Source organism: Triticum urartu, chromosome 4 (assembly GCF_003073215.2).
Source record: "Triticum urartu cultivar G1812 chromosome 4, Tu2.1, whole genome shotgun sequence".
Lineage (NCBI taxonomy): Eukaryota > Viridiplantae > Streptophyta > Magnoliopsida > Poales > Poaceae > Triticum > Triticum urartu.
In genome coordinates this window covers 138,583,445-138,727,623 of record NC_053025.1, presented here as the reverse complement: position 1 = coordinate 138,727,623, position 144,179 = coordinate 138,583,445, and the positions used below count along the sequence as shown (strand labels likewise).

General features: G+C 46.0%; 3 protein-coding genes, 1 long non-coding RNA gene and 1 pseudogene across 9 annotated transcripts; 3 read left to right on the top strand and 2 right to left on the bottom strand.

Annotated features, from left to right (window-relative positions):
* Positions 1-51,882: 51,882 nt before the first annotated feature.
* LOC125551117 (obtusifoliol 14-alpha demethylase) lies at positions 51,883-55,193 on the top strand. Its single transcript, XM_048714272.1, has 3 exons — positions 51,883-52,054; positions 52,169-52,648; positions 53,894-55,193. The coding sequence occupies exons 2-3, from the start codon at positions 52,178-52,180 to the stop codon at positions 54,893-54,895; spliced, it is 1,473 nt and encodes a 490-aa protein (XP_048570229.1). The 5' UTR covers positions 51,883-52,054; positions 52,169-52,177; the 3' UTR covers positions 54,896-55,193.
* An 11,934-nt stretch (positions 55,194-67,127) lies between these two features.
* Positions 67,128-74,560, top strand: LOC125551116 (annotated as a pseudogene).
* A 3,349-nt stretch (positions 74,561-77,909) lies between these two features.
* LOC125551114 lies at positions 77,910-83,603 on the top strand. Of its 6 annotated transcripts, XR_007302197.1 has the most exons (11): positions 77,912-78,511; positions 78,619-78,661; positions 79,009-79,268; positions 79,365-79,440; positions 80,536-80,586; positions 80,858-80,935; positions 81,224-81,398; positions 81,740-81,844; positions 82,631-82,754; positions 83,409-83,433; positions 83,522-83,603. It is a non-coding gene; the product is annotated as an uncharacterized LOC125551114 (long non-coding RNA). The 6 variants fall into 6 exon arrangements; XR_007302198.1 differs by lacking the exon at positions 83,409-83,433 and having other exon boundaries at positions 77,911-78,511; positions 83,522-83,593; XR_007302201.1 differs by lacking the exon at positions 83,522-83,603 and having other exon boundaries at positions 77,910-78,511; positions 78,585-78,661; positions 82,631-83,508.
* Positions 83,604-86,643: 3,040 nt separating this feature from the next.
* Positions 86,644-88,354, bottom strand: LOC125551113. Its single transcript, XM_048714271.1, has one exon. It carries the CDS (start codon positions 87,699-87,701, stop codon positions 87,027-87,029), a length of 675 nt encoding a protein of 224 aa, XP_048570228.1. The 5' UTR covers positions 87,702-88,354; the 3' UTR covers positions 86,644-87,026.
* A 616-nt stretch (positions 88,355-88,970) lies between these two features.
* LOC125551112 (cyclin-dependent kinase B1-1) lies at positions 88,971-92,557 on the bottom strand. Its single transcript, XM_048714270.1, has 7 exons — positions 92,017-92,557; positions 91,315-91,378; positions 91,100-91,211; positions 90,891-90,984; positions 90,248-90,317; positions 89,722-89,860; positions 88,971-89,421 (listed from the first exon to the last, which is right to left on the bottom strand). Exons 1-7 carry the CDS (start codon positions 92,372-92,374, stop codon positions 89,329-89,331), a joined length of 930 nt encoding a protein of 309 aa, XP_048570227.1. The 5' UTR covers positions 92,375-92,557; the 3' UTR covers positions 88,971-89,328.
* Positions 92,558-144,179: the final 51,622 nt, after the last annotated feature.

Genomic DNA, 144,179 nt, shown 5'->3' with positions numbered 1-144,179 from the left:
AATGGCTGTAATTCAAAAAAAGATCAAATTGACTGTAAATTCTACCGCGCAAAAAAAAGACTGTAAATTCTGAAAAAATGGGTTGAATACGTGCCACATTTTTGGAGGCTGAAATGTGGGCCAATAGGTCGAAGCCAATGCAAGTCGTTGTCAATTTAGTCAACAAATGATTCTGACATGTTAGCCGTTGGATTTACATCCAACAACCGGCATCCATCTTCAATCTCTCGTCTTCTTCCTCCAGCGCCGCCGGGACCACCTCCTGCCTCCTGCTGCTAACAGCTCTGCTTAGCACGCTTCGCTATGAAGCGCTACTCCACCGTTGGCCAGGCCATCCCTCCACCCCTCCACACCTCCTGTTCTTCTCCACCGACTGCCAAACCACACCGCACTAGAACCAGTTAACCCTCGTACAGCTCTCTGTCTGTGACTCTACTCCCGCGTCTTCCCATCTCTGGCTCATTGCTGTCCGAGGCCTCGCCGTCGTCCACCACCTTGGATGCACTCGGCGCGGCGTGGTCAACATGGTCAACGAACGACACCATCAGAAGTAGACTGTGCGTGGAGAGGCTGACAGCTGGGTCCATGGCCGCACACAAGGAAATGCCTCCTTATTACGCGCAAAATAATGATTCCTCCACCTGACATCTGGGACCCACCGGAAGGGCCTCTGTATTTCGCGAAATAAAGTGCCGCTCGCTGACATGTCAGACCCACCAGCTATCTTTGCACGCAAGGAAGTGCCTCCTTATTACGCACAAAAAAATGAATATTCCCCCTGCCAGCTGGAACCCAGCATAGTGGGAGGCTGACTTGTGGGCCTACCAAGTTGACGGGGATGGAGGGCTTTGTCAACCTAGTCAATATGAACGATTCTAGCTCCTGTTACCGTACGATGTTCATCCAACGGCCGTAGTGCTTCTTCAACCTCTGGTCTTCTTGCTCCAGCCGCCCAAACCAGCGTCGGTCGTGTCGCGTGCTCCTGCCTCCTGTGGCCGACTGTGATGCCGTGGAGGCCTCACCGCCCCCTACTACCCCCACCGCTGGCCAGGCCATCCCTCTACTCACCCACACCCCATGTTATTCTGCGGCGACAGCAGCCTCACATCGCAGCCGAACCAGTGAACCCTCGTACTCCTCTTCATGTGGGCATCCATTGCTGCATCTTCCCCGGCTCCGAGTCGTCCCCTTCCTAGTCCTCGCCGTCGTCCACCACCCTGGTGCTCTCGGTGCGGCGTGGTCAACGTGGTCAACGACCGACTTCCATCGAAAGAGTATTGTACGTGGAGAGGCTGGCAGCTGGGTCCATGGCAGCCGCAAGGAAGTGCCTCCTTATTACATAGAAAATAATTATTCCTCCACCTGACAGCAGGGACCCACCAGACGGGCCACCAGTATTTTGCGAAAAAAAATCGTTCCCCCCTGACTGCTAGGACCCACCGGATGGACCACCGTATTTCGCGAAAAAACGTTCCCCCTGCTGTCAGCTCGGACCCATCGGAAGTGCCTCCTTATTACGCACAAAAAAAATGAATACTCCCCTGGCTAGCTGGGACCCACCTTGCTGGGAGGCTGACTTGTGGGCCTACTGAGTTGACGGGGACGAAGGGCTTTGTCAACTTAGTCAATATGAACGATTCTAGCTCCAGTGACCATACGATGTCCATCCAACGGCCGTAGTGCTTCTTCAACCTCTGGTCTTCTTGCTCCAGCTGCCCAAAGCAGCGCCGGTCATGCCGCATGCTCCTGCCTCCCGTGGCTGGCTGTGCTGCCGTAGAGGCCTCACCGCCCCCTACTATTCCCATCGCTGGCCAGGCCCTACAGCGACGTCAGCCTCACACCACAGCCGAACCAGTGAACCCTCGTAGTCCTCTCAGCGCGGGCTTCCACTGCCACGTCGTCCCCTTCCTAGGCCTCGCCGTTATCCACCGCCGTGGTGCTCTCCGCGCGGCGTGGTCAACGTGGTCAAGGAACGACTTCCATTGGAAGAGTACTGTACGTGGAGAGGCTGACGGCTGGGTCCACGGCCACAGCCCAGTTTTTTTGTGATTTGCCAAGTAAGTCGCTTTGTCAGCCTGTTGGGCTGCAAATCTTTCAAGATGAGGAGAGATTTCATTCGGCTGGCCGAGAAAATGGCCCATCAGTAATGAGAAATGGGTGGTATATTTTTAAAACACATCAAACCGGCAATTAGTTTCAAATATCTTTTTTCATTTCAAGATTTTAAATTACATTAATTTTTATGCATGGAGAATTTGTTGGATTTTATATTGATATACATTTATTTTTAAAATCAATTTGAATGTGAGTCGAAATTTCGGGATTAAAAACAGTTCGAACCACACCGAAATATGCAAAATTTTGTATAATTTTTTAACCGTTGCCACAATATGGGCTGTAATGCTAACAAAAAGAATATAGGCTCCGAAAAAACCTTAAGAATTAGCAAATGGGCTGTAAATTATTAGAAATAATGGCAGATGGGTTGTATGTTGTTTTCCACAGATTTGAGGCTTTCCTAAAAAAAGGTTAACGCATAAGCACTGACTGTTGGATGTCCATCCAACGGCCGCCGTGCTTCTTCAATCTCTGCTCTTCCTGCTCCAGCCGCTCAAACAAGCGCCGGCGGGACTGCCTGCTCCCTCCTCCTCGCAGCCGGCTGTGCTGCCGCGTAGGCCTCACCGCCCGACCGTACTCCCATCGCTCGCCTAGCCATCCCTCTACTCACCCACACCTGCTGTTATTCTCCGGCGACGGCAGACGAACCAGTAAACCCTCGTACAGTCGTACTCCCCTCCGCGTGGGAAACAACTGCCAAGTCTTCCCTGCCTCCGTGTTGTCTCCTTCCTAGGCCTTGCTGTCGTCCACCACCATGGTGCTCTCGGCGTGGCGTGGTCAACGTGGTCAAGGAACGACTTCCATCGGACGTGGACTGTACGTGGAGAGGCTGACAGCTGGGTCCACGGCCGCAGCAAGGAAGTGTCTCCTTATTACGCGGAAAATAATGATTCCTCCACCTGACAGCTGGGACCCACAGGACGGGCCACTGTATTTCATGAAAAAACGTTTCCCCCTGACTGCTGGGATGCACCAGCTACATCTTCGCACGCAAGGAAGTGCGTCCGGGAAAAAAAAACGATTCGCCCCCTGACTGCTGGGACCGACCAGCTACATCTTCGCAGGCAAGGAAGTGCCTAACAGTCGGGACCCACCTGGTCGAAGCGTACGTAGTGTTGTCATTCTGGTCGCAAACGTGTACGTACATACTGGTCGATGTAGAGGCGTGCACGTGTCGTAGTAGAGGCGCGCATGTGTCGTAGTAGAGGCGCGCACGTAGCATTTACACGTACGTACAGCGGCCAGGGTGCAAGAAAGAAAATATGGCCACGTATGTGTATATACGGGCGGGGTCTCGAACGCCTACTCGCGCATACCTATGGCCAGGGCTCGTGTACATGGCTGGGTCGGAACGGAGAAACAGCGTCGTCGTCGTGTTCATGGGGAGGCAACGGAATGCGTCGTGTTCATGGGGAGGCAACGGAATGCGTCGTGTTCATCGGGAGGGCTTGGATGGAACAGGCGATGGAAACGAGACCTGGCATACCGCAGAACGGAGGAAACGGCCTTGTGTTCGACCGGCCACGTTCGAAACAGGATCTTGTTCATCGGGAGGGGTCTGGCGTACCACAAAACGGAGGAAACGGACCTCCTACGGTCGAAACGGGGGTCCTGTTGATTGGGAGGGGTGTGGCGTACCGCAAAATGGACGAAACGGACTTGTGTTGGAGCGCTACGGTCGAAACGGGGGTCCTGTTCATCGGGAGGGGTGTGGCGTACTGCAAAACGGGACTCCACGGGATACTGTTCATCTCCACCGTCGACCTCCTCCAGCCTCCATGGGCTCCTGTTCATCCAGCCTCCACCGCGCGCTACTCCACCGGCTACTGTTCAACCACCCCTCCACCGTCTACTGTTCATCCAGCCCTCCACACCACGGGGTCCTGTTCAACCACCCCTCCACGGGCACCCCTCCACCGTCTACTGTTCATCCAGCCCTCCACACCACGGGGTCCTATTCAACCACCCCTCCACCGTCTACTGTTCATCCAGCCCTCCACACCACGGGGTCCTGTTCATCCACCCCTCCATGGGCACCCCTCCACCGTGGAGGGGTGGATGAACAGTAGCCCGTGGAGGGGTGGTTGAACAGGAGCCCGTGGAGAGGGTTGGTTGAACAGTAGCCGATGGAGTAGCGCGCACTGGAGGCTGGATGAACAGGAGCCCGTGGATGAACAGTCACAGGTGGAGGCTGTAGGAGGTCGACGGTGGATGAACAGTAGCTCGTGGAGGCTGGAGGGGGTCGACGGTGGAGATGAACAGTATCCCATGGAGTCCCGTTTTGCGGTACGCCACACCCCTCCCGATCAACAGGACCCCCGTTTCGATCGTAGCGCTCCAACACAAGTCCGTTTCGTCCGTTTTGCGGTGCGCCACACCCCTCCCGATCAACAGGACCCCCGTTTCGACCGTAGGAGGTCCGTTTCCTCCATTTTGCGGTACGTCATACCCCTCCCGATGAACAGGATCCCGTTTCGAACGTGGCCGGTCGAACACAAGGCCGTTTCCTCCGTTCTGCGGTACGCCAGGCCTCGTTTCCATCGCCTGTTCCGTCCAAGCCCTCCCGATGAACACGACGCATTCCGTTGCCTCCCCATGAACACGACGCATTCCGTTGCCTCCCCATGAACACGGGGCATTCCGTTGCCTCCCCATGAACACGACGACGACGCTGTTTCTCCGTTCCGACCTAGCCATGTACATGAGCCCTGGCCGTACGTATGCGCGAGTAGGCGTTCGAGACCCCGCCCGTATGTACACATACGTGGCCGTATTTTCTTTCTTGCACCCTGGCCGATGTACGTACGTGTACATGCTACGTGCGCGCCTCTACTACGACACGTGCGCGCCTCTACATCGACCAGTATATATGTACGTACACGTTCGCAACCAGAATGACAACGCTACGTACGCTTCGACTAGGTGGGTCCCGACTGTCAGGCACTTCCTTGCGTGCGAAGATGTAGCTGGTGGGTCCCAGCAGTCAGGGGCAAATGTTTTTTCACGAAATACGGTGGCCCGTCCCGTGGGTCCCCGCTGTCAGGTGGAGGAATAATTATTTTGCGCGTAATAAGGAGGCACTTCCTTGCTGCGGCCGTTGACCCAGCTATCAGCGTCTCCACGCACAGTACTCTTCCGATGGAAGCCGGTTGTTGACCACATTGACCATGCCGCACCGAGAGCACCACGGCGGTGGACGACGGCGAGGCCTAGGAAGGGGATGACGCGGAGCCGGGGAAGACACGGCAGTGGGAGCCCGCGCGGAGAGGAGTACGAGGGTTCACTGGTTCGGCTGCGGTGTGAGGCTATCGTCGCCGCAGGGCCTGGCCAGCGGTGGGAGTAGTAGGGGGCGGTGAGGCCTCCACGGTAGCACGGCCGGCCACGGGAGGCAGGGGCATGCGGCACGACTGGCGCTGCTTTGGGCGGCTGGAGCAAGAAGACCAGAGGTTGAAGAAGCACTATGGTTGTTGGATGGACATCGTACGGTCACTGGAGCTAGAATCGTTCATATTGACTAAGTTGACAAAGCCCTTCGTCCCCGTCAACTTAGTAGGCCCATAAGTCAGCCTCCCACCAAGGTGGGTCCCAGCTAGCCGGGGGAGTATTCATTTTTTTGTGCGTAATAAGGAGGCACTTCCGGTGGGTCCGAGCTGACAGCGGTGGGAACGTTTTTTCATGAAATACGGTGTCCCGTCCGGTGGGTCCCAGCAGTCAGGGGAAACGATTTTTTTTGCAAAATACTGGTGGCCCGTCCGGTGGGTCCCCGCTGTTAGGTGGAGGAATAATTATTTTCTATGTAATAAGGAGGCACTTCCTTGCTGCGGCCGTTGACCCAGCTATCAGCGTCTCCACGCACAGTACTCTTCCGATGGAAGTTGGTCATTGACCATATTGACCACGCCGCGCCGAGAGCACCACTGCGGTGGACGATGGCAAGGCATAGGAAGGGGACGACGCAGAGCCGGGGAAGACGCGGCAGTGGATGCCCACGCGGAGAGGAGTACGAGCGTTCACCGGTTCGGCTGCGGTGTGAGGCTGCCGTCGCCGCAGAATAACAGGGGGTGTGGGTGAGTAGAGGGATGCCCTGGCCAGCGGTGGGAGTAGTAGGGGCGCTGAGGCCTGCGCGGCAGCACAGCCGCCACGGGAGGCGGGAGTAGGCGGTCCCGCCGGCGCTGCTTTGGCGGCTGGAGCAAGAAGATCAGAGATTGAAGAAACACGACGGCCGTTGGATTGACATCCAACGGTTACGTCTGCTAGAATCGTTTGTTGATGTATATAATAACTAAAAAAATCTTGCATATGCGTCAACTAAACAGGCCCACAAGTCAGACCACTCCCTCTTTTTTTTAATAATTTATATATAGCTCATGGCAACTTCTTATGCAATTTATTGCAGTCGTTTTTTTTGGTTGGCCAGGGCCAATTTCGCATATTTCTGTGGGTTCCAAACTATTTTTAATACCGAAATGTCCAGCCAGATTTAAAGTACTTTGAAGATATATTTAAATTAGGTTAATACCCGGTGAAATAGGAATCTGAAAATGTAATAAAATTCAGAAATTATAAAGTAATTTCCAATTTGTCATCTGTTTTTATATTTACAACCCATTTCATATTACTTTCAAGATTTGTAGGCGTCTTGAAAGAGTTGCAGCCCATCAGGGCGTAGAAATATAAGTAGGTCTGGATTGGGTATTCTTCAGAAAAAATAAATTGGGCTCATTTTCACAAAAAAAATAGTTGGGCTGGTCACAAGGTGAACATATTTAATATAAGCCTGGGCTAGAGGGGCCATAGCCCAGTTCAAACCCTGCTCCGTCTCAACAATACCAAACAAAAAAATACTGCTCGAGTAGCTACGTCCCAGGTGTCAGCCGATCTTGTGTTGTTCTCTTGTCTATTGACTATATACGCTCACAATGTCGTGGGTCCCAGATGTCAGGAAAACACTAGGAGGAAGCATTTTATTTTTCCATACGCTGACGTGGTGGGCCCCTACTGTCATCCTCTCCACGTACTTCTGCTGATTCCTGTTGTTTGTTGACCATGTTGACAACGCGAGAGGGCGGCGCCGCGGCGAGCGCACCAAAGCGCGTGGAGGACGTCGGCGTTAACGATTTAGGAGACGGTGGGGCGGCGATGCGTGCACTGAGGCGCAGCCAGCCGTGGGAGGCGGAAGCAAGCGGCCCCGCCGGTGCTGGTTTGGTTTTGGCGGCTGGAGGAAGACAGGACTGAAGAAACACGACAGACTGTAAAAGCAGCAGGAGTACTTAACAACCTTAACTGAAACCAGCAGGGGCACTTAACAACCAAAGCTGAAAGCAGTATGAGTACTTATACAGGTTCAACCGTACAAAGCATGCCTCGAACAGTGCTACTTTGCCTATAGTTAACCAAGGGTGAGGCCGCCAAGCCCCAGGACAAGGCCCAGGCGCCACCCCGCGCATCCACAACCTTCTGAAAGCGGCTTCATCTCGCAACGTGGTCCATAAACAGGATATTCGCTTTAGAGCCGTGGAAAAGCATGAACATAATCTTCTGTCCTATTCTCCAAGATGGACGGGCCTTCATTATTTGAGACCACCCATGAATAAGTATCTTTTCACCTCCAAGGGGAATTGAGTAGGTCGACATAAACATCATGTTGTGACCAAGCGCAAGTCTGACCCGACCATGGTCAGGCATCTGTATAGGAACAATAGAACTCGGCAGTTCCTGTTTCAAGAAGATCACAGCTGTAAAACTATGTATAAGCAATAGTTTATGAACAACATATATAACAGAAAACAGCTCGTAACATAAGTTTCTCGACACAGTTGGACCTGTTCAATGAGTGCAGCAGTGGCACACATATCCCACGTGGCCTTCCACCATTGAAACGCCCCATAAGGACCTCAAGACGATCAATAAAGTGTAGGAACTTGTGGATGTCGATCTAGTCAACTTCAGTGCCATTAGCAACAGCCGAGTTATTATAGAGTAACAAATGAGCAGACTGCTTAACTCTGAAAAAACCTACACGTGCCACCAATTATAAGAAAATATTAGTTAGAAGTAGCATCTTCGTGAGAGATTCTTTGCTACTTCTAAAGTTAAATTGTAATTAGTTAGACAGAATAGGTGGATTAAGAAGTAATCGAGGCAACAAGCAAGAACCAGATACAAAACTAACATGGATGAACAATTGGAACGACGTCGGGGTGGAAGATCGCAGTGAAGATGAGACCAGGTTCTGCTATTTCCATCAACATTCGTGTGCCAACTTTCAGTCTGTAACACTTGAGAAAGTTTATCCAAGTTCGGCCAAAAAAAAAGCAGCGATCTTCTTGGTTCATGAACCCAACTCGGAACTTATATCCATGGCTTGTCTTCACTGTGACCATTAAACTAGTGTATTCAGTTATGGCAAGGCCGAGCATCTTGAGTACATGTGTTCTGGCAAAGCAAATAATACACTGCAGGAAAAATAATATGAGAACACAGCATGTTCAAAAAACCCCACCCTCCTAGATAGAAAAGAGGATTCTAGGAACATACTGTGCGCGTTTCAAAATGCTATGTTAGGATGAGAAGGAACAAGTGTGGCGTCTCGCCGAGGGCGCAGAAACCTGTAGGGTACTCGCACTTTGGGCACTGCAAATGAAACACACTAGATTCAGTAGGAAGAAAAATGCATCAACGGCAGCGGCTGCCATCCTAGGATTACCGGCGACCAAGGGACTTGGGTTTATCGGGGATGGATGAAGAATTCGTACCTGGTTCTCCATGAGAAAACCCTATGAAATCGCCGAGAGGGGGTTTTCTCTGAACAAGCAGACGAGGGAGAAGGGGATTCAGGCCCAGTGAAATATTGCTGCTTCGTCCGTCCAGCTTACTGCTAAAGCTGGAAAGGGGGTTGTGATTTGACGGCTCATTGGGCATTACTGCGGCGCTACAACCGGGGTGTGTCTACCGTGAAGTTGTGCACTCTAATTTGTGCATATGGCACGTGGACCCCGCTGCCGGTTGCCCCACATATCAGCAAAAGGAAGTAGAAAGACAGGAGTAACTAGTTACACATAAATATATATTTTGACATAGAGATACTCCCTCTGTAAAGAAATATACAAATCTTTTATATCACGGGCTCACCTTGCCGAGAAATATACTCCCTCTGCAACGCACGGGCATTATGGGGGTTCAGCTGAGAATATAATACTCAGATAGGCTCACGGTTCTGGACTTTGGTCGCAGGCCGACCCTGCATGTTTGGGGGCCCATGTGTTCTACCTCAGCGCTTTTCATATTGCAAGCGATCGGTACGGTGCTGGTTTTAGATGTTGTCGCAAGGCGAATACACAAAATTGAATAAAGCACGGCAGCTGTTGGAATGAAATCGAACGACAGTTCCTAACCAGCAATCGGAGTTGCAATTCTATCAACGATATACCATGTGATAAATAATACTGTCGTACTACTTATACACACAGGACACTTGTTTCACCATGCCAGATTATTACATCAAAATCTCTCGGAGGATGGATCAGTTCGGCAGTTGAGTGCTGCTACTGAAGAATTTCAAAGTTGATTTGGACCAGCTCTCCTTGCCGAGAAAGTTCGATTTTGACATCATCCCCTACCGCAAGATATGATTTAGATTTGAACCTTGACCATCCTTCAACATCAATCATCATGCGACCATCCTTTGTACTTATGGTATATTAAGCAGGTTCATTCACACCAAGGCTGCGCATGGTAAGAGAAACTTGGCCGCGGTCGCCCGGATTGTTGAACGACTCCCTCGTTGCTCTAGAAATTCTTTGTTTGCAAACAACAAGACATACCAAAACAGTTAGATCAACACAGTGAATCATGTGAAACAACATGGAAAGAAAAAAGAACGAAGCACTTGGGAGGCCAATGCTTACCAAGAAGGTGGACATGTCGGTTTTTGTAAGGACTTTGGTATATGAAGTGCGAACTGCAGCCTAGTCTGTTGCTGGTGCAACTGCACGGGCCGGAGCAGATGCAAGTGCAAGTGTTGGTGCAGGTGCCGAAGCCGCTACTGCTGCCGGAGATGGTGCTCCTTGTAGAACTGGTGCCGGTGTCGGAGTAGGTGCCGGTGTCGATGCCCGATCCTCCGGTAGATCAGACTGATCCGCTGATGTGGTCGGTGCCCAATCCTTAGCTGGATCAGACTGAGCTGCTGCCGCTATCAGTGCTAGAGCAACTGCCGGTGCTCGATCTGTGCGAGACAGCGGCGATCGTGTCTGGTCTGCTATGATCAGCTTTCTAACTTGACTAGGATCCGTGACCGTGATCCAGTCTTTTTCTTCATTTCTTTTAAACACGAGAAGGACTAATTGTGGCATTTTTGTTAAACCAAATTGCAGTTCATCATAGGGATTCAGCTTGTACTCAGACAATAGACTGATCCAATTTTTTCCAGTAATATAAGTGATGGACGGTGCCTTCGTTACTGACACGACATAAGAAGTGAAACCTGCAAAAATAGCCATCGTAGAGCAAACCAAACAGTTTATTCTGTGATGAATGTCACATGGCAAAACCTGCATAGTAAAATTGCAGGAAAAGAAAGAAAACATGACATTAAATCAATAAGATTTAGATAGTAAATCAATAAGATTTACTTGATGTGACACGAGTGAATCCTTACCAGGAAATCACTATGTTGAAGTACTAAACAGAAGATTGATCGTCCAACTACGCGTAGCATGCAGGGGCCCCGCCTACTCCCACAAGCAGGACAGTCCAAAGGTCGTGACAAATCGTATGGACCGAACATCCATGGGGCTGGAAATCCTGGTGGGTGCGATAAACCCTGCAATGCATACAGATATTGGAGTGTAACCATAATTGATAGACCATCCTCACAAAAAAATATGATATGGATACTTCAAAATATACAGACTGAATTAAGTGGACAGACATTAACATAGACCGTTCTCAGGACTGACCACACACCAAAAGCGGCAGTACTAATAAACAATACAGGGTTCACAAACACAAATCAAGTACTGAACAATAGTACTTACTACAGACAAGCAAAGTTGCACTAACTAAACTCTGCAGACTATTTTTTGCCACCGACCTACGGGATGAACCCCGCATAACTGACTAGGCCATGGACTTCGTGTGAGATGTCTACATGCACCATCACCATCTTGTCAACCTTGGAGAACCTAACAAAGTGGTATTTCCACTCATAAACATGATGATGAAGACAGGCCGCATCAGATTTGTTGGGAAGCTTTAAAAGAACCACACCCTTCGTAATCGAAGGCACAGCCAGGAAATTGTTGTAGCAGCTGGATAGTTCAGCAGTAGAACTCATCATCAGGTCTTCCAGTTGACACCGCATGACTTTGAGAACTTCATCTCCACCGCGGACCTGGTTCTAATTCAAACAGAAACCATATTTTATTACTACCTCCATTCAGAAATATAAGATGATTTTCGATATTATACTCCATATATGACTACATATACGCACAGAAATGAGTGAACAAAGACACTAGAACATGTCTTCAAAGGCATGAGAGCAGAGGGATTACATGCAATATCCATAACACAAGTTACTGAGGCAAATATACCCTCTTAAAATGTAGCATTGATGTTCATAAAGTACTCCCTCCGTCCCAAAATTCTTGTCTTAGATTTGTCTAGATACGGATGTATCAAGTCACATTTTAGTATTAGATACATCCGTATCTAGACAAATCTAAGACAAGAAATTTGGGACAGAGGGAGTAGTTGAAAGTAATCTATAAGAAATCGGTGTCAACCTCTCGCATGTTTTGGTCAAAAGAGGAATTTAGAACCGTCATTTGGCACACAAAAATCACATGCAAGATCACCCAGAAAGTTGTACTACTAGTACTAGTACTGCGTGTTAGATGAAAAAACATGATCAAGATCGAGAAAAAGATCGTCAAGAAGAGATATTACCTGGACTTGCTTAATGAGGGATCCCGGAGAGGGGGGCTTGGACAGGGCGATGGCTTTGAGCTTGTCTGCGGTAGTCTCGGCGGGGTGCTTGCGCTTCTTCGTACCATGAGCCTCGACGGTTTTGACCGGAGCCATAGACATCACTTCGGCCAGTGCTCCAGCGTCCATCAAGAAACTGTCAAATAGAAATAAAAGAAAATAAACCATAATCACAAACCCAAAAGAAGAAAAGAGAGGGAGTTATAGATCAGTCTCGGGGTTGCAAGACCGGGCCTTGGCCAGAATCAACACCATTGATGTGCTCACTTTCCTTCTTTGGGAGAGAAGAACAATGGCAGAAGTAGGTCGGGGTTTTCTTGAAGAAATGAGGAACAAGATGAGGCAGAAGCGAGGGTTGGGTAGAGAGGAAGCTGAGAGAGAAGAGTGAAATGATGGTTGCTTCGTCCGTCCAACTTACTGCTGGAAAGGAGGGGGTTTTGTGATTTGACGGCTCATTGGGCATTACTGCGGCGCTTCGATCGGGGTAGTCTACCGCACTCTACTACGGAGTAATTTAGTGCATGGCTGGTGGACCCCGATGCTGGCTGTCCCACACGTCGGTGAAAGTGAGTAATTTAGTGCATGGCTGGAGGAGGATCCGCACGGTAGAGCGTGTCCACTATTTTTCAGAAGGAAAAAATGATTACAGCAAGCGTTTCCACTCTTAAAACGGAGGAGTGCGAAACATGGCAGCCACTTGAACATACACAGTGCTCCTACTACTAGGCATGTGCAGTGGTTCATACGTCAGTACTACACAATCTTCCTGCTAGTGTAGTAAGATATGACGATAACAAATGATGTTGTGCGCATGTCAACTACTCCTATATGTAACATAGTACCGCTTTTTTGACTGTCCGGTCGAGAATGAATGGTGAGATCAATGTTAACAGAACTAGGTCCACAGCGCACGGAGAGTATGGTGCTATAGTACTCCATGAAACATGAACCATATGAAGCACGAATAGTGTTAGGTAGGGTGTATGAAGGGTGCACGGGATGGGAGCAAAAGTTCCCTTCTCGACCCACTTTTGGGTGTTTGGCAGAGTGCATGAAGGGTGCATGAGTCCACACTAGTAGGTTGACAAAAATACACGAAGAGGAAACAACTATATTGAGATGAGAATGCAACCAAACACACCCACACGCTTTGTGCTACAGTGACTGATCTGCACCGTCTGAGTTTGATCCAATGGTCATGTTGCGCCGAGACATGGACATGCCCATGCAGAGGGCGCCTAAACACCACCGAAGTCCCTCTGCTTCTCGAGGCGCATGACGTTGGTGATGAGGGTGCAACCGCCCGCAGAGCCTGCTCCCGGTCGACGGGAGCCAGCTCGTCAAAGACGGCGTCCAATGGCACGAATGGATTCCGGTGACGGATCCCTGAAAGGATTCGCCCGGCAATGGCGACGGCAGCCCGCAACCCCTCCTTGTCCAGCTCAGCCCCCACCATCGTGCAGAGACGGCTCAGCTCCTTGGAGATATAGGTGAAGAAGGAGACCAGGTCAGGAAGCCGCAGCTCGTTGAAGTCGACCGGGTGGTCGAACGGGTTTAGCCCGGCAGCCGGCATCGTCGCGCTGGCACGACGGTAGGCATCACACAGCCACAATACGTGCATGGCAACTTGGTTCACCAAGTGGCTGAGGCGATCCTGAACCTCGTCACGATCGGCCCGCTCGTGCTCCAGCCGGCTCCCCTAACGGCCTATCGTATCTCCCGCTTTCTGCAGCAACGCCGCCGACGCCTCGAGCATCTTTGTGGTGGACGCCTACCGCTTTTGAAGCTCCGTGAACTCCCGCACATAACGGAGGAGCATGGAACTCCTCTCCTCCTTGATCTCACGGAGCTCCATGTCCTTGGCCCTGAGCTCCGCATCCTTGGCATGGAGCTCCTGTGTCAGGAGCCTCACCTCGAACTCCGTGATCTGCTGCGCCGCCATGGCACCAGGTAGAAGCAATGGGAAGAGGAAGCAAAGGGGGCGAAACAGCTAAAATGCAATGCAATCTACGGGAAGGCGGAGGGAGCGAGGAATCTTTTGGTTTCACCACGGTAAAACACCAGTCGACGACTTCTCACATCAGGGAGCAGTGGGTACAAGCGGAGTCATCATGACTAATTGCTGCCGCACCTGCTCTCGTCAATCAAAAAATTAAAAATCCTGCCACGCCTGCTCCCGTCAATCAAAAAATTAAAAATCCTACCGCACCCAAACACCAGAGCAACGCCACGGTGGATATTTAAATTTACCTGCCGGCAAGTAGATTAAAAAAAGGGTGAAAAAACAAATGTGGCGGTGGCCTAGCTAATCGGTCGAACTATCCCAACTAGCTAGCCACCGTGCTTCACTGATGTACTCGGCGGGAAAGGTGGTCTTTCGTGATTTGATGACTCATTTACTTGCTTCGGCGTTACGACTGAGGAGGACCTAGAAAATGCGCGGTAGGGCGCCCCACGTCAGGAAGAATATATGCGTGCACCACCCGGGAGGACCCTGAAACCGCGCGGTAGGGTGTGCCACGTCTCTGCATGGAGGAAAAATGTGTGTGTAAAAATATACTATATCAGGCGTAGTACCTATGGTTCGACCTCGGGACCCAGCCAGTCGGTTGAAAACACCCCACTAGCCACACAGCTTCATCACACAAACATGGCACGGAGGATAGATGTGGTTAGCTCCGTCTCGACCAGCCACAACGTCTCTTGTTCTAGGCGATTCTTCTATTTTCCAAGTTTTTTTAGTTGTAATAACACCACGGCAAGCTAGCGCCGCTCTTCGTGTGTGCCCGTGCAAAGGTTAGACGATGGAGAGAACAGAGATTGAGATCGCAGACCTAGGACCCACTAGTAAGTGAGATAACGGTCATGCACGTGTTGACGAGGCACTCCCTCTACTCTACTCAATGCAAGTACTGTATAAAATCAAGTTATGGGACAAAGCCAACAACCGTTCGGTTTTTCAGGCTATCGACTTATGCTTTGTAGTCCAGGTTGCCAGTTCGAATCTCATCTTTCAGATTTGTTAGTTTTAGGTCCAAATTTGATTAATGACAAGTGGGACCCCAGTGTGTTGTTCCGATATTTCAGTGTAGGATGGTTTTTTTTGAACAAACACTTTGCGCGGTTAGACAAGTAACGGCACGAGTTACACGTTTTTTGCAAGTTTACGAACAAAAATGACAGCGGCATAGAATATCACATCCACCCCGCAGCTTAGATACTATGGTGATACGAGTTTTTACACCGTTGGAAGTGAGATCCAATGGCTTGGGAGTAGTCTTTGTAATTATGCGCAATTTCCAAACTCTCCAAAGGTTTTTTGCAAATAAAACATTCAGGCCTCGTGTGTGCCGCTGCATCTTCGATCCAACGGCTCCTCGGTGCTCATATTAGGTGCTCCCCGTAGCTTAATTACCCGCTACGGTGATTGGAGTAGTTGTGGGTCGAATGCTACGAAAATATAATCTAAACTGACCGGAATAAATGCCTACACAAATTAATCCAAGGTTGGAGTGCCCCTCGCAATGTAAATAGCTCCGGCTTTGCGAGGTATGGAGAGGTAGTAGCTTCAACGCGTGGAAGATACGGTGTGAGAAAGCGAGGTCAATCGAGAGACATATAGATAGAGAGACAAAGTGAGTGTGGTCCGACATTCATTGAACAAATATATATGATCTGGAGAGATATTGTCTGATTGAGCCTTTTGGCAATGGTGAGGGCTGTAAGATAGAGCTTGAGAGATGATCCAGTCACAGACGTGTAGATATATTTTGTGCGTGGGAGGAAGCAAGGTCAACCGATCACATAGGGTCGCCGTGCGATCGAAAGAGTGAGACGGGTTGGAGAGAGTGACCTAGATAGATGATGTGCGTGAGAGAGTATACAATGTGAATAGGTCGAATTGGGCTCAAACATGGTGATATATCGTTTTTGTCCAAGAAAGAGCGAGGTCAACCGAGACATACGGAGAGAGAGAGAGAGAGAGAGAGAGAGATTGAGTGAGTGTGGCCCACCATGAGGTCGAAAGAGTGGTGGCGGCTTGGATGGACTGACCTAGATAGACAGTCTGCGTGAGAGAGTATAGAGTGTGTCGATCGAGGCCCGAACAGGGAGATATATCATTTGTGTGTGAAAGAAAACGAGGTTAAACGAGACTCAGATAAAGAGAGCAAGATTGAGCGAGTGTGGCCCGCCGTGCGGAAGAAAGAGTGAGACAGTCTCGAGGGAGTGACCTAGATATACAACGTGCATACGTGCGCATGCACGAGAGGTTGGGGGGCTAGATAGGCAATGCATGTATTTAGCGTGAGAGGGTGAGAGGGAGAGGGGGGGAGAGAGAGCTCGGCATGGGGTGCAATGGCGGGTGTGTGAGGTAAATACATTTGGTAACAGAGTGGAAAAAGGGGTTGTGTAGTTGAGAGACTTAGAGATCGAAACATGGAGAGAAAGAATGAACGTGTGTTGGAAACCGATAGCTTCCTAAAGTGGTTAGGAGAGGAAGATTGACCGATACAGGAAGTATGTAGCGTTTGTGCGGGGGGGCTAAAAACAACATTTGAATGTACATAGTACGAGACTTAATACCGATGTTTCAATTTGGTGTGCATTGTAAGATTTGAACCGAGGACCAGGCATACGGGTAATTATTTCGAATTCGTGCCATACTAAGTTTCGAAAGGTTGACATTGACTCAGTTTGTTGTGCTATTTTGTAGGTCATATGTTTGAATCCATCCAAAAGTTTTCTCACTACCATGGTGTTCATCATATACATATGAATTTATACTAAAAAGTAGCGTGGATACAGTGAAATGCGAAATCCACGTTAGAATTGGAGATCGCTACGTGACACACACTCTAATTCAAATAACTAACTACGTGACACACACTCTAATTCAAATAACTAATTATGTGACACACACTCTAATCCACGTTAGCGTGGGTACCGTTTCGAATTTTTTTCAAATAACTCCTCATTAATTAATTTATAGTACTCCCTCTGTTCACTTTTATAATACCTTGAAGACATTTCAGACAATGTGAAAAACAGTTCATTTTAAGTTGTCTGAAACGACTTACAAAAGTGAACGGATGGAGTATCTCGTTTCGAATGACTAATTATTGCACGGAAAACACGGGCATGGTAATACATACAGATTCATTTGCAAATGAAAGAAGATCCATTTGCATTCTCAAATGTAGGCGCACCAGGCAAACCAGGGTCGTGTCGGGGTGGACGCTGCTTCGGTGCCTTAAAGGCAACTGCCTTTGGGTCACTGACATGTGGGCCAGCCACCTGTTGGGCCCATATGTCATGGACACAAAGGCAGGTGCCTTAAGGCACCGGAGCATAGTCCTGTCGGGGTGGTCGCGTGTGTCGGACGGACGCGTAGCACCCAGCCACCCACCCCCCTCCCCCCCAAAAAAAGGACGACAACAATATAAGTTCATGCTTCCACATTTCGGATTAAAATATCTGGCGGCCCCAATTCCAGCCCTGCAAAATCTCTCTTCTCCACCGTCCCCTTCCGCGCCCAGATTGCTCAAATCCCTAATTCGCCGCCAACCCTCAAATCGCCCCTCGTCTCGTCTCTTTCCCCACCATTCCCCACCTCTGTGCCGGACGACGATGACGAAGACGACGGTCGCACTTCACCACCGCACAGGAGCTACCTCATCTACGCCCTCGTCCATCGCACCAGGTGGTCCACCGACAACATCGGCCGCCGCAACCGATGTGCCTCACAGACACTGAGTTCCACCGCATCAGGTGCGCTTCACCGACGCCGTCTCCCAGCTCACCGGGGCTACATCACCGAGCACATCGTCGCACCTCCGCCCCCCGAGGCCGTTGGGGCTTCACCAACAGTCTCGTCCACCGCATTGTAGCACTCTGCTGCCACTCAAGATTTGCATCCGTGTGTGGCCAGCCAACGCCAGCGCATCACCCTCAACGGCTCTAAAGTGACCCGCACTCTAGCTAGGCGAGCATGCCCAAACGCCGGCCCGAACTAGGTATCCACACATCACTCCCTTGTGCACTGTTCCGACGATGTTTGGATATCCTTTCACTGCTCTCTTAGCTTACACGCCTATGCAACTCTGACCTTAACTCTTATTTCTTCTGGAGATATCATCTGAAACAAGCAAATCCATATTTTAGCGAAGCATGACGGCGCTACGGGATCTGGTACACATCCTGCACACCCGTATAACCTTGTAAGTATCTGTCCTCCGGTACAACATCAAGGTCGATTCCTCTTATTTGATCAACCATTCGCCATGTCAAAAATGCAGAGGGGGATGCAAGGAGCACAAGGCCTGCACATCCAAGCAAGTGGTAACATGGACTTGTACATGGAACATCCCAAGCGCAAGCAGAGCTGCAGTGAGCCTGTACAACAAGGTAGTGTAAGTCCCTACATTTCATTTAATTCGTACTGACATTCATGTATGATTTGTGTGCAGTGGCTGATCCATGAATTCAAGTTACCAGGGGCGAACATTTAACTTAAAAAATATGAAGGCACTTGCACTCCGGAAATCAACATAACTTGAGAATTGTGAAGCTACATGCACTTTGAAAACCAGCTAATGATCCAAAGTAGTTCAGATTATAAACACTAAATGATGCAAGCACCAAAAAACACAAAATGCAACATGGTGTACAAGGACTACAAACATGGCCTGTACCTGCTTGAATTATTCGTTCTCTGGCTGAAAATATCAAAGTGTAATTGCATGTATAACCAGTGCGCAAATTGCATATCAATATATCTATCCTGCACAAGTATGCCAATAGTTTCAAACAACAGATTAGAAAAGTATTTATGCTATGTTGTCATGATACAGGGACTTTCTGGTAGATGGCCTCGATGTTTCCTCAAGCTATGAAAATGCACTATAATTTTCTTGTCATCAATGCCTGCAAATCTCTGTCTCTCTCAACATAGTAGATCATCATTAGACACTAAATCCTTTAATGAGCTTGCAAAATGCTTGCATTAGATCCCTCATTAGACACTATATGTTCATCACTAGGAGCATGTAAAATGTTTGCATCAAATCCTTCATTAGCAGTCTGTTCATTAGACACTTCAGGCTCAAGAACAACATGAGCTTGTATGTTTGCACCGGAAACTTGATTAGATACATCAGATTCAGTCAGTTTAGTATTGATTGGGGGAGTTATAAAATAAGTAGAAATTGGTTTCATTTTCTCATAGATTCCCTACATACAAGCAGTTTTACAACACTGTCAGGTTTAACTATTGGCCAGAAATTGAAGAGTTGAATTAGATATAATCAGGGATGTGATGTACCTGCTCGTTGCGCATGATACTCTTGCAAGCTGCGACTGTCCGTTTGTGCAAGCTCGATGCCATGCCTGTGCTGCCGCCGCTACCTCCCACGCAGGCTACACCCAGGGTTGGATCTTCATCTTCTTGTCCTTCTGTTCGCTTGAAGCCCGGCGACCGCCCTCCAACGAGGGCGCGGGGAAGTGCTGTGTCGGTCTGTCCAGCGGTGGCTAGGTTAGGAGCGAACCAGATTGGAGGTTGGAGCGAATGAATTGGGATTTTTCCTGCTGTCGATCGATATGGGAGGCGCTCGTTTGGGCCGCGAGCCTGCTATAGGGTCTGCCTTGCACTTATGTTATTGACCCATCCAAATTGAAACATTTTTCTTCATTTTTTACATTGCCTACTTGTGTGTTGGGACGAACAAAACTAGCATGGGCCAACCTGGATGACTCAAACTAGGTGCACACTTTCCAGCAACCTGAGGCGGCCGCCCATACCAGCCCCTATGGTGGCGTCGCCCCTTTTTGCGTGTATGATTGGATAGTGAAAAATATTCCAGTAGCACTTTTGACTTACCCACAGAATGGTTGAATTGCTTGTTTCTTTGAACTGAGTTCGCCAATGATGTGAAGGATGCCGGTCTTTTCATCCTATTGTAGATTGCTTAGATCTCGATATGCCAAAAGTAATCGCATGAAATATACAGTAAAAGCCAGTGTGATGTGTTTGGCTACAACTAGTCTGACTACATGTCCTCATATAACATATCAAGGATGCACCATCTTACCAGATTAACCATTCGACTTACCCATGCAGTGTGGGAAGAAAGAAGTATTGGGACTGCGTATCCAAGCAATTGATGCCATGGACTCCTTCGTACAACCTTGTAAGCGAAAAAGAAGTTGTAGTGTGCCTGTACAAAGAACTAGCGTAAGTTCAGTTACCTGCTTCTCAGAATTTTAGTTAGCCACTTATTGCAAAATTGTTCAATTATGTTGCTTAGCTTAATTTAGTTTGCTACTGATTACATAATGGCACATCATGTTAATCATATTGTAGACTGCGCCTATATATGTGTTTGATACTTACTGTTAAGAATTACCTATTTGCCTTAACTTAAATATCTACTTGTTTGTTTAACTGCTTTGCTGCTGCAACAGTGGGTTACAATGATGTTAATAACTACTTTTTAGCATCTAATTGAAACTCTTTAATTCCTTGTTTGTTTAACTGGTTTGCTGTTATAACTCCCAGTTGAGATGTTTGTTGGAAATATGCCCTAGAGGCAATAATAAAAGCATTATTATTATATTTCTTTGTTCATGATAATTGTCTTTATTCATGCTATAATTGTATTATCCGGAAATCGTAATACATGTGTGAATAACAGACACCAACATGTCCCTAGTAAGCCTCTAGTTGACTAGCTCGTTGATCAACAGATAGTCATGGTTTCCTGGCTATGGACATTGGATGTCATTGATAACGGGATCACATCATTAGGAGAATGATGTGATGGACAAGACCCAATCCTAAGCATAGCGCAAGATCGTGTAGTTCGTTTGCTAGAGCTTTTCCAATGTCAAGTATCTTTTCCTTTGACCATGAGATTGTGTAACTCCCAGATACCGTAGGAGTGCTTTGGGTGTACCAAACGTCACAACGTAACTGGGTGACTATAAAGGTGCACTACAGGTATCTCCGAAAGTGTCTGTTGGGTTGACACGGATCGAGACTGGGATTTGTCACTCCGTATGACGGAGAGGTATCACTGGGCCCACTCGGTAATGCATCATCATAATGAGCTCAAAGTGACCAAGTGTCTGGTCATGGGATCATGCATTACGGTACGAGTAAAGTGACTTGCCGGTAACGAGATTGAATGAGGTATTGGGATACCGACGATCGAATCTCGGGCAAGTAACATACCGATTGACAAAGGGAATTGCATACGGGGTTGCTTGAATCCTCGACATCGTGGTTCATCCGATGAGATCATCGTGGAGCATGTAGAGCCAACATGGGTATCCGGATCCCGCTGTTGGTTATTGACCGGAGAGTCGTCTCGGTCATGTCTACATGTCTCCCGAACCCGTAGGGTCTACACACTTAAGGTTCGGTGACGCTAGGGTTGTAGGGATATGTATATGCAGTAACCCGAATGTTGTTCGGAGTCCCGGATGAGATCCCGGACGTCACGAGGAGTTCCGGAATGGTCCGGAGGTAAAGATTTATATATGGGAAGTCCTGTTTCGGCCATCGGGACAAGTTTCGGGGTAATCGATATTGTACCGGGACCACCGGAAGGATCCCGGGGGTCCACCGGGTGGGGCCACCTATCCCGGGGGGCCACATGGGCTGTAGGGGGTGCGCCTTGGCCTACATGGGCCAAGGGCACCAGCCCCAAGAGGCCCATGCGCCTAGGGTTACAAGGGGAAAGAGTCCTAGGAGGGGAAGGCACCTCCTAGGTGCCTTTGGGGGGAGGGAAACCCCCCTTGGCCGCCGCCCCACCCTAGGAGATTGGATCTCCTAGGGCCGGCGCCCCCCCCCCTTGGCCCTCCTATATATAGTGAGGGAAGGAGGGCTTTTCTCCCACGCCTTTGGTTGCCTCCTTCTCCCTCTCCAACACCCCTCCTCCTCCATAGCGCTTGGCGAAGCCCTGACGGAGTACTGCAGCTCCATCACCACCACGCCGTCGTGCTGCTGCTGGAGCCATCTTCCTCAACCTCTCCTTCCCTCTTGCTAGATCAAGAAGAAGGAGACGTTACGCTGACCGTACGTGTGTTGAACACGGAGGTGCCGTCCGTTCGGCGCTAGGATCTCCGGTGATTTGGATCACGTCGAGTACGCCTTCCTCATCCCCGCTCTTTGAACGCTTCCGCGCGTGATCTACAAAGGTATGTAGATGCAATCTGAACACTCGTTGCTAGATGAACTCATAGATGGATCTTGGTGAAACCGTAGGGAAATTTTTGTTTTCTGCAACGTTCCCAACAGTGGCATCATGAGCTAGGTCTATGCATAGTTCTTCTTGCGCGAGTAGAACACAATTTGTTGTGGGCGTAGATGTTGTCAACTTTCTTGCCGCTACTAGTCTTATCTTGCTTCAACGGTATTGTGGGATGAAGCGGCCCGGACCAACCTTACACGTATGCTTACGTGAGACCGGTTCCACCGACTAACATGCACAAGTTGCATAAGGTGGCTGGCGGGTGTCTGTCTCTCCTACTTTAGTTGGAGTGGATTCGATGAACAGGGTCCTTATGAAGGGTAAATAGAAGTTGACAAATCACGTTGTGGCTTTCACGTAGGTAAGAAAACGTTCTTGCTAGAACCCTACTTCAGCCACGTAAAACTTGCAACAACAATTAGAGGACGTCTAACTTGTTTTTGCAGCAAGTGCTTTGTGATATGATATGGCCAAAGTTGTGATGAATGATGAATGATATATATGTGATGTATGAGTTGTTCATGCTATTGTAATAAGAATCACGACTTGCATGTCGATGAGTATGACAACCGGCAGGAGCCATAGAAGTTGTCTTTATTTTTGTATGACCTGCGAGTCATTGAGAAACGCCATGTAAATTACTTTACTTTATTGCTAAACGCGTTAGCCATAGTAGTAGAAGTAATAGTTGGCGAGCAACTTCATGGAGACACGATGATGGAGATCATGGTGTCATGCCGGTGACAAGATGATCATGGAGCCCCAAGATGGAGATCAAAGGAGCTATGTGATATTGGCCATATCATGTCACTATTATTATTTGATTGCATTTGATGTTTATCATGTTTTGCATCTTGTTTACTTAGAACGACGGTAGTAAATAAGATGATCCCTTACAACAATTTCAAGAAGTGTTCTCCCCTAACTGTGCACCGTTGCTAAAGTTCGTCGTTTCGAAGCACCACGTGATGATCGGGTGTGATAGATCCTTACGTCCACATACAACGGGTGTAAGACAGTTTTACACATGCAAAACACTTAGGGTTAACTTGACGAGCCTAGCATGTACAGACATGGCCTCGGAACACAGAAGACCGAAAGGTCGAGCATGAGTCGTATAGAAGATACGATCAACATGAAGATGTTCACCGACGTTGACTAGTCCGTCTCACGTGATGATCGGACACGGCCTAGTTAACTCGGATCATGTTATACTTAGATGACTGGAGGGATGTCTATCTAAGTGGGAGTTCATTGAATAATTTGATTAGATGAACTTAATTATCATGAACTTAGTCTAAAATCTTTACAATATGTCTTTTAGATCAAATGGCCAACGTAGTCCTCAACTTCAACGCGTTCCTAGAGAAAACCAAGCTGAAAGACGATGGCAGCAACTACACGGACTGGGTCCGGAACCTGAGGATCATCCTCATAGCTGCCAAGAAAGATTATGTCCTACAAGCACCGCTAGGTGACGCACCTGTTCTCCCTGCAGAACAAGACGTTATGAACGCTTGGCAGGCACGTACCGATGACTACTCCCTCGTTCAGTGCGGCATGCTTTACAGCTTAGAGCCGGGGCTCCAAAAGCGTTTTGAGAGACACGGAGCATATGAGATGTTCGAAGAGCTGAAAATGGTTTTCCAAGCTCATGCCCGGGTCGAGAGATATGAAGTCTCCGACAAATTCTTCAGCTGTAAGATGGAGGAAAATAGTTCTATCAGTGAGCACATACTCACAATGTCTGGGTTACATAACCGCTTGACTCAGCTGGGAGTTAGTCTCCCGGATGACGCGGTCATTGACAGAATCCTCCAGTCGCTTCCACCGAGCTACAAGAGCTTTGTGATGAACTTCAATATGCAGGGGATGGAAAAGACCATTCCTGAAGTATTTTCTATGCTGAAATCAGCAGAGGTAGAAGTCAAGAAGGAACATCAAGTGTTGATGGTGAATAAAACCACTAAGTTCAAGAAGGGCAAGGGTAAAAAGAACTTCAAGAAGGACGGCAAGGAAGTTGCCGCGCCCGGCAAGCAAGCTGCCAGGAAGAAGTCAAAGAATGGACCCAAGCCTGAGACGGAGTGCTTTTATTGCAAAGGGAAGGGTCACTGGAAACGGAACTGCCCCAAATACTTAGCGGACAAGAAGGCCAGCAACACCAAAGGTATATTTGATATACATGTAATTGATGTGTACCTTACCAGTACTCGTAGTGACTCCTGGGTATTTGATACCGGTGTCGTTGCTCATATTTGAAACTCACAGCAGGAGCTGCGGAATAAACGGAGACTGGCAAAGGACGAGGTGACGATGCGTGTAGGGAATGGTTCCAAGGTCGATGTGATCGCTGTCGGCACGCTACCTCTACATTTACCTACGGGATTAGTTATAAACCTCAATAATTGTTATTTAGTGCCAAGTTTGAGCATGAACATTGTATCTGGATCTCGTTTAATACGAGATGGCTACTCATTTAAATCCGAGAATAATGGTTGTTCTATTTATATGAGAGATATGTTTTATGGTCATGCTCCAATGGTCAATGGTTTATTCTTAATGAATCTCGAGCGTAATGCTACACATATTCATAGTGTGAGTATGAAGTATGTAAGGTTGATAATGATAGTCCCACATACTTGTGGCACTGCCGCCTTGGTCACATAGGTGTCAAACGCATGAAGAAGCTCCATGCAGATGGACTTTTAGAGTCTCTTGATTATGAATCATTTGACACGTGCGAGCCATGCCTCATGGGTAAGATGACCAAGACTCCGTTCTCAGGAACAATGGAGCGAGCAACCAACTTATTGGAAATCATACATACTGATGTGTGCGGTCCAATGAGTGTTGAGGCTCGCGGTGGCTATCGTTATGTTCTCACCCTCACTGATGACTTGAGTAGATATGGGTATGTCTACTTAATGAAACACAAGTCTGAAACCTTTGAAAAGTTCAAGGAATTTCAGAGTGAGGTTGAGAATCAACGTGACAGGAAAATCAAGTTTCTATGATCAGATCGTGGAGGAGAATACTTGAGTCACGAATTTGGCACACACTTAAGGAAATGTGGAATCGTTTCACAACTCACGCCGCCTGGAACACCTCAGTGTAACGGTGTGTCCGAACGTTGTAATTGCACTCTATTGGATATGGTGCGGTCTATGATGTCTCTTACCGATTTACCGCTATCATTTTGGGGATACGCTCTAGAGACAGCTACATTCACTTTAAATAGGGCTCCGTCTAAATCCGTTGAGACGACACCGTATGAATTATGGTTTGGCAAGAAACCTAAGCTGTCGTTTCTAAAAGTTTGGGGATGCGATGCTTATGTCAAGAAACTTCAACCTGAAAAGCTCGAACCCAAGTCGGAAAAATGCGTCTTCATAGGATACCCTAAGGAAACCATTGGGTATACCTTCTACCTAAGATCCGAAGGCAAGATATTTGTTGCCAAGAACGGACTCTTTTTGGAGAAAGAGTTTCTCTCGAAAGAAGTAAGTGGGAGGAAAGTAGAACTTGATGAAGTATTACCTCTTGAACCGGAAAATGGCGCAACTCAAGAAAATGTTCCTGAGGTGCCTGCACCGACTAGAGAGGAAGTTAATGATAATGATCAAGATACTTCTGATCAAGCTCCTGCTGAAATTCGAAGGTCCACAAGGACACGTTCCGCACCAGAGTGGTACGGCAACCCTGTCTTGGAAATCATGTTGTTAGACAACAGTGAACCTTCGAACTATGAAGAAGCGATGGCGGGCCCGGATTCCGACAAATGGCTAGAAGCCATGAAATCCGAGATAGGATCCATGTATGAAAACGAAGTATGGACTTTGACTGACTTGCCCGTTGAGCGGCGAGCCATAGAAAATAAATGGATCTTTAAGAAGAAGACAGACGCGGATGGTAATGTGACCATCTATAAAGCTCGGCTTGTCGCTAAGGGTTATCTACAAGTTCAAGGAGTTGACTATGATGAGACTTTCTCACCAGTAGCGAAGCTAAAGTCCGTCCGAATCATGTTAGCAATTGCCGCATTCTACGATTATGAGATATGGCAAATGGACGTCAAAACGGCATTCCTTAATGGTTTCCTTAAGGAAGAGTTGTATATGATGCAGCCGGAAGGTTTTGTCGATCCTAAGAATGCTAACAAGGTGTGCAAGCTCCAACACTCGATTTATGGGCTGGTGCAAGCATCTCGGAGTTGGAACATTCGCTTTGATGAGATGATCAAAGCGTTTGGGTTTACGCAGACTTATGGAGAAGCCTGCGTTTACAAGAAAGTGAGTGGGAGCTCTGTAGCATTTCTCATACTATATGTAGATGACATACTTTTGATGGGAAATGATATAGAACTCTTGGACAGCATCAAGGCCTACTTGAATAAGAGTTTTTCAATGAAGGACCTTGGAGAAGCTGCTTATATATTAGGCATCAAGATCTATAGAGATAGATCAAGACGCCTCATAGGTCTTTCACAAAGCACATACCTTGATAAGATTTTGAAGAAGTTCAAAATGGATCAGTCCAAGAAAGGGTTCTTGCCTGTTTTGCAAGGTGTGATATTGAGCTCGGCTCAATGCCCGACCACGGCAAAAGATAAAGAAGAGATGAGTGTCATCCCCTATGCTTCAGCCATAGGATCTATTATGTATGCCATGCTGTGTACCAGACCTGATGTAAACCTTGCCATAAGTTTGGTAGGTAGGTACCAAAGTAATCCCGGCAAGGAACACTGGACAGCGGTCAAGAATATCCTGAAGTACCTGAAAAGGACAAAGGACATGTTTCTCGTTTATGGAGGTGACAAAGAGCTCGTCGTAAAGGGTTACGTCGATGCTAGCTTCGACACAGATCTGGATGACTCTAAGTCACAAACCGGATACGTGTATATGTTGAATGGTGGAGCAGTGAGCTGGTGCAGCTGCAAGCAGAGCGTCGTGGCGGGATCTACATGTGAAGCGGAGTACATGGCAGCCTCGGAGGCAGCACATGAAGCAATATGGGTGAAGGAGTTCATCACCAACCTAGGAGTCATACCCAATGCGTCGGGGCCAATCAAACTCTTTTGTGACAACACTAGAGCTATTGCACTTGCCAAGGAGCCCAGGTTTCACAAGAAGACAAGGCACATCAAGCGTCGCTTCAACTCCATTCGTGAAAATGTTCAAGATGGAGACATAGAGATTTGTAAAGTGCATACGGACCTGAATGTAGCAGATCCGTTGACTAAACCTCTCCCTAGGGCAAAACATGATCAACACCAGAATTCCATGGGTGTTCGATTCATCACAATGTAACTAGATTATTGACTCTAGTGCAAGTGGGAGACTGTTGGAAATATGCCCTAGAGGCAATAATAAAAGCATTATTATTATATTTCTTTGTTCATGATAATTGTCTTTATTCATGCTATAATTGTATTATCCGGAAATCGTAATACATGTGTGAATAACAGACACCAACATGTCCCTAGTAAGCCTCTAGTTGACTAGCTCGTTGATCAACAGATAGTCATGGTTTCCTGGCTATGGACATTGGATGTCTTTGATAACGGGATCACATCATTAGGAGAATGATGTGATGGACAAGACCCAATCCTAAGCATAGCGCAAGATCGTGTAGTTCGTTTGCTAGAGCTTTTCCAATGTCAAGTATCTTTTCCTTTGACCATGAGATCGTGTAACTCCCGGATACCGTAGGAGTGCTTTGGGTGTACCAAACGTCACAACGTAACTGGGTGACTATAAAGGTGCACTACAGGTATCTCCGAAAGTGTCTGTTGGGTTGACACGGATCGAGACTGGGATTTGTCACTCCGTATGACGGAGAGGTATCACTGGGCCCACTCGGTAATGCATCATCATAATGAGCTCAAAGTGACCAAGTGTCTGGTCATGGGATCATGCATTACGGTACGAGTAAAGTGACTTGCCGGTAACGAGATTGAATGAGGTATTGGGATACCGACGATCGAATCTCGGGCAAGTAACATACCGATTGACAAAGGGAATTGCATACGGGGTTGCTTGAATCCTCGACATCGTGGTTCATCCGATGAGATCATCGTGGAGCATGTGGGAGCCAACATGGGTATCCAGATCCCGCTGTTGGTTATTGACCGGAGAGTCGTCTCGGTCATGTCTACATGTCTCCCGAACCCGTAGGGTCTACACACTTAAGGTTCGGTGACGCTAGGGTTGTAGGGATATGTATATGCAGTAACCCGAATGTTGTTCGGAGTCCCGGATGAGATCCCGGACGTCACGAGGAGTTCCGGAATGGTCCGGAGGTAAAGATTTATATATGGGAAGTCCTGTTTCGGCCATCGGGACAAGTTTCGGGGTAATCGGTATTGTACCGGGACCACCGGAAGGGTCCCGGGGGTCCACCGGGTGGGGCCACCTGTCCCGGAGGGCCACATGGGCTGTAGGGGGTGCGCCTTGGCCTACATGGGCCAAGGGCACCAGCCCCAAGAGGCCCATGCGCCTAGGGTTACAAGGGGAAAGAGTCCTAGGAGGGGAAGGCACCTTCTAGGTGCCTTTGGGGGGAGGGAAACCCCCCTTGGCCGCCGCCCCACCCTAGGAGATTGGATCTCCTAGGGCCGGCGCCCCCCCCCTTGGCCCTCCTATATATAGTGAGGGAAGGAGGGCTTTTCTCCCACGCCTTTGGTTGCCTCCTTCTCCCTCTCCAACACCCCTCCTCCTCCATAGCGCTTGGCGAAGCCCTGACGGAGTACTGCAGCTCCATCACCACCACGCCGTCGTGCTGCTGCTGGAGCCATCTTCCTCAACCTATCCTTCCCTCTTGCTGGATCAAGAAGAAGGAGACGTTATGCTGACCGTACGTGTGTTGAACACGGAGGTGCCGTCCGTTCGGCGCTAGGATCTCCGGTGATTTGGATCACGTCGAGTACGCCTTCCTCATCCCCGCTCTTTGAACGCTTCCGCGCGTGATCTACAAAGGTATGTAGATGCAATCTGAACACTCGTTGCTAGATGAACTCATAGATGGATCTTGGTGAAACCGTAGGAAATTTTTTGTTTTCTGCAATGTTCCCCAACAATGTTTGGCTAACTTCAACTTTTCTGAATCCAATCGAAACTTTAATGGCAAAACAGGTTAGCCCAAGATCAAAGAGCGAGGTCCCCATGGACGTTGCATCACCCCACAGCAGTGGCACCGGCCCAATCATGCATTATGAATTGCCAACTGTTGATGCTCTAGAGGCTAAACTAGTGGTAGAAAGAGATTATGCTTCTTCACTTAGAGATGAAGTTGACATGTTAAGGAAGCAAATAGCACAATCACAAGCAGTACTCAAGACAACCATTAAATATTTGGTGGATTTCAAAACAAAGCAAGCTGAGACTGACCAGATTGTTAAGGTCCTGAAGAAAAAAGGAAATTAAATTCCTACTTGGTAAATCATAGGTGAAATGTTCTTTCCATAGTTGAATAACCTTTGTGTTGTCTGTTCATGTAATCAATCAAACCATTTGTTTTAGAGATCATGTAATAATTGTTTTTTTGTTTTTTTGTTTGTAATTTTATTTGAGCACAAGTTTGTATTAATTGATAAGACTCGGAGACATTTCATTTGGATTGCTGTGCCAGACCTACAAATATGCCAATCGGGCTGAATGTGCATTCAGCAATAGTAGTATAGATGGACCATAAGTGGCACGCATCGGAAAGGGCCAAGATGCTGGCTAAAAAAGGATGTTGTTGTAGCCAAAAAAAAGTACAGCGGCCTGGCTTATGTATGTTAGTTGATATTATTGATCCATATACTCTATAAGTGTTTATATGTCTGTTAGTTCCGTACATTCTTGGTTGATTGACTCGGTATTTGAATCTTGATACATCGCTTGTGTACATATCTAAATGGGAGTACACATTATGCTGCGTGTGACATTTGAGTTGGACATGAAGTGTTCCAAATATTCGAATTCACCTTAAATTGGATTCTAGTTTCTGAATTTGAGTATCGGCATTTGTAAACCATATTCATATATGACAGTGGAATACATCTTTGTCATCCTTTTGAAGATATATAAAAACACATAGAATGATTTATAAAGATTCATATAGGAATACAAAATGGATTCGAATTTAGTTGCCAGGGTAAACGTGGATGCTTATTGTCCCAAAATTCGAAAGAAACAGCAAAATGTCCACTCCCACATCGGCTGCATGAAGCCAAGTGTTTGGGAGATGGAAATTACTGTCTACCCATTACACGGACAATCCATCGGCCCGATTTCCATTGCTCTAAATAGGGGTAGGTTAGTAACTTCAATTAGATGTGACACGACCGCCTCTAAGCCCATTCTGACACGGTGGGCGTCAAACATGGGCGGCAAAACTCATTTGATTGAAGCTCGTCTGAAAGACCTCTGTTTCTCCCTCCATTCCCCATTCATACACGGTGGGCGGCAAAACACCCTCTCCTCGTCCGAAATAGATGTAGGCTAATATTTTAAATAGGGGCAGATCGATGTGTAACTTCCATCAGACGTGACACAACCGCCCTACCTGTCAGCCCCGTTCATACACCATGGGCGCCAACCGTGGGCGGCAAAACACCCTCTCCTCGCCTGAAATCGATGTAGGCTAATATTTTAAATAGGGGCATATGTGTAACTTCCATCAGACATGACACAACCGCCCTACCTGTCAGCCCCGTTCATACACCATGGGCGCCAACCGTGGGCGGCAAAACACCCTCTCCTCGCCCGAAATAGTTACCGGCAAATATTTGGGAGATGCGAGATTACCGTCCTATCCCCAACCGACGAGACGTCCAAATTTGAAACGGGGGATAAGTTTGTAACTTTCCCATATTTCAGACAGGCTCGTCCCAAAAACATGGTTCCCCGTACCTCTCCCTCCATTTTCCCATTCATACATCGTCCGCGCTAGAACACCCCATTCCCACACCAGCCTCCGTCCGTCACCCCATCCATCGCCGCCGTCCTCCACCACATCCATCGACACCGTCCTCCACCATGCCGGAGCGCCTACCAAGACCGCGTCGTCCACTGCTAGAGATGGACGTTTCTCATCCACGGCGACGGACCAATAGACTTGCATCGCGTCCTCTCGCTTCATCGGCGTCGTCGTCCTCTTTGCTGGGGCCGCTCACACGACCTTCTCTTCCACCGCAACGGGACTTATCCCCGTTGCACCCGTCTACCGTCGCAGATCTGCTTCAACGCCACCGACAGCCATCGCACCCCCGATGCCTACATGGCGCCGCAAGAGAGGTGGTACTTCATATCTCCTCAACTTTTTGATCTCAACTAGAAAATAGATCTTAACTTGGTTACTCTACTTTCTTTTCAGCTCTTAGAATTTAGTTCTTAGTTCGAAGCAAACAATGGATGCTAAATATCATTTCTCCGGTTTGCAGCTTCAAATCTGCCATGGCACAGCCATAATACGGTTTAATTGATCATGCTTAGGGTTTAATTGATCATGTTGGTTCTGTGGTGGTTTCTTTAATAGAAATCAGAGGGGAAACCCTCTTTTGCTAAAAATATATATGCTTAGAGTTTCCCCCTTTTATGATCACTATAAGATCAGAATACATGCTTCGTGTCATAATAACACTGCTCCACCCATCAAGCTAAACAAACTTAGTTGTTCAAATACGAATCTGATATTATTAAAATAGAGTTGTTTAATTGGCCAACTAAATGTTCCTAAATTAGTTTCAAAAATGCATGTTCGCTGCTCGGGTGTGTATCTATGTGTATGGTCTGGTCAGCACGGTTGGGGAGGTGAACTTTGCATATGCAGGGGTTTATAGGGAGACACTCTCCGAGTTGAAGCCGCAATGCATTCCATAGATAATCTGACTACTTTTTATGTTTTCATGAATCTCAGATTCTGAATAGCATCATAATGATTATGAGCTTGCGCGCATGAAAAGAATAAAGCAGAACAATGCCATGGCTGTCAAACTTGGCATTAAGGGACTGAAATCAAGTTTGGATGCAATGCAATGCAAACACTCTCCACCTACAGATTCATGCTCAGAATATGATCCTAACGGTGATTCTGAGCTAGAGGGAGACCTAAGTCAATGTAGCTCCCTAGTGGAGGAGTCAGAGGAAGATGCCCTATCTTATTCACCCATCAAGGTACTTGCTCTAACTTTCCAAGGTTACATTGCTCGCACATATCTTGCAACTGATGCTTTGCATTGCTTCTACTTTGTTGAACTGCCATTATCTTAGTTTATACATCGTGTATGTGAATACGCCCTGCCTATCCATTTTCAGTACATATTCCATCTGTCATCATACCATATTTATCCATTCAAATGTTGTTCTTGTGTATCAAACGTTCAAAAGGAAGAGGGCGATTGCTGATCGTGGAGGAGCACAAGCAAAGTATTTGGAAAAGGTAGTGGCACCTGATAAATCGAATAGCCCATTAGGTGTAGTTGCAATATCACCTGACCCAAAAAATACCCCAACTCTAGCAGACTCTAGCCCTACTACACTGGTCATTTCTGATGCCCCAACTCAGCAGACCCCAACTGCAGCAAACAGTATGATTATGCCAGTTGACATAGCACCAGCTGTACGACGCAAAACCCCCATTCCAGCAAAGAGTACACCAAATCCAGTTGCCAAATCCCTTTTCGAACCAGAGAGAGACCCAATTGCAGCAAATAAGACCCCTGTTCCATTTCTTCCCAGTTTAGAAGATGAAGCTTATGTTGTTGTCAGGAACTTTGTGCGCATCTTTCCTTCATGGAAAGATTATACCGCAGACACAGAACAATTTCCAGTCTTCCTCCGCAACTTACGCGTAAGTAATGTACTAATGTTATTCATGGTCATTACTGCATATGTTTCTGCTGACAGAAGACACAAGATTTCATTCTTTTAAATAGGCGAGGCGCAAACTGGATTGTGATGACGAGCAAGGGTTGGTTGTGCTTTTCAAGCACTCGTTGATGAAGTATCGTTCCTACCTGAGGCCAGCACACTTTGATGGCAAGCCTCTGAACGAAATTTCTGTAAAGTCTCTGGTGCTACATTTATTTGATGGTGACTGGAATAATCTTGTTACACATTGGTCTCGGCTGCAGCGTAAGGTACTGTCTATGATATCACATCACAATTTGAACTACATTTCTGCATTTGCCTTAATGTCTCACTTGTACGAAAACTGTTAGCAGAAGAACATTCGTTCTCAAGGGACCACAGAATCTCGCAACTATACTGCACACTGCATTGCTCTTGTGAGTACCTCTTGCCCTGTATGACCATACTTACTTTTATAGCTGTTTGATTATGTAGCATCACTGCACATGTTAGCCTCGTAATCGTCCATTTGGTGGACATTATAAGATCTGTATGGACTCTTACATAAATTTAGAATCAACCCAATGCTTTTGAAGAGGTTTAGCTCTGCAGTCATCTTGTAAGGACTGAACGTGGTCTATCATTGTACTTACATTAACAGCTACTCCCTCCGTCCCATAACATAAGAACATTTTGTACAGTACACCAGTGTTCAAAACACTCTTGTATTATGGGAAGAGGGATTGGTTCATTTTGTAGCATTCTGCATCTTATCTCCCTCGCCCACCATTTACTAAAAAAAGATCAGATCTATATTTAATCTTACCAACAAGTAGAATACACAGACAATGCTAGTGCAGAAGTGTAGCCCATTGCTCTTGTCAGTACATTTTGTCCTGTAACGCTTGTACTTCCAGGGATTGGTAGTTGATTATGTAGCATCAATCTGCATCTTATCTTCATTATCCTCTATCCCTTCCAGTATTATCATATCTATAATTACTCTCTACAAAATGTAGAGTACAGGCAATGCTTATGAAGAAGATTATTTGCTGAAATTCTTGAGTTATCCTTCGCTTGCCATGGAGAAGGGCATTATAAAGCCGGTGTTAACTGTTAATGTAAGTCAGTCCTTCTAAAGCCTTTATCCTTAACTACTGTTTAATTTGCTCATACTCCCTATCGTTTACTGCTGTTTAGTTTGCTGTTTCTACCAAAATGCATGTTCGTAAGAACCGTAAGTTCTAAGTTTTACTTGTAAAACCAAATTCCTTATTCATACCATGCACATTACTTAATACTCCCTATATGTATGCTTGTTTTTGTGGATCTATAATCCAGTGTGTGGTGAAACAGCCCACGTTTGCACCTTGTCATCTCATGTTTTATCTTACTGATGTGGCTGATGATATGAACAACACGCCATGCACATTATCCAAAATAGATACAATGATTTTCTTTGCCCTTCATCTATGCTTGTTATGTTGACATGGTAATCCAGTAGTGTGGTGAAGCTCCCCGCATTATGAACAATGCCAAATTATGCTATTGATATTCTGAACATACTCTTTATTTTATAATTTGAAATTGGATAGAATTGACAGAACAGTTATCATCTTTGTTTATACACGTGCAAAACCTGTCATCTCTCTGCTTTGTTTCAGGGTGATATGCCTGATGGCATGCACAAGTCTGCTAAAGGTTGTAAGACAAACCCAACATATATTGCAGCAAAGAAGGCAAAACATCTTGAAGATAGCGAGACAACCCCAAAGTCTTGTCTTGATGTAGTGTTCAAGTTACTTGAGACTAACAGTCAGACAAGCTCACAGAATTCATTGTCTGAATCAGTTCAACTTCTTCAGTCCCAAGTTCTAGCAGAAAGGCATTCTGCAACTCAACTTCGACTTGAAGTCCTATCTCTAAGAAAGATTGCGGAGAACACCAATGAGAACCTCATCCCTAAACAGCTACACCTGTAAGCTATGACCGACATGCTAGCCGGTCTCACAGCCTTGCTCAGCAGCTTGCATAGCAGTTCACCCGCAAGGCTAACCTTTCTTGAACTGTCTTGGAAGTGGTCTCGGCTCAGTATTATTTTTTTACGCTGCAATGGTGCCCAGTTTTTGTAATCTGCTTCTTCGTTGCGCTTTATGATCACTGGTGGCGAACTTTGATGCCCAGTGGATGTAATATACCTTAAATCTTTTATTGTGTAGTGTAGGTTTATTCTTAGTTACTATGCCGTAATTTCTTTATTGTATAGAGTAGGTTTGTTCTTAATTCCTACTAGTTACGCAGCAGCCCGAAATGAACCCCGGCCCATGATTGTGCGAATCAAATCACGAGCTTTTAACAGGCCAAAATTGTCTGGGTCCTTGTTTGGCCCAATCAGATATCGGCTGCGAGCGGGCCGGATGCAAACCGGGCCGTAGTTAGGCCCAACTATATGACGGGCTTTTAACATGCCGAAATTAATATAGGGCCGAAATGTTAAACGGGCCCTTAACATGCCAAAACTAATATCAGGCTGAATTACTAAGTGGGCCTTTAGCAAGTGGGCCCAAAAGCATAGTGTCCAGTTGACGGGCCGAATCTGATATGGGCCATAATTGAGCCCAAAGCCTCTTAAAGGGCCGGACCTGATCTGGGCCGTAATTTGGCCCAGAACGTGGTAGGCTTTTAACAGGCCGGATCTCATATGGGCCACTATTAGGCCCGGAGCGTGGCAGGCCATTAATGGACCGGATCAAATATGGGTCGGCATTTGGCCCAAAACATGGCCGCCAGTTAATGGGTCGGCCTACTAGGGTCCTCAAAATCTCGTGGGCCTACAGCTGGGCCGGCCCATTAATGTCGACGAAATCTCGTGGGCCTTTAGCTGGGCCGGCCCATTATGACCCGCAAGAATCTTGTGGGCCTTTATCTGGGCCGGCCCATTATGGCACACAAAAATCTTGTGGGCCTTTACCTGGGTCGGCCCATTATGGCCCGCAAAATGTTGTGGGCCTTTAGCTGGGCCAGCCCATTATGGTCCGCAAAATCTCATGGGCCTTTAGCTGGGCCGGCCCATTATGGTCCGCAAAATCTTGTGGGCCTTTAGTTGGGCCGTCCCATTTAAACTTGTTGGGTCGTGCCACGTGTCGACGTATCATAGGCGCCTTCTGTCTAGTGAGTGGATGACATCTGTCCCGGCGATGAGCCGACACATGTTTCCTCTAGCCAATGATGATTTTACACGTGGAAAATCCCCATTGGTCGGGGCTGTTAATGGGTTATCAGATCCAAAACCCGACCCGATAGTTTAACGGTGTTCCGTTACGGTGGATGCCACGTGTCGGTCACCCTTGACGAAAGCACTTCTGTGACGCGCGATTTATCGTCATGGAAGTGGACACTTCCGTGATGATAATTTTGGTAATGTCATGGAACACTTGTACGACAGCACAGCTATGACTATCTTGATTCTGTCATAAATTTGTCATGGATGTACATGCATGACAAAAAAAGCGACCTACTGTGACAAACACGTATCATCACGGAAGTGTATTTTTTTGTAGTGCATGTGGAGCGCGGGAAGCATTCGCTGGAGTGCGAGAAGACTAAGTGGAGCACACACACAACCCGAATACTGTAGCTGGTGCCACATGTTATTTATCACACAAGTGTTAACATAAGGAAATGCATGTGTTACTTAATAATCATCGCACACAAGTACTCGCAGACACATCATGTGCGATACTCCTAGCCACCGCAAGCAACTAGTTTGCATTTTTTAAAGTTTTTCGTACACACAGAATCGCACACGAACTAACTGTATTAACCGTCTGTGTTGTAAATTCTCATCGCAAACAGTTCATCCGAGTCGGCTGTTTGCCATGTATCACACACATCTTGTTAAGTTGAACCGTGATACGTCCATTTTGCATCATGCTTTTATATCGATATTTATTGCATTATGGGCTGTCGTTACACATTATGTCACAATACTTATGCCTATTCTCTCTTATTTTACAAGGTTTACATGAAGAGGGAGAATGCCGGCAGCTGGAATTCTGGGCTGGAAAAGGAGCAAATATTAGAGACCTATTCTGCACAGCTCCAAAAGTCCTGAAACTTCACGGGAGCAAGTTTCAAATATATAAAAAATATTGGGCGAAAGAAGTACCAGAGGGGGGCCACCCACCATCCACGAGGGTGGGGGCGCGCCCCCATGCCTCGTGGGCCCCCTGGCAGCCCACTGATGCCCATCTTCTTCTATATGAGGTCTTTCGTGGAGGAAAAAATCATAAGCTAGCTCACGGGACGAAACTCCACCGCCACGAGGTGGAACCAATCTAGGGCTTCGGTGGAGATGTTCTGCCGGGGAAACTTCCCTCCAGGAGGGGGAAATCATCACCAACGATCCTCTCATCGGGAGGGGGCCAATCTCCATCAATATCTTCACCATCACCATCTCATCTCAAACCCTAGTTCATCTCTTGTATCCAATCTTTGTCGCAAAGCCTCAGATTGGTACCTGTGGGTTGCTAGTAGTGTTGATTACTCCTTGTAGTTGATGCTAGTTGGTTTATTTGGTGGAAGATCATATGTTCAGATCCTTTATGCATATTAATACCCCTTTGATTATGAACATGAATATGATTTGTGAGTAGTTACGCTTGTTCCTGAGGACATGGGAGAAGTCTTGCTATAAGTAGTCATGTGAATTTGGTATTCGTTCGATATTTTGATGAGATGTATGTTGTCTTTCCTCTAGTGGTGTCATGTAAACGCCGACTACATGACACTTCACCATGTTTGGGCCTAGAGGAGGGTATTGGGAAGTAATAAGTAGATGATGGGTTGCTAGAGTGACACAAGCTTAAACCCTAGTTTATGAGTTGCTTCGTAAGCGGCTGATTTGGATCCATATGTTTCATGCTATGGTTAGGTTTACCTTAATACTTCTGTTGTAGTTGTGGATGCTTGCAATAGGGGTTAATCATAATGGGATGCTTGTCCAAGGAAGGACAGTACTCAAGCACCGGTCCACCCACATATCAAATTATCAAAGTACCGAACGTGAATCATATGAACGTGATGCAAACTAGCTTGACGATAATTCCCATGTGTCCTCAGGAGCGCTTTCCTTTATATAAGAGTTTGTCCAGGCTTGTACTTTGCTACAAAAAGGATTGGGCCATCTTGCTGCATCTTATTTACTTTTATTACTTGTTACCCGTTACAAATTACCTTATCATAAAACTATCTGTTACCGATAATTTCAGTGCTTGTAGAGAATACCTTACTGAAAACTGATTATCATTTCCTTCTGCTCCTCGTTGGGTTTGACACTCTTACTTATCGAAAGGACTACGATAGATCCCCTACACTTGTGGTTCATCAAGACTCTTTTCTGGCGCCATTGCCGGGGAGTGAAGCGCCTTTGGTAGGTGGAATTTGGTAAGGAAACATTTATATAGTGTGCTAAAATTTACTGTCGCTTGTTACTATGGAACATAATCCTTTGAGGGGCTTGTTCGGGGTATCTTCACCCCGACCAGTAGAGCAAAGAGTTGCTCCTCAACATACTGAACCTACTGAAAATGTTTACTTTGAAATTCCTTCGGGTATGATAGAGAAACTGCTAACTAATCCTTTCACAGGTGATAGAACATTGCATCCCGATTTGCACCTAATCTATGTGGATGAAGTTTGTGGATTATTTAAGCTTGCAGGTATGCCCGAAGATGTTATCAAGAAGAAGGTCTTCCCTTTATCTTTGAAGGGAAAGGCATTGACATGGTTTAGGCTATGTGATGATATGGGATCATGGAACTACAACCGATTGAAATTGGAATTTCATCAGAAGTTTTATCCTATGCATCTTGTTCATCGTGATCGTAATTATATATATAAATTTTAGCCTCGCGAAGGAGAAAGCATAGCTCAAGCTTGGGGGAGGCTTAAGTCAATGTTATATTCATGCCCCAATCATGAGCTCTCAAGAGAAATTATTATTCAAATTTTTTATGCTCGGCTTTCTCTCAATGATTGCTCCATGCTCGATACTTCTTGTATTGGTTCTTTTATGATGAAGACTATTGAATTCAAATGGGATTTATTGGAAAGAATTAAATGCAACTCTGAAGATTGGGATCTCGACGAAGGTAAGGAGTCAGGTATAACACCTAAGTTTGATTGTGTTAAAACTTTTATGGATACCGATGCTTTCCGTGAATTTAGCACTAAATATGGACTTGACTCTGAGATAGTAGCTTCTTTCTGTGAATCCTTTGCTACTCATGTTGATCTCCCTAAGGAGAAGTGGTTTAAATATAATCCTCCCATTGAAGTAAAAGTAGTTGCACCTATTAAAGTTGAAGAAAAGACTATCACTTATAATGATCCTGTTGTTCTTGTTGCTTATATTGAGAAACCACCTTTCCCTGTTAGAATAAAGGATCATGCTAAAGCTTCAGCTGTGGTTTGTAAGAGTAATACTAGAGCACCTACACCCTCTGAGCAAATTAAAGTTGAACCTAGTGTTGCTATGGTTAAAGGTCTCTTGGCCGATAATATTGATGGGCATGTTATTTATTTCTGTGATCAAGCTGCTAGAATTGCTAGACCCGATACTAAAAATAAACATAGACCTGTTGTAGGCATGCCTGTTATTTCTGTTAAAATAGGAGATCATTGCTATCATGGCTTATGTGATATGGGTGCTAGTGCAAGTGCAATACCTCATTCCTTATATAAAGAAATTATGCATGATATTGCACCTGCTGAGATAGGGGAAAATGATGTTACTATTAAACTTGCCAATAGAGACACTATTTCACCAGTTGGGATTGTCAGAGATGTTGAAGTCTTGTGTGGGAAAGTTTAATATCCTGCTGATTTTCTTGTTCTTGGTTCCCCACAAGATAACTTTTGTCCCATTATATTTGGTAGACCCTTCTTGAATACTGTTAATGCTAAGATAGACTGCAATAAGGATATTGTTTCTGTTGGTTTAGGGGATATGTCTCATGAGTTTAATTTTGCTAAGTTTCGTAGACAACCCCATGATAAAGAATTGCCTAGTAAATATGAAATTATTGGTCTTGCTTCTATTGCCGTGCCTCCTAATGATCCTTTAGAACAATATTTGTTAGACCATGAAAATGATATGTTTATGAATGAACAAAGGGAAATAGATGAATCATTATTTAAACAGGGACCTATTTTGAAACACAACTTGCCTGTTGAAATTCTAAGGGATCCTCCTCCACCCAAGGGTGATCCCGTGTTTGAGCTTAAACCTTTACCTGATACTCTTAAATATGCTTATCTTGATGAGAAAGAGATATATCCTGTTATTATTAGTGCTAACCTTTCAGAGCATGAGGAAAAGAAATTATTGAGAACTCTGAAGAAGCACCGTGCTGCTATTGGATATACTCTTGATGATCTTAAGGGCATTAGTCCCACTCTATGCCAGCACAAAATAAAATTGGAAAAGGACGCGAAACCGGTTATTGATCACCAACGATGGTTAAATCCTAAGATGAAAGAAGTGGTAAGAAAAGAAATACTAAAGCTTCTGGAGGTAGGTATAATTTATCCCGTTGTTGATAGTCAGTGGGTAAGCCCTGTCCATTGTGTCCATAAGAAGGGAGGTATTACTGTTGTTCCTAATGATAAAGATGAATTGATCCCACAAAGAATTGTTACAAGTTATAGAATGGTAATTGATTTCCGCAAATTAAATAAAGCTACTAAAAAGGATCATTACCCTTTACCTTTTATTGATCAAATGCTAGAAATATTATCCAAAATACACTTTTTTGCTTTCTAGATGGTTATTCTGGTTTCTCTCAAATACTGTGTCAAAATGGGATCAAGAAAAGACAACTTTTACTTGCCCTTTCGGTACCTTTGCTTATAGACGTATGCCTTTTGGTTTATGCAATGCACCTGCTACCTTTCAAAGATGTATGAATGCTATATTCTATGATTTTTGTTAAAAAATTGTTGAGGTATTCATGGATGATTTTTCTGTTTATGGAACTTCTTTTGATGATTGCTTAAGCAACCTTGATCAAGTTTTGTAGAGATATGAAGAAACCAATCTCGTCTTGAATTGGGAGAAGTGCCACTTTATGGTTAATGAAGGTATTGTCTTGGGTCATAAAATTTCTAAAAGAGGTATTGAAGTTGATAAAGCTAAGGTTGATTCTATTGAAAAGATGCCGTGTCCTAAGGACATTAAAGGTATAAGAAGTTTCCTTGGTCATGCCGGTTTTTATAGGAGGTTCATTAAGGACTTCTCTAAAAATTCTCGGCCTATGACTAATCTCTTACAAAAAGATGTTCCTTTTGTTTTTGATGATGATTGTGTAGAAGCATTTGAAATACTTAAGAAAGCTTTGATTTCTGCACCTATTGTTCAGCCTCCTGATTGGAATTTACCATTTGAAATCATGTGTGATGCTAGTGATTATGCTGTAGGGGCTGTTTTAGGACAAAGAGTTGATAAGAAATTAAATGTTATCCAATATGCTAGTAAGACTCTAGACAGTGCTCAAAGAAATTATGCTACTACTGAAAAAGAATTTTTAGTAGTTGTATTTGCTTGTGATAAGTTCAGACCTTATATAGTTGATTCTAAAGTAACTGTTCACACTGATCATGCTGCTATTAAATATCTTATGGAAAAGAAAGATGCTGAACCTCGACTCATTAGATGGGTTCTCTTGATACAAGAATTTGATTTGCATATTATTGATAGAAAGGGAGCTGAGAACCCCGTTGCAGACAACTTATCTAGGTTAGAGAATGTTCTTGATGACCCACTACCTATTGATAATAGCTTTCCTGATGAACAACTAGATGTCATAAATGCTCTCGTATTGCTCCATGGTATGCTGATTATGCTAATTATATTGTTGCTAAATTTATACCACATAGTTTCACATACCAGCAAAAGAAAAAGTTCTTCTATGATTTAAGACATTACTTTTGGGATGACCCACACCTTTATAAATAAGGAGTAGATGGTGTTATTAGACGTTGTGTACCTGAGCATGAACAGGAACAGATCCTACGCAAGTGTCACTCCAAGGCTTATGGAGGACACCACGCTGGAGATAGAACTGCACATAAGGTATTGCAATCCGGTTTTTATTGGCCTACTCTCTTCAAGGATGCCCGTAAGTTTGTCTTGTCTTGTGATGAATGTCAAAGAATTGGTAATATTAGTAGACGTCAAGAAATGCCTATTAATTATCCACTTGTTATTGAACCATTTGATGTTTGGGGCTTTGACTATATGGGACCATTTCCTTCCTCTAATGGTTATACACATATTTTAGTTGCAGTTGATTACGTTACTAAGTGGGTAGAAGCTATTCCAACTAGTAGTGCTGATCATAACACCTCTATTAAGATGCTTAAAGAAGTTATTTTTCTAAGGTTTGGAGTCCCTAGATACTTAATGACTGATGGTGGTTCACATTTTATTCATGGTGCCTTTCGTAAAATGCTTTGCTAAGTATGATGTTAATCATAGAATTGCATCTCCTTATCACCCACGGTCTAGTGGTCAAGTAGAATTGAGAAATAGAGAGCTTAAATTAATTTTGCAAAAGACTATTAATAGATCTAGAAATAATTGGTCCAAGAAACTTGATGATGCATTATGGGCTTATAGAACTGCATATAAAAATCCTATGGGTATGTCTCCGTATAAAATGGTTTATGGTAAAGCTTGTCACTTACCTCTCGAACTGGAACATAAGGCATATTGGGCCATTAAAGAGCTCAACTATGATTTCAAACTTGCCGATGAGAGGAGGCTTTTTGACATTAGCTCACTTGATGAATGGAGAACCCAGGCCTATGAGAATGCCAAACTATTTAAAGAAAAGGTTAAAAGATGGCATGACAAAAGGATACAAAAACGTGAGTTTAGTGTATGTGATTATGTATTATTATACAACTCTCATTTAAATTTTTTTGCAGGAAAACTCCTCTCTAAATGGGAAGGTCCTTACATCATCGAGGAGGTCTATCGTTCCGGTGCCATAAAAATCAACAACTTCGAAGGCACAAATCCGAGGGTGGTGAACGGTCAAAGAATAAAACATTATATCTCAGGTAATCCTATAAATGTTGAAACTAATGTCATTGAAACCGTAACCCTGGAGGAATACATAAGGGACACTTTCCAGAACGTTTCAGACTCCGAAAAGGAATAGGTATGTGGTACGGTAAGTAAACCGACTCCAAAACAGTTCTAATAGCAATTTTTCTCCGTTTTGAAATATTTAAGAAAATAGGAAAATAAGAAGTAGTCCGGGAAGGACACGAGGCGTCCACGAGGGTGGAGGGCGTGCCCTACCCCCCTGGGCGTGCCCCCTGCCTCGTGGGCACCTCGTGTGCTCTCCGGACTCCGTTTTCTTGCACGATACTTCTTTTGGTCGGTAAAAATTCACTATATAATCTCCTGAAGGTTTTGACCACCGTATCACGCAAATATCCTCTGTCTTTGTTTTAAGATGTTTCTGTTGCAGATTAGAGCAATATGTTATCCCAAGATTCGGAGGGAGAAAGCTATGTGGCTGATTACCTTGCAGATCATAAGGTCTACGGGGACTTGGAGCATTGTGGTTGGACCAGGAGGAAGAAGAAGACTATGAGCCTAGGGGAAAGGAGGAGACGAGCTCATATGAAGATGAAGTCCCATTACCTCAACCTGGGACATGCATGTGGAGTTCAAAAAGTCAAGCCTCCCCAATAGAGCAAAGAAACCTAAGATCGAGTTTATCCCTTTTTGTCTCTTGCATAAGAACAAACAAGAACTATGCAAAAAGATATTAAGCCTTGAGCGGGAGATTGAGGACCTAAGGGAGCAAAATTCTATCCTCAAGCGCAAATTAAGGAAGAAGCACACGCCATCAACAACTCCATCATCACCATCCCCGAAGAAAGATATATAAACACATGGGTATGGGCACTACCCTTGGAACTGCCAAGCTTGGGGGAGTGCCCCGGTATCGTATCACCATCACACTTTTATCTTTACCATTTTTCTTAGTTCGATCCTTTTGGTAATATCTTGATCTAGTAGAATAAAGTTTTAGTATGATCTAGTTTTGAGTTTTGCTTTATGATCCTTCTATGTAATCGAGTCCATGAGCTATATATAATAAAGATTAGTGTTGAGTCAAGGGCTTGATTATCTTACTGTGATCTTGAGGGAATAAAATAAAAGAAAAAGGAATAAAAAAGAAATAAAGGGATCATGTGGATCTTATGGAGAGTAATGACTTCACTTATAAAGAGTATGATGAATAAAAGTTGTTGAGAGTTGACAAACATAGTTTGGTCATCGTTGAAATTAATAGGAAGTAATAAAGAAAGAGAGGTTTTCACATATAAATATACTATCTTGGACATCTTTTATGATTGTGAGCACTCATTAAAATATGACATGCTAAAGAGTTGAGGTTGGACAAGGAAGACAACGTAATGGGTTATGTTTTCTTACATCTGAGATAAATTATATGGTCATGGATCATCCAACATGTTGAGCTTGCCTTTCCCTCTCATGCTAGCCAAATTCTGTGCACCAAGTAGAGATACTACGTGTGCTTCCAAATATCCTTAAACCTAGTTTTTCCATGAGAGTCCACCATATCTACCTATGGATTGAGTAAAATCCTTGAAGTAAGTTGTCATCGTTGCAAGCAATAAAAATTGCTCTCTAAATATGTATGATTTATTAGTGCAGAGAAAATAAGCTTTATACGATCTTGTGATGTGGAAGAAATAAAAGCAATGGAGTGCATAATAAAGGTCCATATCACAAGTGGCAATATAAAGTGATGTTGTTTTGCATTAAGACTTCGTGCATCCAACCATAAAAGCACATGACAACCTCTGCTTCCCTCTGCAAAGGGCCTATCTTTTTATTCTTGTCCTATACTTCATGCAAGAGTCACGGTGATCTTCACCTTTCCTATTTACATTTTATCCTTTGGCAAGCACAATGTGTTGGAAAGATCCTAATATATATATATATAGCTAATTGGATGTGAGTTTTCATGAACTATTATTGTTGACATTACCCTTGAGGTAAAAGGTTGGGAGGCAAAACTATAAGCCCCTATCTTTCTCTGTGTCCGATTAAAACTTCATAACCATAAATATCGCGTGAGTGTTAGCAATTGTGAAAGACTAAATGATGGTTGAGTATGTGGACTTGCTGAAAAGCTCTTATTGACTCTTTCTGATGTTATGATAAATTGCAATTGCCTCAATGACTAAGATTATAGTTTGTTGATTCTCAATGAAGTTTCTGATTCATACTTGAAATTGTGATTGAATTGTTACTTTAGCATAAGAGATCATATGACAATATATGTATATGTTGTTGTTCTAAGAATGATCATGATGCCCTCATATCCATATTTTATTTTTTATCGACACCTCTATCTCTAAACATGTGGACATATTTATCGATATCGGCTTTCACTTGAGGACAAGCGAGGTCTAAGCTTGGGGGAGTTGATACATCCATTTTGCATCATGCTTTTATATCGATATTTATTGCATTATGGGCTGTTATTACACATTATGTCACAATACTTATGCCTATTCTCTCTTATTTTACAAGGTTTACATGAAGAGGGAGAATGCCGGCAGCTGGAATTATGGGCTCTCCATCGCAAACATTTTGCACCTTTTGACGGTTTTCATACACCACCGTTTGCGATTACTGCATCGCACACAGTTTCTCGAAGGGTCTCTGATCATAGTGTCGCGTTAGCAGCATCCTGCAGTAGTGCATGATCATGTAGTTGACATCGTATTTGTGGCAAAGCTACCGTTCATAATTCTTTCATACATGTCACTCTTGATTCATTGCATATCCCGGTACACCGCCGGAGGCATTCACATAGAGTCATATTTTGTTCTAAGTATCGAGTTGTAATTCTTGAGTTGTAAGTAAATAAAAGTGTGGTGATCTTCATTATTAGAGCAGTGTCCCATGTGAGTAAGGGATGATGGAGACTATGATTCCCCCACAAGTTGGGATGAGATTCCGGACAAAAAAGAGGTCATAAAAAAAGAGAAAAAAGGCCCAAATAAAAAATGAGAGAAAAATAGAGAAGGGGTAATGCTACTATCCTTTTACCACACTTGTGCTTCAAAGTAGCACCATGATCTTCATGATAGAGAGTCTCATATTTTGTCACTTTCATATACTTGTGGGAATTTTTCATTATAGAACTTGGCTTGTATATTCCAATAATGGGCTTCCTCAAAACGCCCTAGGTATTCGTGAGCAAGCGAGTTGGATGCACACCCACTTAGTTTCTTTTTGAGCTTTCATACACTTATAGCTCTAGTGCATCCGTTACATGGCAATCCCTACTCACTCACATTGATATCTATTGATGGGCATCTCCATAGCCCGTTGATACGCCTGGTTGATGTGAGACTATCTTCTCCTTTTTGTCTTCTCCACAACCATCATTCTATTCCACCTACAGTGCTATATCCATGGCTCACACTCATGTATTGCGTGAAGATTGAAAAAGTTTGAGAACATCAAAAGTATGAAACAATTGCTTGGCTTGTCATCGGGGTTGTGCATGATTTAAATATTTTGTGGGATGAAGATAGAGCATAGCCAGACTACATGATTTTGTAGGGATAACTTTCTTTGGCCATGTTATTTTGAGAAGACAAAATTGCTTTGTTAGTATGCTTGAAGTATTATTATTTTTATGTCAATATTAAACTTTTATCTTGAATCTTTCGGATCTGAATATTCATGCCACAATAAAGAAAATTACATTGAAAATTATGTTAGGTAGCCTTCCACATCAAAAATTCTGTTTTTTATCATTTACCTACTCGAGGACGAGCAGGAATTAAGCTTGGGGATGCTGATATGTCTCCAATGTATCTATAATTTTTGATTGTTCCATGCTATTATATTATCTGTTCTGGATGTTTAATGGGCTTTAATATGCACTTTTATATTATTTTTGGGACTAACCTATTAACCGGAGGCCCAGTGCCAGTTGCTGTTTTTTTTGCCTATTTCAGTGTTTCACAGAAAAGGAATATCAAACGGAATCCAAACGGAATGAAACCTTCGCGAGGATCTTTTTTGAAACAAATGAAATCCAGGAGACTTGGAGTGGACGTCAAGGAAGCAACGAGGTGGCCACGAGGTAGGGCGGTGCACCCCCCACCCTCATGGGCCCCTTGTAGCTCCACCGACCTACTTCCATCGCCTATATATACTCTTATACCCTGAAAACATCCAAGGGAGCCACGAAACCACTTTTCCACCGCCGCAACCTTCTGTACCCGTGAGAGCCCATCTGGGAACCTTTTTTGGTGATCTGCCGGAGGGGGATTCGATCACGGAGGGCTTCTACATCAACACCATAGCCTCTCTGATGATGTGTGAGTAGTTTACCATAGACCTTCGGGTCCATAGTTATTAGCTAGATGGCTTCTTCTCTCTCTTTGGATCTCAATAAAAAGTTCTCCTCGATGTTCTTGGAGATCTATTTGATGTAATTCTTTTTGCGGTGTGTTTGCCGAGATCCGATGAATTGTGGGTTTATGATTAAGATTATCTATAAACAATATTTGATTCTTCTCTGAATTCTTATATGCATGATTTGATATCTTTGCAAGTCTCTTCGAATTATCAGTTTGGTTTGGCCTACTAGATTGATCTTTCTTGCAACGGGAGAAGTGCTTAGCTTTGGGTTCAATCTTGCGGTGTCCTTTCCTAGTGACAGCAGGGGCAGCAAGGCACGTATTGTATTGTATTGTTGCCATCGAGGATAAAAAAATGGGGTTTATATCATATTGCTTGAGTTTATCCCTCTACATCATGTCATCTTGCCGAACGCGTTACCCTGTTCTTATGAACTTAATACTCTAGATGCATGCTACATAGCGGTCGATGTCTGGAGTAATAGTAGTAGATGCAGAATCGTTTCGGTCTAATTGACACGGACGTGATGCCTATGTTCATGATCATGCCTAGATATCATCATAACTATGCTCTTTTCTATCAATTGCTCGGCAGTAATTTGTTCACCCACCATAATATATGCTATCTTGAGAGAAGTCACTAGTGAAACCTATGGCCCCTGGGTCTACTTTACATCATATTAGTTTCCCGTCAACTAGCTATTTCTGCCGCCGTTTATTTTGCAATCTTTATTTTCCAATCTATACAACAAAAATACTAAAAATATTTATCTTATTATCTTTATCAGATCTCACTTTTGCAAGTGGTCGTGAAGGGATTGACAACCCCTTTATCACGTTGGTTGCAAGGTTCTTATTTATTTGTGCAGGTACTAGGCGACTTGCGTGTAGTCTCGTACTGAATTGATACCTTGGTTCTCAAAAACTGAGGGAAATACTTACGCTACTTTGCTGCATCACCCTTTCCTCTTTAAGGGAAAACCAACGCATACTCAAGGGGTAGCATTCATCGGGAGGGGTGTGGCTTACCGCAAAACGGGACTCCATGGGCTACTGTTCATCTCCACCGTCGACCTCCTCCAGCCTCCACGAGTTACTGTTCATCCACCGTCGACCTCCTCCAGCCTCCACCTGCGACTGTTCATCCACGGGCTCCTGTTCATCCAGCCTCCACCGCTCCTCCATCGGCTACTATTCAACCAACCCTCTCCACGGGGTCCTGTTCAACCACCCCTCCACGGGCTACTATTCATCCAGCCCTCCACTGGCTACTATTCAACCAGCCCTCCACGGGGTCCTCTTCATCCAGCCCTCCACTGGGTCCTATTCATCCACCCCCAACCGGCTCGATCGGGATCCTGTTCATCTAGCGGCAATGGCCTCTACTACCACGGGGTCCTGTTCATCCAACCCCCACCGGGAACTGTTATCCAAACCCCCAACAACACTCACTGTTCATCAAGAGGTAGCAGGTTCGATCAGCTTCAGTTAGCAGTAGTAGTGAAGGAATCGCTTGATCGGATTCAGTTAATAGCCAGATCGATCGATCGCTTGAGTTCAGTAACACGTAGCCTGCAGTGCAATCGCTTGGGTTTAGTAGGCGAACGCCTTGCTCGAGTTCAATTAGAGCCCAACGCCTCGCACCCACGCGCATACGTGTACGAGAGAAACGCGCATCGCTCGGCCCCGACCACCCATCGTAACCGGGAACTCCCCGATATTTTCCTCGCCCTCGCTTCTACCACGGTTTTTCCCGTCATGGACGGCCCAAAGAATGTCATGCAGCCGCGTCTCCGGCCCGCCCAAGACGAAAATCCCATTTTTGTCATAAAATTAGGAGCCTGCCACATCTATGATGATACCGGATTTTGTCACAATTATCGTCATAGAAGTGTCATAAGCATGACAGAAAAAAATTCGTTCGGCCCAAAATGTCACGGATGTGTCTTTTTTTATAGTGAAGGTAAAGTTCCATGAAGAGTTTTCCAGACAAATATTTTTACCTTTGTCGAACAGTCCAAGCTCCAAATTCTTTGCCACACACTTCCGACATGCATTGTTCCTTATCCATTTGGTCGACGTAGGTTACCCCCAAATTTGTGACCCCAGTCAACATAATATGAGATTTCATGGAAAACCTAATTTTTTGTCATACCCCATGCAACAAAGTCCTCCACATCATAATTGAGAAGTAGAATGGCTAAGCTTTAGTGAACATCCACCTGCTAGAAGGTTTTCCTCACCAATTCCTCATCCCACTGGTTAGTACTAGGATCAATCAAGTCCTTTGCTTTTGATATGATATGGTTGCCATGTACAATAACAACTTTTATGTTACATGAACCATGAATCAATGGGTCATCCCATATATTGATTTCTGCCCATCACCCACTCTCCAGATGCACCCATGTTTCAGAGTGTTCACCCCTGCCATAATACTTTGCCTAGTGAAGGAAGCTCCCTTTTCTAATTTAGCATTGAGCAAATCTCCATCAGGAAAATACTTTGCCTTCAGAACAGTACCGCACGAAGAATCTGGATTATCTATTAACCTCCATGCTTATTTTGCTAGAAGAGCCAAATTAAAACGGTGGATGTCTCTAAACCCCATACCTCCTTTGCACTTCAGCCACACAATTTTCACCATGCCATTCAATGCATTCTCTTTTGGTTATCACCGCGCCCACCAATAGTGCGACATCGACCTCACGTCCACCAGCACAGGCGGAAGATAGCTCGCGGACTCCTCTGGGGATGAGTAGGGCGTCTGAGGTGGCAGGGCCTTATGTCCCAAGTGGGTCGGTCCGTCTCCCATGTCCTACTCTTACTCACTGGAGACCGGACCTTCACTTCACGGGTCTTAAACCCCATCTGCGCTCATGGAGACGGCGAGGACGTGGTCGCCGATGTGGAATACAAAGGAAGTGGACGACGGGCGTCGCCGTATGATAGGTTTAGGTTCGGCCGCTCTCCCTTTTTAAAGAAAAATGTCCTAATTGTAATGAATGTGTTCCTGTTTATATGGAAATTTGTCGGATTTGCATGAATTACGTCCGGTTTATTTAAACCTTGTTTGAAATGTATGCGAGTAACATTGGATGGCTGGCTCCCGTATCCATATCCACGGAGTAGTACCCCCTATCCGCGGACAGATGCGGGAGAAAATTTAGGGATCAGTGTTGAAGATACCCTTAATGGGTTGTAACTACTCCCTCCGTCCGAAATTAGACGACGCTCAAACGGATGTATTTAGGTGCATTTTAGTGCTTGATACATCCATTTGTGTGTCAACTAATTCCGAACGAAGGAAGTATTTAAGAGGAAGTGTCCTCGTCGCCATCATCTCGTCGACCCGACCACAAAATCAAAACTAATAGCATATAGAGCCGGACTCCCCAAATTAATTGGGCGGACGCAAGGCCACCAACCGGACATGAGAGAAGGAATTTTTTTGACCTAATTGGACCCCTCAAAGCTCCTTAAATGTCCGGGCTGTCTGGCGCTTCTCATACTGGCCTCGTATATGAGATGAGTATGAAGAGTGTCGCGTCAGTGGTCCTGCGTCCGCCGCGTATGATTTGACCCACCACGGAGCATCCTTTTTCCTTTCTTTATTATTTCTTTTCTTTCCTTCTCTTTCTTCACCAATCATATGCATGTGAGCGTACCTATAAAGAAAAAAGTGAAAAATATGAGTGCAGACAAATAGGAAGTCAGAACAAATACATCCGAATACTAACTAGGCGCGTCCACATACGTTTGAGGGCCGCCCAATCGGACGGCCGTAGATGCCCCAAAAGAAATAAGAACCTAACAGTAAAACTGAAAAATGAAAGGAGTGAGTCTCCACTCTCCTGGCTACCTATGAGGTGGGTCTCCACCCTTCTGGGCTCTGGCTGCCGACGAGGCCGCCGGACGAGAGAGAGAGAGAGAGGAGTGAATCCTTGGGTGACGGCTAATGCTAGGAAAAGGCGACCGTGGACACAAGTAAAGCGTCCAGTCCCCCCAACACAGAGGATCCCGAGCACAACTGTCTTCTTCCACATCACTAGGTCCACCTGGGCGACTAGAAACAGCAGAGCATAGCTAGCAGACACGCACAAGAGACAGCCATGTGGGGCCCGAGATACAGACTGTGCGTACATCCTTCCTTCATCCTCCTCCACCACCACTCCTCCCCTCCCCTGTTTCCGCTCCGCCCCCGGTAAACCCCCATCCCGTCCCGATCCCACCACCACCCCTCCCCGGAGGAATCTTTGCTCCCTCCCACTTATATAAACCCCTCTCCGCCACTCCACTCTCCCAGATCTACATCCTCCCTCCACCCCGTCTCGCCGGCCGCCCGGCCGCCCCCCCAATCGTGCGTCGGACGAGGTGCGTACCCAGTTTGTCGTGTCTTCGATACAACCGAAGCTCCTCCCACCCTCTTTCTATCCATTTCTGCGATCGATCTAACCCACGCGAGCATCCCCGGCTGCTCTCCACCAGGCCACGGCGATGGATCTCCTCGCGGCCGCCCGGCCCCAGTGGCTCCTCGCCGGCGCAGCGCTGCTGCTCGCCACCGTCGCCTTCCTCAGGGTCCTCCTCGGCCCCGGCGGCGGCGGCAGGCGGGCGCCGCCGACGATCCCGGGGGCGCCCGTCGTGGGCGGGCTGCTGCGCTTCCTGCGGGGCCCCATCCCGCTCATCCGGGCCGAGTACGCCCGCCTCGGCCCCGTCTTCACCGTCCCCATCCTCACCCGCCGGATCACCTTCCTCATCGGCCCCGACGTCTCGGCGCACTTCTTCAAGAGCAACGAGTCCGACATGAGCCAGCAGGAGGTCTACCGCTTCAACGTCCCCACCTTCGGCCCCGGGGTCGTCTTCGACGTCGACTACCAGGTCAGGCAGGAGCAGTTCAGGTTCTTCACCGAGGCGCTCAGGGCCAACAAGCTCCGCAGCTACGTCGACCAGATGGTTGCCGAGGCCGAGGTCAGCTCTATTCTCTTCCTTCCTTCCTTCCCCTGTTTTGTACGTAATTCTCAAGTGAGATGCTTCTTCTTGGGTTTGAATGAGTGCATCATAGTCAGAGGGGAAAACAACACTTCGTATGTGACTTTTTATCCTTACTATGGAATGCGCTAGCAAAGGAAGATGTAGGATGTTTGATGTGCCTAATTTGCCGATGCTTATGTTAATTGAAGATAAATATCAGTGGGGATTTTGATGATTCCAGTGGCCTGCTCGGTCACCAGTATTCATTTGAATGCAAATATGCATTTCGCGTATGATCAGAACTTAGAATAATGTGTTGCATGCATAGGTTTGATATATCTGGATTTCTGGATCAAAGGAAATATTTGGTAATACAATTGTAGCACACCGTGGTGAGTAAGAGAAATCAATGCTTGCGGCAAGTTCTCCAATACAATAGTAGCACTGGAGTACCATAACTGAAGCTTGTTATTCCAGTGCCTAGTTGGCTAGTTGCTTGTTTTGCAAGCATTTTTGTGTCTTTTTTTTAGCATTTTTGTGTCTGAAAGGTGAAAATTATGATATAGTATGATACTAGAATCACAGTGTCAACCATTTCTCTCTATGTAAGTAGCATTTATCGTCGTAGTTTATTGAACTATGCTTGCTCCAATTTTGGCATCCTGCACAACCAACAGTCGGTCTAACTTGTCTTGCAAAGTTGTATGGAAATGTAAGTGTGCACTTCTGATCAGAACCTTGTAAAAAGCTTGACTCGGGCCTGCATTTAAGGACTCCTTATGAACTCGCTGCTGAAACAGAACAAGTTTTATGTAAGCATTAACATGAACAGCATGGTTTGTTAGTATACACCTGTACACATACTGCAGCGGGAGATCTGCAGAATCTCACCTCCCTTGCAACTAGTTTCATAATACTGATTGTCACCCTTATTTACAATGACAAAGTTTGCTACATTTTCTATACAGCCTATGCTGCTATATGACCAGTATGATATTTTTTATAGAAATCATTGTCATCCTAATAGTAAACAAAGAGTTTGCACAAATAACATGGGTCATCTTCTCAATCAGTTGCTCCACATTTGATTTAACATTTGCTATTCTTCCATGCTAGCATTTAATTTGTTTGTCAAGATAAGTCATATATGCTATTCAATTATTTTTGTTGTTGTATAGGTTCGTTTGTTCTGGCCATTTTTTTGGGTGATTAATATCATCTGTGAATCCAATCCACCTGCAGGAGTACTTCTCAAAGTGGGGAGAAAGCGGCACTGTGGATCTGAAGTATGAATTGGAGCACCTCATCATACTGACTGCTAGCCGATGCTTGTTGGGAAGGGAAGTGCGAGAAAAGTTGTTTGATGATGTTTCTGCTCTCTTCCATGATCTTGACAATGGGATGCAGCCAATCAGTGTCATCTTTCCCTACCTCCCAATCCCTGCACACCGTCGCCGTGACCAGGCACGGACACGTTTGGCGGAGATCTTCGCCACCATCATCAAGTCCCGCAAGGCCTCTGGACAGTCCGAGGAAGACATGCTGCAGTGCTTCATTGATTCCAAGTACAAGAATGGCCGCCAGACCACAGAAAGTGAGGTGACTGGGCTACTTATCGCAGCCCTGTTTGCTGGACAGCACACTAGCTCGATCACCTCAACCTGGACTGGGGCCTACCTGCTCAAGTTCCAGCAGTACTTTGCAGAGGCTGTAGAGGAGCAGAAGGAGGTCATGAAGAGGCATGGTGACAAGATCGATCATGACATCTTGGCAGAGATGGATGTCCTCTACCGGTGCATCAAGGAGGCGCTCCGGCTCCACCCGCCGCTGATCATGCTGCTTCGCCAATCACACTCTGACTTCAGCGTGACCACGAGGGAAGGCAAAGAGTTTGATATCCCCAAGGGCCACATTGTCGCAACATCTCCTGCTTTCGCTAACAGGCTCCCCCATATCTTCAAGAACCCGGACTCGTATGACCCTGACCGGTTTGCGGCTGGGAGGGAGGAGGACAAGGTTGCGGGTGCCTTCTCGTACATCTCCTTTGGGGGTGGCAGGCACGGGTGCCTCGGTGAGCCCTTCGCGTACCTGCAGATCAAGGCGATATGGACACACCTCCTGAGGAACTTTGAGTTTGAGCTGGTCTCACCGTTCCCTGAGAACGACTGGAATGCGATGGTCGTCGGCATCAAGGGCGAGGTAATGGTCAACTACAAGCGGCGGAAGCTCGTCGTCGACAACTAGAGAGCGGGTGGTCCCATAGGGGAGGTGGGGTGTTTGCTTCTGTATTTCTTCCATTTACGTTTTGTTGTCCGCACGCCAACCTGTAGGGTATATCTATCTTCACCATTGTTTAGGGTACTGTGATTTGCTTCCAGTGATTTAGCCGTGTAGCATCAGAATGTTGTTTCTCTTTCCTTTCATCTTTGCTGTTGTCCACTCTCGTAGACGGGTTCAGACATAAAATGTGAACAGACAACACTATGTAAGGAACACAACAACTGTGACAGTTCATTCAAAATGCACTTCTTGCTTTTGCTCACTGAAATGTACCTTTGTGTATTACTGTAGCTTTTATCTTTCAGAAATGGAGAATGTGACGATGTGACGTCAGCCTTGAGAGAAAGAAATCCAGATCACCCCCTGGGGTTTCACAAATCGGCTAATTCACCCCCTAAGCTCTAAAACCAGTTAAGTAACCCCCTGAGGTCTCAAATACCAGTCAAATCACCCCCTCGCTCTGATTATAGTGGTTTCTGCAGGTGGTTTTGCTTGCGCGGCGTTGGACGACTGCCACGTCTGCTTGATGGGGTGGGTCTAGTTAACTGCTCCTCCTGTTTTGGCCTTGTCTCCCTTCTTTCCTTTGACGATGCGGCGGCAGCCGGCAGAGCAAAACCAGCCAATGCCAAACCAATCAAAGATTCTACAGTGAAATAAAACTGACCTTGTAGTTCAAGCATGCTGGGGATCATGCTATATTTTCTGGTACACGGCTGACTCCTATGCAGTTTCGGTCAGCTAATACAACACTGAGAATACTGCCAATTCACATAGAAAATGAGCAACATCATACAGCCCAAATACTGCTAATTTGAAAAGGAAAATTAAGAAGCAGGACATAGCCAAAATTCAGCAATAGTTCCACATTACATTCACTACTTTTTATTATCCTGTGTTGTTCAGGCTTCAGGCTACATGGACGACATGGTGGGGCAAAAATCTGTTTCAAGAGATTGTGCTGGCACTTTTTTTTTGCTAGGCTACACAGCTTGCTCCCGAAGGCGTGTCTCAGGGTTTCCCTTGGCATGTGAGAAGCATCTTCCTGAACCTGAAGTGTTCAGGAGCCACTGATTCTGAATCGCCCTGTATCTGAACATTTCTCGGTGTGGTATCTGTATGCAGTCCCAGTTTTATTGGAAAATACAGAACGCATTCCAGTGCACTTCAAAGTGATATAGCATGTCAGCAGTGGCGCTGGGAGCATAATATTGTTATGGTTTTACTAACCTTGCCATGGTTTCTTGTGAAGAAAATTATCTCCTGTGGGTTTAGTAATCCGCACGGGGTGGGGGGAGCATGCTGACAATCATCAGAAAAATTGTGAACTCGTATACCAAATGAGCAATGCTAGGCCGACGACAAAACTTGAACGATCAGCGCACGACGATAAAATCCAGCCAAGGAATCTTGTGCACAGCCGTGCAATGTCCGCTCGATTGTTTGGTCGTGCATAAATCAGCCACAATCTATTGTGTGTGGAGCAATTTTGATACCAAATAGAAGAAACGAATCTTTACTTTGCACCGTCTCAGGTTCTTATTCACCAGCTGTAATTTTTCATCTTCATTTGCACGAAAAAGTTACATCTTCACTGGATTTTTTGCTGCTTTGTAAATGTGTGTACAGTATGGCCTGAAAGCCTGCCTGTGAATATACTTCCACATAGACCTAACAGAAAACTTTACAGATTTTCCAAAAGCCAAGACACTTGATCCGCCTGATGGGTCAGCTGAATCCATCTCCATTCTCTCCAACTCTAATGTTCTTCATCATACAAGTCAAGCAAGTTCAGAATGCTACTTCCTCTGTTCCAAATTATAAGATGTTTTGGTAGGCTAAAACAGCGTAACAAAACGTCTTATAATTTGGGACGGAGGCAGTACATTTTAAACTTTCGCGCAGCACACCTGAAAACTGCATCTACTCACCGAATATTGTTTTAAAGCTGAGAGAAAGTAACTTCAGTGGTGCACTAAAATAACCTCCAACCATGGCAAAAACTAGTGTGATACCATAACCAAGATGTACTTTTCTACTGTTCTGTTCAGGTGGATGCTTGTTACTTTGAGATCTCCCCAACAAGGTGAGTCAGCCAACATGGCCTTAGTCTGAGAGCAGATACTATTCCCCAAGTATTTCCTTCTCCCCATTTCTTGGCTCTTGCCACATACCATTACCATGTTCTAGTTTCCGTCATAATTTCGAGAGAAGGTTAGTATTTTAGACCCTGGACACTAAGATTTTAATCTTTTAAAACATGGTGCACTGTTCATGATAGACCGCTTGCTATTTTTTCTGACCAGTCACAAGGTTGATTTTGATGGACGGACTGAGTGGCCTGGAGGTCCTGGGTTGGAACCAGCCTCCTTGCAGAATTATTATACAAGGTAAGGTCGTCTAGAAATTCCCTTCCCCAAACCTCATCTTGTGTGGGTGCTTTCAACACTGGGTACCCTTTTTTTAGTTACAACGATGATTTAAAAATAAATTTGTATTTTCATTAAATTGCGTACACTTCACAGATGGACTTTGCGAGAGTATTTGGAATATTTTATCAATCTTTGATTATTGTTTCCATCCCTAAACACGAAGCAATTTTCCCACAGGAGGAAAATAAGATGATATCCAAAAACCGAGGTGTTGATTTGGCGGACTCTTCCATTTCTTGTGAAATGGTACTTACTTATTTCTGGCCTACTGGTGATCCCCGTGCCAAAAAGGCTGGGAAAAATATTGATCTACCAACGCACGGGTTGCGGTTGCTGAAGTGTGTTGTTCTGAACTTATCTTACAATATGTTGTGGCAAAATGACCACGAAGACATGAAAAAGTTGATTAGTCAAAAGGTAAATAGGCAAAAGTTAGTTAGAAAAATGAGATTATCATAATATGGCAGGACAACAAACCAACCCGTGGTTGGATGGTTAGGAGGGCAGTGGTATCCCTAACCCACCAAGGTTCAAATTCCGGTGCTCGCATTTATCCTGAATTTATTTCAGGATTTCCGGCAATACGCGTTCAGTGGGAGGAGACGTTCCCGTCGACGACGAGGTGCCTACAGTGACTAAGTAAAATCTCAAGATGACATGCCGGCTTAGTCTCGCGGAGGTGCTCATAGGGTAGGGTGTGCATGTGCGTTCATAGGGGCGTATATATGAGCGCTTGCGTCTGTACCGTGTTAAAAATTAATATGGCAGGACAAGTGAGAAAACCTCAGGGTTTTTGCGACATGGGTGACGACCCTAGTTGCGCCGCCACCACCCTGTCACCTGCACCTCCCCCCTCACCATCGCCGGTAGCCACCGTTGGGCAAAGCCCGTGCACTGAGGGCGGCAACTAGGGGCTTCTCCCGTGGCGTGGTGCTCGGTCCTGCGGAGAACTAGGGAGGTAGTGCCCTCGCGGGTCTTTGGTGGTGTGTTGGCGGCATAGGTAGTGCTCCGATGGCAGTGGGCAAGAATTCTGCTAGCTGTGGGATGCGCGCTATAGTTGCAACTGCGCTGGCTTGTTGGTCGGTGGAGATGTGGTTGTGTTGCGGTATATGGGTGTTGGGACGGCTGGATCTGGCCTCCCCATGTTCGGCAGCTGGGGCAGCAAGGCCGACGCCATAGTTGCGCTCTGGTGATCTCCAGCAAAGGCAGTGGATGGCTGAGTGCATGAGAGGCGTGCCACTGTTGGTGGGCATTTGGACGGTGACTTGTGACATGTCACGTTTGAGCGCTGGTCAGGCGAATCTCGACTGACTTGATCAGGTGATGTCTGGCTTCCCGTCTTGGTCCCCAACCGATGTGACCGAGGAGGAGTGCATGTTCTTTACCCTGTTTGGCTTTGCTCATCGGCCTCCTTCTAGTCGCCATCCGTCGGCATGGCACATGCGGTGGTGGTGCACAAGACTTGGTCGTCAGGCTTCGCACATCATGCTACCCCATGTCTCCCATCCGCATGACGACCCGTCTCTGGTGGATATCCATTGTGCTCTGATGATGGTCGGGGTGTGCCCCACATAGGTGCAGGTGTTAGCATGTTCGACATTGTCGCGTTGGCAGATCTGGCGTCTCAGCGAATACCCGTGCGTGGAGTTCACTCTGATATGCATTTCCGGTGTTGCTTGGGACATTGCAGCATGAATTATTCTCTTGCAAGTTGGTGGCAGCAACCCAAGGGACTTCATCTATGGTGGTGCTCTTCGAGTACCAGTTCTCAAGTTTCAAGGTGAAAAACCCTAGGTTTCAACTCTTCATCTATTAGTGGCTGTTTACATTCTCTTGTTGAAGGCATTGTATGGAGCTTACTCAATCTTTCTCTTCTAGGTAAATACCAAGATCTAGCATATGTGGTTGGATCCTGCGAAGACGGTATTCATGCACCATTTCCTTGCTCAAAGGCGTCGTTGTTCGGGAACCTTGTCATCGTCTGGGTGTTTTCAACGGGTGGCATTAGTTGATGCACCGCTGCAGCCCAGAACCTTATGAGTCCTCCTCTTTTTTCTTTTTCTTTGTTTGTTGTGTGCACCCTAGTCGTGCAAAGGTAATGTATGTATTTGTTGTGTCTGTACCACTTGATGCGACATCATGAGTCAATAAAGAACACCCTTTGTTGAAGAAGATTATCATAATACACCACAGTGCGAGATGGAGCCTAAGGCAGGCATGAAATGCTCCAGCCAGTAGTAATTACCTATATTAGACTTGGGGGCTGCCTGTCGGTGCCATATTAAACTGTATCAACCGTGCACTTAACTCATACACCATTGGTACATTATTGTTCTAAAAAAACCCAAGAGAATGACAAGTGTTTAAGCTAGAGACAATGAATTGGTCAACCTGCTGCAATTAGCAAATTAGGCACAACAAAGGACTAATTTAGAGAGCAACCCACCACACAGGTAAACACCAGACACCACCTACTCCCACTGAGCATCTCTTCCTGCAGATGCCCTCTTGTAAGATGCAAAACAACTAACCAGACCATTCTTCTCCCAATATATACCTCCTTCTTCACCTCTATCTCATCACCCCTGGTCTCTTCCCTGGCTCTTATATCTACCGTATGTCGGTCTTGCTAGATCTAGCTTTTCTGAACACCAGAACTCACTGCTAAATATGTTGCATATTGATTGGTCATGTTCTTCATCATGTCCTAGATCTCAAGTATGTGCTTTTAGACTTCTGCGGGGCTTATGAAAGCAAAAGAGTGGGATTGGCTTGGTGTTATTTTCTTGATTTACTGATGCAAGTGGTAGGCTCATTCCTGATCTGAAGCTTTGTTTTGCTCCCTTCTAGATAGGAGAGCATGGGTTAATTGCATGCGATATGGGCATGCGTGCATAGCCCACATGTGTTTGTCGATGTGTCTCCATCTACCTTTACTGTCCATGGTGATTTGATGATATGTTCATTGGATGTGTTTGTATTGCTTGGATCGATCTTGCATCAATCTCAGTATATATGCCTATTGTTATTTCTTTCTCTCTTGTGCTTTTTGCCATGCGTTTGTGTCGATCTGAAGTTCTGAACATGAGATTAGGGTTTTCGACTTTAATTAGAGTTCTTCTGCAAGGTTAAGAGCTGAGTACTGATTGACTTTCAGCGCGGTGTTTTCCCAGTGATCTCTCCTTTAGAATCTTCGATTGAAATGTTCAGATCATGATCGATATACCTGATACACTTTCTGCAAGACCTGCATCTGTTTTGAATATCTATCTCCTGTGAAAATTAGTAGTAATACACAATTTCATTGAGGGGATGAATTAAGGAAGCTTCATGCTACAATCTATTACCTTTAGTGGATTTTATTATCTGGCAATTTAAGCCAAGTGGTTCCTGCTGAGAGGAGAAATTACGCTAGTTGTTGTTTGTCAATTATATCTATTTATATTTATTCTAATTTTCATGTATTCATATATAGCTTATGCTCATTCATTGCTCCACAAACAGAATCTAACTTGGTTGTGCCTTTTCTTTGAAGTCATTTATTAGCCGGTTGTTCTGTTATTTCTCGGGGAAACCCATTTTCCTTCAAGATTTCCAATTCTGGTGCATGTTATCAAGGACACCAAGTTAATTCTTTCTAGCCAGCTTGCATAGATACATATCATATTTCCTTTATTATTTTGTATGTTAAACAGTGGCCATCTAAGACTGTTAACCAGCTGATGTAAAAAGGGCACCTGATTTCATCAGTACATGCATAATCATGTTGTTAACCTTCTAATGATATAATGCGATGATATATGTTTTTTCGTGGGGGGAAAAAATCTTCTGTCTACCCATACGTATGGCTAGATCTCTGTTTAGATGCAGCCTTTCCCCCTCTCGAACACTCTGTGTAGATGCAGTTATATGTAGCGCTATCAATATTACTTGCAGTTCTCCATCTAAACAAGTGAAAACTACTTAGAGCTATGTTGTACTAGTTGTTGAGCCATTAACTAGTTTTTAGTTGGAATAATGCAGGAGCAGCAGCAGGAGGATGACGGTAATGATGATGATGAGATGATGTATTAGTTTGAGGGAGCTCACTTCAGTCCACTCATGGGAGGTAGCGGGGATTGAACGAGCTGCCGACTCATTCACTCGAGCACACAGTGGATATGAGACTAGTTCAGGGCATAACAGTATGTAACAATATTTACTGTGCGAATGAGCGAATGCAGCGGGAGATTGTTCTCTCTTTCCTCCTCCATGCTTGGACTGAAGGGAGCTCCCTCATCTCTCATCAGCTTCATCAGGAATATGAACAGACCGCAAACAATAATCCAGATTCTGGTACTACTTCCCACACTTGAATTTTATTTTCCAAACATTCAGCTAAGATCGCTGTTCTTGTGGCAGAGCCTTTTTCTTGTGCTGGCTTTGATGATCAATTCAGAGGCTTTGCTAATCATGCATGCATGGGCTGTTAACTAAATCAGAATTTCTCACCAGCATATTGCAAGGGTTGTCTTAGGGCTTAATTAGGTCATCATCGCGCGCCTTACCTAGCTCTTTAGAATACACAGGCTACGGTGTGTAGAAAATATGCATAGCTAGGGTCATAGGCTTTCCATTAAGGTCAACACAGAACCTTAAATTATCCCCCAACAAAGCAAGCACAAAGATACTTGGAACTTGTCATGCCTCCCGGCTTTGTGATCTCCACCATCATTTTATATTCTCCTAATTGCATATCTAGGTGTGTCCTGTTGGCAGAAAGTTACCTAAATAATCAATACTCACTAGTTATTACTAATGCCTAAGTTTTTGTTTGAAATTTATACAAGAGTAACAATGTGGTTATTATGTTTCTTCTAATCAACCGCTGCACATATCTTGTTCTAATTTTCTTAAAAAGCAAATGAGATCACTGCAAGCATGTTAGTGGCCACCAGAATATCGGACACACCGATGCACTTAGCATCACGACTAGCAACATCTTACACCATCAACATATTGCAGGTTTAACAGAGGGAGGGGGAGGAACTGACCTGACAATACATGTTTGGGTATCTGCAAATTCAGGGCAATAATAGCCTTTTCACATGCTGGTGTGGTGATGGTGGCCTGGAAGAAAGGAAGCCCTTAAAAGGAGAGATCAAGCTAGCTAGCACTGATGCTCCCCTCGTGCCACGGCGTATTGTATATACCCTCCAAGTACAGCAGCAAGTGCGTCTGCTGCTCTACTTTTGATATACTCCTCTATGCTGCCCTTCCCCAGGTGCTTCCTCTCCCATCTATGGTCTGATGTTAAAGTACAATATGTTCAGGCATCGCAGCGCGCGCCCCCGTAATTAACTAGTGCCATATGTTCTGATGTCGCAGTACAATTCAGCTCTTTCTTTATGCCTGCACATGAAATCTTAGACCTATCAATGGCCGACCTCCACTTTCTCCAAGAGCATATATAGTGCCATCGTCCTTCCTGCAGAGAAGATGAGCGTGATCAAGGCATCAAGCTTGTGCCATCAAATGTTGCCTTGTTCTGATAGAATTTACAGATCAATGTCTATCTGTCTAGATTTGAAACATGCTAGATATCTCAGAACTCTTGTTCATGCATAACAATATGGCACATGAGTTTATCTATCTCCCAGCGACTTCCTCCATCAGGCAGCCAGAAACGCTTGCATACCCATGGACACTGGGGCCTATTAGAGGGGTTCAAATCACTGCTGAATTGCACAACCCCCCTTTATTGGCAGTAGTATTCTCAAGTAGTAGCAGTTCATCAAGGACAGGAGCTATGATCTCATCATTCTGCGTATTGGCAATCATCTGCAATAATACTATGCCGAACCCACTGCACCGCCACCAGTCACATGCTTCAGAAAAGGGCCTGCAAACGGTACAACAAAATCAATAACCACTGGTCATCCTACACTGTAACGTTATCACCCCAAGCGTGTACACATCATTACTGGGACACTACGTCTAGTAGAGAAAGAAAAAAATATACCATGGAGAATTCATCAACTAACAAAAAGATTAAGAAAAGAAAGATCCTACAGTACTTCTTTATCACTTGGTTGTCAATTTGCAGATACACTCACCTGAAAATCACTGAAGATGGTCACATACTCATATGAACACATGTATCTGTACCCGGGTGGTCTTCTTTGTTTTGCTGTTAAGGGTTAGAAGTAGACAAGTACTACCTCTGTAAACTAATATAAGACTTTTTAGAGGGAGTAGTAGATACAAAATTATTGACTGGACCTAACTCAATTCAGCCAATGAAACATCAAACACTCTTTCTAAGGCGAAATTTACCTATTTTTACCAATTAAACACTCTTCTATGGCGAATAATACCTATTTTACCAATTAAACGTTCTTTTATTGCCAAAGTCGCGCCTAACTCTAAATGAAAGTCTCAACAAAAATGAACTACACTCGGTGTGCAAAGACAACATTATGGTTAGCCTAATTCGTTCATTCAGTAATAATGTTGTTTTAGCTGGGAGTTCATATGGACAATACGCAGCTTACACAACATAATTTGACATGTCATACATAGCATAGGGCCATCAACACATTGAATTTCACGTTTTTATTGCGGGCTCATTATTCGCCCTCTGATAGCTACATTGTGAGTTGTGACACTTCTCAAAAAAAAAGAAGGATAGCTACATTGTGACACAAAATGACGCCCATCTAGACGCGCATTTGAGAAAAAAGTTATGGCTACATTGTGACGGTGCTAATCCATTTACTAGATGAGATCGATTTTGAATTAAGAGTGCCATGGCGAATTCCAGCGACAAGACCTAGCCGTTTTCGCAGTCAGGAAACGTAACCATACAAATTAACCTGGGCCGCGAGTGCCCAAGGGGGGGAGAAGTGAGAAGAGAAGATTACCACGACCATGGTGGCACGGTCGTGCCTGGAGGCGAAGGAAACGGCAGGCGAGCCGCGCGGGGCCCACTCGCTCGACGGCCGGTGGGCGGCGGTGGGAGGAGGCACAGCCGCAGGAGTGGCATCAGCGCAGCAGGCGCGGCCGCGCGCGAGAGAGAGGCACGAAGCTGGGCCCGGCCGGGCCGAGCCGAGCCATCTCAATGGCAATGGGCTGAGATTTCTCGAGCAGGCCCACTCTCGCTACTCCAAGCCCCAAACCCCATTGGCCCATTCTACTGCTACCGCTCACTCCGTCCGCCCTAAAAAAAAGAAAAAACTCCGTCCGTCGTCGCGTTTCTCCGCTTCATCTGCGATTCCCATCCCTCATCGACATCGCCGTTCTTACGATGCGTTTGGTTGCTGGGCTATCCCTTCCTGAGACAGGGATAGCCAATTTTTAGATGGATGTCACCCGTTTGGTTCATGGACAAGCGGGGATACGACTAGCCAGATGCTTGAAATATTCCTCTAAAACCTGGCTCCACGTGTCTGCGAAAATGTCAAGGATCTGCTCATCCCGCGTGCGCGCGAGATGGAAAGCCAGTCCGTGAAATGTTTTTGGCCTCGCTCTTGTGGAAAAAAAATATATATGAGACCACGGTTAGCAGGTGAGATTCGTTCTAATGAATGACACGTAGCATTTATAAATCTCAAAATATCTAATCTCTTCTCCCATGATTTTAAATGAGGATAGGGTAAATGCTTTATGATTTGTGAATGCCACGTGTCAACCTCCCACTCTCTGGCTCACCTCCCGCAAAAGTCAACTTTATCTTTTTTCCCCTAACCAAACGCATCCTTAGTTGCTCCCGCCATCTCATCCGGGTAAATGTCACACCCCCACCTAATACAGGGTGGTGTATGACAGGTCAGGTCCATCCTGTTGCCATGTGGATTGAGTAGTAGGTGTGTGCGTGTGTGTGGTGCTTATCTACCCAACCCTCTGGCCTGTACTAATCCATCGAATGGAAAAGAGATGAACTGAGCTCAGCTCCTTCGTCCTCCTGCGGTCAACCCCGTACTCGCTCGCGAGTTCTCCTGTGATTATCTAGCTGCTACTAGGGACATCACAATTGGTATCAGACTCTGTTCGTTCCGCTACCCACAACGGCGCCGCGTCCACCACCAACCCCAAACGCCCAGACCCGATTCATCCTGCTTGAGATGGACGAGATGCAGAAATCCCTGCAGGAATTCTTCACCAAAGCGCTCGACGAGAAGCTTGCTCCGGTGGCGGCCGAGCTCCGCGAGTTGCGTGCCGATCTGGAAGAGGTCAAGCGAGCGCGCTCTCCGGCTGCTCGTCCGCGCGACCCCGCACAAAATCAAATCGGCGGCACAGGCAACAGCGCCCCCCATCTGCACGCGTCGCTACCCGATGCCGACGACCCCGAGGATCACCTCCAGGGTCACGCCGATGAGGCGCGCAACCAGCAGTACGTACCTCGCGATGAGGAGCTTCCACGCGGGCTACGCGAGGATCGCCGCGACGATGCCGGCTGCTACAAGCGCCGCCGCGACCGTGGCGATGTGAAGGAGCTCGACCTGCAGTTCGACCCTCGGGGCAACGGGGTCCCGCCCGGACACCACGAGATCCACTGCGACCTCGGGGGCGCCCACGGGCGCCGCTTCCGTCGTGACGGTGACCACTACCGCGACCGCCGCGACCATGGCGACAACTTCGACCTGGCATACCCGCCTCGCGGCTACTGGTTGCCGCACCATCTAGTCCATCCCCACGACGACGACGCCTACCACGAGCGCCCCGTCCGCCGCGATGACGCCGGCTGCTACGACCACCGCGACAGCTTTCACCTCAAGCCACCCAAGCATTCCTTTCCGGTCTTCAAAGGGCAGTTTCCATTACTCTGGATCGACAATTGCTACAATTATTTTGAAATGTACAATGTGCCGGATCACCATTGGGTTAGCACTGCCACCTTGTACTTTGAAGATCACGCTGCTCTATGGCTGCAAGCATACAAGCGTACTCACCGGCAGATGAATTGGGATGCCTTGATCACGGCCTTGGTTGTGGAGTTTGGTAGCGATGACTACGACGGCCAGATGTCAAGTCTGTTGCAGCTCAAGCAGACTGGAGCAGTAGCCGAATACAAGCACAAATTCGAGTCCTGCATGTACCACCTTTTATCTGTTGATGCTGCTCTGAACTCCAAATGGTTTGTTTCTCATTTCATCCATGGCTTGTGTGATGAATTTAGAGCAGCAGTCAGATTGCAGCATCCAGCTAGTGTGACTAAGGCAGCTCATCTAGCAAAAATTCCGGAGGAAGAAAATGACAATTGCCACCGTCCACGAGCAGGCCCTGCTGTAGCAATCAAACACCATATGACCCATACACCTTAAGGGCCAGTGGAACCTCATCGAGACAAGGATGACTTTGCTCGGGAGCGTGCCTTGCGAGACTTCAGACAAGCTAATGGCCTTTGTTTCCGGTGTGGAGACAAGTATAGCCGCGAGCACAAGTGCAAACCACCTGCCCAACTATTGACCATACAAGTGGGTAACTGTGGCGAAATTCTCTCTGAGGATACAGTTCATGCTTTGGAGTTGCTGGATGAACCAACACTAGCTGGTTGAGCTCATGCCATGACCTGATGGAGCATCAATTTTGGTGGGAGCAGGGTCAAATGTTGCTGAAGTTCACCTTGTCTTCCATCTCGTTGCAGTGATGCAAGTATTTTGGGGCTCGCCTGCCGCTCAAGGAGGGGCAATTGTCACACCCCCACCTAATACAGGATGGTGTATGACAGGTCAGGTCCACCCTGTTGCCAGTGGACTGAGTAGTAGGTGTGTGCGTGTGTGTGGTGCTTATCTATTCAATCCTCTGGTCTGTACTAATTCATCGAATGGAAAAGAGATGAACTGAGCTCAGCTCCTTCGTCCTTCTTCGGTCAACCCCGTACTCGCTCGCGAGTACTCCTGTGATTCTCTAGCTGCTGCTAGGGACATCACAGTAAACCTCGTAGCCGATTGATCTCTCATTCTCAGTGATTCTCGCAGCATTCGATGTTTGTAGTATCTGCAAGAGGTTGGATCAATCCCCATTCCTTCTTCTCGCCGGCGCGCTGTGCTGGCAAATTAACGCGACGGATCAGTCGGCGGTCTAGCAACGACGAACTCCGCCGGCACCTCCGGTCACCAGGTGTTCGCTTCCTAGCTTGCACAGGACCTTTTTCCGTGGGTAATGAGGATGCTTCCGCTATTCGCAGGGAGGGGATTACCAGGAGAGAGAAGAAGACGGCGAAGGAAGGCCGAGATCCAGGGCCGCGAGTGTTGAAATCGATTGATCGAGGACCCATTCCCACAGCCAGGAGCTCTGTTGCCTCTGTAAAAAGGCTGATACAAGGTTTCTGAACTTTTCTGAGTTGTTACCGGATTCTGTCACCTATTTTCCCCACCACTTTACACAGTTCACCTTCTTCTAAATCAATGAAAACCAGCAACCGCTGGATATTTCAAAAAAAAAAACTTTACACAGTTCAGCAGAGGCTGAGCTGCATCAATCAATGAACTCTTACTCTCAAATTTCTAACCGTGCTTTCTTTTGTTCTTGCCTTGAGGCTTTTTCCATCTGATAACTCAGCCTGCAGGAGTCCATTGTTGTAGGTAATAATGTTTTTTTTTTCTTATCATTTGGTGACCAGGTATAATTTTTTTTCTCGTTTGTTTAAAATTGTGCTTTGCGTCGCTAATGGAGAACCTATCAATCAACATACACGACACATATATATTACCAAAAAGTCAACTGGGCTGAATACTGTCAGTAGATGCCAAGACCTGAAAGCAAGATAATAAAGAATCAAAAACTGAACAAGACAAAATAGCATTCATATCCTCGACTCCTCGAGTTCTAAAGCCGATGAGAATCTAGTGGATTGCATAATGCACTATGTAGTAGTTGGACATGAACAAGGTAGCCACTTATCGTATATATTTGACAAGTCTCCCCTCTCTCCCCTACTCTGTCTGTCTCATGGAGAAACTTCATCTGCTAGCTCTGCTTCTTCCCGTACTTCTTGGGTTACCTCTGTTGTACATCTGTGAGATACTATGACTGAGGCCAGAGAGGATAAGAAAGAAGCTGAGGAAGCAGGGTGTAAGGGGTCCCAGGCCTACTATGTTCTATGGCAACACCCAGGAGATGAAGAGAATCCGGCAAGAGGCCGTTTCTGCACGGAAGCAAGACACCAGTAACTACATATCCACCCTCTTCCCTCACTTCCTTATCTGGAGGGAAACATATGGTATGTAGTCGAAAGTTTCATCCATGCATGAATTTTCTCTGCAGTAAAACCACACCCTTTTGTTTGGTCTTCTTTTAACAGTAACACGTGTTCTTTGCTTAGAATTCATCTCTAGTGTGTTATTGATTAGATGGCTCATGGATGTTTTTATTCTTGTGACATGAGACTATATGATCACAAAATTTACATTTTACAGTTTGTTGGGGTGACCAATCAATCTTTCTAATATTCAGCATGACAGTGCCACCAGCCTACAACACTATTTTGTACTCCCTCCGTTCCTAAATACTCCCTCCGGTCCTTTTTAGTTCGCATATTAGATTTGTCTGAAGTCAAGCCTCGTAAAGTTTGACCAACTTCATAGAAAAAAATATCAACATTCACAATGTGAAATCAATACCTGTTTATGCATCAGGACTTAAAGTTTCATATTGCATAACTTTAGCATGATAGATGTTAATATGTTTTCATATAAATACAGTCAAACTTTGAGAAGTTTGACTTCAGACAATTCTTATATGCAGAGTAAAAAGGACCGGAGGGAGTATTTGTCTTTTTAGAGATTTTAGGAACGGAGGGAGTATATGACCTCTCATCTCTGTTGCTATTTATACTTTACTTTGTAAATTTCATTAATGTAAAGCATCCACCCTAGCAACCATATCGTCCAAAAGATAAAGCTACATTATACTCAGTTACATGTTCTGCACTGTGTTGTGTCACTCGTAGTTAGTGGCAAAGAACATCCTTATTGACCTTAGCTGGGCATATACATGGTCTCTCAAAAGTCAGGAACAACTCAGATAGTTGAAAGCTATAAGCTTTCTCTTGATGTTGGAATTTACTCTTGAACATTGGAACTCTGATCAAATAATCTCTTTCCCTAAACATGTTCATACAGTAATAGTATTTTAATTAGTGATATTAATACTTCTATTGGAATCTGGGGTCCTATGGGAGCTAAGTGACTTATTATAGATATTTTTGTCCTGTCCTATGAAGATGCTGTTCAACTACGCCTTAACAAAATGCGTGAAGTGGTCAGTAGTCGGCTTGTTGATTAGAAGTGCTGGACAAACATTCTTTATATGCTGTTTCATTTCTGTCATAAGGCCATGAATTTCTAGACAATTTATGCACTTAGCAAATTTGGTCTAGTCGGAAGTATTGTAGAAAAACAATTGCCAAATATAATTATCTGACATATATTTTCTGTACAACTATTTGGTTTAAGTCGATGGTATTTATTATACTTACGCGGCCTGTATTCCTTATGCTGGTTCATTCTTCTGACGGCGATGCTATTGGATTTTGAACTTGGAATAGGCTCGGTATTCCTCTACTCAACAGGAGCTGTGGAGATTCTGTATATTTCTGACCCCAGCATGATCAAGGACAGAGCCACTGTACGTCATCTGAGCTCAGGAAACCTCTTTATATACAAAAATCTCGCAAACCGCTCTTTGGCGAAGGCATCTTGGTATCAAATGGCGATATATGGGCCTATCAGAGGAAGATCATTGCACCAGAGTTCTTCATGGAGAAGATTAAGGTGCTGTGAGCTGCTTAAGACAATGCTTAAATATGAGTTGAAATACTAAGGACATGATCAAGTATAATAGTTGAATTTCAGCAAAAATCATTATAATTGCAAGAATGATGTTTACAGGTCATGATAGAACTAATTGTGGGGGCTTCTGTCCCACTGCTAGAAGCATGGGAGAGCATGCTTGACGATGCAGGAGGGAGTAAAGAGATAGATGTGGATGGTTATTTGCGGAATTTTTCGGCGGATGTAATCGCCAGGGCATGTTTTGGCAGCGATTTCACAACAGGGGAAGAAATATTCCACAAGCTGAGGCAGCTTCAGAAGGCAATTTCTCAGCAAGACACACTTATTGGATTATCTGCAGTGTGGTAAGTAGACAATACCTAACATGATGAATAAAGGGCAAGAAAATAAAGTGAAATGTCACCTGCATATTTTTTTTAACGGTCACCGGGGGGGAGAGAGTCCCCACCTGAATATATTGCTCAAAGTGGCCAAAATGCCAAGTGTGTGATCCAGTTTATAAGGAAAACCGGATCGAAAACCTTAACAGGTTGACCCCGTTTATAAGGGAAACCGGGCCGCAAAACCGCACAGAAGGGAAAGATTACATAGGGTGAGAACATATGGACGCCCCAAAGAAGGCACTACCTAGCCAGCAAGCCAAGAGACCACCACCATAAAAGTCGAGTGGAAGTGGTGTGTCGTCTAGGAATCACAATACCAACACTAAACAACTATCCTAACGCACCACACCGGCGTGCGTACCAACCCCTTGGCACAACAGAGGAGCAGCACCAATCAACGAGTGACCCATCACGAACCTTAACTGAAAACTTCGCCACAGCAAGCCGACACAATTAGCAAGGTGGGGAGGCATCGTTGCGTCGTTGTTGAGCAAAGATGAACCAAGATAGCACGAAGAGTACGAAGCTCACCAAAACGGACGACAGGCATGAGAGGGTCTTGAGCTAGCAGAGCAGAGGATGACCAACCCCCAAGGGCTACGGAGGATGAATGGCGGCAAGGAGCTCCCTAGTGACGCCTTCAAGAAGGTGGACGACATCCGAGGATGACGTCGTCACAGAGCTTTCGCCTGGAGCATAACCGGTTAAATTCCCAGAGGGCAGAGCCGAGAGCTGCGAATCCGGACCGAGAGACAGGAGTGGCACATGAGCCATGCCCCCAAGAGGGTAAGCGACGCTGGAGTAGCGCCGCCGTGGTCAGCTGACAAGGTCAGCGGGGATTTCTCCCATAGCACATCCGTCAATGGTGGGCCGCCATCCAAGTGGAGTCGAAGGGCGACAGAGGACAGGACCGAGACGGACATGTGAGGCGGATGGTGAACCGAGGAAGGACAAGTGGAGCAGGCCGCCGGTGAGAGGGTGGAGACGAGGTGGGGTAGTGGAGTAGCGGGGGCCGTTGTACCACGGCATGGGGGTGGGGGCACTGCCGAGTGGAGGTCCTTCCCGGCAGGAACCGACGGCGTCGGAGGTGGACAGAGGGTGGGGGCACCAGAGAGGAGGATCTTCCCGGCAGGGACCGGCGGTGGCGGAGGCCAGGAGGCCAGGAGGAGTCCGTCGCTGGATCCACCGGACCAGCCACAGCCCGTCCGTGACGGGCGCCCAGGGGGGCGGGGACGGGGAGGGCGAGCGGGATGGAGGCGCAGGACGGGTCGTCGATGGGAGGGGAGGGGACGCCGGCGCCGGATCTGCGGCCGCCCGGCTTCGGTCGCGCAGGAGGACGGGGTCGAGGAGGATCCGTGGGGAGCGAGGCAAGGTGGAGCGGGGTGCATCGTCTGCCGGAGAGGATGGGGGAGGAGAGGGGAGCTATGGGTGCAGCGAGCCGAGGGAGAGCCAGATCCGTCGCCGGCCAGCCGAAACGGACGGCCAGGAGGCCGAAGCGCAACCGCGGGCGCCGCCGGCACCAGGGGCCAGGCTGCCCGCCCACCTAGCGCCCATCGCGGAGAGCAGTGCCCCGCCGCCGCCGTCGGCCGCGCGGGATTCTCCCGGCGGCGTCCTTCGGCGGCGGCGAGGGGAGAGAGGTGGGAGACGGGGTGGCGGCGGCTAGGTTTTCAGTCGCCGCCTGAGTCGCCCTGGTCAGAGCGACGCGGGGGCCTGGTGGTTGTGTGGCGCGGACGGATCACCTGCATATTTGACTATTTGTGCATGAATATCCTATCAGAAGTCTTTCAACAGATTTGGGAAAATAAGGTTCATTCTCATTCATTAGACAGGGATCGCTAAAATTGTGATGTAAATATTTGAATGTTTTTTATTCCAAAATAATCTGGTTGTTTAAATTTGGATAATGTTCTGCCATATGGCAAAGTCTAGTCCAGTCATGTCATAAAATTAAGATTTATCCGCTGGTCGTGATCTTGTGTATTGTGACTTGTGACAATACTACTTTATTTAAATAATCTGGCCACACTTTACTCCTTAGTTGTGGCCTTTCTGAGGGCATTTACCCTATTTAATTGACAAGGCAGTTGACTTGGTAGACAGCTCAGGTTCGATTTGCTAGGAGTAGTGCGGTGCAGCTGTGCAGCTAGCAGCAACTGTTGAGCAAAATTGACACAATTTCATAGAATTTGACTGAATTGGAGGGATTTTTTTTTCATAATTTGGTATATATCTCCAACGAGTACTCTTCCGAGTTATCTGTCAATCAGCTGCATGTCTTCCTAAGGCTGCCCGTAATAAGAGTATTATAGGTAGTATCATACATGCTAACTAGCAATTTTGATGAAGTGGCATAGAATTAAATGAAAAAAGAGAGGCTTGAGTATTATATCATGATACCGTATCATATTAAATGATGTGCTACTTTGTGTCATGCATGGCAATGAATGTAGTCCTCTATGATACTAACATATAATACTATGCATTAGGGATGTGATACTAGTCTATGATACTCCCCATTACAACCAGCCTAACAAGTGGATCTGGCTTTGCAGTTCGAGGAAAATAATAAATAAAATGGGATAAAGGATGTCAGAATATCATAAATTAGGGGTAAAATGTGACGTGAGGGGGGCAATTAAATAGGGTAAAAGCTGTCACTACTAGGGGTAAAAGGTGAAACTTAAGGCCTGTTCGGTATCTTTCCAGTTTTAAAACTTCGCTCCATGCTAGGAGCTGGGTCCGAGCCGCTCCGTGCGATTGCACTGCCGCTCCCTCCGCTCGAGGAGTTGCAGCTGTGGAGCGGAGTGGATCCGAACAGGAGGCTTATTGTCATAATTTTGTGCGTTTATTATAGGAAGTGTTTGCCAACCAGGGCGAACCGAGAGATACAAAAGCTGGAGCAAGAAGTTCGGTTACTCATCCTCAATGTCGCAAAGGAACACAGCCGCGGAAGCAGCAGCAACAACAACAATAACGACGACAACGATTGCATAAAGACTAAACATAACAGCTTTCTGCGCTCGATTGTGAACAGCTCTCGGCATTGCCCGGCCAGCTACGGTGGCAGCGCCGAGGACTATATCGTCGACAACTGCAAGAACATCTACTTTGCCGGGCACGAGACTGCAGCTGTCACCACCACCTGGTGCCTGATGTTACTGGCCACGCACCCGGCGTGGCAGGACCGTGCCCGCGCCGAGGCTCTGGAGGTGTGCCGTGGATGCACAAAGCTCGACGTCGACGTCCCCCGGCGACTGAAAACAGTGAGAAAGCATCCCTCCCGTTATGCATCGATCAGTCTTGAAGAAACAGGCACGCCATTGGCATTATTAGCCATTGCATTCTCTTTCCAGATCACCATGGTGATCCAGGAGACTCTCCGGCTGTACCCTCCGGCGTCACTGATCGTGCGCGAGGCGCTGACTGACTTCAAGCTTGGCGCCCTCGACGTCCCGCGGGGAACCATCGTCCAGACCGCCGTCGCGATGCTGCATCTCGACAAGGATGTCTGGGCCAGGACGCCGGCGAGTTCCGTCCGGACCGGTTCGCGAACGGCGCCGCCGCAGCGTGCGAGCCGTCGCACATGTACCTGCCGTTCGGGCACGGGCCCAGGATCTGCGCGGGGCAGAACCTGGCGATGGTGGAGCTCAAGGTGGTGCTCGTTCGCCTGCTGAGCAAGTTCGCCTTCTCGCCGTCGCCGGGGTACCGGCACGCGCCGCTGTTCCGGCTCACCATCGAGCCCGGGTTCGGCATGACTCTCGTCGTCACAAAGCTTCCATGATCTCTCACTGCCATCTGTGGCGAGAATGTGCCGCGCCTGTTGATGAAAACAATGAGGCCGCCACGTGTTTGTGATCGGCAAGGCATGCTTTCGTTGGTTGGTACTTTCTGCCGCTGAAGATTCAGTGAGTTGAGGCGCATTGTAAAAACAAAGTATGCTTATCTGCGTAGCTGCGTTCCGTGAAGACTGAACTGGGTCTCGTTTGTTCTACGCATGTAAAATAATTTTCTCTTGCCAATAGTTTCTTTTTGTTGCGAAAACCAATGGTCTTGTTGGTTCCTTGCATGCAGCTGTGAATCTGTGATCGATGCTCTGTGCAGTCCTGTAGTTTCGTAACGGAAGCAGGCAGTTCAGTTAACGGATTGCCGCTTTCTTCATAATGGAAGGCAGCACCTCGTGTCATGTTCTTAAAAAATAAGGCTCACCATTGATTTTTCAGGAAGCCCTACTTGTTGATTCCTGCGGGTAAATTTATGGTGATACTACCTCTTGAATCGGTCAGGCTGATCATGCCTTTGGGGAGGAAGATTGCATTTGCACATGTGATGTGAGTCTGCATCGGGAAACTGCAGTGTTCATTTGCATAAAGACGTGAAGAAGAATCGATGTATGTGTTGGTTTGTCCAGCATCTATAAAGACAACGAGGCTCGTAACAACACCAACGTCAGCACGGCCGAGTGGTCTAAGGCGGTAGACTCAAGTTCTGGTCCTCTTACGAGGGCGTGGGTTCAAACCCCACTTCTGACATAATTTGGTTTGCTCCTTTTTTCCTTCTATATTCTTTTTTCTTCTTTTATATAAAGATGACGAACTGTTTACGCTCCCGTGCATCTTTTCTGCTACTCCCCCGTTCTTAAATATAAGTCTTTATAGAGATTTCACTATGGACCACATACAGATGTATGTAGATGCATTTTAGAGTATAGATTCATTCATTTTGCAATGCAGTTTCCTCCACTGAATGACAAATATCAGCCGACAACATCTTTGATGTGCGAATGAGACCATCATCACCTTTATCTTTGGCACTTCTAATTACGAAGACAACCCGCCGTATGACGATGCTATGAAGGTAGCCACGAACAAGACCCGCCGTATGATGTGTGAATGAGACCATCATTACCTTTATCTTTGGCACTTCTAATTACGAAGACAACCCGCCGTATGACGATGCTATGAAGGTAGCCACGAACAAGAAGGCTAGAAGAGCAACGAACTACGCCATCTTTGGGCAGGCTGGATTCGGCCGGATATGGGCTGCCGTGGACCAGTTCCGGCCATGGTCGTGGTCTCTGCTTTGTGGTGCTGCATGGTTGCATGCATGCATGCATCAACCTATCTACTGATGTATCCCTAAAACCCCACTTCTGACATAATTTGGTTTGCTCCTTTTTTCCTTCTATATTCTTTTTTCTTCTTTTATATAAAGATGACGAGCTGTTTACGCTCCCGTGCATCTTTTCTGCTACTCCCCCGTTCTTAAATATAAGTCTTTATAGAGATTTCACTATGGACCACATACAGATGTATGTAGATGCATTTTAGAGTATAGATTCATTCATTTTGTAATGCAGTTTCCTCCACTGAATGACAAATATCAGCCGACAACATCTTTGATGTGCGAATGAGACCATCATCACCTTTATCTTTGGCACTTCTAATTACGAAGACAACCCGCCGTATGACGATGCTATGAAGGTAGCCACGAACAAGACCCGCCGTATGATGTGTGAATGAGACCATCATTACCTTTATCTTTGGCACTTCTAATTACGAAGACAACCCGCCGTATGACGATGCTATGAAGGTAGCCACGAACAAGAAGGCTAGAAGAGCAACGAACTACGCCATCTTTGGGCAGGCTGGATTCGGCCGGATATGGGCTGCCGTGGACCAGTTCCGGCCATGGTCGTGGTCTCTGCTTTGTGGTGCTGCATGGTTGCATGCATGCATGCATCAACCTATCTACTGATGTATCCCTAAAAAAATTATCTACTGGTGTCCTTTTTTTGTGCTCTCTTGGGTGAAAGTCCTGCTCTATCCGGAGCTGGTGGTGGCTCCCTCCGTTCCTAAATATAAGTCTTTGTAGAGATTCCACTATGGACCACATACGGATGTATGTAGATGCATTTTAGAGCATAGATTCATTCATTTTGCAATGCAGTTTCCTCCACTGAATGGCAAATATCAGCCGACAACATCTTTGATGTGCGAATGAGACCATCATCACCTTCATCTTTGGCACTTCTAATTACGAAGACAGCCCGCCGTATGACGATGCTATGAAGGTAGCCACGAACAAGAAGGCTAGAAGAGCAACAAACTACGCTATCTTTGGGCAGGCTGGATTCGGCCGGATATGGGCTGCCGTGGACCAGTTCCGGCCATGGTCGTGGTCTCTGCTTTGTGGTGCTGCATGGTTGCATGCATGCATCAACCTATCTACTGATGTATCCCTAAAAAAACTTATCTACTGGTGTCCTTTTTTTGTGCTCTCTTGGGTGAAAATCCTGCTTCATCCGGAGCCGGTGGTGGCGCTGCCTGTGGGTACCGCTAACCTTTTTGGAGGCATCGCTGTCATGGTGGCTTCATTCTCAATCAGACTTTAGGGGAAAATCCTGCTCTAGATGCGCCCGGAACAGACAATGGTGACACATCCCGCGTCGCACCCTTTCTTGAAGGCATTGTCTGGGGGTTGGCTCGGTTAATTGGTGTGGTGCATGTTTGTTGTGGGTTTGACGAATGTGGGAATGCGGCCGCATTGAGGTCGATGGTGATTGTTCGGTGGTGTTCTTCAGGGTTTCGCGGCGTGCCTTTGGTATCGTAGGACGGCCATCTGTTTTCCCTTGTGAAGGTGCCTCGCCGTTGTTGTTATTCATGCTCAAGACCCTCTCGTGGCTGTCGTTGTGTTGCGGCAAGCTTCGTGCTCTTGGTGATATCTCGGTTTATCTTTACCCATTGACGACGGAAGATGCCTCCCCGAACTTGCTAATTGTTCCGAATTTCTATGGCGGAGCACCAAGTAGAGGTTCGTGTTCAATTGTACTCGTTGATTGTAGATGCTTCTGAGATGTGTCGTGAAGCTCGGCACACACGCCAATGCAGTGCGTTAGACTCCTTGTAGAGTCTAGCATCCCTCAACGTCACTCCACATCTACGTGTGTCCTTATGTCTGCTAGCTAAGCATGCCTTGTCCCAAGTGTTCATTTTTAATATTCGTTTCCCTTGCTATTTGTATTGTTTTTATCTGGTTTTCCTCATGAATGAGACCAACTTCTTTAGATTTTTGAGCCGGTTTTTTTTTATAAACTGGATCAGCCAAAATCATGGGATAACCATGGTCTTTGGCAGCTTTTGAGCAGTATCGAGAAATAAGAGATTGAGTCACTCCCGGACGCTCTCAAAGCTCAGCAATCGTGGACCGTCGAATGTGTTTACTTGATGCGTTTCCGACCCTTGGATCTCTCTCCCGGGCGATCTAGACCGCCGGATGGAGCCTGCGACACTATTGCAATGAACAGTTTAGCTCACCACCGGAAATATCTTGTGCCACCGCCGTTATTCTCGTGCCCCGCCGAGGGTATTTTCGTAATTTCGCTACGATACCCAACGCCCATCCGTTTCTCCCACATCAGCTTCTCCTCTTCCTGTTTAGCCGCCGCCGCCTCCCCTTCCACCATGGCCGCCGCCCCCTCCCCTTCCACCGTGGCCGCCGCCCCCTATCGCCCGACGGCGAGCCCGCCCTCCCGTCCCCTTTCCTCTGGTCGCCCTCACGCACTGCATCGCCTCCTGGTCGCCCTCTCTCTCTCCCTCCCTCCCTCTCTCTCTGTATTCCCCCCTGCCCCCACCACCACGGCCAACTCCGGCGAGGTCCGTCGCCATACAGCACATCCACGAGCTCATCTCGTGACGCTGCTCCTTCTCCACCGCGTTGACCCGACGCACCTCCCCTCTACGCGCGGCCCCGGCTAACCCTAGCGCCACGGTCGCCGGTCCACGGCGTCGCCATCAACGCCGGCGCTGCGCCCGCACCTCCGGTTGGTCCTCCCCAACCCCGTCCGAACTTTCGCGCACTGCATCGCCTCCTGGTCGCTGTCCAGGCGTCGCCATCGACTGGAGGAGCGCGGGACCGTCGTCCTCGCGTTCGTGCACCTCCAGGAAGAAGACTGCTCGAGGTGAGACGCCTCGGATCCGTCGTGCGAAGGTGGAGGTGAGTGCCGTCTCCACTTCCCCCCCTCCCCCCCCCCCCCCCCCCCCCTCTGTTTTGATCCCTTTTTCTGCAGCTTGACATATAGGTTAGTGTATGTGTGTGTGCAGCAGCTCCAGAGGGACGAACGTCAAGGTAGCCACTGCTCCGTAGGTATGAATCGGTTCCCTAGCCTCTTATGAGCCCTACATTTCATCGAGCAAGGTTGGCTGCTAAGTTTATGTTATTTGATGCCTCTGGTTCTTCCATGTATGGAAGAGATACTATTTAGTTGTCTGCATTTATCTTATTCGGTTCAGTTTGGTGTGCTTATCAATGGGTTGATTCAAGATAATTTGTGATTCTCCTATCTAATTGATTGGTATATATATGTTTTTTTTAATATGAATCACTTTATGCAGAAGATCTGAGTTCAAAAAGATTGCATGACACCACATACATTTGATTTTTTTTATCATGGCCTGGGTTTGGTGTGACCGATTCCATTAACCGTGTTGCAGCTGGTCTGGGATATGAGTACGGCCCTTGATTCGTGCCGCCTGTTTTCTCTGCCGAAGTCGTGGTTGCGTGGATGTGGCAATGGTCGAAGGGTCGTCACCAGGGTGGCACCGGCGCCTCCCTTCCCTCTCCCCTAGATCTGGAAGGTACCGTCTCGGGCTTCCCAGATCTGTTGGATCAAAAATTGTGGGTGATGGAATCAAAATTTGTTGGATCAGAAATTGCGGTTGATGGAATTAAAACTTGGATGTGATCAAATTAGGTATTGCTTGAGCTGAAAGTTGAATGTTTGTCGACTTGATTTGTAGTGGATCGGGTGGTATAGTTTACATATTTGAAAATGTTGTTGAATTTTCAGAGAGGACATGGCGTACTGATTACTGAAAGGAATCTGTGAGTTCCTGCAAGATGCATCTCCAACATTTCTTGTGCAGGTCAGTTCCTACTCATATTTCCCCCTTGCATAGCGACTTTAGGAACATTAATATCATCATTGGCCTATGAATTTATCACATAATTCCCTGCTTTACAGTTCTGGTGTACATCCTTTTTAAATATTTTTGTTTTTTGAAACCTCAAAACAGTAGTTTAAATTCTTTTCCATGAATCTGCGTGTTGCTGCCTTGGTGATGGTAATTAGTCATGGATAGTTGTCATTCTAAAGTTCCTTGGTTCAGATATGTGCGGTTTGGCAATGATTTTGCTTGTTTTCTTCCTGTTCAAAATATACCATTTGGCAGCGACTAGGTTCAAAGATACTGACCTGTCTTATGTTGTGTATGTCGTTTTAACTGTAGGAACCTGCTATTGAGTTGTTTTACTGGCTTAATTTGGTCTCTCTGCAGCATCCAGCAGCTCTGTATCTGAAGATTGTCACCATTTCTATATACTACGTACTTGTCGCTATGTAATAAAACTATACATCTAGCCGCTGCCCACGGGATATTCCCAGTCACCAATCTTGGTTATGCTCGAATTATGCACCAGATATTCCCAGTCACCAATCTTGGTTATGTGAGAACTCCTTGACCTATTATTTAAATGAAATCATCCTGAAATTCCTGTTCTCATTAAGCCATCATACCAAGAGGAAAAAATGTTTTTAATTGGCAGGGTTAGGGACCTCTGAAATAAGATCCTAGGCCGTAGTTCTGTTTTTGTGTCTCTTACAAAATTACGAATTTTTTTGGTTATAACAGCAAAGGATCAATGCTTTGTATTTTATAGTGGTGTGACTTACAGTCAATAAATTCAAGTGCCACATGTCGCTCATCTGCTGCTACAATTAGACTACATGTGTTTGGCTAGAGAGAAGTTCAAAAGGTGTATCGGTCTCACAAGGATATGCTGCTACAATTAGACTCTGCCAATCTATGAATATGTTGCTTCAAATCTGCATTTATCTCTCTGCAGTATGCTCATTTGCTATATAGTTTTGAAGTTTACATATCATGTATATTTATTACCTTATCCTGCTCAAACCTTTGGGCGTTCTTTGAAAGAATATATTTATTTATTTTCTATCGCAGCTTTCTCCTGGAACCGTTGTTATGAACCAATCAACTCTTTGAGAATTAAAGGTATGCCAATATACTCGACTACTATTCTCGTGTTGCTTTGTTATCTACTATTTTCATACCTGATTTGGCTTGCTTGTGGTGCCTTCTATTGTATAGATGCGTTGTTATGAACCATTGTTTGGACTGCACCCCTAATATAAAATATCAAGTATTTGTAATGCTATTTTGTTATGCAAACTTTACTTAGACTTTTGATGACTTGGTGCATTTAGTTTACGTCGCCACACAGATTTGGTAGTAGCCATCAACCATCATGTCTTCTGGCCTGCAGTTTGCCAACCTCGCCTGTTCGAACTTCGAACCCAAGATGCCACTGCTTCTTCTAGGTCCCGCAGCTTGATCCGCCAAGGTAACCATCTGTCCTCTCCCATATTGGACAAAGTTTGTAGGTTAAGTAATGAGATTTTATTCTTGGTGTTGTTGAGGAAGTCTTTGGCGTCTTGGCATGTAGTTTTAGTGACATGTGGTTATAATTAGTCAGCCGAGTAACCCACATAGGCTGTTAATCTGAAGTCAAATTACACATTACTTTTCAATTTTTTCTTCTAGGGGTTATTGAGTACCCTCTACTTATCTCTGCATCTATTCTCGGTGTCATTTTCTGAATTTGGTAAGGTGCATCTTTTTTGGCAAATAGAGCAGGCTGGAGGAGGAAGCAGAGAGGGAGATGGGAGAGGGAGAGGAGATCTCGGCCTGCACACTGCACCTCGCATCTCCCACAAGCTACAACAACAGGAGAACCGTATACACAGCATCCTTCTCAAAGCCTGCAGCTACTGCCTCCCCAAGCAATGCCAACTTGCAGCAACAAGGTGAGCTACGCTCTCTTTATGTAATACATATTTCATTCTATTATGTCCCTCTCTTTAATCTTCCGATAGTGAATAGGTTGGATTATAATAGAAATAGCTGATTTGATTATCCCTTGAAAGAAATATCTCCTATGCAGTCCTAAGGTGAAGTAAACAATGGGTTTTTGGGATAAAGCAAAGAGCATCATAAATGAAAAATAAATAAAATTGTGTCTAAACAATCACACTATTTCTATTAGCATCTAACCGATTCTCTTTTCATTATCCGATGAATGAGATAGAATAGTTGTAGCTGCTTAATTCATTTGTGATCAATCATGGTTTGTCATTTTTCGTTGCAGGCACCTGTTTCATATAATTATAGTTGCAACTAATAAGGTCGTCAATTTTACTGAGGTCCATAAGATAATAATATCTCCATTAAGATGTGCAATGAAACATCGAAGGTATGCCCGTATGTTTCATCTAGATTCTTTTTTAATGCCTCCTACTTGAGTGCATGCTTTAGGGAGAAGCCTAATTTTTTAATTTAAACTATGGAATGTGGTCACCTAAATGAGAATATTCTAATTGGTCACCTCATTTTTTGTTTTCAATATTATAATGTATTCTAATTGTGAGATATGATCCACTGTCATATTATGCAAGTTATTTCTAACGCATTCTGATCATATTTTTATAATAGCTGCTCCTATATTTTTGTCAGTGCTTGTTGTATTTTTTTTAAATGTTTCTTGGTAGGATCAGTTGTAAATAGTGGATGAATGCATACCTTTTCGACCTTAAGCATTTGGTTATGGTGATGTGGTGTTTTCTCTTTACAGATGATCCTTCTTCTTTCTTTTTTATTAAATAGACAAGTTGGATCCAGTGTGTATCCATATGTCCATGTATGCTTTGGGTGAATATGAAATGAAATCTGGGAAAGTGGGCCTCTATTTGACATTGTAGCATGTGTCGAAATATAACCAACTTTGCAGTGTGTCGAAACATAACCAACTTCTTTCACAGGATTCTTTGCTAGCAATTAAAATATCCTGAGCAATCTGGAAAAGAGCTAGCTTAAATCGATGCATGTGTAATTAACTCCATATATTATTTGGAGGAAGCGTTCAATACATGCATGTTTTCTCAAATTAAGTTGCCCCTGTTGTGTATATAAATGTGATGCTTCCTTCCATGACTAAACAGGCTGATGAGACCTTGTGGTTCCTTTTCCTTTTAAATTTCAGAGGCTTACATCCTTGTGATTCCTCATGACTCGGAAGGAGGAGCACGGGCCGTAGAGACGGAAGAGGAGGTTGAGACAGTCACGGCGCCTGCTGCAATGACCACGGCCACTACATGAAAAGAAAGGTACTAACTAAACTACATCATATTCCTAGAATGTAGTAGCAGGTGAATTTCCTGCTTAGCACCCTGGAGTCATGGACAGATTTCAGGACTCCAGGCAATAATTTCAGTCCAAATTGCATTGCTTTTGGCATAACTAATTCCACTGCATTTTGTTATTGCTTGGACCAACTGCTATGTACTGAACCTATTTATATCTATGTCATCCTTCTGATGTACTCCCTCTGTCCGAAAATTCTTGTCTTAGATTTGTCTAGATACGGATGTATCTAATACTAAAACGTGACTTGATACATTCGTATTTAGACAAATCTAAGACAAGAATTTTGGGACGGAGGGAGTAGCTTGCTATATTAGATTGGTCATTTTCTACAATCATTCTAATTTCCCTTTGCGCCGTTGGGTATTTACATACATATATAATCTACCTTGATATAGACCTATGACATTGTTAGGGTAAAATGGTCATTGCATTTAGATCCTTACAAAAATAAATTGTTGTATGTCTGTCTCGGGTTTTTTATATTCATTGGGATGCTGGTGTTTTAAAGGCATTAGGTTCCTGGTATTTTAAGTGAGAAAAATTGATCACATATGTCAGCTATTCATATTCATCTGAACTGATTAATTTATTTTGACTGCTGTTTCTTTCTACAGACAACAAAATCTATTAGGCCTACTTGTAAGTGCATCTAGTGCCATCCCTAGTTGGTTTTGGAGTATTGACGACAAACCTAATTGAGAGACTAATGTGTTTGTGAGAATTGCAGGATAACATAGGTAGAAGTCCCTCATTGATTTGGTTTTACTATCAGAGATGACCCCTAAAAACGTATGAAGACATTGAAGCCAAAGGTGGTATATGAAGATATTCACATTGAAGACTATGACAAAAGAAGACACGTTATGAAGCCTATGAAGCTCGAAGACTTAGATCTTTCGTAGTTCCTTTTCTTTTGTGTTGAGTCATAAGTACCACCGTACTGTTAAGTGGGGTCCAGGAGAACCAGTTAGGATGACTGAAGTGATGCTCAGTTGCCATGAGAGTTTAAAATCTGGCCGTTGAAGACACGTGTCAGTTCCTTAGTGACCTAGGGTCATTTCGGACAAATCAGGTCGGGTTGCCAAGTGGCTATAAATAGCCCATCCCCACAACCATAAACGGTTGGCTGCTCAGATTTCAGTGCACGGTTTTTGTCGTTTGAGAGCAACCCATCTCGAAGCCTTTAAGAGAAAATTCCTAGTGAGGAGAAAAGCCGTAACCACCCAGAGCAAGAGCAAATTGGGCATCACTTAGGTCTTCTTGTCTGTGTGATCTGAAGACTTATTACACTTGAGGACTGTGAATCCTCCAGACGGTTAAGCGTCGTGTTCAGAGCATCCAAGAGACATTGTGTAGAACGAAGTTTGTAAAGGTTTGGGAGTCTACCTTGAAGACTTACCAGAGTGATTGGGCGAGGTCTGTGTGACATTAGCTCAAGGAGAAAACGGTGAGGACTGGGTGTCCTGAATTGTGTGTTTAGGACTGGGTGTACGGAACTGTGTGTCCTAAGGTTTAAATACCTAGCCGCTCCAACCAGACGTACAGTTGTCACAGCAACTGGAACTGGTCCAACATATCATTGTCTTCAACGAGTCACTGGTTTTATCTTCACTTTCTTTTCTTACTGTTACACATTGTGAAGCCATTGCATGCTTGCTTTATCTTTTGTCTTCACAACGTGAATGTATGATCTGTTTGGCTTCATAACTTCTTCCTACCTGATCCTTATTACACTGCAGCTGTTTGTCATTGTGCTTTTACTTTATTGAATACTCGACCATGGCTGGCCTAGTGTAATCTAACTTCCGCTGCATAGTAATAGGCATAATCTTCGCTGTTTGTCTTCATAACTCTCACGTTTTGAAGACTTTCATAAAAATCGCCTATTCACCCCCCCTCTAGTCGATATAACGCACTTTCACTACTCATGTTGGATTGGGCTCAGCCCGATTACAAAACAGTAGCAAATGAGAGGAATACAAGAAGTCAAGAAGACCCTTCTCTCCATGTCTTAAGTTTCACACTACCTCGCCTGGATCCGGAACTGCGGCTACAGTGACCTCGACATAGTTTAGGTACAAACCCTACCCCTCTTGATGGATCTCGGTTGATGAATCTTGGTCGACTCTTGCCCCTCATGCCTCTCCCTGTTTCTCCTCCTTGCTCCTGCTCTTTTCCCTGCTTTCTTTTACCCAATGTTCATAAAATAGGAAAGAACCATGGAAAAGAACCCAATGACGCCCGCAGATGCGGTCACCGTCTATTCTGATATGTTTCTTATGCCTATATCCTCACTCTCCCACTCTTCATTTATCTATCCGTCTATCTTTCACTTCCTTTTCCTTCCTAAATTTCTATTTGATATACCATGGACAGTTGACTCTGAGATGTGCAAGTAGTAGATGGGAACCAGTCCAAATACAATTTACTGTATGTTGTTGAGCTTAATTTGGAAGAGAATTTGTTTGCCAATATTAATTTCTTCCTAATTGATACACATGAGTACAAAGGATATACCAGTCGTACGAGTAAATGAAGATACGGTGAAAATGTATAGGTTTGGTTCTACTGTACCCTCCACTATAAGTAACCAATGTGGTTGCTGATGTTTATACCATGATAAATCTCACTAGATACATACTAACAACAATCCTCTTGGTTTAAATTTGAAATTTACTAGGGATCCTTTTGGTTCTAATGTAGTTGTAATTGACATGCTGATTGGTTTGGTTATTCAGGTAGACACCCAGTGGTTAAGACTGTGTAGTGAGCCATGCCTTTGTGAGAGGACCAAGAAAAGAAAGGCATGTTGTACCTACCCTACATTGACAGTCATTATTAGCCCATTGTGGTACTTTAAATCTGATAAAGAATATATTTCATGTCTGAGACATGAGATTTGGAGTCTCGGTTCTGATATGTACGGACCTCCTTTTATTTTGTCATGTTGTTGATAATTCTGATATGGGACTATTTGTTCTGTTTATGTCTTAGAAATAATGAAATGGCCTATATGTTAAGTTATCCTATTTTAATTATATTATGTTGTTGATGATGTATGGTTCTGGAATTTGAAAGCTAACATTCAGGCTGTTGGTATCTTGAATCTTTTTTGCTTTCTCTAAACTTGATGCAAACAGTTTGACCTATCTAGCAGTAGCTCTGGCTTTTTGAAACAAATTTTGTCACGTGCTTTGCAAATTAATTATCCTGTTGACTTAGTATACTCAGTATACCATGTTTTATATATATCTCTACTGTTTGTAATCGCCACTAAACTCATTAGTCTTGAAAGAGTGCCATAATTTCCTTTGAATGTACAAGATTTATACATGCTGGGTCATGGCACTTGGACGGGCAATGTGCGCCAAGGCGCGCTTTGGTCTAGGGCCACAATAACAACAATTGGTCAAGCTTTGTCGAGGCGGCAGGGATCAGGGAGTATCAGATATGTTCCTTTGCCTTCGAAATTTCAAGTGCATTGTCTATAGAGAAATCATTATATGCCATATATCTCACATATTGTTTGCATCAGGTTGCCTATGAAGCTCATTGACAAGGCAGTTGAATGAAGCCACTTATTTGCATCGGTTATCTATGACTCTGTAGTTCGTTATGTTTTATCATGCTCATACTCTATCCACTGCCTCTCTCGCATTCACGCTTTTAGTATCAGACTTAATGTCAAGTGTCTTTTGTGTTCTCGTGAATGCACTAAACTCGATGCTGCCTTACGGTAATGTTATGGTGATGTTGAACTCCATATTGTCTTGCTTCTACCATGTGTGAATATTTCTTCTTTCTTTTGTTTTTTTATCTTGTTTGAATATGTACTATAAACTTGGATTACTACTGACTTAACATTACCAGCTTGACCAAAATGTTGGACCGGCACCCTCGCGCCAAGGAGCGATTCCGATCTAGTATATATTCACGTGAGAGAACTCTTCCCTCGATGATTTCCTAAAAAAAACACTACACTACCATGTTCAAGTCATAGCTTATCGTCAGATCAGATACAAATCCCCAATCTCGCACGTACGTGTAGAAACACACGCATCGATTTTGCGGGAATCCGCTGTTTAAATTTCAATCCTCCATTTGTATCGAACGTGTAACCGCACAGGGGCACACCAAACTCCCCTGTGCGCTGGCGTGGCTGCACGTGTCGCCCCCCTTCACGGCCATGCCTCGCGCCCAATCTTCTCCGGCGAGATCCATCGATCATCGGGTCAGAGCTTGGTGCGGCTGTTGCACTCGTGGCTCTGGACGCGCATCCCCATGACGGCGACCACGAGCCTGCACTCGGAGTATGCCACGGCGCTGCGCCTGAACACGCCGAACAGCAGCACCGTGCCGGGGACGGTGATGGCGGCGTCTAGCGGCATCGCCTGGCTCTCCACGTCCTCGGCCAGCTGCCTCACGTCCCCGGCGGCGACGAACCGGTCCGCCTCCAGCGTGAGCGCGACCCGGACCTCCGCGTCCCCGCGGCTCGGGACGGCGGCGCCCGGGTCGATCTCGGCGTCCCCGACGTGGGCGCCGCGGTACGATAGGTTGGTGTGGCCGCCGCCGGCGTAGGTGAAGGAGGCCGGATTGGGGTTGTGGACGGACACCGTGACGAGGAGCGTGAGGTTGAGGTGAAGGGACGGGGTCGGGAGGAGCGCGAAGCGCGGGGCGGCGCCCACGAACTGGGTGGACACGAGGCGGATGGTGGGGTCGCGGACGCGGAGGACGGTGAGGAAGAGGACGGCGAGGACGACGGCCAGGGCGAGCAGGACGGCCGTGGTGGCGACGAGGCACCGGCGGCGGCGGCGGCGCGCCTGGTGGTGGCTCGCGGAGGACGGCGTGGGGGGCTTGGAGGACGCCATGGGGGAGCTCGATTTCGATTTAGGGGACCCCATTGCCATCCGAGGATGCGATGGCGTAGGCAAGGCCGGGGAGGGAATTTTGACGAGCTGTTGACGATGGACGGTACCGTACGTACGTGGACAGCACCGCACAGCGTGGTGCCGTTGCGTCTGAATTGGTTACCGCGCAAAAAGAACTGGTTAACAGGAACGGAAAAAGGAAACTTCATAGATTGCCTGCTTGAAATTTCTTAATCTCAAGTATTTCTTTGGGCCTTTTGATTATCATCCAGACATTTTCATTCTTATCTTGGGGTGGGGGCAAATCCAACTCCAACGCGTGCTCCGGCTGCTCCGGGCCAGGATCAATGCCAGGCCAGCCACTTGGCGAACTCCTCGAGCTCTTTCCTCGCCGGCCTTCTTGTGGGCCTCGTCGGACGCCTCACCTGTCTCCCCCTCAATAGCCGCTGGTGGACTGGGAGCACGCACACGGGAGGCGAAGAAGGACCGGTGGCGCGCATCGTGCTCGCCACAAACCAGGCGTCCTAATTCGGCGAGTCAACATCCTATGCCGGATCGTGGAGGAGGTCTTCAGGGAGAGCTCAGTGCCGGCGGTGTATCTCGAGCTCGCGCATACGGCTGGAGGCTGAGGTGGCCGACACCGAAACCCTCTCCGACCGGCGGTAACAATGGCTAGGGTTGGGCACTATCGAGCGGTTGGGGGCAGAGAGAGGGAGAAGAATGGGCGCCCCGGCCCCACGCGCGCGCATCTAAAAGGACTGTAGGGCGGACACCGAGCGAATGCGCGGTGTGTCTGTCTCGTGTTCGTGTGGATGCAAACCCAGCCCAAATTTGAGGCGGTTTTGCGTCCACATGGACACAAAACGTGTTTATGTCTGCGCATTGGGCTGTGATTTCTGTCGACACAGATCTAAACAGACAAAATGCGTTCGTGCGTTGGAGTTGCCCTTAAGACTTCTTCTACGGTTCACCAAACAAGACCCCAAATGTCCAGGGATATGTTTGGGGTTGTCCACGTACATTTGGTCATGAGCTGGCATCCAACTCTATACCTCAAACAAGGCATGTGAAAGTTCATAGTCCTTTTTATTAGCATGACAATTTGGCAAAGCGGTGTGCAATTTTAGCATGACTTTTGCTAAACCGGGCCAGCTCATAGAAATGGCTTGTATTTTTGGATATGCTCATTACAGTTCCCGCACCTCGGCTGGCCAAATGTCCCCGCCAGAATCATGCTTTATGTTAAATGTCCACATCAAATGTAACTATTAAGCTCCTTCCACGGACACACGCCACGCCTCTCACCACTTCGCAGCTCCAAATAACTTCACTTGTCATGAAGCAACATTTTCTTAACAAATACTAGTACTGCCTTATTATGCTACACAAATGTCTGTTGTCCACAAACCCATCTCATCAAACAATTCCGTACAGAGCAAATAAAACTCCTACAGTATCTTCAGTCGATAATTCTCAGGGCAAATCAAGTGCTGGAGGTTTAGGAGACGGGCGCTCATGGGAGCCAACTACCAGCAACACGCCGTTGCTGATTGTAGGTAGATGAAACATGGTTTCGTGCGTTTTCAGCATCGATCTCATGGCAGAACAAGTTGGTGAGCAGAGCGCACACACCAAGTTGAGAAAAATCACACGGTAGCTAGAACAGCTAGAACTGAGACTTGTCGAGGCTGTTGAAATAGGGATGCTCTAGCGCGGCTTTGGCTGAGATCCTGTTCGCCGGGTCGAACTGGAGCATTTTCTGCAAGGAACGAGACATGGAAATGTAAGCCCATATGGCTAGACATACTTGATGCAGCCTTGGCATATGAATAGAAAACTCAACTCAAGTGCATCAAAATAATGTTCAGCAGAATTAACATCATAAGATAGCAGACAAATGACAGGGAATGGATGGTTAAGCACATCCCCATAACTTGAATTTGTTGAGTTGGAGAAACAACAAGCAATAGTAATGAAGCACAGTGCATGTTTAGTTTGACAGGCTAATGATTTTCCAGTGAAGAGAATGAAGGGCTAGCATTTAAGCTTTTTAGCGTACCGATAGCAGGTCAATTCCTTCTGGTTCCAGTGTAGGGACTGCACGTGTCAATCTTTGTGCTTTCCACTGAGGAAACTCATGCCAGTCCCTCAGAGCAGTTACTCCAGGCCAATCCTCCTCGGTAGGAGTTCCCAACAGCCTGATAAGGAGCACTTTTAATTAATGGTTCAATGCATGTACAATATAAATTGATAGAAGAAATATTAACTAATAAAATACGACATACTGTATGTCGCACTGGTGCTAATCCGAATCAGAAGTTTTCAGACAGAGTCTGACAAAGAACAGTTTGATAAAGTCCACCATCTCAAATTGGGACAAATTTTGCTATGTTTCCAGATTGTGGCAAGTATCAGCTCATGGAAAATCCGGCATGTTTTTCAACAGAACAGGACGAAAAATAAGATTGTTCTGAAAGTACTAGCATGATATTCTTGCAACTAAGAAAAGTAGTTTTATCATGATAAGTTGACAAATACATATTCTCAGTACTAATGAGAAGCAGGAGAGAGAGAAAGAGAAATACTTGAAAATGTGAAGCAGTTGCTGTAACTCAGAGTCACCAGGGAAAAGAGCCTGTTTTCTGACCATCTCGGCTGTGCAGAATAATAAAGAGTGTAAACATCAAACGGTGGGGGCGAGGAGGGGGATTCAATCAAAAGTGGAAAATATGTCATCTTGTAAGTTAAGGAGAGCAAGGAAAAACTGAGGAGTCGGCCAGAAATTCAAAAGCATGAGGCCCATGTGAAATTGGAGCTTAAGATCTTGGTAGTTGACTCTTAAACTGCAATACTTCATACGTTGAAGGCTTTAGAATTGCTGCTATGGTAATACCTTGGTTCGAGCAAATGCAATTTCCACTGATCTAAAGCACAAAACCACTCATCTACTATTTCATATAGACAGGAGTGACCATCAATTCCCTAGTGTATTTTTGCTGTGATTGTACAGGTGTGCTTTCCGTTTCAGTACAATTATATGCCACAAAAAGTATGCAATGAAAGCTTCTTTCAAATGTGAATCCAATGGTGTATTTTTTATGCATGTAACTTATATTTTTCTTACTAAATCGGTGGTCAAAGTTAGGCTCAAAGTACCAGAGGGGCTTGTAAACCAGTCCAGAGGCAGTACTCAATAACATAGACCAAAATTAAGGAATATTGCCATACCAAAGATGCATCCGATGGACCAAATATCAACACTGGTTGAGTAATGTGTTGCTCCAAGCAGTACTTCAGGAGCTCTATACCAAAGCGTCACGATCTACAACACAAAAATAGGGAATATGACTGAGGAACATACTAAACCATGCTGATAAATTATGTCAAACTAGTGTTCACTGTCCAATTTTACAGATGAATAGACGAGTAAACAGTACCTCATGGGTGTAGCTTTTCATAGGAACAGTAAAAGCTCTACTTAACCCAAGATCTGCAATTTTCAGTATCATCTTCTCCTTGTCAACCAATAGATTTTGGGGCTTTAAATCCCTATGATATCAAAGAGGAACAATCATAAATCACATTAGCAACAATTGCAATGTTGTATGGGCCGATAAGTACAGCAACATAAATCAGAAAACAAAGGTCTAACCGATGAAGGACCCCATGGCCATGGCAGTGTGCAATTCCTTTGCATAACTGATACAAGAAACTCTACAAGAAAGTAAAGAAAGTTGTCTATTAGCCCAAAACAGACCTATCAAAATTAAAATGGATTCCGCCAACTGCTATCCAATGAAAATTAACGATAGCATCCCCAAAATAAAGGCATGAAGATGAATTGATTCCAAAGCAACCAACAAATTAAGCTCTCTGGATTTGGAGGGGGCCCTAATCTGAACTTGAGTGTATGCAAAATACAGAACGCCAGCAGCAGTCAACATTGAGTTTCAACCATTATACTGCACTACTTAGTTAGTCTCCTGCAACTAGGCTAGAGTAGTAGAGCTTGCATATTTTTTGACGAATTCAAACCAACTACAAACGCATACAACCGTATGATGTTCTGATTCCACATTTCATCAGCATTTAAAATGGTTCAATGTTTTAATTTCTTCAATTTATCGTCAAGATTAATCATGTCAATTACGAATTAAAAATTACAGTGTAGTTCGCTCTGATTGCATATCAATGTTCTGCACGTTTACGATGCAAAACTCAGAGTTCAGAATGGGCATATATGAGGAAGTGCCAAGTCCTCAGATCGATGGATAGGAGACTCAGCCGACGTAGCATCGGCGGAAAGCCAAGTGAGCAGGGCAAATCAGCCTCAAAACGAATTAAAATCGTTACCTGACGACCTGCGTTGGGAGCGGCTTAGGGGCGGGCCCACGGCGGTAGGCGTCGACGAACTTCTTGAGGTCAGTGTCAAGAAACTCGAAGACGAGGTAGAGGACGGGCTTCCCTCCACCGCCGGCGCCGCCGCCCTTGGTGGCCTGCTCGACGGCGAGGAGGCGGACGACGTAGAGGGAGCTGGAGAGGAGGCGGAGGAGGGAGATCTCACGGAGCGCGGTGGGCGGGATCCCTTCGTCGTCCATCTCCAGGCGGGTCTTCTTGAGCGCCACCACCTGGCCCGTCGCCTTGTCCTGCGCCTTGTACACCTTGCCGTAGGTGCCCTCCCCGACCTTCTCCAGCTTCTCGTACTTCTCCATGGTGCTTCCGACGGTCCGAGGTCGGCGTCGTCCTCCTCGATGCGGCTTGTGTGATGGGGGCGGAGGGAGGAGGCGCAAACCCTAGGTGGATCTGGAAGTTTTGAAATGGGGGAGAGAGGGAAAAAAGATGAAAGGAAACGGGTGAAGCGGGTCTGCGACCCTGCTGCGTGGCTGACTTGAGAACGAAAGAGCCGAGTTGAAGATGGGCTGGGCGCCTGGGCCGCTGCTTGTTTGCCCACCCCCTCGCTCGATCCTCTAAAAAAAAAGGAAAATGTTTAAAATCTACCGGATGATTTCTCGTCTCCGCAAACCACCTCGGTCGATTAACACGTGTCCCCAGGGTCCACCTCGCACGTAAAACACGGATAGGCGATTGAGGCGATTGCCAGGCGATCGGCTCAAGCGCTAGGGTTAGGGTTTTGCAAGCGGTGGCGGTGAGGATCTCGACGGCACGGGAGGGATCGGCGGCGATTCCTTACGTGCGGGTCGGAGTGTTGCTCTCCTTCTGGTGGGGAGGACATGGCGGAGAGGATGAATGATGGAACGGCGGCGCCGAGGAGTGCGGCGGCTACTCCTGGGGCGGCGAAGACGACGGGTATGAAGACACAGGGAACGGCGGCTACGCCGCGATCGCCGGCACCAAAGGAGGCGACGATCCCAGCGATGAGGATGCCACTGGGCCCTCAGAGCAGGAACTCCTCCGTATCCCCTGGTGATGGCAAAACGGCGGCGGCGGCAGCTAGTTTGACTGAACGGCTTGGTGGCTTAGTGCTGACAGAGAAGGAGGCCATGGGCTTCGTCTTTAAGGATGCGGAACAGGAAAATAATAGGCCGCGAAGTGGTCTGCAATTAGGAAAGCTTTCTCTCCTCGGCTGATGAACAAGCGTGCGTTAGAGAAATCTATGCCGAGGGCTTGGGGTCTACACAGAGAAGCCCAGTTCAAGATCATTGGGAGGAATTTATTTGTGGTGACTTTTGGAAGTGAGGGTGACTGGAAACATGCTCTAAACAATGGACCATGGCAATTTGATTTCAGTGTATTAGTGCTCAAGGAATATGACGGAGCCACGAGGCCATCGGAGATGACGTTTGATTCTGTCGGTATATGGGTCCGGGTTGAAGATCTGCCCTTGGACAAGCGCTCAAAAGCCTTCAGGGAGGCACTTGGGAACTGGCTTGGAAAAATAGTGCGAGTGGATGTGGAAAAAGATGGCTTTGCCAAGGGCTCGGAGCTGTGTTTCAGAGTCAAACTTCCAGTGTGTGAACCTTTGGTGAGAGGATTTTATTTGAAGAAATCTGAAGATGATTTAGAGAAAACATGGTTTGATTTTAAGTATGAAAAGTTTCCACACTTCTGTTTTGAGTGTGGACGGCTGGTGCATGGTGAGGACGGATGTACCCCGGCGGTGGATCCAGATCAGCAGTGGGGAGAATGGCTAAGGGCTTCGCCGGGTCGTTCTTCGGGACCTAAGGAGGGATCCCAACGGGCACCATCGGTAAGTGCAAACAGCTATGGCAGTGTGAGATCTAGCGATGGTGATAGGGACAAAAGGAAGACATGAACTGTCCGTGATCTTCCAACTAAACGTAATCTGCAGAGAGAGTTTACCACTCCGGCTGCCTCTCGCACTGGCGGGGATGGCAAAGGAATCGGAGAGGAAGTTTCTAGCCCCAACAAACAGAAGGGGCGCCAAGATGCGCCACAGGATAGAGATCTTCGGGACACGCTGGAGCAAAAGAGGGAGAGAGACATGCGTTCTGAACTGAGAAGGCGCCAACAAGAGAAACAAGAGGAGTTGAGGCACAATTATAGGCAGCAAGGACGCTGGGATCAGGATGGAGTTGGTTCCTCGAGTCAATTCAGAGGGCGGGAACGTAGACAGGGGTATTGTGTGAGAAGGCCGAGGCCAGATTATACAACAGAATATCGCTCTCCAAGCAGTCCCAGATATGAAGTCCACAGGGAAAGGAAAAGGGGCCCAAGGCAGTACTGGGTTGCGAAGGGGGATTTGGACGGACAAGTGGGAAATGATTTTTTTGTTCGTGACACGAGACAAAAGAACTCCTCGGTGTTTGATCGTATTGAAGAGCACAATGATACCTCGGCGGACCCTGCGAGGCAGGGCCGCCGGTCACAATGAACATATTGGCCTGGAACTGTCGAGGATTGGGGTTGGACTCGACAGTGGGCGAATTACGAGACCTGATACGGTCCCACAACCCAGCGGTGGTGTTTTTATGTGAAACAAAAAAGAAGGCGCGAGCAATGGAAAGACTCAAGTGGAGTTTAGGCTTTACTTCGGGTGTAGCAGTGGATTGCAAGGGCCGTAGTGGCGGTCTAGCCCTTTGGTGGAGAGATCATGTGCAAGTAATAGTGAGGCCGTGGTGCCAATATTTCATCGATGCAGTGGTGTCTATCGAGGGGAAGACTTGTAGGATCACTGGATTCTACGGGGAACCTCGAACGGAGCTTCGAAAAAAATCATGGGACGCGATTCGTTACCTCAAAGCTCAAGACGATAACCCATGGATCTGTCTAGGTGATTTTAATGAAGCTTTATTTCAGACCGATCAACGTGGAGGTAACCTCTGAAGTTTCTCACAAATGGAAGATTTTCGGGACTGCTTGGCCGACTGCGGCCTAGCTGATCTTGGATTTTCGGGATACCCATACACATGGGATAATAAACAAGATGGAGCTCATAATATCCAGGTTAGGTTGGACCGGGCTACATGCAATGATGATTTCTTATCTTTGTTTCCGGAGACATCAGTAGAACATATCCTTACCGAAGAGTCGGATCATCAAGCCCTTCTAGTGCGTGCGGTGGAGACTGCTCCAAGCCGTACTAGGGGAGGTGGCGGCTTTTTCAGATACGAAGAAGCATGGACGCGGCATGAGCAGTATGAAAACATGATTAATGAAGCTTGGATAGCAGCTGCTTCAGGAGAACAAGGGCTTGCTGCAACATGGGATAGACTTGGAGCAATGGCGGGTTCAATGCAGCGGTGGGCAAGAGAGGTATTCGGCTCTATTAGGAGACAAGTGGCGAAACTGAAAGCGCAACTGCTGGATGCTAAAAATAGATCCCTCGTGTCGAGGTCCTCACCGAAGGTCTGCGAGTTGGAGGAACATCTGCGTGAAATTTATGCTCGGGAGGAAATCATGTATAGGTAGAGGTCACGAGTGGATTGGCTAAAAGCAGGCGATCAAAACACTAAATATTTTCAGAATAGAGCCTCTCATAGGAAAAGGAAGAACACGGTGAAAGCTCTGAAGCGGGATGATGGGTCTTTGTGCAGGGTTGATGAGGAGATGCGCAACATGGCTGCTCACTTCTACGAACAGCTATTCACATCGGAAGGTACACGGGGGGCGGCTGACTTGTTACAGAACATTGATAGCTTGGTGACGGAGGATATGAACAAGCTGCTGCTCGAGCCGATCAAGGATGAGGAAATTGATTCGACGCTCTTCCAGATGGGACCCACGAAGGCACCGGGGCCGGATGGATTACCGGCTCTCTTTTACCAACGACACTGGTTGCTGGTTCGACATGATGTGTGCCGGGCAGTAAAGGACTTTTTGAATGGGGTAGCTGCTCCGGAGGCTTTCAATGATACGATTATCGTCATGATCCCGAAATGTAGCTCACCGGAGTTACTTTCACAGTTCCGTCCGATCAGCCTCTGTAATGTTCTCTACAAGATCGCGACGAAGGTCTTGGCTAACTGGCTTAAGGGCATTCTACCTGTGCTTATCTCTGAGGAGCAAAGTGCCTTCATCCCGGGGCGGTTGATTACTGATAATGTGATTGTTGCGTATGAGTGCGTGCATGCTATACGTAAACGGAAGCGGAAGAAACCTTTTTGTGCAGTCAAGCTCGATATGATGAAGGCGTACGACCGAGTTGAATGGATTTTCCTCCGACGGATGATGGAACAGATTGGTTTTGCGTAAGGATGGATTGCCCTGATCATGCGGTGCGTAACGTCGGCCACTTTTTCGGTGAAGCTCAATGGTGGTTTATCGAGGGGGTTTTCCCCTTCCAGAGGGCTCCGACAGGGTGATCCATTATCCCCTTATCTGTTTCTGTTCTGTGTGGAAGGATTCTCTGCGATGCTCAAAAAAGCCCAAGAGGAGGGGAAGGTGAAGGGTGTGAAATTTGGGCGCACTGGCCCCCATGTTACTCACCTTCTTTTTGCAGATGACAGTATTGTGTTTTTGGAAGGATCGCATGACAACATGGTGACGTTGAGGGAAATACTGAGGAGATATGAAGAGGCATCAGGCCAACGAGTCAACTTACAGAAGTCTTCAATCTTCTTTGGGAAAGGTCATCAGGAGGATGACAAGGAGGAAATAAAGAATTTATTGGGAGTTCATTCAGAAGCTCTTAGTGAGCGATACCTCGGGCTACCAACACTGGCTGGGAAGTATAAGGAGCGTACTTTCAGGTATGTGACGGAAAGCTCAAAAGGCAAGGTTGGCGGATGGAAGGGGCAAGGACTATCGAAAGTTGCGAGAGAAGTGTTGATCAAATCTGGGTTACAAGCTGTACCCACTTTCACCATGAGTTGTTTTCAGCTCACAAAGAAGACGTGCCGGAACCTGACCTCAATCTCTTCAAAATTCTGGTGGGCGGCAACGAATGGTGAACGTAAGGTACACTGGATATCATGGAAAAAATGTGTGCGGGAAAACGAGATGGTGGTATGGGGTTTCGTGACCCTGGGGCTTTCAACCAAGCTTTGTTGGCTAAGCAAGCATGGAGGATCCTACAGGTACCAACATCTCTTTGCGCGAGGGTACTAAAAGCTCGTTATTTTGAGGATGGATCGGTTTTATCTGCAACAGCACCTCCTTCTGCAGCGTTCACTTTTAAGAGTATTCTCCATGGGAGGGATTTACTGAATGAGGGGATTGTATGGCGCATTGGGGACGGCAGTTCGGTGCAGATCCATCACGCAAACTGGATTCCAAGGGCTGGTAGTATGCGGCCACTGGGTCAGCTATACATCCCAGGTATTACCAAGGTTGCAGACTTGCTTGCCCATGATGAACGGAGCTGGGACATGGCTAAGCTACATGCAATGTTCTCTGGCGAGGATGCACATGACATCAAGCAAATAGCGGTTGGGGGCTCTGGAACGGATGACTTTCATGCGTGGAATTTCACAAAGAATGGAGAGTTCACCGTCAAGTCGGCGTATCACTTGCGAATGGCCATGAGCAGATCGGGGACCGGACAGCCGGGTCCCTCGAGCACGGTGGCGCAGCACAGGGGATATATGGCATTGTGGGACACAAACGCGCCGACCAAGACAAAGATCCATATGTGGAGGACGATAAGGAATGGGCTTGCGGTAGGAGCTAAACTTCACCGATGTCGCATCAAACCCGGTGTTTTTTGTGTTGTGTGTGGTCGGGAAGAGACGGTGCTGCACCGTTTCTGGTCATGCCAACATTCTGCGCTGTTCTGGCAGCTTCTTCACTCGGAAAAGGGAGTTAGGGTGGCGATCCCACCTTGTCAGATCGACTCCCAGGGTGCTTTAGCTAGCTGGCTACTTGGGTGGTTTGCCGATGCTGAAAATGAGGAGCGAGCTGCTATGGTTCAAGCTACATACGGTCTTTGGTTGGCAAGAAACGAAGCGAGGGATGGTAAGGCGATTGCTGCCCCACATGAAATCATGAGCTCTGTTGTGTCATATATCAATGAGTGGACAGCAGTTCATGCCAAAGAAAGGCGAACGACAGCGGCGCCGGTCAAGGAGAAATGGCGGCCGCCTGAGGAGGGTTGGTTCAAGATCAACTCCGATGGAGCAGTGCATAGAGGAGGTGACAAGGGCGGAGCGGGAGCGGTTATTCGAGATCATGGTGGCGCGTTCCGGGCGGGGCTCTGTCATGTGTATCACGACATTGTAGAACCGGAAGCTCTTGAAATCCTGGCTTGCAAGCGGGGACTGGAGGTGGCGAAGGAGATCAATGCACACAGGGTCCACGTCGAGCTCGATTCTCTTGGTGTTGTCCAAAGGCTGCAAAGCCCACACAAGGATCATGCCAACGCTGGGGTGTGGATTCAAGAGATTAAGTCCATTCTTGCATCTTTCTCTGAATTTAAAGTTTCATGGATTCGTCGTTCGGCTAATGTTGTCACGCACAAGCTTGCTAAAGTTGGTGTAGGTGATGATTTGTGTAAGGTGTGGTTGGGTGACACCCCAGACTGTGTTCTAGATGTAATCTCGGACGAAATTCCGAATGCTTTTGATTAAATAAAGCGGCAAAATTAAGCTAAAAAAAGATTAACACGTGTCCCGTGGGACCGACGCACCGCCCATCCCGCATCTTATCTTCTTCGCAAACAAGTTGTCCTCATCCTCTGGCCCGATCCCCTTTCTCTTCCATTCCTCCCGCGAGCCCTCTCTCTCCTTGATCTCTCAATCCCAGTTAGGGAGTTGCTACTGCTGTGAAAGGGCCGTCGTGCTGCAGCCGTCGACGGTGACATAGGGCAGCGCGTGATACGTCTTCATTGTATCTACTTTTCCAGACACTTTGACCTTATTTTGGACTCTAACTTGCATGATTTGAACGGAACTAACCCGGACTAACGTTGTTTTCAGCAGAATTATCATGGTGTTATTTTTGTGCAGAAATAAAAGTTATCGGAATGACCTGAAACTTCATGGAGAATATTTTTGGAAAATATATAAAAAATACCGGCGAAAGAATCAACACCAGGGGGCCCACACCCTGTCCACCCCCTGGGATGCGCCCCCTGCCTCGTGGGCCCCCTGAGGCTCCACCGACCTCAACTCCGACTCTATATATTCACGTTTAGGGAGAAAAAAATCAGAGAAAAGGATTCATCGCGTTTTACAATATGGAGCCGCCGCCAAGCCCTAATCTCTCTCGGGAGGGCTGATCTGGAGTCTGTTCGGAGCTCCGGAGAGGGGAATCCATCGCCATCGTCATCATCAACCTTCCTCCATCACCAATTTCATGATGCTCACCGCCGTGCGTGAGTAATTCCATTGTAGGCTTGTTGGACGGAGATGGGTTGGATGAGATTTATCATGTAATCGAGTTAGTTTTGTTAGGTTTGATCCCTAGTATCCATATGTTCTAAGATTGATGTTGCTATGACTTTGCTATGCTTAATGCTTGTCACTAGGGCCCGAGTGCCATGATTTCAGATCTGAACCTATTATGTTTTCATGATTATATGTGAGTTCTTGATCCTATTTTGCAAGTCAATAGTCACCACTATGTGTTATGATCCGGTAACCCCGAAATGACAATAATCGGGACCACTCCCGATGATGACCGTAGTTTGAGGAGTTCATGTATTCACTAAGTGTTAACGCTTTGTTCCGGCACTCTATTAAAAGGAGGCCTTAATATCACTTAGTTTCCAATAGGACCCTGCTGCCACGGGAGGGTAGGACAAAAGATGTCATGCAAGTTCTTTTCCATAAGCACGTATGACTATATTCGGAATACATGCCTACATTACATTAATGAACTGGAGCTAGTTCTGTGTCACCCTATGTTATAACTGTTGCATGAGGAATCACATCCGACATAATTATCCATTGCTTATGAGCTTTTCGCATATTGATCTTTGCTTAGTTACTTTTCCGTTGCCACTGTTACAATCACTACAAAAGCAATACTATTACTTTTACCACTGTTACCGTTACTTCCATATTACTTTGCTACTAAATACTTTACTGCAGATATTAAGTCTTTCAGGTGCGATTGAATTGACAACTCAACTTTTAATACTTGAGAATATTCTTTGGCTCCCCTTGTGTCGAATCAATAAATTTGGGTTGAATACTCTACCCTCGAAAACTGTTGCGATCTCCTATACTTGTGGGTTATCAAGACTATTTTCTGGCACCGTTGCCGGGGAGCATAGCTCTATTATTTGAGTCACTTGGGATTTATATCTGTTGATCACTATGAAGAACTTGAAAGATGAAAGAACCAAGATTTTTCCCTCAACTACGAGGGGAGGTAAGGAACTGCCATCTAGCTCTACACTTGATTCACCTTCTGTTATGAGTAAATTTGCGACACCTACTCCTGCTATTCATTCTGATATGTCGCATGTTATCGATGATGCCGCTTCTGCTATGCATGATGCTTATGATGAAACTACTTCTATGCTTGATAATACAGTGCCACTAGGTGAATTTCTTGATGAACAACTTGCTAGGGCTAGAGAGAATGAAATTATTGAAACTGATAATATTGATGAAAGTGATGATGAAGATTCTCCCCCCTAGATATGAATTGCCTGTTGTGCCTGAGGGTTATGTTATGGATGAAGAAACTGCTAGAGACTTCTTAGCTTGCAATGATAGATCTGATCTTAAGAAGTTATTATCTAAGCTTAAAGAAAAGTCTTTGAATGCTAGAATGAAATATGACCCTGCTTTTGCTACTTCACCTATCTTTATTACTGATAAGGATTATGATTTCTCTGTCGACCCTGAGATAATTACTTTGGTTGAATATGATCCTTTTTATGGCTATGAATCTGAGACTGTTGTGGCACATCTTACTAAATTAAATAATATAGCCACCCTATTCACTAATGATGAGAAAACTCGCTATTATTTTATCCTTAAGTTATTTCCGTTCTCATTAAAGGGTGATGCTAAAATATGGTTTAATTCTCTTGATCCTGGTCGTGTGTGTAGTCCCCAGAATATGATTTATTACTTCTCTGCTAAATATTTCCCCGCTCATAAGAAACAAGCTGCCTTAAGGGAAATTTATAACTTTGTGCAAATTGAAGAAGAGAGTCTCCCACAAGCTTGGGGGAGGCTTTTCCGATTACTTAATGCTTTACCTGATCATCCTCTCAAGAAAATGAAACACTCGATATCTTTTATAATGGACTAACCGATGCTTCCACAGACCACCTGGATAGTTGTGTTGGTTGTGTTTTCAGGGAAAGAACTATTGATCAAGCTGAATTGCTATTGAATAATATGTTGAGTAATGAAAATGATTAGACACTTCCTGAACCAATCCCTAAGCCAACTCTGAAGAAAAGGGGTATTCTATTTCTCAGTCCTAAAGATATGCAAGAGACAAAGAAATCTATGAAAGAAAGGGGTATTAAAGCTGAAGATGTTAAGAATTTACCACCTATTGAAGAAATACATGGTCTTGATAACCCGACACAAGTAGTAAAGGTAAATTCTCTCTACAGATTTGATGAATGTGATATTCCTCGTAATAAGTCTGCTAGCCAATGCTTGGATGAGTTTGATAATTTTATTGTTAAGCAAGAAAACTTCAATGCTTATGTTGGTAGACAATTGAAACATAATGCTTATATGATTGAACACTTGAGTGATTATATGTCTAGAGTTAAAGGTGAACTTAAACTTATTAGTAAATATGCTCCTATGGTTACCACTCAACTAGAACAAGTACTTAAAGCTCAGAATGATTTGCTCAATGAATTAGATAATAAGAAGAATGAAAATGATGTTAGAGTTGTGACTAGAGGGGGTAAAATGACTCAGGAACCTTTGTATCCTGAGGGCCACCCTAAGAGAATTGATCAAGAGTCTCAAAGAACTAATGTTGATGCACCTAGTTCTTCTAAGAAGAAGAAAAAGAAAAATGATAGGACTTTGCATGCTTCTAGTGAACCTGTTGTTGACACACCTGAGAATCCCAATGATATTTATATTTCTGATGCTGAAACACAATCTGGTAATGAACATGAACCTAGTGATAATATTAATGATGATGTTCATATTGATGCTCAACCTAGCAATAACAATGATGTAGAGATTGAACCTGTTGTTGATCTTGATAACCCACAATCAAAGAATCAACGTTATGATAAGAGACTTCGTTGCTAGAAGCATGGTAAACAAAGAGAACCATGGGTTCAGAAACCCATGCCTTTTCCTCCTAAACCATCCAAGAAAAAGGATGATGAGGATTTTGAGCGCTTTGCTGAAATGATTAGACCTATCTTTTCGCGTATGCGTTTGACTAATGTGCTTCAAATGAATCCTTATACTAAGTATATGAAAGATATTGTTACAAATAAAAGAAAGATACCGGAAGCTGAAATTTCCACCATGCTTGCTAATTATACTTTTAAGGGTGGAATACCAAAGAAACTAGGAGATCCCGAAGTACCAACTATACCATGCTCCATTAAAAGAAACTATGTTAAAACAACTTTATGTGATCTTTGAGCCGGTGTTAGTGTTATGCCTCTCTCTTTATATCGTAGACTTGATTTGAATAAGTTGACACCTACTGAAATATCTTTGCAAATGGCTGATAAATCAACTGCCATACCTGTCGGTATTTGTGAGGATGTGCCTGTTGTGGTTGCAAACGTTACTATTTTAACAGACTTTGTTATTCTTGATATTCCCGAGGACGATAGTATGTCGATTATCCTTGGCAGACCCTTTTTGAATACTGCAGGGGCTATTATTGATTGCAACAAAGGCAATGTCACTTTCATGTTAATGGTAATGAGCATACGATACACTTTCCAAGGAAACAACCTCAAGTCCACAGTATCAATTCTATTTGAAAATTTTCAATGATCACTATTGGAGGTTTTGAATTTCCTCTTCCTACTGTCAAGAAGAAATATGATATTCTTATTGTTGTGGACGTGCATATCCCCGTTGAGGTAACCTAGTGTTGTTCGAAATTTCTCCGGTTTCATGCGATTCGGAATGAGTTTGTTAACAAGACTTGATCAACCTTGTTAGTGGATTCCTTTTGATGAGCATGAGATGGATGAATTTAGAAAACACAACTCTCTATACCCTCTTTTTAATTTCTGTTATTTATATTAAATAAAGTAAAAATAGTATTTTCTGTTTGTTTTCTGAATTATCCATGCAATAAAAAATACTCTGAAAATAAAAGTTCTCCAAATTCCCTGAAAATGAAATATGATTTTTTCTAGAGTATTTAAGAATTTTAGGCACTGAGAACATAGCAGGGGGAGCAGCCACGTGCCCACGAGGGTGGAGGGCGCACCCTACCCCCCTAGGTGCGTCCCCTGCCTCGTGGACCCCATGCGGGTCCCCTCCACTTATCCTTGCACCCACACACTTCATCTTGCTCTAGAAAAAAATCATCCACCAGCTCAAACCTGAGTTCTTGCTCCTTTTGCTGCCATTTTGATCTCCTTGCTCAAAGCTCCATTCACAAAACTACTTTGGGGGATTGTTCTTTGGTATGTGACTCCTCCAATGGCCCAATTAGTTTTTGTTCTATTGATTTATTCATTGCAATTTTTTGCTGCTTAGGTGACCCTGTTCTTGAGCTTGCATGTCAAATTTATATGGTTCTAAGTAGTTCTAATGCATGATATAGCCTCTAGGCACTTGTAGGAGTAGTTGCTATCAATTTTGTTGAGTTTGATCCACTTTTATTTTAAGTTACTAAAAATTTCAGAAATTTTCAGAAAAAGATGAAGAGATTTTTGAGGGGCTCATCGAGCCGAAGCTCTAAGGATAAGCGAAGTGAAGAAAATAAGAAGCCCAAGTATAATATCCCTCGTACCGTGGAGGTTCGGTCGTGTGAATGGCCTTGTGATGAGTTCTTGAGAGAAGCCGGGATTTATGAAGATTTTTATTGATTGGCTGAGAATGCAGGCCTCACTGACTTCCTCCACGACCGGCGTGAACAGTATCTCTTACTCACCAATATTTTTGTGCAAAATTTTCATTTCCATGCTAGAAGGTCACCACCTTCGGTGGAATTTTATTTATATGATGAGCATAAGGAGATGCCACTTTATGATTTTTGCCGGGTCTGTATGATACCCTTTGAGGGTAACATAGAGGAACCACATCGTAATGATGTGGAGGGATTTATTGATACGACTGCTGTAGGTGAAACTAGAAAGGTTTCCGATGCAAGAATCACTAGCATACATTTTCCTATTCTGCGTTACTTCGCAATATTTGCTAGTAGATGTTTAATTGGTCGTGGGAACTACGGAAACCTTAGTGCCCCTGATATTGTTATTTTGCGGCATGCCATGTTTTGTGATACTACTTCCAGTTTAGGCGCTATTGTTGCTAAATGGTTAAATTTGAACCGTACAAAGGGCCCCATCCTCGGAGGTATCTTTGCCTCGCGCCTTGCTGCACACTTTAACATACCTATCAGGCATTTTGAGAAAGAGGAAAAGTTGCTGCCTCCTATTGTTCTAGGGTATAAGAGTATGGTAGCACATGAGTTTATTGTTAAGGATAAGAATAAGATACTTAAGTACAAAATAATATTTGGTAAAAATTATTGTGAGATTATTACCTTGCCTGCACCCTCTTTGTTTAACATACTTTCAGGCACGTACCTCATTTTGCCTGAGGCCATTCATGCGTACCGGGGCCAGATGACAGCTACAGAGCCGGAGCCACCATCTGATCCTCACCGTCAATCTGTTTATTAGTGGAATCCGGAGGAGATCGCCAACCAGTGGAAACCCAAGGACCCTTCTCAGTACGACCCCAGCTACAGTTTTGATCCATGGGCATAGACCAACTTAGGCCAAAAGCCTAAGCTTAGGGGAGTACGTATTCCTCACCGACATTACATTCATGTTCACACACTCATGCCAGTTGTCGGTGCTCATACTTTTTCATTGTATCATTCATACTAGTTTATTTTCTTTTTAAGCTTTCTTCTTGTGTGTTTGAAAAACCTTAAGAAAAACAAAAAAAATTAGTTGTAGCTTTTAGCTAGTTTACTTTCCATGCCTGTAGTAGTGGTAATTAAAAAGAAAACCCAAAAGATTTCTCGTTCTTGTTTTGCTTGTTGGGAGCTTTCCCGTGTAAATAGTTTTATTTCTTTTCTTGTTCTTTGGGGGTCGAGAGGAGAAGACCTTAATGAAATTGTTGAGCGGCTCTCTTATGCATTATTGTTGATCTAACAAAGAGCCCATATTACCTTGTATTCTCCCTTGAATTGAATGCTTGCAGATTCTAGCTTAGTCCAATGCATGTGCGCTATTATTATTATCCACACTATTCGGTCGTGCAAGTGAAAGGCAATAATGACGATATATGATGAACTGATTGAGATGAGAAAAGCTGGTATGAACTCGACCTCTCTTGTTTTCGTAAATATGATTAGTCCATCGTTCCTGATTCAGCCTATTATGAATGAAACATGTTCGCAATGACAATTAGAGATTATAGTTGCTTATGCCATGCTTAATTTGCTAGGAGTTTATAATGGTTTACCTTGCATGCCAACATGCTAATAAAATGGTTGTGATGTGGTATGATAGGGTGGCATCCTCCTTTGAACGATTCGAATGGCTTGACTTGGCACATGTTCACGCATGTAGTTGAAACAAAATCAACATAGCCTCTACGATATTTATGTTCATGGTGAATTATATCCTACTCATGCTTGCATTCAGTGTTGATTAATTTTAATGCATGTTCATGACTATTGTCGCTCTCTAGCTGGTTGCTTCCCAGTCTCTTTCTAGCCTTGACTTGTACTAAGTGGGAATACTGCTTGTGCATCCAACTCCGTAAACCCCAAAATTATTCCATATGAGTCCATCATACCTTCCTATATACGGTATCTACCTGTCGTTCCAAGTAAATTTGTATGTGCCAACCTCTAAACCTTCAAATAAACATTCTATTTTTTATGCTCGAATAGCTCATGTATCAACTAGGGCCGTCTGTATCTTCCATGCTAGGTGGGTTATTCTCAAGAGGAGTGGACTCCACTCCTCACTCATGAGAAAATGGCTGGTCACCGGGATGCCCAGTCCCATGCTCAAATCAAATCAAAATAATTGCAAACAAAACTCCCCCATGATTGTTGTTAGTTGGAGGCACCCGTTGTTTTGGGCAAGCCATGGATTGATGCTTGTTGGTGGTGGGGGAGTATAAACTTGACCATTCTGCTTGGGAACCGCCTATGATGTGTGTAGCATGGAACATATCGAGATCTCTCGGTTGTTATGTTGACAATGAAAGTATACTGCTCAAAATATTATTCATTCCTATTTCAAAATCGAGCTCTGGCACCTCTACAAATCCCTGCTTCCCTCTGCGAAGGGCCTATCTATTTACTTTTATGTTGAGTCATCATCCTCTTATTAAAAAGCACTAGTTGGAGAGCACCGCTGTCATTTGCATGTATTATTGTTAGTTTACATTGAGTATGACTTGACTGGATCTCTTTTACCATGAATTACAATCTCTAGCCAGTCCTTGATCTTTAAAGGTGCTCTGCATTTATGTTTTGCGGTCTCAAAAAGGGCTAGCGAGATACCATCTTGTTATATCATATTATGATTGTTTTGATAAAGTGTTGTCATCCGAGATTTATTATTATTGCTCACTAGTTGATTATGTCATTGATATGAGTAAACATGAGACCTAAATGTTATTGTGAATATGGTTAGTTCATAATCTTTGCTGAAAACTTGAATGCTGGCTTTACATATTTACAACAACAAGAGCAAACAGAGTTTGTAATAGTTTTTCTTTATCACTTTCAGTTTATCAACTGAATTTCTTGAGGACAAGCAAATGTTTAAGCTTGGGGGAGTTGATACGTCTCCGTCGTATATACTTTTCCAAACACTTTTGCCCTCGTTTTGGACTCTAATTTGCATGATTTGAATGGAACTAACCCGGACTGACGCTATTTTCAGCAGAATTGCCATGGTATTATTTTTGTGCAGAAATAAAAGTACTTGGAATGACCTGAAAATCAACGGAGATTATTTTTGGAATATATAAAAAATATTGGCAAAATAATCAAGGCCAGGGGCCCACACCCTGTCCATGAGGGTGGGGGCGCGCCTACCCCCTGGGTGCGCCTCCTGCCTCGTGGGCCCCCTGATGCTCCATCGACGTCCATCTTGACTCCATATATTCACTTTCGGGGAGAAAACAATTAGAGAGAAGGATTCATCGCGTTTTACAATACGGAGCCGCCGCCAGGCCCTAATCTCTCTCTCGAGGGCTGATCTGGAGTCCGTTCGGGGCTCCGGAGAGGGGAATCCGCCGCCATCGTCATCATCAACCTTCCTCCATCACCAATTTCATGATGCTCATCGCCATGCGTGAGTAATTCCATCGTAGGCTTGCTGGACGGTGATGGGTTGGATGAGATTTATCATGTAATCGAGTTAGTTTTGTTAGGGTTTGATCCCTAGTATCCACTATGTTCTGAGATTGATGTTGCTATGACTTTGCTATGCTTAATGCTTGTCACTAGGGCCCGAGTGCCATGATTTCAGATCTGAACCTATTATGTTTTCATGAATATATGCGAGTTCTTGATCCTATCTTGCAAGTCCATAGTCACCTATTATGTGTTATGATCCGTTAACCCCGAAGTGACAATAATCGGGATACTTACCGGTGATGACCATAGTTTGAGGAGTTCATGCATTCACTCTGTGTTAATGCTTTGGTCCGGTACTCTATTAAAAGGAGGACTTAATATCCCTTAGTTTCCAATAGGACCCCGCTGCCACGGGAAGGTAGGACAAAAGATGTCATGCAAGTTCTTTTCCATAAGCACGTATGACTATATTCGGAATACATGCCTACATTACATTGATGAACTGGAGCTAGTTCTGTGTCACCTTATGTTATAACTATTGCATGATTGATCGCATCCGACATAATTATCCATCACTGATCCATTGCCTACGAGCTTTTCATATATTGTTCTTCGCTTATTTACTTTTCCGTTGCTGCTGTTACAATCACTATAAAACCAAAATATAACTTTTGCTACCGTTACCACTATTATCATATTACTTTGCTACTAAATACTTTGCTACAGATATTAAGTTTTCCAGGTGTGGTTGAATTGACAACTCAGCTGCTAATACTTGAGAATATTCTTTGGCTCCCCTTGTGTCAAATCAATAAATTTGGGTTGAATACTCTACCCTCGAAAACTGTTGCGATCCCCTACACTTGTGGGTTATCAGAGATGAACTTGCTATAGTTCCTTATGTTAAACATGAAATTGTTGCTATTGCACCCACGCATGATAGTCCTATTATCTTTTTGAATTCTCCCGACTATACTATATCGGAGAAGTTTGCCCTTATTAAGGATTATATTGATGGGTTGCATTTTACTACTACACATGATGATTTTGATAGATATAATATGCATGTGCTTGCTGCTCCTAATTGCAATTATTATGAGAGAGGAACTACATCTCTGCCTCTCCATGTTTCCAATATGATAAAATTGCAAGAAATTGTTTATACTAAGCATTGGCCTTTACTATGTGTGCATGAATTGTTCTTTTATGACATGCCGATGCATAGGAAGAGAGTTAGACTTCATTGTTGCATGATATATGTTACTTTGTGTTCACTACTAAATCACAAATCATTGTTAATTAAAATTGGCTTTGATATACCTTGGGATCCGGGTGGATCCGTTACTTGAGCACTATATGCCTAGCTTAATGGCTTTAAAGAAAGCGCTGCCAGGGAGACAACCCGGAAGTTTTAGAGAGTCATTTATTTCTGTTGTGTGCTTTTATGAAGTATAAAAAAAAATAATGTGCCAAGATTTTCCTTTAGGATGTTTACATTGCTTGTTGGTTTGTGCGGTGCAAGATAGAAACTTTGGCTGTAGTGCGCGATTTTACATTTTTTACTGGAATGTCAAACAGTTCTGAAAATTTTTGCACTGTCTTTCTATAATTTTTTTTATTTTTCCAAAAAAAATCAGAATTTTTGGAGTACCAGAGGTATGGTAAATGTTCAGATTACTATAGACTGTCCTGTTTAAGACAGATTCTGTTTTTGATGCATAGTTTGTTTGTTTTGATGAAACTATCGATTGGATTAAGCCATGGAAAAGTTACATTAAAGTAGCTACAATGCAAAAACAAAATATGAATTGGTTTGCAATAGTACTTAGATTAGTGACTTGCTTTATTATACTAACGGATCTTACCGAGCTTTCTGTTGAGTTTTGTGTGGATGAAGTGTTCGAAGATCGAGGATGTCTCGATGTGAGGAGAAGGAGGAGAGGCAAGAGCTCAAGCTTGGGGATGCCCAAGGCACCCCAAGTAAATATTTAAGGAGACTCAAGCGTCCAAGCTTGGGGATGCCCCGGAAGGCATCCCATCTTTCTTCAACAAGTATCGGTATATTTTCGGATTCGTTTCGTTCATGCGATATGTGCAAATCTTGGAGCGTCTTTTGCATTTAGTTTTCACTTTTCTTTGATGGACCATGCTGGTATGAGATAGTCCATTGTTGATTTATAGAATGCTCTTTGCACTTCACTTATATCTTTTGAGTATGGCTTTATAGAACGCTTCATGTGCTTCACTTATATCTTTTGAAGTTTGGATTGCCTGTTTCTCTTCACATAGAAAACTGCCATTTGTAGAATGCTCTTTTGATTCACTTATATTTGTTAGAGCGTGGGCATATCTTTTGTAGAAAGAATTAAACTCTCTTGCTTCACTTATATCTACTTAGAGAGATGACAGGAATTGGTCATTCACATGGTTAGTCATAAAATCCTACATAAAACTTGTAGATCACTGAATATGATATGTTTGATTCCTTGCAATAGTTTTGCGATATAAAGGTGGTGATATTAGAGTCGTGCTAGTTGAGTAATTGTGAAATTGAGAAATACTTGTGTTGAGGTTTGCTAGTGGGTAGTTGTGGATTGTAGAAATACTTGTGTTGACGTTTGTGATTCCCGTAGCATGCACGTATGGTGAACCATTATGTAACAAAGTTGGAGAATGAGGTATTTATTGATTGTATTCCTTATGAGTGGTGGTCGGGGACGAGCGATGGTCTTTTCCTACCAATCTATCCCCCTAGGAGCATGCGCGTAGTACTTTGTTTCGATGACTAATAGATTTTTGCAATAAGTATGTGAGTTCTTTATGACTAATGTGGAGTCCATGGATTATACGCACTCTCACCTTTCCATCATTGCTAGCCTCTTCGGTACCGTGCATTGCCCTTTCTCACCTCGAGAGTTGGTGCAAACTTCGCCGGTGCATCCAAACCCCGTGATACGATACGCTCTATCACACATAAACCCCGTGATACGATACTTCAAGCATGGCCAAACTATATGATTTTGTAGGGATGAGCTTTCTTTGGCTATGTTATTTTGAGAGGACATAATTGCTTGGTTAGTATGCTTGAAGTATTATTGTCTTAATGTCAAATGATAGACTATTTCTTTAAATCACTCATGTCATAATATTCATGCCATGATTAGATTACATGATCAAGATTATGCTAGGTAGCATTCCACATCAAAAATTATTTTTTTATCATTTACCTACTCGAGGATGAGCAGGAATTAAGCTTGGGGATGCCACGTCTCCGTCGTATCTATAATTTTTGATTGTTCCATGCCAATATTATACAACTTTCATATACTTTTGGCAACTTTTTATACTATTTTTGGGGACTAACATATTGATCCAGTGCCCAGTGCCAGTTCCAGTTTGTTGCATGTTTTTTGTTTCGCAAAAAATCCATATCAAACGGAGTCCAAACGGGATAAAAACTGACGGAGATTTTTTTGGAATATATGTGATTTTTTGGGAAGAAGAATCAACGCGAGACGATGCCCGAGGGGGCCACGAGGCAGGGGGCGCGCCCTAGGGGGTCAGGCGCGCGCTGGGCCCTCGTGGCCACCCCGCAAGGCAGTTGGTGCCCTTCTTTCTCCGCAAGAAAGCCAATACCCGGATAGAAATCGTGTTAAAATTTCAGACCAATCGGAGTTACGGATCTCCGGGAATATAAGAAACGGTGAAAGGACAGAATCTGGAACGCAGAAACGGAGAGAGGCAGAGAGGCAGATCCAATCTCGGAGGGGCTCTCGCCCCTCCGCCACCATGGAGGCCATGGACCAGAGGGGAAACCCTTCTCCCATCTAGGGAGAAGGTCAAGGAATAAGAATAAGAAGGGAGGCTCTCTGCCCCTCTCTCACGGTGGCGCCGGAACGCCGCCGGGGCCATTATCATGTGACGACGATCTACACCGACACCTCCGTCATCTTCACCAACATCTTCATCACCTTCCCCCATCTATCTACAACGGTCCACTCTCCCGCAACCCGTTGTACCCTCTACTTGAAGATGGTGCTTTATGCTTCATATTATTATCCAATGATGTGTTGCCATCCTATGATGTCTGAGTAGATTTTCGTTGTCCTATCCGTAATTGGTGAATTGCTATGATTAGTTTAATTTGCTTGTGGTTATGTTGCTTTCCTTTGGTGCCCATCATATGAGCGCGCGCGTGGATCACACCATATGGTTAGTTGTATGTTGATAGGACTACGTATTGGAGGGCAAGAGTCACAAAAGCTTCAACCTAGCATAGAAATTGATGCATACAGGATTGAAGGGGGACCAATATATCTTAATGCTATGGTTGGGTTTTACCTTAATGAACGTTAGTAGTTGCGGATGCTTGCTAATAGTTCCAATCATAAGTGCATAGAATTCCAAGTCAGGGATGACATGCTAGCAGTGGCCTCTCCCACATAAAACTTGCTATCGGTCTAGTAAAGTAGTCAATTGCTTAGGGACAATTTCGCAACTCCTACCACCACTTTTCCACACTCACTATACTAACCTTATTGCTTCTTTACCTAAAACAGCCCCTAGTTTTTACTTACGTGCTCTTTATATTATTGCAAACCTATCTCGTTACACCTACAAAGTACTTCTAGTTTTATACTTGTTCTAGATAAAGCGAACGTTAAGCGTGCGTAGAGTTGTATCGGTGGTCGATAAAACTTGAGGGAATATTTGTTCTTCCTTTAGCTCCTCGTTGGGTTCGACACTCTTACTTATCGAAAGAGGCCCACAAGTATAGGGGATCAATTGTAGCCTCTTTCGATAAGTAAGAGTGGCAAACCCAATGAGGAGCTAAATGTAGAACAAATATTCCCTCAAGTTCTATCGACCACCGATACAACTCAACGCACGCTTAACGTTCACTTTACCTAGAACAAGTATGAAACTAGAAGTACTTTGTAGGTGTAACGTGATAGGTTTGCAAGAATATAAAGAGCACGTAAATAAAAACTAGGGGTTGTTTAGGTAAAGAAGCAATAAAGTTAGTATAGAGAGTGTGGAAAAGTGGTGGTAGGAGTTGCGAAATTGTCCCTAAGCAATTGACTACTTTACTAGACCGATAGCAAGTTTTATGTGGGAGAGGCCACTGCTAGCATGTCATCCCTGACTTGGAATTCTATGCACTTATGATTGGAACTATTAGCAAGCATCCGAAACTACCAACGTTCATTAAGGTAAAACCCAACCATAGCATTAAGATATATTGGTCCCCCTTCAATCCCGTATGCATCAATTTCTATGCTAGGTTGAAGCTTCTGTGACTCTTGCCCTCCAATACATAGTCCTATCAACATACAACTAACCCTATGGTGTGATCCACGCGCGCGCTCATATGATGGGAACCAAAGGACACTGTCGGTGTCAAAACCGGCGGATCTCGGGTAGGGGGTCCCGAACTGTGCGTCTAAGGCAGATGGTAACATGAGGCAGGGGACACGATGTTTTACCCAGGTTCGGGCCCTCTTGATGGAGGTAAAACCCTACGTCCTGCTTGATTTATTCTTGATGATATGAGTATTACAAGAGTTGATCTACCACGAGATCGGAGAGGCTAAACCCTAGAAGATAGCCTATGGTATGATTGTTGTTGTCCTACAGACTAAAACCCTTCGGTTTATATAGACACCAGAGAGGGTTAGGGTTACACAAGGTCGGTTACAAAGGAGCAGATACACATATCCGTATTGCCTAGCTTGCCTTCCACGCCAAGTAGAGTCCCATCCGGACACGAGACGAAGTCTTCAATCTTGTATCTTCATAGTCTAACAGTCCGGCCAAAGGATATAGTCCGGCTGTCCGGAGACCCCCTAATCCAGGACTCCCTCAGTAGCCCCTGAACCAGGCTTCAATGACGATGAGTCCGGTGCGCAGTATTGTCTTCGGCATTGCAAGGCGGGTTCCTCCTCCGAATACACCACGGAAGAATTTGAATACAAGGATAGTGTCTGACCCTGCAAAATAAGTTCCACATACCACCATAGAGAGAATAATATTTCCACAAATCTAATCTGCTGACTTGTTTTGGCAACATGACATTAAGCCATGGCCCGGTGATTATTCGAACTGTTTCCTTTAACTAGCCCCACACATAACGCGAGGCAGTTTTTTGACACGTCTTGTCAAAGCAGAGATCGTGTCCCCCTTATTACGAGATTCTCATCAATACGGGCGTGGGTAACCCAACCGCGCCATCGATTACGGCGCTTGGGGGATAAGCGAGTTTTACCAGGCTGGTGGGGACGCATAGTGTCATCCGCCCATATAAAGGGACAAGGACTCACCTTTTCATCCACGCCTTCTTCCTCCTTTGCTCATCCATTTTCGCACACTCGAGCTCCAGCGCCCAAGTCCGCATCTTTCTCCTCAACCTTCTCCAAACATGTCCGGAGCGGGAGGCAAGTGGATGGCTTCCTCCGTTACGGAGGGACACATAAAAAAGCTGCGCGGAGCCGGATACTTAGCCGCGGATATCACGCATCGGCTGCCCACTGCGGGGCAGATCGTCCCTACCCCGGAACCTCATGAGAGGGTAGTTTTCCTCCACCACTTCCTCCGCGGACTGGGGTTTCCCCTTCATCCATTCGTCCGCGGTCTCATGTTCTACTACGGGCTGGACTTCCATGATCTGGCCCCGAACTTCATCCTCAACATTTCGGCGTTCATCGTCGTCTGTGAGGCTTTCCTCCGCATCCGCCCCCACTTCGGCCTATGGCTAAAGACCTTCAATATCAAGCCGAAGGTGGTGGGCGGCCAACAAGCAGAATGCGGCGGAGCCATGGTGGGCAAGATGCCCAATGTTATATGGCTTGAAGGCTCCTTCGTGGAGACCATAAAGGGGTGGCAATCGGCGTGGTTCTACATCACCGAGCCGCGCGACACCAAATGGGTGGTTGCCCCGAGTTTCGATCCGGATTCCCTACACAGCTCACTTCCTAGAAAGAGAAGGGCTTGTCGTGGGGTTCATCGGTGGAGCTGGACGGACTCCAGAAATGTATCCTGAACATGACAAGCAAGAAGCTCAAGCTTGTCAACATAGTCCAGGTCATGCTCATCCGCCGGATCCTCCCGTGCCAACAACGGGACTTCAACTTGTGGGAGTTCGACCCGGCCCAGCACCAGACTCTGAGCGAGCTCTTCGACATGATGCACAAGGACGCCTGGAAGGTGCTGTTCAAGGGCACCGAGGTCCCTCCCTCCCTCACCGAGGACCGCAGGCTAAGCACGAACCGCCAAGCGCATTCAGTGAGTTCTATACATCCGGTAGGATATTTATTTCCCCCAGCTTAACCATGTGCGGGGTCTGAGCTCCATGCCTTTGACAGGACGGGGTGGAGACGTCGGGCAGATTAACTGTCCGGCCCCTCTGCCCGAAGGCACTGCGGACGCTCTCCTGACGGAGATGCTGACTCCGGCTCCTTACAAGGTGCCGGAGAAGACCAAGAAGGCTAAGGGAACCCGAAAGAGTTCCCGGCGCCAGGGTTTATCGGACTTATCGTCCGATAACTCCGCGGCGCACTCCTCCCCCGAAGACAAGGAGAAAGATGAAGATGTTCCCCCTCAAGTCGGGGGAGACAAGAAAAAGGAAGGCCGCCCCTACCGGGGGGGCGAAGGGTCCAAGAAGGGAAGGACTCTCCTTCCGGACTACTCCACCACCGCCGCCGCAGGCGAAGACGAGTGGCTGCTCAGGGCCAAGCCCCTGGCGAAGTCGTAAGTATTCAGATACCAGAGTAACTCATATCATTCCTTTGTCGCACTGATTCTCCTAACGCCGAATTATGATTGTGCAGACCGCCCCGAACCCGTATCGACGTATCCTCGTCGGACGACTCCCTGGGCTCGTCGGATATGGATAGCGATCCACTTCCGACCGCCACCTCCCCTTGCCCTACGGACAATGCTGAGGTGTTGTCTCAAGAGGCACTGGGTCGAGGGGAGACAGTCCCGGAGGCGCCTCGAAGCGACCTTCCGGGCTCCGGGAGCAGGGGGAGCAAAGCCCCCGAGGGCTCCGAGTTCGGCCCTCAGCCGAACACCGCGCCGGAACCTCCAGTGGTTCCGGACTCGGGCAGGCGGCCTCCTTCCAAGAGGGGCAAGACACCTGGGCCAGTGACCTCTGCCCATCCAGAGGCACCGGACAATCTGCTGGGAGCGCTTCGCAGTGCTTCCATTGACGAAGAGCACCACACTATTATGAGTGCGGTGATCAAGAAGGTTCAGTCCGCTAAGAGCGGACTGACTGAAGCCTGTGCCAGCCTTCTAACAGGCTTTGAGGTAAGTATTTAAAATATAGGAAAAATATTACCGCATAGACAGTAGCCCCTGATGCTCTGTTAGGTGTTCACAAAGAAAAGCCGAATGGAGGATCAAACAATATCGCAGGAGTCTAACATAAGTATGTCCATATGCGTATGCAGGCTTCGCTGCTGGCCTCTGCCGCACAGACCGGGAGGTTGCCGCATTGAAGCAGGACCTCGAGGGGTCCAAGAAAGAGCTCGGCCTTGCCAAGAGGCAGCTCGAGGAAAACAAGGGTAAGTAATACCCTGTCTATAGATATGTATATATAAAAGAAGACGCGATTGCAAAATGACAGGATCATCGTCAATTTGCCAGGGCCACGACCGAGGTGGCGACCCTGAAGCAAGCGCTATCCGAGGCCGAAGACAAAGCGGCCAAGGAGCGCACCGAGAGGGAAAGGCAGGAGGCACGGGTGGACGAGGTGCAGCAAGAGCTCCAAGCTCTCATGTCGAAGCATGAGGCGTTGGAGCGTGACTCGAAGACGCGAGAGTCCGAGCTTGCCACGACCCTCGAAAGCGAGAAAAATGCCAAGGCTGAAGCCCAAAAAGCCCTCCAGGAGATTGAGGCGATGAAGAAAATAGCGGCGGGTAAGGCATTTTTTATGCAGAGCAAGCATGTGAAAGTAAATTACTTGTTACTTACCCGAATCCAGAGCTCTCCAGGAGCGTTCGCAGATTTGCCCCGCAGCGTGTCGGATGCCGCACAGTTTTACCAGGCCGAAGAGGGAAGCTCAACGGAGAAGTTGTTTTGGTCTTAGTATATTGGGGCCAAACACCCGGTGCCCATGAGCGACCAGCTAAAGCAGCTGGTCGAGCTACACAAGGCGGCTGAACAGGCCATGAAGGGCTTTATAGTCCGAATGTGGCCTGGCGACACCCTTCCCAACAGCTACTTCGACCTGGCGAGGCGGCTTGTGGATGCCTGCCCATGGCTGGAAGTCATCAAGCGGTCTGTCTGCATCGAAGGTGCACGCCGGGCTTTCGCCCGTGTGAAGGTGCAATGGGACAAGCTGGATGCCGTGAAGCTGATTAAGGAAGGGTCGCCGGCGGGCAAGGAGCATCGCCACCCCGAGATGTACTATGAGGGTGTCCTGAAGGGTGCCCGTCTCGTAGCGAAGGAGTGTACCAAAGATACAATATTTGAGTAAACCCGCTCGTGTAATCCTGTATTCATGAAAACTTGTTCATATGCGCTATGCAACGCTTGTTTGAATTTAAAATATTACCTTCTATTCGGCTGTTTATCAAACCTGAGAGATGGCTAGTCGTCGGCTTCTGCCCCCATGCCACGAGTGCTGGGGCGTTCGGAATAAACCTGAGCACTCTTGTTCCCATTTTTGGGTCCTTCGAGGGAGGTGCTCAGCACAACGAACAAGGCAATCAGACTATAATGCGTTATCACTCTCACTTAGCCATAGAATTCTATAATTTCAAATTTCGGCGAAGCCCCTAGTGTTCGGAAGGCCGAACTCGGGGCGCGATACACGCCTTAAGACGGACAGGGCCGACTCCTCGCTCTAAGCGACATAAGTCTTTAGGGACTCGAAAACCTCTCGAACAGCGACCAGTCTCTCGCCTTATCATGACAGTCAGTTTTAGCTTTCTCTACTGAGGTGCTTAGCCTAGCTGAACCGGGGCGCAATCACAGTAGTTCTCCCAGTGCTACCTTAGACGATATAGCGGAACGTATGGTACCAAAACATGGGAGCCGGGCAAACCCAACTATTGACCAAAGACATGATTCGGAGCTGATGCATATAATGCTATAAGTTCGGGGTGCCGCACTTGTGAAAGTGTTCGGACTTCTCATACCATATTGTGGGGTACTTAAGCCCCTGGTGTATTGGCCATACCAAAGTGTACGGTTGCAAGGTGTCAATAATGAACACACACACACCCATATATATATATATAAAGAAGAATGCAATAAAAGCCTTAATGCAATGCATTGTTTATTAAAAAACGTGCGTTAGAGCAGAATGATACAGGTAGTGCAATAAGCGAAAAGTAGGACTATGTCCCCTCCAAGGGCAAGCTGAGGAATAATATTAAAGCAAGTATTTCACTCGTTATCGTAATCCACCTGGGAGTTCCGTGGTGTGACGTAGCTTTCTGCCTCCTTGGATGCTGCATCATGTGTTCGGCAATCATGCTGCCGGACAGGGTTTCCAGAGATTGAAGTCCTGAAATAGAAAAATAACAAAGTGGGAAGCCCCTAGTGTGGTTTAAGCCACGACTTGGGGCGTGCCACCGTCGTGCCCCCCTCTCCGCCTGTGCCCATGGTATTTTTAATGCGTAATTATGTATGCGTGGCACGGATTTCGCCGTTTGGCTGGGACCGAGGTGGGGGCCGCATTGCTATGCGATCTCGGAACGTGCCAGGCGGTCCTGTTGCCGATTACTCCAGGCGCGCTTGAAGGTGTCCGGGTCCGTAAACGCCGAACTAGTGGATTGCCTTAAGAGGCTGCTTTGCGCTTCCGCTGCGAGGGCCGCAGTGTGCTCCTCCGTTTGGAGAGAGCGCTCTGTGTTTCCATTGACTGTGATGACCCCCCGAGGTCCTGGCATCTTGAGCTTGAGATATGCATAATGCGGTACCGCATTGAATCTTGCAAATGCGGTTCGCCCGAGCAGTGCATGGTAGCCACTGCGGAACGAGACTATGTCGAAGATTAACTCTTCGCTTCGGAAGTTATCCGGAGATCCGAAGACCACTTCTAGTGTTACTGAGCCTGTGCAATGGGCCTCTACACCTGGTATGACGCCTGTAAAGGTCGTGTTAGCGGGTTTGATCCTTGAGGGGTCTATACCCATTTTGCGCACTGTGTCCTGATAAAGGAGGTTCGGGCTGCTGCCGCCATCCATAAGGACTCGAGTGAGGTGAAATCCGTCAATAATTGGGTCTAAGACCAGTGCGGCGAATCCGCCATGACGGATACTAGTGGGGTGGTCCCTGCGATCGAAGGTGATCGGACAGGAGGACCATGGGTTGAACTTTGGGGCGACTGGCTCCAACGCATATACGTCCCTAAGCGCACGCTTCCGCTCCCTCTTGGGGATGTGGGTTGCGTATATCATGTTCACCGTCCGCACTTGTGGGGGGAACCTCTTCTGTCCTCCGGTATTCAGCTACCGGGGCTCCTCCTCGTCATCGCTATGTGGCCCCTTATCTTTGTTTTCGGCAATTAACTTGCCAGCCTGCTTGAATACCCAACAATCCCCGTTGGTGTGGTTGGCTGGCTTGTCTGGGGTGCCGTGTATTTGACACGAGCGATCGAGTATACGGTCCAAACTAGACGAGCCCGGAGTGCTTCGTTTGAATGGCTTTTTCCGCTGACCGGGTTTAGAGCCTTTGAATCCGGCATTGACTGCCGTATCCTCAGTATTATCGCTATTAATGTGATGCTTATGTTTGTTGCGATGTGACCTGCTATTTCGTCCTTGGTATCCGAAGTACCATGGTTCTTTGATATGTTATTACTGCGAGCCAGCCAGCTGTCTTCTCCCGCACAAAAGCGGGTCATGAGTGTCGTGAGGGCTGCCATAGATTTCGGCTTTTGCTGACCAAGGTGCTGGGCTAGCCACTCATCGCGGATGTTGTGCTTGAAAGCTGCTAGGGCCTCTGCATGCAGACAGTCGACGATTTGATTTTTCTTTGTTAGGAACCGTGTCCAGAATTGCCTGGCCGATTCCTCTGGCTGCTGAATTATGTGGCTCAAGTCATCGGCATCTGGTGGTCGCACATAAGTGCCCTGAAAGTTGTCGAGGAATGCGGCTTCCAGATCTTCCCAACAGCCAATGGACTCTGTTGGCAAGCTATTGAGCCAATGTCGAGCTGGTCCTTTGAGTTTGAGTGGGAGGTATTTAATAGTGTGTAGATCATCACCGCGTGCCATGTGGATATGCAGGAGGAAATCCTCGATCCATACCACAGGATCTGTTGTGCCGTCGTATGATTCTATATTTACTGGTTTGAAACCCTCTGGGATTTGATGATCCATTACTTCGTCTGTGAAGCATAAGGGGTGTGCAGCGCCTCTGTACTGGGCTATATCGCGACGCAGCTCCAATGAGCCTTGCCCGCTTTGCTCGGCCCGGCCGGATTTACTTTTACTGTATCCGGCGTGACGATTATCGTCTCGCGTAGTGGTGCGCCCGCGCGATCTGTAGATCGATCTTGCGTGTTTTACTTTGTCCTCCAATATGTCTCGCAGGTCTAGCATATTTCCCCATGCCTTTTTATTTGAATGGCGTCGAGGTGCAGGTTGAGCTTTTGGCTGGAATGCCTCTCTATCGCAGCCACGAGGTGGCCGATTAGCCGCGTCATACGCTTCTTCCTCCAGTCGGGGTAGCAACCTGCATTTTGGGTAACTCTTGGAGGGGCATTCGAGTTTATATTCCTCGACCGCAAGGACTTCAGTCCATCTGTCAGGTAGCAGATCTTGATCAGCTTGAAGCTGCTGCTGCTTTTTCTTAAGGCTATTTGCCATGGCTATAAGCCGGCGCTTGAAGCGCTCTTGTTCGACGGGATCCTCTGGCACGACGAATTCGTCATCGTCGAGGCTTGCCTCATCTTCGGAGGGGGCATGTAATTATCATCCTCCGCCTCTCCATCTGCCGCTCTCTCTGGAGAGCTGGCCTCTCCATCCTCCTGCCCTAGATCATGCTGGAGGGGATTGTTGCCATCTTCGGCACTATACAGAGTGTTATTATCTCCTGTGCCGGTATCACCACTTTTGCTTTGGTGGGACTTAGAGCAGCGCCGCTGACGTCGGCGCTTGGGTTGCTTCTTGGAGGGGTCATCCTCCGCTGTCTCGTCGCCATTGCCTTCTTTGGGTGTGTCCACCATGTATATATCGTATGATGAGGTGGCTATCCAGTGCCCTGTGGGCAGTGGTTCCTCTTTGTCTCCCGCATCGTCGTCCATACCTTCGATGTCTTCGGAGTCGAAGTCGAGCATGTCGGTTAAATCGTTGACAGTGGCTACTAAGTGGGTGGTGGGTGGGCAGTGAATTTCTTCGTCATCCGCATCCCAATCCTGCCGGACATAGTTCGGCTAGGATCCTCCTGACAAGGAGAGAGACCTTAATGAGTTCAGTATGTTGCCAAAGGGAGAGTGCTGAAAAATATCCGCGGAGGTAAACTCCATGATCGGCGCCCAATCGGATTCGCTGGGAACGGGCCCAGGCGGTTCGGAGTCCATGGCCGGAGAAGGATCCGGCAGTCTGACAACACGGCTCTCATGCAGGGTAAGGTCTATGTTCGGCTCGATCGCCGCTGAGGGTAAGGCCTCCGTGGCGGGGTCCATCCACTCGTCCATGGATGGCGCAACTGGCTCCGAATTGAGGGTCGGAGCGGCTGCCGGTGCGATCTCCTGAACACTGTCTGATGGTAGAGCTAAATCATACTCATCGTGACTGCGTGACGCACAAGGCAGAGGCTCGAATCTGTCGAAGATCAAGTCTCCGCGGATATCGGCAGTGTAGTTTAAGCTTCCAAACCTGACCTGGTGGCCAGGGGCGTAACTTTCGATCTTCTCCAGATGGCCAAGCGAGTTGGCCCGCAGTGCAAAGCCGCCGAACACAAAGATCTGTCCGGGGAGAAAAGTCTCACCCTGGACTGCATCACTATCGATGATAGAAGGAGCCATCAAGCCTAACGGCGACGACATAGAGGAACTCTCAATGAAAGCACCAATGTCGGTGTCAAAACCGACGGATCTCGGGTAGGGGGTCCCGAACTGTGAGTCTAAGGCGGATGGTAACAGGAGGCAGGGGACACGATGTTTTACCCAGGTTTGGGCCCTCTTGATGCAGGTAAAACCCTACGTCCTGCTTGATTTATTCTTGATGATATGAGTATTACAAGAGTTGATCTACCACGAGATCGGAGAGGCTAAACCCTAGAAGCTAGCCTATGGTATGATTGTTGTTGTCCTACGGACTAAAACCCTCCGGTTTATATAGACACCGGAGTGGGTTAGGGTTACACAAGGTCGGTTACAAAGGAGGAGATATACATATCTGTATTGCCTAGATTGCCTTCCACGCCAAGTAGAGTCCCATCCGGACACGAGACGAAGTCTTCAATCTTGTATCTTCATAGTCTAATAGTCCGGCTGTCCGGAGACCCCCTAATCCAGGACTCCCTCAGACACCAACATAACCACAAGCAAATTAAACCAATCATATCAATTCACATTACTGATAGGACAACGAAAATCTACTCAGACATCATAGGATGGCAACACATCATAGGATAATAATATGAAGCATAAAGTACCATGTTCAAGTAGAGGGTACAACGGGTTGCGGGAGAGTGGACCGCTGTAGATAGATAGGGGAAGGTGATGAAGACGTTGGTGAAGATGACGGAGGTATTGGTGTAGATCGTTGTCGCGATGATGGCCTCGGCGGCGTTCCGATGCCACTGGGAGAGAGGGGGAGAGAGCCCCCCTTCTTCTTCTTCTTCTTCTTCTTCTTCTTCTTTCTTGACCTTCTCCCTAGATGGGAGAAGGGTTTCCCCTCTGGTCCATGCCTTCCATGGCGGCAGAGGGGCGAGAGCCCCTCCGAGATTGGATCTGTCTCTCTGCCTCTCTCTATTTCTGCATTTCAGATTCTGGCCTTTCACCGTTTCTTATATTCCTGGAGATCCGTAACTCCGTAACTCCAATTGGGCTGAAATTTTAACATGATTTGTATCTGGATATTGGCTTTCTTGCGGGGAAAGAAGGGCACCAACCGCCTTACGGGGTGGCCACGAGGGTCGCCCCCCCTTCCTCGTGGCGCCCTCGGGCATCGTCTCGCGTTGATTCTTCTTCCCAAAAATCACATATATTCCAAAAAAATATCCGTAAGTTTTTATCCCATTTGTACTCCGTTTGTTATGGATTTTCTACGAAACAAAAAACATGCAGCAAACATAAACTGGCTCTGGGCACTGGATCAATATGTTAGTCCCAAAAATAGTATAAAAAGTTGCCAAAAGTATATGAAAGTTGTATAGTATTGGCATGGAACAATAAAAAAATTATAGATATGATGGAGACGTATCAGCATCCCCAAGCTTAATTCCTGCTCATCCTCGAGTAGGTAAATGATAAAAAAATAATTTTTGATGTGGAATGCTATCTAGCATAATCTTGATCATGTAATCTAATCATGGCATGAATATTAAGACACGAGTGATTCAAAGCAATAGTCTATCATTTGACATTAAGACAATAATACTTCAAGCATACTAATAAAGCAATCATGTCTTTTAAAAATAACATGGCCAAAGAAAGTTATCCCTACAAAATCATATGGTCTGGCTATGCTCCATCTTCACGACACAAAATATTCAAATCATGCACAACCCCGATGACAAGCCAAGCAATTGTTTCATACTTTTGACGTTCTCAAACCTTTTCAACTTTCACGCAATACATGAGTGTGAGCCATGGACATAGCACTATAGGTGGAATAGAATATGATGGTGGAGGTTGTGTGGAGAAGACAAAAAGGAGAAAGTCTCACATCAACGCGGCTAATCAATGGGCTATGGAGATTCCCATCAATTGATGTCAATGCGAGGAGTAGGGATTGCCATGCAAAGGATGCACTAAGAGCTATAAGTGCATGAAAGCTCAAACTGAAAGTAAGTGGGTGTGCATCCAACTTGCTTTCTCATGAAGACCTAGGGCATTTGAGGAAGCCCATCGTTGGAATATACAAGCCAAGTTCTATAATGAAAATTCCCACTAGTATATGAAAGTGATAATTCAAGAGACTCTCTATATGAAGAACATGGTGCTACTCTGAAGCACAAGTGTGGTAAAAGGATAGTAACATTGTCCCTTCTCTCTTTTTTCTCATTTTTTTACTTTTCTCTCTCTCTTTTTGAGGCTTCTTTGGCCTCTCTATTTTTTTGGGAGGGGGGTGAGGGAGTCCTCGACTAAGGGGTCCTCGGGCGTCCGGCCTATTAGCCATGGGCCGGACTAATGGGCTGTGAAGATACGAAGACCGAAGACTGCACCAGTGTCTGGATGGGGCTCTCCTTGGCATGGAAGGCAAGCTTGGTGACCAAATATGTAGATTCCTTTCTTTGTAACCGACCTTGTGTAACCCTAGATCATGCCGATGTCTATATAAACCGGAGGACTTAGTCCGAAGGGAGGAGAGATTCATTATCATAGTCATAAAGGCTAGACTTCTAGGGTTTAGCCATTACGATCTCGTGGTAGATCAACTCTTGTAATACTCATATTCATCAAGATCAATCAAGCAGGACGTAGGGTATTACCTCCGTAGAGAGGGCCCGAACCTGGGTAAACATCATGTCCCCTATCTCCTGTTACCATCGACCTTAGACGCACAGTTCGGGACCCCCTACCCGAGATCCCCCGGTTTTGACACCGACATTGGTGCTTTCATTGAGAGTTCCACTGTGCCGTCCTCAAAAGGTTCGATGGCCCCTTCAATCGTCAACAATGACGCTGCCCAAGGAGAAACCTTCCTCCCTGGACAGATTTTCATGTTCGGCGGCTTCGCACTACGGGCCAACTCGTTTGGCCATCTGGAGCAGATCAATAGCTAAGCCCCTGGCCAATATGTTAGATTTGGGAGCTTGAACTATGTCGCGGACATCCGTGGAGATTTGATCTTCACTGGATTCGAGACCGCGGCGATCGCTCCTAGTCACCTCGATGAACATGACCTAAATCTGTCATCAGACCACATTCAGGAGATAGCTCCTGTAACTGCTCTGGCCTTAGATCCGGAGCATACAACACCATCTAAGGATTGGAGGTTCAACCCCACCACGGAGGCCACAGATTCCCCGGCGTTGGAGCCGCACATGGACTTAAACTCACACAATATTTGTGTCACCGGAACCATGGACTCGTCTCTGAGTGTAAGTTCCGAACCACATGAGTCCACGGATGCCGAACTTGATCGTTTATCGATGTTCGAGTTCAGTGCCGCAGACATCTTCCAGCACTCACCCTTGGGCGATGTGCTAAGCTCATTAAAGAACCTGTCCTTGGCGGGGGACTCACAGCCAAACTATATCCAGTTCGAACTAGAAGCTGATGACAGGGAGTTTCGCTCGCCACCCACCACCCACTTTATAGCCACTGTCGAAGACTTAACTGACATGATCGATTACGGCTCCGATGAAATCGACGATATGGACGACGATGCCGGAGAAGAAGAGGCCCAAGACCCGCCGTTCACCGGACGTTGGACGGCCACTTCCTCGTACGATGTGTACATGGTGGATACACCAAAGGAGAATAGCGGCGATGACAAAGAAGATCCAGTTGAGAATAAACCTCCTGAGATACAATCGAAACGCCGGCGTCAGTGGCGCCGTTCTAAGTCATGCTGCAGCAAAGATAGCGACACCGGCAAAGAAGAAGATAATACTCCGGACGATGCCAAAAACAATAAAGACCTTGCTGGGGTAACATCCGAACAGGAAGAGCAAGAAAACGGGCGAGCCATCCCCGACGAGCAGGCCAGGCCCAATGACTCAGAGGACGGTAGTTATCATCCGCTCTCTAAGGATGAGGAAAGCCTCGGCAACGAAGATTTCATTGTGCCTGAGGAACCTCTCGAGCAGGAGCGCTTCAAGCGCTAGCTAATAACCACCGCAAGGAGCCTGAAAAAGAAGCAGTTGCAGCTTCAAGCTGACCAAGATCTGCTCGTCGACAAGTGGACTGACGTTCTGGCAGCCGAAGAATACGACTTCAGACGCCCAGCCAATAGTTACCCAAAACGAAGATTGCTACCTCAGTTCAACGAAGAGGCGCCGGAGCCCATACCTCCCTCGTGTAATGCGGCCGACTGAACACTACACGGTCGGGACAGTGCGGCGGACCGACCACCTCGTGGTCGGGATAGAGCGGCAACTCAAGCCAAACAGTAGCCCACCCCACCGCCACGAAAAAACAGAGACAAAATAGTTCGGGGTCATACACACAACCTCCAGCAGACCCTGGATAGTAGAGCAGGATATACCCGATCGATTTACGGATCGGGAGGACGTTCCTCGACACGTGATGATGGCTACCTATTCGGGCGTGACAAACCTAGTCACACCCGAGCCGACAACCGCAGATGGACTCCATCGAAGCTATGTCGCGACGCAGCCCGATATAGAGGCGCCGCACACCCTCTTTGCTTCATCGATGAAGTAATGGATCACGAATTCCCCGAAGGGTTCAAACCCGTTAACATTGAATCTTACGACGGAACAACCGACCGCGCGGTATGGATCGAGGATTTTATTCTCCATATCCACATGGCCCGCGGAGATGATCTCCACGCTATCAAATACCTCCCACTAAAGCTCAAAGGGCCAGCTCGACACTGGTTAAACAGCCTGCCTGAAAACTCTATCGACAGCTGGGAGGACTTACAAGAAGCCTTCCTTGACAACTTCCAAGGTACATATGTCCGGCCAACAGACGCCGATGACTTAAGCCACATACTCCAACAACCTGGAGAGTAAGCCAGGAAATTTTGGACTAGGTTCCTAACCAAAAAGAACCAAATCGTCGACTGTCCGGATGCCGAAGCTCTAGCGTCCTTTAAACATAGCATCCGCAACGAATGGCTCGCCCACCACCTCGGCCAAGAAAAGCCGAAATCCATGGCAGCCCTCAAGGCACTTATGACCCGCTTTTGTGCAGGTGAGGATAGCTGGCTGGCTCGTAGTAAAAATACGGCCAGCGACGCAGGCCCCTCTGAGGCCAAAAACAGCAACGACAAGCTCCGACGTAACAGACACAAATGCCGAAGCAATGGTAATAATACCGATGACACTACAGTCAACGCCGGATTCAGCGCCTCCAAGTCCAGCCAGCGGAAGAAACCGTACAAGAGAAACAATCAGGGATCATCCAGCCTGGACCGCATACTCGACCATCCGTGCCAAATCCATGGCACCCCAGACAAACTAGCCAACCATACCAACAGAGATTGCTGGGTTTTTAAGCAAGCCGGCAAGTTAAATGCCGAGAATAAGGAAAAGGGATCGCAGAGCGAGGACAATGACGAGGAGCCCCTGCAGCCAAACATAGGGGGACAGAAAAATTTCCCCCTCAGGTCAAAACGTTGAACATGATATATTCTACACACATCCCCAAGAGGGAGCGCAAGTGCGCACTCAGGGACGTCTACGCGATAGAGCCAGTCGCCCCAAAATTTAATCCATGGTCATCATGCCTGATCACTTTTGATCGCTGGGATCATCTGACCAGTATCTGTCACGGCGTTTCAGCCGCACTGGTCCTGGACCCAATAATTGATGGGTTCCACCTGACGCGAGTCCTAATGGATGGTGGCAGCAGCCTCAACTTGCTCTATCAGGATGTGCACAAAATGGGCATTCATCCATCACGGATCAAACCCACAAAGACTACCTTCAAAGGAGTCATACCAGGTGTAGAGGCCCGCTGTACGGGCTCAATCACGCTTGAGGTTGTCTTCGGATCTCCGGACAATTTCCAAAGCGAGGAGTTAATCTTTGACATAGTCCCCTTTCGCAGCGGCTATCACGCACTTCTCAGACAGACCGCATTCGCCCGATTCAATGCAGTGCCACACTATGCTTATCTCAAGCTCAAGATGCCCGGTCCACGTGGTGTCATAACAGTCAATGGAAATACGGAACGCTCCCTCCGTACAGAAGAGCACACAGCTGCCTTAGCAGCAGAAGTACAGAGCGGCCTTCTCAAGCAGAACCTTAATTCGGCTGCCGAGCCCACGGACACCGTCAAGAGGGTCCGAACTACCCTGCAACAGGACAGCTCGGCTCGTCAGGAGCTAGACTAGCAATTCGGCCTCCGTCTCAGTCCTGGTCAAGTAGTGGCATTCGCACCACGCGTATATAACTACGCACTCAAAATTCCATGGGCATCGACGGAGGCATAGCTAGTCTGTGATCCACTGTACGGCTCAACCGACCCGGATACACACATACTTTCACTTTTATTCGTTTCCTTTTCAGGTTTCAATCCCGCAGGCCCCATATGATGGCCTGACATCGGTACTCTTGAAGGACAAACACACCAAGGCGGCAAGAAGCACATGTATATGGGGGACTTCTCTAGGTGGTTTCGTTAACGATCACTCTACCTGTTTTTCAGGACCCACGTGCAGCTCTCCCTTGGTTAGGGCATAGTAACTAGCCTCCTGCTTATTGCATTACTTGTATAAACGCGCTTTAACGCACCAATGAAATTATAATAAGAACAGTTCGCGGCTCAAATTTTACGGCCCTAACTTATCATTTGTTCTTTTTTTTGTCTTTTCTTTTCTGGTAAACCCTATCAGGTAGCACCCGTACACTTTGGTACGTTCGATGTTTGCCAGGGGCTTCATAGCACCCCACACTACGGCAACAAAAGTCCGAACACTTTTTGTAAGTATAGTTCGGCACCCCGAATTTAGCATTATATGCATTGGCTCCGAATCATGTCTTTGGTCAATAGTTGGGTTGCCCGGCTCTTGTGCTTGCTACCTTACATTCCGCTATATCGGCTAAGGTAGTAAAGGGAGAACTACTGCGATTGTGCCTTGGTTTATCCAAAGGAGCACCTCAGTAGAGAAAGCCGAAAACTGACTGTCATGATGCGGCGAGAGCCGGTCAGCTGTTTGGAGGTTGCAAATCGCTGGAGATTTCTTCCGCATTATGCGAAGGATCGGTACTTCCCGATCAGCTGCTTATAGCACTCTAGTTCGGATACTAGGGGCTGCTCCCATGTTTTTATTGTCGAACTCCTATGGCTAAGTGAGGGCGTTAAAGCCGCATAGTCCGGTCGCCTGGTTCGTTGTGGTAAACAACTCCTTCAAGGACCATATAATTGGATCAAGATTGTTTAGATTCCATCTCGAACACCTCTGTACTACCTACGTGGGGGCAGAAGCCGATGACTGGTTAACCCTCAGATTTCATACAACACGGCAGCACATGAGGTAAAATTTAAAAACATAACAAACATTATATCACAAACCCACTTTGTTCTATCATACAAACTAGAAGGAACTTGAATACATTCATTCAAAGATAATATCCTACGAACACTGCGTTGCTACAATGCGAGACCCCTCTAGGACATCCGCAAAATAACGCTCAGGTGTGTGGTGCTCCTTGCCCTCTGGCGGCCCCTTGGTCAGCTCAACGACGTCCATCTTTGCCCACCACATCTTGCAGCGGGCGAAGGCCATGCGTGCACCTTCAATGCAGGTCGACCGCTTGACGATGTCTAGCCGAGGACAGGCATCCACCAGCCTCTTCACGAGGCTGAAGTAACTGCTGGGTATAGCTTCGGCTGGCCACAGTCGGATTACTAAATCCTTCATGGCCAGTTCGGCCACCCTATGTAGCTCGACCAGCTGTTTTAGCTGATCGCTGAAGGGCACCGGATGTTCTGGTACAAGATATTGCGACCAGAACAACTTCTTCATGGAGCTCCCTTCTTTGGCTCGGAAGAACTCCGCGGCGTCGGTGACACTGCATGGCAGATCAGCAAAAGCCCCTGGAGAACTCTGAATCCAGGTTAGTAAAAGATATTTCATCTTCCCATTCTTGCTTTGCATATTGAATGCCTTACCCGCCGCGATCTTCCTGGCCTCCTGGGTCTCCCGGAGGGCGCCCTGGGCCTCACTCCGGGCCGTCTCCGCACTCTGACGAGCCTTGGCAAGTTCAGTCTCTTGAGCCGATGCATTGTGCTCCAAGGTCTTGCACTTCCTTACCGCGTCCTGAAGCTCCTGTTGGACCTCGTTGACCCGGGCCTTGAGCTTCTTACGAGCGGCCTGCTCCTTGACAGCCTTCTCCTCGGCTTCGACCAGGGCTTGTCTCAGGGCCGCGACCTCGGTCGTCGCCCCTACACATATAATGACACTATGGTTAGTATACATCATTTACTCTTTTCGAATATATAGCGAGCCATTGCATACCTTGCTGGTGCTCCAGCTGCTTCCTCGCTTGGCCGAGCTCTTCTTCGGCCCGCTCCAGTTTCTGCTTTAGTCCGGCGACTTCGGCAGTGTGAGAAGTTGCAGCCAACAGCAATGCCTGCTTATTCACATCAGACATAGTTTGGTTAGCTTCTTGTGAAATTTAATTGATCCTCTGTCCGGCTTTTGTTTCCGAACACCGGACAGTGTCTCAAGGGCTACTGTCTATGTGGGGATTTTCTTGATTAAACGCCGCTTACCTCAAAACCTGTCAGCAGGCTACCGCAGGCTTCGGTCAGTCCGCTTTTAACGGAATGAACCTTCTCAACCACCGTACCCATAAGGATACGGTGTTCTTCCATAATGGAAGCGCCTCGCAGCACTTCCAATAGATTGTCCGGCGCCTCTAGTTAGACAGAGGTCGCCGGCGGGATGGGCACACCTCCTTCTCTTGAAGGAAGCCGCTTGTCAGATTCTGGGGCCGTATGGGTCTCCGGATCCGTGCTCATATGGGGGCCGAATTGAGCTCGGCCCCCATTGTCAGTCTCCATGGGGGCTTGCTCCCCCATGTGTCCGGCTGCCGAGGTATCGCCCTCTGGTGCCGCCTTGACGGCCTCCTGAACCTCCCCCTGGCCTGGGAAGGTCCATTGGGAGAGCACCTTGTCGTCTCCCTTGGTCTCCGGAGAGTAAGCGGCCGGTGGTGTCTCACTGGCCATCTCCTTTGAGTCCAACGAGCCTTTTGATGAGGATCGCTGGGAGTTGTCGTGGGCCGGACTGCAATAGCATAATTAATCATGTCAATACGACAAAGAGGAGAGGTTAGATTTATGGGCGTGTACGAGTCTTAGCACTTACGATGCGGCCCGAGGCTTAGTGCAGGGGCGTCGCTCCAGACTGCTGTCGACGTCCCATGCGGAGCTGCCCACGAGCGGGCCTTTCCCCTTCTTGGGCGCCTCCACCTCCAGAATTGTGGAGGCCGCCCTCTTCTTCCTCCCCCATTAGGGGGAGAATCACCCTCCTCCTCCTCATTGTCATCATCTTCGGCGACGGAGGAACGGGTCTTGTCTTTGGATGTCGTGTCCGAAGCGCCCTTGCGGCAGGGGCCATTCCAGACTCCCTTGGCCTTCCCTGTGGCCTTCTTCGTCGGTGCCGTTTAGGGCGCTGGCACCAACATCTTCGCTAAACGCGGAATGACTAGTTCTTCAGGCAGCGGAGCCGGACACTGGATCTTCTTAGCCCTCTCCATCCAGTCCTGAAGAAGCAATGACAATAATAGCTTAGGTATCATCCTTGAAACAAGCAAGTAGGGGATGCGTTAAAAATAACATACCTCGCTGGCGAGGTGGTTGATGTCGTGCCCGCAGTCCGAATCTGTGGCCGGCGGTGTCTCGTTGCCCTTGAAGAGCAACTTCCAGGCGTCTTCGTGAGAAGTTTCGAAGAGCCTCTTCGGGGTATGGTGCTTCTTCGAATTGAACTCCCATAGAGGGCGGCTTCGGCTTTGGCATGGGAGAATCTGGCGTACTAGCATCACTTGAATTATATCGACAAGATTGATATACTTGTCCACCATACTTTGAACACGCGTCTGCAGTGCTATTAGCTCATCTGATGATGACCAATTTGGGCTCTTCTCAACCCAGGAGGTGAGCCGCATTGGAGCGCCAAAGTTAAATTCGACAGCCGTGACCCAGTTTGCGCCACGGGGTTCTGTGACATAGAACCATTGTTTCTGCCATTCCTTGACAGTCTCCACGAAAGTGCTTTTCGGCCAGGAGACATTGGTCATCTTACTCACCATGGCGCCTCCGCACTCCGCGTGCTGGCCATCCACCACCTTCGGCTTCACGTTGAAGACATTGAGCCATAGCCCGAAGTGGGGTTGGATGCGGAGGAAGGCCTCACACACGACGATAAACGCCGAGATGTTGAGGAAGGAGTTCGGGGATAGATCGTGGAATTCTATCTCGTAATAGTACATCAGCCCACAGATGAAAGGGTGGAGTGGAAACTCTAGTCCGCGGAGGAAATGAGGGATGAATACCACCCTCTCGTTGGGCTTCGGCGTGGGGACGACTTGACCCTGGGTTGGAAGACGGTGCGCGATTTCCTTCGCCAAGTACCCGGCCGCCCGAAGCTCGGCAATGTCCTTCTCCTTGACGTAGGAGGCCATCCACTTGCCTTGACCACCGGATCCGGACATGGTCGAGTGCTTGCTCGAGAGGGAAACTGGTGAGAACTTGGGCGCTGGAGCTCAAGAGTGGAAAGGGCAGAGGATAGAGAAGGCATGGGAGAAGAAGGGGGAGTCCTTATCCCCTTATAAAGGCAGTGAATATCGAACGCCTCCCCACTTGCCCTAAAACTCGCATATTCCTAAGGATTGTGTAAATGGCATGGTTGGGTTACCCACACCCGGATTGATGAAAATCCCGCAATAAGGGGACACGATCTCTGCTTCGACAAGACTTGCCAATGGTCACCGCGTCTCGAAACATGGAGCGGCAGACGAGGAACGGTTGGAAATTACGACCGGGCGGACGTGATGTCATGCTGTAAAAAGCTGTCAGAAGATCGGACTTGTGGATTATTATATTCTCTCTGTGGTTGTGTGTGGTGTGTGTGTGTGTGTTACAGGTCCGGACACGATCAATATGTCCGAAGACTATCTTGGAGTTCGGAAGGAGGAACCCGCCTTGCAATGCCGAAGACAGATCTACGCGCCGGATACCTTGTCATTGAAGCCAGGTTCAGGGGCTACTGAGGGAGTCCTGGACTAAGGGGTCCTCGGGCGTCCGGCCTGTTAGCCATGGGCCGGACTGATGGGCTGTGAAGATACGAAGACCGAAGACTGCACCAGTGTCCGGATGGGACTCTCCTTGGCGCGGAAGGCAAGCTTGGCGACCAAATATGTAGATTCCTTTCTTTGTAACCGACCTTGTGTAACCCTAGATCCTCCCGGTGTCTATATAAACCAGAGGACTTAGTCCGGAGGGAGGAGAGATTCATTACCATAGTCATACAGGCTAGACTTCTAGGGTTTAGCCATTACGATCTTGTGGCAGATCAACTCTTGTAATACTCATACTCATCAAGATCAATCAAGGAGGACATAGGGTATTACCTCCGTAGAGAGGGCCCAAACCTGGGTAAACATCGTGTCCCCTATCTCCTGTTACCATCAACCTTAGACGCACAGTTCGAGACCCCATACCCGAGATCCGCCGGTTTTGACACCGACAGGGGGCTTCTTTGGCCACTTTTATTTTGATAACCTCACATGGGACAATGTTCTAATAATGATGATCATCACACTTTTATTTACTTACAACTCAATATTACAACTCGATACTAGAACAAAATATGACTCTATATGAATGCCTCCGGCGGTGTACCGGGATGTGCAATGATCTAGCGTAGCAATGACATAAAAAAACGGACAAGCCATGAAAACATCATGCTAGCTATCTTACGATCATGCAAAGCAATATGACAATAAATGCTCAAGTCATGTATATGAAGATGATTGAAGTTGCATGGAAATATATATCGGAATGGCTATGGAAATTCCATAATAGGTAGGCATGGTGGCTGTTTTGAGGAAGATATAAGGAGGCTTATGTGTGATAGAGCGTATCGTATCACGGGGTTTGGATGCACCGGCGAAGTTTGCACCAACTCTCGAGGTGAGAAAGGGCAATGCACGGTACCGAAGGGGCTAGCAATGATGGAACGGTGAGAGTGCGTATAATCCATGGACTCCACATTAGTCATAAAGAACTCACATACTTATTGCAAAAATCTATTAGTCATTGAAACAAAGTACTACGCGCATGCTCCTAGGGGGATAGATTGGTAGGAAAAGACCATCGCTTGTCCTCGACCACCACTCATAAGGAATACAATCAATAAATACCTCATTGTCCAACTTCGTTACATAATGGTTCACCATACGTGCATGCTACGGGAATCACAAACGTCAACACAAGTATTTCTACAATCCACAACTACCCACTAGCAAACCTCAACACAAGTATTTCTCAATTTCACAATTACTCAACTAGCATGACTCTGATATCACCACCTTTATATCGCAAAACTATTGCAAGGAATCAAACATATCATATTCAGTGATCTACAAGTTTTATGTAGGATTTTATGACTAACCATGTGAATGACCAATTCCTGTCATCTCTCTAAATAGATATAAGTGAAGCAAGAGAGTTTAATTCTTTCTACAAAAGATATGCCCACGCTCTAACAAATATAAGTGAATCAAAAGAGCATTCTACAAATGGCAGTTTTCTATGTGAAGAGAAACAGGCAATCCAAACTTCAAAAGATATAAGTGAAGCACATGAAGCGTTCTATAAAGCCATACTCAAAAGATATAAGTGAAGTGCAATGAGCATTCTATAAATCAACCATGGAATATCTCATACCAGCATGGATCATCAAACAAAAGTGAAAACTAAATGCAACAGACGCTCCAATATTTGCACATATCGCATGAACGAAACGAATCCGAAAACATACCGATACTTGTTGAAGAAAGATGGGATGCTTTCCGGGGCATCCCCAAGCTTAGACGCTTGAGTCTTCTTGAATATTTACTTGGGGTTCCTTGGGCATCCCAAAGCTTGAGCTCTTGCCTCTCCTACTTCTCCTCACATCGAGACCTCCTCGATCTTCGAACACGTCATCCACACAAAACTCAACAGAAAGCTCGGTAAGATCCGTTAGTATAATAAAGCAAATCACTACTCTAAGTACTGTTGAAAACCAATTCATATTTTGTTTTTTCATTTTAGCTACTGTAATATAACTTTTCCATGGCTTAATCCACTGATGGAAATCGATAGTTTCATCAAAACAAGCAAACTATGCATCAAAAACAGAATCTGTCTTAAACAGGATAGTCTGTAGTAATTTGAACATTAACCATACTTCTGGTAGTCCAAAAATTCTGAAAAAATTAGGAAAAATAAAAAAATTGTATAGAAAGACATTGCAAAAAGTTTCAGAACCGTTTGACCTTCCAGTAAAAAATGTAAAATCACGCACTACAACCAAAGTCTCTGTTTTGCACCACACAAACCAACAAGGAATGTAAACATCCTAAAGGCAAATCTTGGCACATTATTTTATAATACAATGGATTTGTACTTTATAAAAGAACACAACAAAAATAAATGACTCTATAAAACTTCCGGGTTGTCTACCTGGCAGTGCTTTCTTTAAAGCCATTAAGCTAGGCATATAGTGCTCAAGTAATGGATCCACCCGGATCCCAAGGTATATCAAAGCCAATTTTAATTAACAATGATTTGTGATTTAGTAGTGAGCACAAAGTAACATATATCATGCAACAACGAAGTCTAACTCTCTTCCTATGCATCAGCATGTCATAAAAGAACAATTCATGCACACATAGTAAAGGCCAATGAATAGTATAAACAGTTTCTTGCAATTTTATCATATTGGAAACATGGAGAGGCGGAGATGTAGTTCCTCTCTCATAATAATTGCAAGTAGGAGCAGCAAGCACATGCATATTATATCTATCAAAATCATCATGTGTAGTAGTAAAACGCAACCCATCAATATAATCCTTAATAAGGGCAAACTTGTCCGATATAGTGTAGTCGGGAGAATTCAAAAATATAATAGGACTATCATGCGTGGGTGCAATAGCAACAATTTCATGTTTAACATATGGAACTATAGCAAGTTCATCTCCATAAGAATAATTCATATTGGCATCTTGGCCACAAGCATAGCAAGCATCATCAAGAAGGGATATTTCAAAAGAATCAACGAGATCATAACAATCATCATAGCATTCATCCTTCGGTAAATTCGAAGGGAAATTAAACAATGTATGGGATAAAGAGTTACTCTCATTAGATGGTGGGAACGGGTGATCAATCCGCTCTTCCTCCTTTTGTTCTTCGCTATCCCCCTCATCTTTTTCATCCAATGAGCTCACAATGTCATTAATTTCTTCTTCCATAGACTCCTGCAAAATATTAGTCTCTTCTTGGACAGGGGAGGAGTCCTCAATATATGGATTTGATATAGGGATTAGAAGCATAATTATCATAGCAATATTTAAGTATGACCAAATTTCCAGATTTGTAGAGAGTAGTATCACACTCTTCAATAAAAGAAGCAATTTCACAAGTACCCCTAAAAGCAACAAATTCTTCAATTTGTTGAACATCATAGTAATTATAAACACCCTTAGTATACGAAGATACGATTCCATTATCACTAAACCCACATTGGTAAGGAAAGTGTTTCTTAGGGTCTTTAGAACAACAAGTACAATCATATATTTCACATAAATTCCAAGCATAACACTACAAGCGATGAATTTGATTCAGTAAAAGTTTCCCTTTTTTAGATATGCGTTGTCGCACATAACAAGCATGCTCATCTAAAGATTTTCCCTCAACTAGGATAGTTGGGGTTTCAGCCCGAGCACATAGGGATCGAAAATGATCCAAGTAAAAAGCTTCAGTAGTGTGATAGATTTTGAGTGGTTCTTCAACCGTTGGTTCAGTGGGTACCACTAATTTTTTTGGTATTTTGCATTTCCTAGCCATAACTAAAGATAGAAAACAAGAGCACAAAATAAAAACTACTTAGTGATAAAGCAAACAAGCACACACGAGAATATTCACCCCACGCTATAACTCCCCGGCAACGGTGCCAACAAAAGGTCTTGATAACCCACAAGTATAGGGGATCAATTGTAGCCTCTTTCGATAAGTAAGAGTGTCAAACCCAACGAGGAGCTAAAGGTAGAACAAATATTCCCTCAAGTTCTATCGGCCACCGATACAACACTACACACGCTTAACGTTCGCTTTACCTAGAACAACACTACAAAAAAATACACTTCCGTGATGATACGTGTTTATCATAGTAGGTCGCGTTTTTGTCATGCATGTAAATCCATGACAAATTTATGACAGAATCAAGATAGTCATACCAGTGCTGTCGTAGAAGTGTTCCATGACATTACCAAAATTATCATCACAGAAGTGTCCACTTCCATGATGATAAATCACGCGTCATAGAAGTGCTTTCATCAAGGGTGACCGACACGTGGCATCCACCGTAATGGAACACCGTTAAGCTATCGGGTCGGGTTTTGGATCTGATAACCCGTTAACAGCACCGACCAATGGGGATTTTCCACGTGTAAAATCATCATTGGCTAGAGGAAACACGTGTCGGCTCATCGTTGGGACAGATGTCATTCACTCATTGGACAGGATGCGCCTATGATAGGTCAACACGTGGCATGGCCCAACAGTGGCCCATTCCGGTGAAAAAGGCCGGCCCAGTAAAAATTAGCAGGCCGGCCCATATAAGGCCTACTTGTGTCAGGTCCATTTAAGCCCACGGCCCATACGAGATGTGCCAATTTGGCCCGTTAAAGATTTAACACCATTGCAGCCCATCGTCAGTTCGAGCCCGTTAATAGCTCGCTATATATTTGGGCTCAATATCGGCCCGATGAGATTTCAGCCTGTTAACGGCCCATTTAATGGATGGGCCAATTTTCAGGATGTACATCTTTCGGCCTTTTAGCGACCCATTTAAATGTTGGGCTAATTTCCAGCCTGGTGTGTCTTTCAGCCTGTTGACGGCCCATAAATCTGATGGGCCATTTGTAGTCGGACCTGAGTTTCGGCCTTTTAGCGGCCCATTTAAGTGTTGGGCCAATTTCTGGCCCGGTGTCACTTTCAGCCTGTTGACGACCCAAAAATCAGTTGGGCCAATTGTAGTCGGACCTGAGTTTTGGCCTTTTAGCGAATCATTTAAGTGTTGGGCCCATTCCCGGCCCTGTGTGCCTTTTGGCCTGTTAACGGACCATAAATGAGTTGGGCCATTTGTAGTCGGACCTTAGTTTCGGCCTCTTAACGGCCCATGCCCTTCATGGTCCAATACCAGCCCGGTTTCTCTTTTGGCCTGCTAAAGGCCCACAACACAGTTGGGCCGTTTACAATACGACCTGACTTTCGGCCTCTTAGCGGCCCATGCTCTTCATGGTCCAATACAAGCCCGCTGTCTCTTTCGGCCTGCTAAAGGCCTACAGTATAGTTGGGCCATATGTAGACCAAACTTAGTAATGGCCTGTTAACGGCCCGTGAAATAAATTGGGGCCACCTGTTGCCCGCTTCGATGTTGGACTCTTAACGACCCGGGAGGTAAGAGGGACGACCATTAACTTTCGGCCTAGTAACGGCCCATTAACTTAATGGGCCCACTTAAGTTCGTTCATGTCTTTAGGCCAAATTAGATAATTTGAGCCCATTACAATGAGCAAAGGTACGTCATACAGGGAATAACGTTGCACATCCAGAATATATTACAGGAAATTACATCCACTGGGCAATCAAAGATTGGTGCCAGTGCAAATAAATGAGCAGAACCTAACCATCTACAACGTCACAATCTACAACCTCAGGACAGATGACGCCCATAATCATGTTGGCAAGTTCTTGCTGCTTTGCCACACTGTCTTTGAAAACATTGATGTTGTTGTGTCGCACGACTCTGCACCTTTGAATCATCCACCATTTCCATCATTGCTTCAGCCATTAATTGGTTCACAAACATACATTTATTCCGTCGCATTCGAGACAGAGGATACTGAACAGATTCAGATGGCGATTTTGGCAGGCTTGTATTATTGATAGTGGAGAGTGTCTTGACCACTGCATCATAACATAAATTAGGACGGGAACCAAACAGATTAGTCATGAGTTATTGCCATATTACCTGGCCTAGATTTATTGGAAAGAAACAATGGGGTTGCCTTGCTGTTTTCAGAGTTTGTCTTCTTATCTTCAGCAGCCTGCACAAAATTAACACACTAGCATTGCTATCATTGGCCAAGTCAGATAATAGGAAAGCAACATTGACACAACGAACGTTTGGGCAACTAGCCTACACCAAATTAACACAATATGGCACAACTATCATCAGCCAGGTAAGGTAATACGAAAGCAACATTGACACAATGAATGAATGGGCAACCAGAGAAGCACTACAATTCAGTAATGTGCGTGATATGAGATAGCACATTCATGAAGCTCAGTATGCAAAACTACCAGGCAGTTTTCCTTACAAAAATCAACATTGGCGCCTTTAACATTTTGCTACAACTAATTTTAGATCAGATAAAGGTTAGATTCAGGCCGATTAACAAAATACATGCTGATGTAAAAATATAGTGATATACAACAGGTACTTACATCAGCACTGGAGCACAGAGAATTCCCGCAAGATATTTTCCTCGAATACGATCCCAATGGGGGAAGTCTTGTTTCGTTTAACCTTATTTTCTAAAAGAGAAACGGGTAAGAAACATGTAGAAAATATGATCAGAATGCTATAAAATTTCATGATGCGAGGATACGCACACGCTTCTTAGAATGGAGTTGACATTCTTTTGCTGGACTGGAGCGGACTAGTTCTTTGGCCACTAGAATCTGCTTATTATCAGTGGGAGTTGGGTTTCTCTGTGCTGGAGCAGTATCTATGAAAAATGGAGTTGGTTTATTATCTCCTGGCGTTTGAATCTTTTGTAAAGGCCTTGTTTGTAACCCTTCAGATTCTAACATAGCCATCTTCCCCTTGCATGCCTTATATAGAAGAATGGTGATTCAGTTATAAAACATGCTACAGCAAAGATGGAATAGGTACTGAAGAATAGAAAGGCATGACATATTGACATGTATTCACTCCATCCGGAAATAAATGGATGGGTCTAGGTGTATTTCAGTTCTAGATACATCCAGTTTTATCCATTTCTGCGACATTTAATCCGGACGGAGGGAGTATGATGTAAGAGCTAGGGATACGACAGGACAACACAGTAAAAAAACACTGAAAAACCCACTGCAGAACCAAAGTATTCAAACCCACTGATATGAGATAGTACACTCATGCAGCTCAGGATACAGCAAAACTACCAGGCAGTTTTCCTTGCAAAAATCAACATTGTGGCCTTTAATCATACATTTTGCTACAACTAAATTTAGATCAGATAAAGGTTGGATTCACGCCGATTAACAAAATACATGCTAATGTAAAAATATAGTGATATACAACAGGTACTTACATCTACATTGGAGCAGAGAGAATTCCTGCAAGAATCTTTCCTCATAAATGATACCATTGCAGAAAATCTTCTATCTGTTAAGCTTATTTTCTAAAAGAGAGATGGGTAAGAAACATGTAGAAAATATGATCAGCATGCTATAAAATTTCATGATGCAAGGATATGCACACGCTTCTTAGAATTGAGTTGACATATATTTGCTGGACTGGAGCGGACTAGTTCTTTGGCCACTAGAATCTGCTTATTATCAGTAGGAGTTGGGTTTCTCTGTGCTGGAGCAGTATCTTTAAAAACTGGAGTTGGTTTATTATCTCCTGGCTTTGGATCTTTTGTAAAGGCCTTGTTTGTAACCCTTCAGATTCTAACATAGCCATCTTCCCCTTGCATGCCTTATATAGAAGAATGGTGATTCAGTTATAAAACATGCTACAACAAAGATGGAATAGGTACTGAAGAATAGAAAGGCATGACATATTGACATGTATTCACTCCATCCGGAAATAAATGGATGGGTCTAGGTGTATTTCAGTTCTAGATACATCCAGTTTTATCCATTTCTGCGACATTTAATCCCGACGGAGGGAGTATGATGTAAGAGCTAGGGATACGACAGGACAACACAGTAAAAAAACACTGAAAAACCCACTGCAGAACCAAAGTATTCAAACCCACTGATATGAGATAGTACACTCATGCAGCTTAGGATACAAAACTACCAGGCAATTTTCCTTGCAAAAATCAACATTGTGGCCTTTAATCATACATTTTTCTACAACTAAATTTAGATTAGATAAAGGTTGGATTCACGCCGATTAACAAAATACATGCTGATGTAAAAATATAGTGATATACAACAGGTACTTACATCTACATTGGAGCACAGAGAATTCCTGCAAGAATCTTTCCTCATAAACGATACCATTGCAGAAAATCTTCTATCTGTTAAGCTTATTTTCTAAAAGAGAGATGGGTAAGAAACATGTAGAAAATATGATCAGCATGCTATAAAATTTCATGATGCAAGGATATGCACACGCTTCTTAGAATTGAGTTGACATATTTTTGCTGGACTGGAGCGGACTAGTTCTTTGGCCACTGGAATCTGCTTATTATCAGTAGGAGTTGGGTTTCTCTGTGCTGGAGCAGTATCTATAAAAACTGGAGTTGGTTTATTATCTCCCGGCGTTTGGATCTATTGTAAAGGCCTTGTTTGTAACCCTTCAGATTCTAACATAGTCGCCTTCCCCTTGCATGCCTTGTATAGAAGAATGGTGCTTTAATTATAAAACATGCGGCAGCAGAGAGATGGAATAGGTACTGAAGAATAGAAAGGCATGACATATTGACATGTATTCCCTCCATCCAGAAAAAAAATGGATGGGTCTAGGCGTATTTCAGTTCTAGATACATCCTTTTTTACCCATTTCGGCAACATGTAATCCGGACAGAGGGAGTATGGTGTAAGAGCTAGGGATACGACAGGACAACACAGCAAAAACACTAGTTGAATGTAAAACTGTATGCTAGTGGAATACGTACAGAAATAACTAAGGCAACATACACGTGTATGATTGGGAAAATAAGATGGCATTGCAACAGAGAACTAGAACAACACTTCAATGTAAAAAAACATGGTATGGTAGACAGATGAAGTACATACTGATGAATAACAATGCATAAGATATTCAGAAGCATGATGTCCAAATTAAGCAGATGGCATTGCGATAGAGTAGAATGGCAATACTTGAATTTGAAAAGATGTTATCATGAATGGAATAGGTACTGAAAAACAGGAAGGCATGACATATTTACATGCATGATCAGCATGCTAAGCACATGGCATTGCAACAGAGTAGATACACTCCAGGACATTATATGCATGTTGTACCCATATCACAGGCCAAGTTAGAGAAAGGACCTTGTGTGGTGAAGAGGATTCATCATCTTTCTGCAAGTCTTCTGAAGAACTGCCTTTACATGTTCCATCATATTGGGTATCATTGACATCAAGTTTATTGGCCTTTACATTGCTCCGTGAGGTTCTTGTGGATATATCAGTGTGTGCAATTATATTTGACATGCATGGAAGACAACTAGTAGTTAGATTTATGTAATGAGTGCCTATAGGAGACGACATAAATAGTAGGACTGGGGTTAACTAGCAGCAACAGGTCTCATAAACTAAAGGGAGAACACAGATGAATGCTACAAAATATGTATCGTTTGTACTCGAGATTAACTAGATGGCACACAAAAGTATTAAAGAACAACATAGGAAATACTAGAAGTGGTATAATACTATAATCACCAGCCTGTGGGATAGCATTGGCTGATGGATGATAACTATGGAACAGTGTTACCTAAAGAACAAGTATCTTAGCTGAACTATGGAATAGCGTTAACTCCTGAACAAGACCCATAAGAGATCAGCATGAATATACAGTGAAATGTGATGATCTATTTTCCATGCTTAGATGAATAACAAAGCCATAAATGTTGCACACAAGTAAGATGAGGGTACAACCTATCTGGCTGCCATCTATAGGGGTGAGCATCATGTGCTGACTTGTCGATGGCCCCGCAGTTGTTGTGGCTGTGCAAGTCGGGCACGCGCATTCGATGTAGGGAACTGTTGAGTGGGAACTATAGCTCCCTTCTGGTGTATGCTTCCCTTGTTGGAGCAGCTGCGGTGAGTCGGAAGACGGTGTGTCTGAAGATGCAGATAACGCATAATGTTAAGAACGACATATCTCTTTGATCTGAAGAAATACACTAAGAGATCAACAGCAAGGTACGAGAGTGGTCACACGTCTGTTGATTGAAGACTACATTGGGGTCACACGATTTTATTTTATTTTGGTACTGTCCGATGTACGCCGGATGGCTGGCCGTCTTGTGCCTCCCGGCTGACACTGTTCGGAATCTTCCCCGAAGAGCCAGCGACCAACGGCAGAGCAGCATGCCTCCGCCGTCCGTGGCCCCGGCCAAAACCCCACACCCCGCCCCACCGCACTGCCATGGTTGTGCCGCCCCCGGGCCAATCCACAAAGACTCCCCGTCATCCAGATCTGGCGGCGGCAGTACCTTCAACCCACGCAACTCTAAAAGATAGCCATCTAAGCGCTGCTTCCGCGGCAAACTTTGCAGCCCCGCACCCTTACGTTAGACACCAGCCAACCGGCAGCCTAGGAGCTCCGCCGCCTCGAGGGGTGCTGCTTCCCATTGCAAATCGATTGGCCCAGAATAAAAATTCAGACAACTGACGCCTAAATAAAGTGATTTGAGATGAGGGTGCGACCTATCTGGCGGCATGGTGAAGTAGGCAGGTCCATCTGCCGAGTCGGTGAGGCCGGCGCGGTTGCGGTGGCGACCGGTGGCAGGGAAAGAGCGATGTCGCGACGGTCGACGGCTACGCCGAAGCAGCGCCAGGACTCTGGACAGATCCAAAGTTGGAGCCGCTCCGGCGCTGTGAACAACGGCAAGGGTGAATCGGCTCTGGTACGGTTCACGCGGCCGTCGTCGAGGCAGCACCAGCAGCACGGAGTAAGAGGCACACGGCCCAGTGCACGACGGCAAATGGACAGCGTCTCCGACATTAGGGAGGAGGGCGGCTATGAAATTGGTGCAGTGGGGGCGCCATGGAGGTGGGGCTGAGGTTTTGCGGCTCGGGGGAAGGGAGCTTCCCGGGGAGAAGGTGATTTGGCGCCCACGAGGTATGAATGGGGGCAGGCGGGGGAAATTGGGAGGGGAGTGGAACCATGTCTTACGGACGCATTTGTCTGAAATGTGAGGGGGAGTTACATTTCTACCCTTTCCTATAGGATTCTCGGCTTGGGTCTGTGTACTGAGGGTCGGGGATAGTAGAGTAACTTTGCTTCTCTGGGCGGGAGCGATTTCGGGCGAGGAGGGCGTGTTTTGAACTATAGTGGGCGCGCGCGATTTCGGGCGAGGAGAGTGTGTTTTGAAATAGTGGGCGCGAGCTATTTCGGGCGAGGAGAGCGTGTTTTGCCGACCATGGTTTATGAATTATTTGGCACATGTCATTTCGGCCGAGGAGAAGGTGCGCTTGGATGAAGTTACGAACCTACCCTCGATGTACAACGGGCCAATTGATGCGTGTCCCACATAGGACAGTAATTTCGCGTCTCCCATTTATTTGCTCGGGCGAATTCCACCGAGCAGAGAGGATGTTTAACGGTTCATTCAAATTTTGGGAGAACGAGCATCCACGTCTACCTTACCAAGTCGATTCGGATCAAATTTTGAAATATTAGCTTGC

Bases quoted from the DNA above. Each gene is read 5' to 3' on its own strand.
- LOC125551117 (XM_048714272.1), top strand. From the start codon at position 52,178: ATGGATCTCCTCGCGGCCGCCCGGCCCCAGTGGCTCCTCGCCGGCGCA. The intron at 52,649-53,893 runs GTCAGCTCTATT...ATCCACCTGCAG, and splicing joins AGATGGTTGCCGAGGCCGAG to GAGTACTTCTCAAAGTGGGG.
- LOC125551112 (XM_048714270.1), bottom strand. From the start codon at position 92,374: ATGGAGAAGTACGAGAAGCTGGAGAAGGTCGGGGAGGGCACCTACGGC. The intron at 90,985-91,099 runs GTACTGTTTACT...TTTGTGTTGTAG, and splicing joins TGAAAAGCTACACCCATGAG to ATCGTGACGCTTTGGTATAG. The intron at 89,861-90,247 runs GTATTTCTCTTT...GCTCCTTATCAG, and splicing joins CAACTGCTTCACATTTTCAA to GCTGTTGGGAACTCCTACCG.
- LOC125551113 (XM_048714271.1), bottom strand. From the start codon at position 87,701: ATGGCAATGGGGTCCCCTAAATCGAAATCGAGCTCCCCCATGGCGTCC.